At 24.7% G+C, this 143188-nt stretch overlaps 21 protein-coding genes and 1 pseudogene across 31 annotated transcripts in view; 12 read left to right on the forward strand and 10 right to left on the reverse strand.

The window, feature by feature from the left end:
* The first annotated feature begins 2844 nt into the window (after nt 1–2844).
* Nucleotides 2845–16353, forward strand: LOC112594292 (annotated as a pseudogene).
* Nucleotides 4762–5669, reverse strand: LOC112594293 (28S ribosomal protein S24, mitochondrial). The gene is made up of 3 exons (XM_025339002.1): nt 5512–5669; nt 5233–5438; nt 4762–5134 (listed from the first exon to the last, which is right to left on the reverse strand). The coding sequence occupies exons 2-3, from the start codon at nt 5417–5419 to the stop codon at nt 4845–4847; spliced, it is 477 nt and encodes a 158-aa protein (XP_025194787.1). The 5' UTR covers nt 5420–5438; nt 5512–5669; the 3' UTR covers nt 4762–4844.
* Nucleotides 7718–37841, reverse strand: LOC112594291 (probable E3 ubiquitin-protein ligase HERC1). Its single transcript, XM_025339000.1, has 63 exons — nt 37796–37841; nt 36573–36932; nt 36342–36513; nt 36093–36266; nt 35774–36021; nt 35302–35710; nt 35061–35237; nt 34715–34992; nt 34255–34407; nt 33959–34122; nt 33301–33423; nt 32797–32928; nt 32580–32730; nt 32369–32521; nt 31960–32094; nt 30961–31081; nt 30732–30884; nt 30475–30666; nt 29788–30064; nt 29612–29721; nt 29420–29546; nt 29136–29259; nt 28689–28787; nt 28201–28598; nt 27981–28121; nt 27669–27915; nt 26963–27089; nt 26740–26901; nt 25892–26027; nt 25589–25796; nt 25380–25529; nt 24477–24796; nt 23951–24071; nt 23706–23890; nt 23384–23635; nt 23074–23275; nt 22772–23009; nt 22586–22707; nt 22296–22532; nt 21375–21561; nt 21210–21311; nt 19712–20304; nt 18782–18893; nt 18578–18711; nt 17909–18075; nt 17643–17836; nt 17371–17586; nt 16252–16376; nt 16019–16187; nt 15610–15932; nt 15216–15519; nt 15041–15157; nt 14764–14949; nt 13789–14447; nt 13537–13695; nt 13291–13479; nt 13008–13226; nt 12675–12935; nt 12089–12296; nt 11839–12032; nt 11491–11777; nt 10113–10266; nt 7718–8023 (listed from the first exon to the last, which is right to left on the reverse strand). The coding sequence occupies exons 2-63, from the start codon at nt 36924–36926 to the stop codon at nt 7808–7810; spliced, it is 12747 nt and encodes a 4248-aa protein (XP_025194785.1). The 5' UTR covers nt 36927–36932; nt 37796–37841; the 3' UTR covers nt 7718–7807.
* A 379-nt stretch (nt 37842–38220) lies between these two features.
* Nucleotides 38221–39438, forward strand: LOC112594420 (polycomb group RING finger protein 3). Its single transcript, XM_025339188.1, has 5 exons — nt 38221–38458; nt 38538–38690; nt 38766–38911; nt 39003–39146; nt 39245–39438. The coding sequence occupies exons 1-5, from the start codon at nt 38353–38355 to the stop codon at nt 39368–39370; spliced, it is 675 nt and encodes a 224-aa protein (XP_025194973.1). The 5' UTR covers nt 38221–38352; the 3' UTR covers nt 39371–39438.
* A 3551-nt stretch (nt 39439–42989) lies between these two features.
* On the reverse strand, nt 42990–45258 carry LOC112594392 (mitotic checkpoint protein BUB3). Its single transcript, XM_025339153.1, has 6 exons — nt 44975–45258; nt 44743–44812; nt 44528–44679; nt 44140–44444; nt 43388–43527; nt 42990–43179 (listed from the first exon to the last, which is right to left on the reverse strand). The coding sequence occupies exons 1-6, from the start codon at nt 45173–45175 to the stop codon at nt 43061–43063; spliced, it is 987 nt and encodes a 328-aa protein (XP_025194938.1). The 5' UTR covers nt 45176–45258; the 3' UTR covers nt 42990–43060.
* A 2787-nt stretch (nt 45259–48045) lies between these two features.
* On the forward strand, nt 48046–54713 carry LOC112594428 (U2 snRNP-associated SURP motif-containing protein). Of its 2 annotated transcripts, none has more exons than XM_025339203.1 (19): nt 48046–48253; nt 49170–49286; nt 49378–49471; nt 49539–49725; nt 49821–49900; nt 49960–50054; nt 50123–50288; nt 50343–50509; nt 50764–50823; nt 51101–51144; nt 51309–51413; nt 51504–51894; nt 51971–52050; nt 52120–52312; nt 52370–52586; nt 52763–52988; nt 53641–53809; nt 54190–54347; nt 54404–54713. In XM_025339203.1, exons 1-19 carry the CDS (start codon nt 48227–48229, stop codon nt 54645–54647), a joined length of 2820 nt encoding a protein of 939 aa, XP_025194988.1. In that variant the 5' UTR covers nt 48046–48226; the 3' UTR covers nt 54648–54713. The 2 variants fall into 2 exon arrangements, with proteins under 2 accessions (XP_025194988.1, XP_025194989.1); XM_025339204.1 differs by having other exon boundaries at nt 49821–49897.
* Nucleotides 54714–56149: 1436 nt separating this feature from the next.
* LOC112594332 (calcium and integrin-binding protein 1-like) lies at nt 56150–64508 on the forward strand. The gene is made up of 5 exons (XM_025339063.1): nt 56150–56200; nt 60568–60602; nt 60712–60959; nt 61374–61575; nt 64402–64508. Exons 1-5 carry the CDS (start codon nt 56150–56152, stop codon nt 64421–64423), a joined length of 558 nt encoding a protein of 185 aa, XP_025194848.1. The 3' UTR covers nt 64424–64508.
* On the forward strand, nt 57982–60382 carry LOC112594331. Its single transcript, XM_025339062.1, has one exon. It carries the CDS (start codon nt 58278–58280, stop codon nt 60312–60314), a length of 2037 nt encoding a protein of 678 aa, XP_025194847.1. The 5' UTR covers nt 57982–58277; the 3' UTR covers nt 60315–60382.
* A 93-nt stretch (nt 64509–64601) lies between the features above and the next one.
* LOC112594447 (oligosaccharyltransferase complex subunit ostc-A) lies at nt 64602–66653 on the reverse strand. 4 transcript variants are annotated; one of them, XM_025339231.1, is made up of 5 exons: nt 66516–66653; nt 66231–66451; nt 66080–66153; nt 65784–66001; nt 64602–64643 (listed from the first exon to the last, which is right to left on the reverse strand). In XM_025339231.1, exons 2-5 carry the CDS (start codon nt 66367–66369, stop codon nt 64625–64627), a joined length of 450 nt encoding a protein of 149 aa, XP_025195016.1. In that variant the 5' UTR covers nt 66370–66451; nt 66516–66653; the 3' UTR covers nt 64602–64624. The 4 variants fall into 4 exon arrangements, with proteins under 4 accessions (XP_025195016.1, XP_025195015.1, XP_025195017.1 ...); XM_025339230.1 differs by having other exon boundaries at nt 66231–66371; nt 66508–66653; XM_025339232.1 differs by having other exon boundaries at nt 66231–66421; nt 66508–66653.
* A 134-nt stretch (nt 66654–66787) lies between these two features.
* LOC112594446 (RCC1-like G exchanging factor-like protein) lies at nt 66788–69285 on the forward strand. The gene is made up of 8 exons (XM_025339228.1): nt 66788–67127; nt 67197–67354; nt 67423–67522; nt 67950–68235; nt 68304–68476; nt 68629–68790; nt 68849–69108; nt 69184–69285. Exons 1-8 carry the CDS (start codon nt 67013–67015, stop codon nt 69259–69261), a joined length of 1332 nt encoding a protein of 443 aa, XP_025195013.1. The 5' UTR covers nt 66788–67012; the 3' UTR covers nt 69262–69285.
* LOC112594466 lies at nt 69257–69875 on the forward strand. The gene is made up of 3 exons (XM_025339259.1): nt 69257–69637; nt 69697–69746; nt 69836–69875. Exons 1-3 carry the CDS (start codon nt 69347–69349, stop codon nt 69873–69875), a joined length of 381 nt encoding a protein of 126 aa, XP_025195044.1. The 5' UTR covers nt 69257–69346.
* A 1928-nt stretch (nt 69876–71803) lies between these two features.
* Nucleotides 71804–72226, reverse strand: LOC112594467 (zinc finger SWIM domain-containing protein 7-like). The gene has a single exon (XM_025339260.1). The coding sequence runs from the start codon at nt 72224–72226 to the stop codon at nt 71804–71806; it is 423 nt and encodes a 140-aa protein (XP_025195045.1).
* Nucleotides 72227–72359: 133 nt separating this feature from the next.
* Nucleotides 72360–75213, reverse strand: LOC112594376 (PI-PLC X domain-containing protein 2). Of its 2 annotated transcripts, XM_025339133.1 has the most exons (6): nt 74989–75213; nt 74219–74302; nt 73802–73976; nt 73000–73288; nt 72584–72769; nt 72392–72498 (listed from the first exon to the last, which is right to left on the reverse strand). In XM_025339133.1, exons 2-6 carry the CDS (start codon nt 74298–74300, stop codon nt 72481–72483), a joined length of 750 nt encoding a protein of 249 aa, XP_025194918.1. In that variant the 5' UTR covers nt 74301–74302; nt 74989–75213; the 3' UTR covers nt 72392–72480. The 2 variants fall into 2 exon arrangements, with proteins under 2 accessions (XP_025194917.1, XP_025194918.1); XM_025339132.1 differs by having other exon boundaries at nt 72360–72769.
* Nucleotides 75214–78407: 3194 nt separating this feature from the next.
* On the forward strand, nt 78408–79951 carry LOC112594383 (E3 ubiquitin-protein ligase RING1-like). Its single transcript, XM_025339141.1, has 3 exons — nt 78408–78604; nt 78660–79264; nt 79678–79951. Exons 1-3 carry the CDS (start codon nt 78408–78410, stop codon nt 79881–79883), a joined length of 1008 nt encoding a protein of 335 aa, XP_025194926.1. The 3' UTR covers nt 79884–79951.
* Nucleotides 79952–81181: 1230 nt separating this feature from the next.
* LOC112594342 (transmembrane protein 186) lies at nt 81182–83212 on the reverse strand. Of its 2 annotated transcripts, XM_025339076.1 has the most exons (5): nt 83080–83212; nt 82782–82994; nt 81907–82068; nt 81546–81691; nt 81182–81486 (listed from the first exon to the last, which is right to left on the reverse strand). In XM_025339076.1, the coding sequence occupies exons 3-5, from the start codon at nt 82053–82055 to the stop codon at nt 81182–81184; spliced, it is 600 nt and encodes a 199-aa protein (XP_025194861.1). In that variant the 5' UTR covers nt 82056–82068; nt 82782–82994; nt 83080–83212. The 2 variants fall into 2 exon arrangements, with proteins under 2 accessions (XP_025194861.1, XP_025194862.1); XM_025339077.1 differs by lacking the exons at nt 82782–82994; nt 83080–83212 and adding an exon at nt 82261–82278.
* Nucleotides 83213–83593: 381 nt separating this feature from the next.
* Nucleotides 83594–86856, reverse strand: LOC112594341 (enoyl-CoA hydratase domain-containing protein 3, mitochondrial). Its single transcript, XM_025339075.1, has 7 exons — nt 86731–86856; nt 86423–86559; nt 85706–85841; nt 84381–84562; nt 84110–84270; nt 83926–84040; nt 83594–83834 (listed from the first exon to the last, which is right to left on the reverse strand). The coding sequence occupies exons 2-7, from the start codon at nt 86542–86544 to the stop codon at nt 83735–83737; spliced, it is 816 nt and encodes a 271-aa protein (XP_025194860.1). The 5' UTR covers nt 86545–86559; nt 86731–86856; the 3' UTR covers nt 83594–83734.
* Nucleotides 86857–93561: 6705 nt separating this feature from the next.
* Nucleotides 93562–98856, forward strand: LOC112594419 (protein smoothened). 2 transcript variants are annotated; one of them, XM_025339187.1, is made up of 11 exons: nt 93562–94263; nt 94880–95002; nt 95151–95261; nt 95489–95704; nt 95764–95936; nt 96008–96123; nt 96196–96622; nt 96724–96879; nt 96954–97099; nt 97644–97999; nt 98296–98856. In XM_025339187.1, the coding sequence occupies exons 1-11, from the start codon at nt 94021–94023 to the stop codon at nt 98656–98658; spliced, it is 2430 nt and encodes an 809-aa protein (XP_025194972.1). In that variant the 5' UTR covers nt 93562–94020; the 3' UTR covers nt 98659–98856. The 2 variants fall into 2 exon arrangements, with proteins under 2 accessions (XP_025194972.1, XP_025194971.1); XM_025339186.1 differs by having other exon boundaries at nt 96724–96900; nt 98296–98855.
* Nucleotides 98857–102430: 3574 nt separating this feature from the next.
* On the forward strand, nt 102431–104385 carry LOC112594496. The gene is made up of 6 exons (XM_025339301.1): nt 102431–102598; nt 102852–102946; nt 103061–103172; nt 103768–103840; nt 103925–104068; nt 104138–104385. Exons 2-6 carry the CDS (start codon nt 102870–102872, stop codon nt 104236–104238), a joined length of 507 nt encoding a protein of 168 aa, XP_025195086.1. The 5' UTR covers nt 102431–102598; nt 102852–102869; the 3' UTR covers nt 104239–104385.
* Nucleotides 104386–104477: 92 nt separating this feature from the next.
* LOC112594498 (serine-protein kinase ATM) lies at nt 104478–132993 on the reverse strand. The gene is made up of 52 exons (XM_025339304.1): nt 132808–132993; nt 131811–131972; nt 130775–130886; nt 127867–128028; nt 127680–127812; nt 126872–126977; nt 124332–124424; nt 124044–124271; nt 123844–123980; nt 123639–123773; nt 123460–123549; nt 123173–123377; nt 122842–123106; nt 122604–122784; nt 122303–122517; nt 122125–122233; nt 121517–121619; nt 120463–120607; nt 120239–120393; nt 120068–120172; nt 119858–119992; nt 119631–119787; nt 119450–119574; nt 119251–119391; nt 118879–119130; nt 118691–118815; nt 118171–118624; nt 117958–118098; nt 117094–117337; nt 116786–117018; nt 116525–116696; nt 115574–115676; nt 115326–115433; nt 114666–114768; nt 114062–114221; nt 113637–113938; nt 113231–113559; nt 113022–113166; nt 111011–111348; nt 110055–110281; nt 109871–109986; nt 109653–109794; nt 109464–109577; nt 106756–106862; nt 106569–106685; nt 106357–106512; nt 106110–106261; nt 105887–105993; nt 105686–105800; nt 105454–105617; nt 105207–105399; nt 104478–104625 (listed from the first exon to the last, which is right to left on the reverse strand). The coding sequence occupies exons 1-51, from the start codon at nt 132889–132891 to the stop codon at nt 105218–105220; spliced, it is 8391 nt and encodes a 2796-aa protein (XP_025195089.1). The 5' UTR covers nt 132892–132993; the 3' UTR covers nt 104478–104625; nt 105207–105217.
* On the forward strand, nt 129765–130828 carry LOC112594497 (39S ribosomal protein L46, mitochondrial). Its single transcript, XM_025339302.1, has one exon. It carries the CDS (start codon nt 129948–129950, stop codon nt 130749–130751), a length of 804 nt encoding a protein of 267 aa, XP_025195087.1. The 5' UTR covers nt 129765–129947; the 3' UTR covers nt 130752–130828.
* A 663-nt stretch (nt 132994–133656) lies between the features above and the next one.
* Nucleotides 133657–137606, forward strand: LOC112594478 (protein phosphatase 1 regulatory subunit 7-like). 4 transcript variants are annotated; one of them, XM_025339272.1, is made up of 7 exons: nt 133657–133739; nt 134646–134775; nt 134853–134971; nt 135654–135850; nt 135918–136080; nt 136699–137007; nt 137083–137321. In XM_025339272.1, the coding sequence occupies exons 2-7, from the start codon at nt 134754–134756 to the stop codon at nt 137254–137256; spliced, it is 984 nt and encodes a 327-aa protein (XP_025195057.1). In that variant the 5' UTR covers nt 133657–133739; nt 134646–134753; the 3' UTR covers nt 137257–137321. The 4 variants fall into 4 exon arrangements, with proteins under 4 accessions (XP_025195057.1, XP_025195058.1, XP_025195056.1 ...); XM_025339273.1 differs by lacking the exon at nt 133657–133739 and adding an exon at nt 134447–134461; XM_025339271.1 differs by lacking the exon at nt 133657–133739 and adding an exon at nt 134468–134482.
* The window catches only part of LOC112594475 (U3 small nucleolar RNA-associated protein 14 homolog A), a 6194-nt gene continuing 476 nt past the window's right edge, over nt 137471–143188 (reverse strand). Inside the window, exons 3-8 of the mRNA XM_025339268.1 lie at nt 143074–143188; nt 141514–141753; nt 141091–141441; nt 139334–140496; nt 139055–139274; nt 137471–137677 (exon numbers count right to left, since the gene is read on the reverse strand). The exon at nt 143074–143188 is cut by the window's right edge and continues 84 nt beyond it. Of these exons, the coding sequence (XP_025195053.1) occupies nt 137486–137677; nt 139055–139274; nt 139334–140496; nt 141091–141441; nt 141514–141753; nt 143074–143188 (2281 nt within the window). The 3' untranslated portion in view covers nt 137471–137485. The remainder of the gene's footprint in view (nt 137678–139054; nt 139275–139333; nt 140497–141090; nt 141442–141513; nt 141754–143073) is intronic.

The following is a 143188-nucleotide window of genomic DNA, read 5'->3' on the forward strand; positions in this document are numbered from 1 at the left end:
CCGCCGGCTGCCACGAAACGCCGGCGGATCGCTACAGCATCGTTTACAGTTAGAACTAGGCGGCATCTGGATCGCCTGAACCTCTGCGCACTTCGTTCTGATCATACGAGAACGTACTTGGCAATGCCGCGCGTCGTTCGTCTCGAGACGATCCAAGAATTTCACCTCTAACGTCTCGGTACGAATGCCGCCCGTCTTCTGTTGATCATTACCGGTCCGAAACCGGCCCGGCGGGACGCGCGGGCGACTGGCGCCCGCGGCCCGGCGACCCGCGCACGGAAACGCCCCGGAGGGCGGTTTCGCGCGCCCGCTAAGGGCGGAGATGCGCGGGACCGAGGTCTTGTTCCATTATTCCATGCGACCAGTATTCAGGGCCTTTTGACGAGACGGCCGTGAAGCCGCCCCGCCAGATTTGAGCCTGCTTTGAGCACTCTAATTTGTTCAAAGTAAACGTGTCGGCCCGCCGACGGCACTCGGTGAAGAGCACCGCGCAGCAAGATTGGAGTAGGCGGCCGCCGTCGTCGAACCCCGACGGCCGCGCGACGCGTGGCCGCGCGGCGCGCCGGAAGCACGAGACACGTGTCCGCTCACGATACGTCCGGCCGGACGTTTCACTAACACCCCGAGACGGCTGACGAGCGCGACGGCCGCGCCGACGACACGGTCCCGCGACACGACCGGCCGCGACACGCCGGACCGCCAGGGTGGTCCGGCACCGCCCAGACACAGATCCGACTACGAGCTTTTTAACCGCAACAACTTTAATATACGCTATTGGAGCTGAATTACCGCGGCTGCTGGCACCAGACTTGCCTCCAATGATCCTCGTTTAAAGGTTTTAAAGTGTTCTCATTCCGATTACGGGGCCCCGGATGAGTCCCGTATCGTTATTTTTCGTCACTACCTCCCCGTTCCGGGAGTGGGTAATTTGCGCGCCTGCTGCCTTCCTTGGATGTGGTAGCCGTTTTCTCAGGCTCCTCCGAATCGAACCCTGATTCCCCGCTGTTACCCGTACACCACGGTAGGCATGGAACCTACCGTCGACAGTTGATAAGGCAGACATTTGAAAGATGCGTCGCCGGTACGAGGACCGTGCGATCAGCTCGAAGTTATTCAGAGTCACCAGGTCTTTGCGCGGGCCGCGATCGGGACGCGCGCGAGGCGCGCCGCGACGGGCCGGTTTTGATCTAATAAAGCGTTCTCCCGCACACGGAACCCGGGGGCACCGCGGCGGTCGGAACTCTGTCGGCATGTATTAGCTCTAGAATTACCACAGTTATCCAAGTAACTTGGGTACGATCTAAGGAACCACAACTGATTTAATGAGCCTTTCGCGGTTTCACCTTAATGCGGCTTGCACTGAGACATGCTGCATGGCTTAATCTTTGAGACAAGCATATGACTACTGGCAGATCAACCAGGATCTCGGTATTACAACAACCGCGCCCCGCGACGGGCGCCGTGGCGCGTGCGCGTGCTAAACACGACACGACCCGGCAGCGCCCCGTCCCGTGACGCGTGCGTCCGAGCGCCGGTCCGCCCGCGTGGGGCCGGCCGACGCCGTGGGCGGTCGCGCGACCGCGACCGCTCGGGTCTCGGCGCGCGACCGACCGCGGTTCGTGTGGTACGAGTGTACCCGACGGGTGCGGTCGACGCGCGGGCCCGCGGCCGGTGGCCGCGAGCCGTCCCGCGTTGCGCACCCGTCGCGGCGTGGCTCGCGTTGACGAGGGCGCCGTCGATTGCGGCACCGGCGGAAGCGACGGCGGCGGCGGCGGTCAGGCCGCCAACCGCGCGACGACAACCGCCGGGCGGAATCGCCCTCGCCCGTTCTGGTAACGGCCCCGCCGAGATCGGGGAAGCCGGGACGAGACGCGAAGTCCGTCGTCCCGGGGCTTCGCCCCGGCGACCGCCGGGCGCGGCGACGATGGCCGGCCGCGGCGGGAGTGTTCTGGCGTCGAGACTTATAAGGTAATAAGTAACTTATTATATATTTTCTTATTAATGATATAGAACGACAAACATGATAGCAATTTGTATAATATGACTCGGTTTTACTCTAAACAAAGTTTAAGCCTTCTTTCAAACGATACCACTAATACTATTATTTTAATGTCCTATCAAATATGAAAATAATTTGTACTTTTCAACCGATTTTTAAGAAACGATTGAATCACAACAAGTTATTAATAAACATCCAATACATACTCATCACTAGGGCACAGAAGTTATAGGATTTGCATGTTTTATTCTGAGCCTCTATTTTATAGCAAGTCGCATGAGATCCATAGTTGAAATACTTGAAATAATAAAAAAATTTTTACATATTTTTACATATTTTGAGCATTTAAAAAAAAAATACATATTTCATTATTTTGTTCATATTTTATGCATTTTCTACATATTCACACATTTTTGAAGTAAAAATTATCTAATTTTTAATTACCTAACTAAAAACTGCATGGTAACTCGGTATCCGTGTACTATGTACTTTCGTACCATCATAGATACCCACATATTTTAGATGGACATTCGGATAATGTTATCTTTATTATTATTACATCGTTACATCGTAGCAATTGGGAATTAAGTATCTATATTAAATTTTTTATCAACATTATTATGTATTTCATCAATAATCTTGTTAGTATGGTGTTAAGTGTCGTTTGATACGTAATTTCGTGCCTTTTGCTGTGTTTTCCGTATTTATATTTTTCACTTAACAGTTCACATAATGCCAAAAATAATTGAAGTATATTTTATAAGTATGTGAAACAATATAGTGAAGATTCATTGGTTACCGATGGTACTATACTCTATTGTAAGATTTGTGAAGTTAAAGTAAGTGTTGAAAAAAAATTTACAGTAACTCAACATAGGTATAAAAACAAATAAACATGGACGATTTTTAACTCGTCGAAATAAACCTACAGAAAATAAACAACAATTTATATCACAGCCATCAAACAAAAAATTTGTTTTTTCTCATGATTTATGCAAATATTCCTTTACATAAAATTTCTAATAGGTATTCAATTTCGATTGTTTCTTGAAAAATATACTCTTAATGACATTCCTAGTGTGTCTGCGTTTAAGAAAACTTATACAAATGATTGCTCTTTAGAAACTATTGATCTAATTAGAAAAGACATTGTAAAATATGAGTTTCTATAGACGAAACAATAGATGTACAAAAAAGATATTTAGTAAACGTAATAATCGGAACTCTGCTGAAGGATAGGCCCGAAAAAAATATATTTACTAAACGCCGAAGTTCTAAAAAAAGCCAACTTTTCTACAATAACCAAACTCTTTAACAGCTCAATGTTTCTCCTGTGGCTCGATGGTGTTCGTCATGATGATGTATTCCTATTTTTAAGCGATGCTGCACCATATAATATGAAATGAGTACAATTATCAAAGGTCTGTACTCCAAAATGATCTATATTACTTATATAGTACACGGATTACATAGATTGGCAGAAAATATTTTGTCTTTTTCCTACAGTTGATAAATTAACAGCAAAAGTAAAGCAAATGTTTTTAAAAGTACCTTCATGTGGTTTATTTTTTAAAACAGAAGCCCTCGGAGTCCCTCTTTTTCCCGAACCTATACTCAAACGTTGGAATACTTGGATCAAAGCTACCTTTTATTACTACCAATATTTTAAGCAAGTACAATATGTTATGCAACATTTTAATTCTAACGATGCTGTATTTATAAAAGAATCTCAAGCCCTTCTAAATGAAAGTTCAATGGAACCAAATTTGACTTTTATTCATTCAAATTATGGGTTTTTACCATCAACAATAACTAAATTATAATCATAAGGAATATCATTAAATGATTCACTAACAACAATTATATTCACAAAAAATAAATTGGACGAAGTCGTGGGTAACGTTGGAATAAAAGTAAATACCAAATTTAACCAAGTTTTGGAAAAAAAATAAAGGTTTTTCGATAATGTTAAAAATTTTAAAAAAGTTGAATGGAGAAAGTTTATCGATGGACGGTTTATCAGAAGATCTAACGGGAAATGATTTAACATTTTATAAATAAGCACCGATAATATCTACAGACGTTGAAAGTTTTTGTCAGTACAAAACCATACTGGCTGACAATCGGCGATCATTCGACAAAGAAAACATCAAAAGAAAATGTTAATTGTGCAATGCAATAATTTATCAGGTGAGAAAAAGTTATTTTAAAACCATTTTTGGCTTAATGTATTTAATATTTAGTTTAAGCATAAATCCAAGATTCAAGACTGAAGAAAATCATACTGGCTGTTGACAACTGCCGATCATTCAATATAGAAAATATTTTTAAAAAACATTAGTTGTGCAATGCAATGATTTATCTTTTATATCTAATTTTTTTTTTTCATATTAATTTGCATATTTCATGAATTTGAATGCATATTTTCAATTTTACTTTTTATAACTTCTCTGCCTTACTCATCACTTTATCACACCTATTTATTTTCTATTACTTCTTTAAAGATAAGAAACTTCTTAAAAACATGAAAACTTTAACGCTAAATTAGTAACTCATAAAGTCACAACTAAACACCTAAAGTTAGCATTTTGCTAAATATATTTAAAAACAAAAATTAGGACAAACATTTTACAACAATAATTGTGTTTTATCATACAAATCTATACTAAATAATCAAAGGTAATAAAATTAATAAAAACTTATTATGATACCAACTTTTAATGTAATAATTTACTTTTATAAAAAAAAATAGACAAGTATTTATATATTTAATATTATTACATAAAACCTATTGATATTGTTTTAAAAATTCTAATAAACACAACAATAATTTATTTCCAAATGACTAAATGTACTTGAACACTACTGCAGTTCGGTCTTCAACAGTCTGTAATTCTAACTTAATGGGACATTGTAGCCAATAGCTTAAAAGTTCTTCCGTGTAACCAATTAAGAAATATATTTTAGTTACACTAATTTTCTGTACTGTTATAGCAGCTATTCTTATTATGTTGTGTTGTCTTTTTATGATTATTTCACTAGCAATTAAATCATGCCAAGTACCAGTTATGAAACGACGAATGAACTCGTCATCTATTGCAGTCTCAGCTGGTCTCAAGCCATCCAACATATTGCCTATAGAAAAAAAATTTAATTTAAATTTTACACAAACATTAAACAGCATTGATAAACACTTTTAAATCTAAGTATTCATTTTTTATTTTTTGTCTTACACGTATTCCATGAATTCCAGCCCTTGATGTGAGCAATAGTGTGTGGTGGTCCAGCCATCTCATAAGTAAGTGGTTTATTGCCCTTAATAGATCGTTTATAACGAGCTGCTTGTACATGCTTGCATCGAGAAAGGAATAAGTAATTACTCCTAGCAGGAAGAAATCGGGACAACGTGTTAAAGAACATTGTTAGTTCTAAAATTCCTCTATAACCAAATTATAACATAAATTCAATAGCTTAGCATATTAAACAATTTATATTCATTACAAAGTCCTTACTCAGAATTTTTGTCGCTAAACTGTTCAATTGAAAAAAATGTTGATGCAAAAACTGGTGCTAATATAGGTTTGACAATCCTAATTCCGAAATCTTTAGTACGTTTATTTAAATTTTGACTTTTTAAAGTAATGTATGTGACTATATTTTAATCAATCTATTTACCTTAATCAGAATCACGGTATTAGTAGATAACTTATATACCGTAATCAGAATGTAAACAGGTTTCCCAGATGACAAATAAATATTAACATTATATTTATTTGTTATTTGGCAGCGCTGTTTAACAAGATCCTAGTAAGTAGTAAGCCAAAGAATTCTACATCACAATTCACAATAGATATATTGCATATTTGGCATTTGTATATAAATTATAATTGATTTAATTATTAATTATAAAAATTTTAAATCTGTTAACAATGAAATCTGAAGCTCTAAGAGTTTTTATGAGACATTTCTGTTATTCGTGAGAACTGAGAAGTACCTACTTGGCGTCGCAGTCATATCTCAATTTCTACTTGAGCCTAGACACTCAACGTCCAATTCTTCAACTGTGCATCAAAAATATAGACTAACCGATTTTCGTATGAAAAGAAACATAAGTACTGTCTTGGAGTATTTTTAGATGCATCACAAGCCTTTGACCGTTTGTGACTAAGTAACTTTTTCCTAAACTCTTACCTTAAAAACCCTGACAATTTCTGCCTACCTCATTGCAATTAATCATTATATTTTTATCTCGAAAATCGCACTTGTGTAGTTCGACAGACGAATTATTTTACTTCTCATTTTGATATACAAGCAAGAGTCACACGATGTGGTAGGTATAGTGACGTCTCACTAGACCTATATGACTTTTGACAGCCAACATATTGCGACGTGTCAAATACATCAATACCTACAATTATTAAAGCCACATCATATATCTATATGACACGCATTAATCATCCTCACTCTCGAAAATTACAAATCGCAAATCACCGATCTGTTCCAAAATCGTTTAAGATAAATACAAAATATCAAGGTATTATCCTATCTATTTTATGGTATTATTTTCCTATATAAGAGACTAACCCAACTCAAGATCCACGTTTAAAAGTGATGAGAAAAAACTAAATTGTCGATTGCATCTCCTTCAACCAATCTCAAATCAAAAATATCTCCAAAACTAAAAATACATTGTTTAATGCCCGAGTCAACTCCGTGAGAACCGTGTAAATATATAGGTACTATTAAGGTTTAGGGTTGTGCCATACCCTTATACATAAATACGTAGGCGTGACAGTTGTTCCAATCAATAGCTCTCGGCGCGTCTTGTCACTTCTGCACCCCAATACTATCGAACGACTCGCTTCACAATAATTTAAAAATCGAAACAATACGACATATCGCTACTTGTAAAGAACTAATTTGCATTTAACTACCCAATCACTACTTCAGATTTTACTCAAAATTATTAATCATTTAATTTCCTCACTGTCGTACATAGTTTTCTCACTGGAAATTAATTGTGCCGTTTTTTGAAACTGTATTGGTGTAGACTTACTATAATATAAACATAACAAAATAAAAATAATAGGGTTCTATCAATGAATATAATATTTACCTCTTCGTCACGTGGTTCTCTAAACAGTCTAAACTCGTATATTACACTATTTGTACTACTTACTTACTGTGTTGAAATAAAGACTGTTTTCCTTATAGAAAAACAAATTATTAATAATACGTTTATACTTTTAATTTGTAATTTATTTTAAACCACTACTCCAACGAAGTATAAATAATTATTTTAATGAAAACAAATTATAATCCATACCAACCATACTTCATAACAAAGATACCACTATGTAACATTATGTTTGTTATACTAATTAATTTATTTTTATAACAATTTGCGTAAAATTTGTGCAGGCTAAGAACGTAACACTGTAATTTAAATAGGTAACCAAATGCATACACATAGAAAACATCATTTTTTTTTATTTTTGATTCAGATTAAATCATAATTATATTATAGTCAATATATTAATAAAATAATAACTCTATATAACTACTTCATATGGTTATTATTTTATATAACAACATTATTATTTATTTTATTGTAGAAAGTTACATAAACATATTGCACTAATTTACATCTATCAATATTTTTTATATACATAAATATTTTATGTGTTGAAAACCCCATACACAATTTTATTTCATACACAAAAAATAAATACGCAAAAGAAAACTTACATATTTATAAAGATTAGATTTCTATTAAATTAAATAATATTTAAAAGGTTAAACGCGGTTTTAACTCTCAATTATCATTTCTAAGTCATCGTCAGAGTCAACATCTGTGTTTCTAAATAACATATAATTATCCATATCTATTGTCCGGCAGTTATTAATAGCATACTTGAGCTTTTCTTCAAATACTGCACGACTACTGTAGTCAGTTAATCGTAGTTGAAAGAAGCATGTCTGAGCTGTGGGTAATCCATCTATTTTATCTTCAACTTTGATGATCTGAAAATTATACGTATTTGAAACAATTATCATTATTTATGAAAACATTTTGTTGGTAGAGTAAGATGATATTCATAAACTAATTATTACTTCCAATAATATTAATAATTAAAAAATTTGTCATGCCACTTTTGTACACAAAGTAAACATTAAATTATAAACTTAAATTAAACATATAATTTATATATTTATATATATATACATCATAGAATTCATAGCAGTTTTCATAATGTAATCACCGTTTATTGCTCTAGTTAAAAAGTAATGTTATGTACATCTTATACAAATACAAAACTTTTTATGTTTCAATACTTTGGTTGAAAATTATATCTAGGTAAATACTAAAAATGTTTTGGCAAATCAATTTATAATCACACTTAATCATTTTTTAAGCAGCCTAGATTGTTACATTTTTATTTCTTTATTAATTCACACTTGCCTCAAACTTAAGCTATGTATATTATATTATTATGTATACATTATTATAATGATTTAATTTTAGGTAATGTTTAGGTCCATAATAGGGTTTTAATAATATAGAGCCATGGTAATTCGAAAATTTTAATAATTAATAATAATCAAATGACTAACAACATTTATAACTAAAAAATATGGTCCAAGTATAATAAATACTAGATCCAAAATTACATCTGTAGCATATTTTTGTATAATTATTTATTTTTTTTTTGAATATAAATTTTTATAATAATTGAGAAACTAATCATTCAAATTTAAAAAAATAATATATTCACTAAATAATTTACAGTAAAAAAGGGAGATTTTCATTTAAAAAATAAAAATTTGTATTACCACGAGACACTACTTAAGTTTTTTTTTTCATATAAATGCTATATATATTTTTCATGCTTCTATCAAACTTTTCTATCCATTCTAGTTTATTGTAGCATCCACTTATTTTAACTCGTTAATGTCTGAAATATCTTTCTTCACCCTATTTTATCATCACTGGCAAGACTTTATCCTTGGTCACACGTCCATCAATCGGGACATTAAAATGAAAACACAATTAAATTACAAAATTCCAAATGTTTTAGATGAAGACAGAAAATCATCACTTCTAATCCCCTAACAACTACAAAAGATAACACTTAATAGTTTGCATCTAACAATCAATCACCTCTGCAATATTTTTACTAAAGTTATCTTACCCTTTTTAAAAATGAACACATGATCACTATATTCCAATCTTTCGTAATCTGTACATTAACCTATATACTTCCAATAAATTTCTGTATTTGTATTACTAAACATGGTCTAGCTAGCTTAAGAAATTCTAAGTAGATATTTCCTTCCCCCAGTGCTTCGTTGTTTTTCAGGGAATTAATAATCAACTTGATTCTACTAAGATTTGACTCCAGTAACTTCAATTGCACTGTGTTGTATATTATTTGTTTGTACATGTAACTAAAGTTTACAACTTGTAGATTGTACAACAATTTTTCGAAGTGTTTTTTAAAAACATTAGCTATAGACTGTGTTCCAGTAATTATATTCCCATCATCATCAGCAATAGTACAATTTCGTGATTTGTATCTTACATTAATCAATTTGCATTGCTTGAAACACAATATAGGATTCATTTTTAAATTTCCAATATCTCCAATTACTTTTTTTCTGTTTATATCTTTTAGAGTCTTACTATATTTTTGATAGATTTCTTGATTCTTTATATTTTTATATGTTTCTCTAAATTCTTTAGATCAGAATTTGAAAAAATGCATTATTAAGGAAAAAAATGGAGTCAAAATATATGCTTGATGAATACCCATTGTATGCTTGATGAATTACTCAATATAATAAATTAATAATCCATTTATTTAATTAATACTTGGTTTTTCTTATTTGACGAATAATGCAAATTAATGGCATATTTATCAAGTGTTTACTATTATGTCAACTATCAAAATTATTTACTTATATACATTTATATCATACAAAATTAAAATTTTAAAATTAGTGTAGTAATATCTTGAGATTTTAAGGACAAAATACAAAAAAGTAATTAACACATGAATCAATTTTTAACTTACATAATACCTAATAAATTACATATATTTAAAATATTTACCTGAAAATGTTGAGAAAAATCTGATAAATTAGATGGAAGACGTGATCGTCCACAAACAAATCGTAAAAATAGCACTTTTTCAGAATCTAAAAAACCATTTAAAATATCCCATAACCATTGGACAACTTGAGAGTTTTCATCCATTTCTCTATACCTGTAAAAAAAAGTTAACATTATATACAATATTACAGTATAATAAAAAATGAAAAAAATCTTAAAAATAAAATCTCAGGAATAGAAAATTTGGAAAACTTAAAATTCAATATGATTTAAATATATACTGGATTAAACTGAATTAATATTAATTTTTTGTAGAAAAATTGTAAATAAAATAATAAATTATACTATTAAATACCTATACAGCAGTGCAGTTAGTGATACAGTAAAATATCATACATAAAGTGATTTTTTAAATTATAAATTTTAATTTCTTTTAAATAGTTTGAAGGTTTAAATTTTTTAAACACTGGAAATTTTAAAATCAAATTAAGGAAACACTAAAATTGCACATGGAGATTTTTTATATATAAAAAAAAAAACCTGTTAAAATATTATAAACACAGTAAAACTACCCCAAATTGTCAACACTAAAATATTTTAACCATTTTGAATTTAAGAAGTTCAAATTAATTTAATCAAAGTTAAATAAAATTTGGTGATAGTTGAAAAAATAAAATCTAATATAAAAAAACATCTTTAATATACTAGGTTATAAGCCAGCTGAAAGAGGTATTTACTATATTATTACATGAAAATTCAATAAATCAAATCTTAAGAAACCAAAGGAGTAAAAATCATCTGATAATAACACAAAGTAAAAAGTAGAAATTCAAGATTTTCACAAATGGTTGAACAAAATTATCTAATGTTTTAGAAACTTAAAACAGTATAATCAAAACAAAATACAAAATAGCTATAGATCAAACAAAATTTACATTTAACAAACTAGATGAGAAAAAATAATGAAAATGTCAATAAAATTAAATGCCTTAGGTATAAGTTTTAAAGAAAACAAAATTAACTTGAAGAATTTTTAAAAACTTTATCAAGACATATTAAATTAAAAAGATCATAATTTTATTTTTTCAGTATAACTTGTATGATTATTATTTATTGGTTATAGCTAGAATTATTTTTTTACAACTACCGTCAATAATTATTTGTATGTACATAACTATTAGATTTTATTAATTAAAATGTAATTATAGCTTAAAACAACATCTGTAATTTAAAAACATATAACTGTTTAAGCAAACTTATTTATTATCTATAGAAAATTTTTTTTTTTGAAAACTGAGACTTATTTTTCAGGTCTTTATTCCTTAAAACTTTTGCCTACTATAATAGATTTATAAAAAAAATAAATATTCAAAATTACCTAACAATAGTTTTCAAAACTGGTATGGATATATTGGGTAATCCACATATCATACGTTCTAGATTTTCAGCAGTTTGAAATGTAAGTAATGGTAAAGGTACTAATGCCGAAAGACCTCTTCGCACTGCTAATATTTGTTCATCCATTTCATGAAATCTTTGTTTTAGTGCTAATTCACAAAATTTTAATCTATTGGAATATGTAACTGATACATAATGGCCATTTGGAATTAATGGCACAGTGTTATCCATCCAATCAGTACCAGTCATATTTAGAAAAGGTATTGCCTGAAAAAAATCAATCATTATTAATTATTTTCTAAGTCAAATAAACAACTACTTTTCTTACCTCTTCAAAATTCTCTTCTGTAACTCCAGTTTGATGTATATTTTGTATACTTGTTAAATTTTGTGCATAGTAAGTATCGTTTTCTTCTAAATCTGATATATTTAACGGTTCTTCAATAATCATTTTCCAAATTAATGGAGATAAAGGAAGAGCTAAGGGTTTCTTAGTTCTTATAGCAACGCCAAAAAGCATTCCTGATAAATAAAAATTAAATTAATATAAATTTAATAAATTAATTAAAATCACATACCAAGGAATTGAAATTGTTGTAGCTGCTTAGAATTATTCATTTTTGAATTAAATATAAATCGGTCTTGATTATAACCTGTTTCATTTCGACCATTCGGTGTTAAAACAAGTAATTTAACAGTCTGTGTTTGAAGTTCTTCCATCATCTGTGCAATAGTATCATCAAATACACCTCCTGCATCATCTGCTCCTTCACCCACTAATTTTACCTATAGTAAATTCAGAAATTATATTTACTTGTAACTATTAAAAAAAATTCAAATTTTCAATTTTTAAATTTGTCATTGTATAAAATAATTTTCTAGTTTTGTCTGCTATAAAATTGGGAGCATATAGAAAAATATGCATCTCCTAAACAATTTTCAAATGTTATTAATCAGCATAATCTTACAACATTTAAATAATAGATACTACTTTACAATACTTATAATTATTAAACAATTTTTATAGAATTGCATAATAAATATTAATTATGTCATACTAAATAGTATTATTTCTATACAAAACAATAGTAAAATATTTTTTGAATTTTCGATGAAGAATAAGAAGTTTAATAGTACAATAAAAGTAACTTTAAATTTTGCTACCTTCCATGCTCTTGATGGGAGTCTGAGTAATTCTGCATTAATGTTGACAATTTGTTTTGCAACTTGTTCAAAAATACACATACTAGAACCATTACTACTCAAACGTTTGACAATTATTTGAGGACCGTAATTTTGACCTTGATTCATTGTACGACTAATAACTTTCATTAATGGTAATTTAATTATTTTATTTGTATATAAACATTTAAGCCTTTTATCTGCTAACCAATGCCAACGTTTAATGTTACTCCAATCAAATTCCTATATAAGGTAAATCAAACATTTTATTAATTTAATTACAGGTACATAAATATAATAAGTTCAGTTACTTACACTACTATTAAATGGAATCATTTGCCAACATGTATATAAAATATTTGAAAACTGTTGTAAGCACTTCATTCTAGCAGCAATTGATGGAATTTTATATTCTTGTAAATATCCATATTGATAAGGAATTGATGTAGGTAAATCATTATGGGAAATATTTGTAGAATTTCTTGAAAATGGTTCTGCTGTCCATGCAGCACAATGAGTACGACTAGTTGCAATCTTAAATAAAACATTGAATATCAATTTATAATTATTAACTAATTAGAATAAATTTTTATTTTACTTGTTTGATATTTTTATCTGATAAATTCGGAATTATAGTGGGCTTTTGGACAGGTAAATTATGACCAAATCCAAGAATCCCTTCAGTGTTATTACCCCAAGCCCATACATCACCACAATCAGTCAATACTAATACATGATCTGGACCAGTAGCTACATCAATTACATTTTGGCCTTGGAATTCAAGTATCTATAAAAAATAAATTTTAATTATAAAATTAACTTCCAGTCAACAGGTTACATTTACTTTTTCTGGATACAATCTTTCAGTATGTAAAACATCTGTAGTATCTTGTAAATTATCTGAACCACATGAATAGAGTTCACCGTCTTCTGAAAGGAACATTGTAAATCCATTTCCACAATATGCTTTTTTAATATTCTTTCCAGTTAGTGTAGTGATTAACTAATAAAATAAATTTAAATATGTTTAAAATAACTCTTTATTAAAGTAAAAGTACCATATTAATTATAAAGCTATAAGTTGACAAATGCTTACTGATGGAACATAGATATCTTTTTTGCTTCCAATTCCTAATTTACCACTCTCTCCTTCTCCAAATGCCCAAACAACATTTTCACCAATACAAATAGTATGATTTTGTCCACATGCAATGTATTTTATATTTAAAAAGCCTTTATGAGAAATTTTTGTTGGACGTTTTTTATTGATATGTCCACCTAAACCTAATTTACCATGTTCAGCACTTCCAAATACATAAACTTCACCATCTTGAGTTAATACAGCACTATGTTTATGTCCACAAGCTACTTGAATTACCACTACATCATACAGAGATTCAATAAGTTTTGGCTTTCTCTGTCGCTCATTGTTACCATGTCCAAGTTTTCCAAAATCACCATCTCCCCAAGAAAAAACTTCTCCAGTCTCTGTCAAAGCTAAACTATGTCCATCTGAGCCAATAGATGTGGATAGTTGAGTAATTACAAATCCTTGTAAAGCTGATATCATGGTTAGATTTGGTAGGCTATCAGAATGTCCATGACCCAGGCGGCCATAATTGCCTTCGCCACATGATAAAACTGTTCCTTGGCTAGTCAATACAAAAGTGCAGTTTTGGCCACAAACAATACGTTGAGCAATTTTAAAGTTTGGAATTTTAATAGGTGACCATATATTAATACACTGACCAACAGCTATAAAACATAATAAAAATAATTAAAAATATTTTTATTTTTTTTATTCACAACTAATCAGAATTAATTAAGGCCATGTTAGTTATTGATGACTTTTTTTCCTTAATACTACACAACACATAAAATATGTATAAATTAATTTATATTGATAAAAAATGTACACATAATTTTTTAGTTGTGTTGGTAATTTTGTTTCAAAATATAAGTGCATTTTTAGAAAAAAAATGTAAAGTTAAGAAATTTTTTAAGTGAACTTTTCCAGGTTTTTTTAGGACATCGACATTCATAACCTTTGTTATTAGTTAAAAGTTATTACACAATATACCAGTATCTCCCAACTGTCCATTTCGACCATTGCCCCAAAGGTAAGCATCACATTTGGTATATGGTTGCCAATCATGAGGAGTTGTATTAAACCATTGAATAATTTGCTGATCAGCTTCTAAAGTCCACTTAGTATTGTTAATAGCTTCAGACCATAAATAATGATTATCATTTTCTTCTAAATTATTGTTAAATCAAAAATATATATTTTTATGGATGTTAAATATAGGACTTTAAAATGTATATAAATATAAAATAATAAATAATACCATTTAAGCCAGATGAAAAGTAGCTAATAAAACTCTCAGGGAAATTTTTTCTTGTTAATAAGGCTTTAGCAGTATTCAGAACTGTGATTAATTTTTGTAACCATTGCCATTCTTCGTCTGTTTTAAAAGAAATTACAATTAGCTTTTAACTTCAAGATAATAACAAATAACATACAAAATTCAATGCTATGACTTGTATTTGGTGGTACAAATGGAATACAAAATGTTTGATCTGGCCAAATTTCTAGTGCAATACCAATAAGTCCTTTTAAATAATCACTGTATAGAAGGCGATCACCCATTAACACTTTGTGTTTCTCATAATTCATTTGTAACTGCAGTAAATCAGGTAATGAGTTAACAAATTTACAAAAATATTGAACATCATTGAGTCCACGGCGATACAAAGCACTTCGAGCATTTGATTCAAATCGATTATGAGTAAGATTATCAGCACAAAACTGTATTACAGTTACATCCTAAAATACATAGTATGAAAGATAAATATAAATTATTAGTTGAGACTAATAAAATTTTATTATTAAGTAATAAGAAATATTTCTAATTACTTTTGATCGAGCAAAACAAACAGCAAGTCCGAGTTGATCCTCCATCCAACATAAATCATCTACACCACCAGATCCAGTATGCGTATTTAACAAACTGCCGTCAAACAAAGACCAAATATTTACCACACCACTACTTCCTTTGCTACATCCTGTAGCCAATACTAAGCCACTATCATGGATACTCATAGATGTAACAGAATTAAACATGTGTCCTTGAAATGAGTATAGTATTTTGGGTTTTAATTTAGAAAATGGAGTAGGTATTAACCAAACATTAATAGATCCAACTGTAGTACCAACACAAAGTAACAGTCCTTTATTACCTATAAACAAAAAAAAAAAATGTTTAAATAAAATATTATGTATAACAAACATCATAATATTAATCATTTAATATTGTATTACTTACCCACAACAGGCGACCAAACCACACAAGAAGGCTCATTTGAATGATTCAGTTCATGAAATACTTCCCAATTATTTTGTTTTTTAATCCAGAGTCTTACAGTAAAATCTTCTACATTGCTTACAGACAGTATATCAAACATTTTAGACCATTGTAAAGTAGATATAGGACTCTAAAACATATTTTTATATTATTAATTATTTTCTTAGTTATTTTATGTATTAGTATTTAATTACTTGGCATATTGTTAATATTTCAGGTTCAGTTCTTGTTTGAATTTTACCCACAGTAATGGCACCAGAAGAAAATGCTATAGCAAATGGAACCAAATTATCATGCCATGCTATATGAGAAACTGGAACTATAAATATACATAAAAAGGGGGTTTTAATTAAAAATGTATACAATATGTTTTGTATTCTAAATTGTATACAAACTAATAGAATGTTTTTTAAATTATAGAAAATATTCAAGCACAATTTTTTTTTTATTTTGTATATGTATTACCATTAATAGTAAATACATAATAAATAAAATAGTAAATAACAATATAAAACATTTCAATTCATACATCTAATCAAATATTTTATGGAATAATATTTTAACATAATAAACAGTGTTTATGGGGTGTTTAATCCTTATATTACAGTTATATGCACAGTTTAAACTAATTTACCTAAATTTTAATTTGTCTATACAAAAAGTTAATGCTTCGTAAACGGCTAAAAATTCAGTTTACCTAAAACAGTTTATTTAATTTACAATTGAAATTTTCATTAGAAATAGGGGGGGGGGGGGGGGGGGGTACAAAATGTAAGTAAATAAAACACACTATTACAACAGAATAAGGATAATGATAGATACTAGATTATTAATTTGATTTGAGATAAATCAATTTAAAGTAACAACATAAATTGATTAAGTGGAAGTGTACTAAGCCAATACAATTTTGGTCGTCGGTGTATACTTGTACTCTAAATTATATTAACTCAATTCAAATATGAAGTTAATTTGAGTTAATAAATACATGTAAACAAAGTATTAGGATACATTATTAAAAAACAACTTGCACCCAAATATCCTTATTTCCCAATTAAAACGCATGTGTGTATTTATTTATACTACTAATCATTTTTATTATTTAAGAAAAACATGATTTAATAATTACACTAGTTACTGACTGGTACTTAATATTAGACTACATTGTCTTCCACTGCTTGTTTCTATTTATGTATAAAATTTATTTTATAATTGTTTAATAAAGCATTCCATTGGGATTTTTATTTTATTATATAATTTTTAAGTCTTATTAAGTAATATACTAATTGAATGAAGTACATTATTTGAGCACATACCTCCAGGACGGCAAAAATCATTAAGTTTTTCATATGTAATTTTATTGAGTGAATCAACAATAGCTATATTCACAGAACCATCAACACCTCCAATTAGCAAATACTGTGGATAGAAATCATAAGAATTTTTTGTTGATATTCCAGACCATGCTATAGCTGTTATCCAAGCATCTTGAGTATATGTTGATAAACAAGTTTCATCTTCTTGAAAAACATCTATACACAAATAATAAAATCAATAAAATAATTTAATAACAAATAAAAGTACTGACGTCTTTGAACTGTATAAATATTAAGGGTTCCTTCCATTGATGCAGCAATACATAATCCAGAAGGTGACCATGCAAGTTTTGATATTAATTCTCCATTTAGATCATTACCATACATTTGTGTAGATTTAAAAAATAATAGTGTTGTCTCTAAGTTTAATTCATTATTCCATAACCTCATTGTTCCATCAAATCCACTATAAAAAAAAAATTCCATACTAAATATTTGAAATAAATATGTATATTTTAAAATAAATAAAATTACGTACGATGATGCAAGTGATTTTACTTTCTGTTGCCATATTACATGGTTTATACGGTTTTCGTGCCCTTCGAGTTTCACAATTGGACATCGTTTTAATGTACCAGGAAAATCAGATTCATTTGATAAAACTAACTGTTTTCTATTCAAAGATTTATTGACTAATAAATTTACCTAAAATAAATCATTTAATAATCAATTAATATAATCATATAATAAATCATTTTATTTTCAGCCCCAAGAAATTTATTCTTTATTAATACAAACATTATAACTGAAAAACTTAAATAATAAATCTTTTTTACTTAATACATTAATAAAATATTTATTATTAATTATAAATTATAATATTTGTTTTAATTTAAAAATGTACACTTATTAAATAAATTGTATATTTTAATATTTTATACCAGGAGTGGGCAACTGATGGTACGTAAACCTTTTTTATCTGGCTTATGTTACATCTTACAATTACATCATACAATTTTAAAATTAAAAATTCACATTATAAACAAAATAAATACTAGTTAAAATGCATATTTTAATAAGCATTTATCTATGCTCTGGCCCGCTAAATTCTTTATTTTCTAAAAATTGGCCATCAAGTAATTTTGAGTTGCTCATCCCTGTTATATACTAAAATAACACTAGTAAAAAATATATGCAATTAACTTACTAATTGCTTGCATGCCCAATGTTTAATTTCAATACTAACAAAATGAGATAATAAACATGCAGATAATGCATTAATAAGCATTTTGACTGATGGTTTATTATTGTTTTCATTTGGACTTAATGTTCCAGTTTCATCTGAAAATTTTTTTTATTTTATTCAAAATATTTACAGCAAATAAAAAAAATAATAATTTTTGTAACTAACCATGTTTTGAAAATAAATGAAGTTTTTTTACAAATGTGTTAACAATCAATTTGGTAACTTTGAAATTATTATGTATTTTAAAATTTCCTTCACTTGCCATGGCAAAAATGTCCTAAGAATAAAATAAAAATATTATTATTCCATATTATATGATACATAATTATATACTAATTCAGTGAAAAACAGATTTCTAACTATAAGGTACACTACCTAAGGAAGCAAGCATTTAACAATGGAAGTAATAGGTAAGTATTGATATTGTATACACAATACTTTTTTTAGTACTACATAGTACATACTAATAAAATAATGTATAATTTATTCAAGCCCCAAGGGAATTATGATTACAATTTTTTATTTTTTGGTATGCGTAAACTAAGCAATTTTGATAACTGCTATAATAGATGTTTGAAACATAGTAATTATGATTGCATTTCTTTTTATGTTTGTTTATTGTTTTTATTTATACGGTAAAAGATAACAAATTTTATATACATGGATAGTCGAATTGGGGATTTAAGGATTGTTTTTTCAGTCAACAGACAACTCATTCATATATTGACTAATAAATAACAAATTAATAAGTGTAATTATGAAATCTTAAATTAAATTTAAAAAACCACAATCAAATAATTTTTTCAAACAAAAAAATGTGATGCAGTTTCCTCTTTTATAGTAAAATTAAATAATATCATAACAAGTACATAGTTTCAAATAGATCAAAACATCTTTAAAAACTATTTATAGAATATATTACATTGAAATTATAAATGATAAATTGATAACTATTCATTCTGAATTATTTTTTATTAGTGATGATTTATTTATTTTATTAAGATCAATATCTTAAATTATGTAAAAATATATGTATCCAACAACTTGTCTTTTCCCAAACAACTCTGAAATATTTGTATGATATAAAAAACTTACTTGAACCGGTATGGATATTGCATAATTATAAGCCGGTCGATAATGTTCAGCTAATGAAGTTATTATGTTTGATAATAGTCCTAAAACATTGTTTTCTAATTTTTTTGGCAATATTTCGTTCTCTTTATATTCTCCATTAGTCCATACATTCATAATAATTAGAAGTCGTATAAATTGTACTATTTTGGGTACATTTGTAAAACCAAGTTTATCTAATTTCCATACAACTATATCATCACTTTCAAATGTCCAGTGAATAAGTGACATTAAAATATTTATGACAATATTTCTAGATGCTAAGTGTGACATAGTATGAAAGACTCGATTAATAGCTTTTGTACGCTCTTCTGATGATGTCATTAAAGCCGCCTCCAAAGATAAAGATGAAAGATTAAGAATGGACGAGTTTTGAGATAGTTTTGAAAAACTACTATCAATTCTAGTAAGAGTTGGGACAACTTCCATTCCCAGTTTGTCTATGCTAAAATCTTCAACACTTTCTGGGTTAAATTTGCAGGAATTTAATTGTTCATAAATCAAATTTACATCAAATGGCTTATCACGATAACTATAATGATCCATTAATCTAGAAACTAAAATTAAAAAATTAAATAATTATAAATATGTACATAATACATAATTGATACATTACAAAACCATATACATTATATTACCATAATATAATTGTAACTAATAAATATTATTAAATTTATTAATTGGATAGTAATTTTAGTTTTTAAATTCCTTAATTAATGATAGAATTTTCAAAAATAGTCTTTTCTAATATTCAAAAATTAAATAAAACATAAAAACACATATAATGGTAAAATCACATAAAAAAAAACCCAGTCTAACTTTTAGTAAGGAAAGAAAAAAATAACTGTAAAGCTCATCATAATGTGAATAAGTATTTATTCTCAAAATGTCACTTATTGCAACCCGTTTGTAATTTTTGTATTGTTAATTTTAATAAAAATAATAATGGTTACAATACCATGTAATTGTCTGTAGCATATTTATTCTATATTAATTGTGTTACCACTAACCTGTACTTACACATTTATTATATTAATTTTATATCATACCCATTAATCGTGTTCTTTAATTTTTAATTTTAATCTTTCTGAGAATTTAAAAAATCAATAATTAATTAAGAAATTAACAACTAATAAAAAAGACTATATAAGTTATGTTGATGATACATCAATGAAAAAATTAATATTAATCAAATTTTTTAAGACATATTAATAACATTCCTACTTTTATTAGTATTTGTTTTACTTTTTTATAAAAATATTTATATTCATAAAAATATATATATATATATATATATATTAAAACTGTATATATACAGTTAAAATATTTAGGTGATATTAGAAAGAATAATATTGTAAAATATAACATGATTAAATGAATTAAGTTATACATAATTTTATTCTCAATATTTCTTATAGATAAGCTTATATTCAATCTATAAAATAGAACAAAATAAAAGTACCTTGAGTAAAATCAGAAGTTAGAGATTTTTTAGGTTTAACAAATTCAGAAGTTTTTGATTTTTCAACTTTTTCTTGGCAATTTACACTAGAAGCATCAACATCTACAATACATAAATACAAATAAATATAATTTATATATAATCTTAAATTTGAAAAATTCATACTAGGTCTAGGTATTTGTGAACTTTCTGGTTCAGAATCAACTACTTCAGTCGGTACTCGAAGTTCTGTAACACTGTATCCTGGGTTACGGTTTATTGAGGGCAAAAATACACCATCAATGCGAGCTGTAAAAGGATTGATTAATTCTGCTGTTTCTGAATTTGGAGAATGTTCACGTGGAGGAGTTTCCTAAATAAATAATTAAATATAAATATTATATAGTAATAAGACATTTACTTAAATTAAAACTTAATTTTAAATATTAGTTATTATAAATATAGAATCTAGAAATTTAAAAAAAAAGTGGACTAGACACAAAATATATGTATGAGTTATATAAACAGAACTGGTTTAAAAGGTTAAAGAGCTCACTGCCCAGAATTATGGGCCACCATGAAACTACAAAAGTATTTATTTTCTTCACTAATATAATAATATATAACTGTATATTAGTACTAATGTAATATCTATAAACATCCAATGTGGCTTAAAAAAAAATGATAATTTTATTATATTTAATAAAAATATGACATTTTTATAACAATAGAATAAGGTTTTATCATTTCAACCTCATAAAAAATAATATTAACTTGCCACAAAAATGAGTTATTATAAATTATGCTAAACAAATAACTATAAAAAAAATTTGTATGAGACTATTAGAGAATGACCCAAGAACCCTAAGGCAAGACTAAACCTGACCCTACAAAAATTATAAATTAAATAATTAAAAGTTATAAATTTAAAAACTGATAAACCTAAACATATTAAGTAATATAGATACTGATACAACCATAAAATACCACACAATTAAAAAATACAAAAAATAAACAATCTTTGTAATAGTATTAAAGAGGGAGGACTCATCTCACTTTTGTATATGCCCTAAGAGTAATGAATAATTTTTAAAAATATTTAGTTACCGGAGGAGATTCAGGTTCTTCTAAATCTGAAGCAATTGAAACAAAACTATCAATATCTCTATTCAAAGGATCATCAATGATATCATCATCGATCAGTAAATTTGGAGGTCTATTTAAGTAGTCGATTTCTCTAAGACGTCTTCTAGGAGCAATCAGTCTTCTAGGAGCTAAATCTAAGGGTCTGTCATCAATAGGATGTTCTGAACGAACACTATAATAAGGCATTCTCATAGGTGCCTGAAAACATTCTTGATTAAAATTTAATAAAATATGTTGTTGATTTAACTTACTCTAATTTCTGTATTACGGTTTGAGCTTTCAAAATTAGTTTCTTGTATACATGGGTGTTCTATCATCCAAGTAGCTAAACTATTAATAGCTACATTCCGTGGCATTGTTTCCCAAATGTTACCTAAGAAAAAAAATCATTTTAAAATTAAAGTAAAATATAAATAGCAGAAAAACTTCATTTATACCTAAGGCAGCAATAGCCCTTTGAACTAGTCTTGTAGAAAATCCCATTTCAATTAGAGGAATTGCTATAGATGGAATTTGTTCCCTATTTTCACTAGGAACAATATTACTTGTATTATTAGTATTATTTGTACTATTAGGACATATGTAAATAGTGTTTGATCGATGTAACATATTACGCCGAGATCTTCCAATTCTTCTGGGAGAGTCATCGCTAGTTCTAGATGTTTCCCCAGAAATCTTAAAAAAAAGTTTATTATAGTAAATTAAAATTTTATAAATAATTATTTTTATAATTACTTACAGATTCTCTTCGTTTTACATTAGTACTTTCTTGAAAACTTATTAAAGTTTTCAAACGATTTTGTAAATCTGGAATTTTATACTTATTTTCAGCACATTCTTTGAGATAATTATTGTAAAGTATGTTTAGTATTCTTTCAGATTCAATCATATCTGTTTCAATAATTAAATATTTTGTGCATAGACTTTTTTCAAAAGCACATCTATAAAATAAATCAAATTATAAATAATGATAATAAGTACACATTTCAAAAATAATAATTATTATTAATGGTAATACTTAGTAAAAAAATTAAATTATTACTATTTACCTAAAAAGAAATATTAAAATATCATTCATAATATCATTTTCCTTTAAATTATCACGCTTCTTTTTATTATCACCGATTGCATTTTTATTAGCATCAGTTGGTTGTTTAGATTTTGGAGAAATTGGATTGACCAATATATCAACACACATTGAGCTAGTCATAATAACTTCTAGACTTTTTAATGCAGTGGTTTGTAATACAGACAGTTTAAATAGTTTAGTTTCATGAGCAAGAGAAACATTATACGCATCCCTAGAAATTTCATGAAAAAAATATAATTTAATTAAACTATTAAAGAAATCAATTAATATTTAATACATACTTGGTTGTTGTGTTTACTCCTAAATCTTTTGTATTACTTGAAGATGGTATAGTATTTATATCTGTTAATTGATCCATTATATTCATAACCATTTGACTAGAGAATAAATCCAATGATTTAATAGAATTTTCTTCATGCAATTTATCAGATGTCTTATTAGTTTGAGAATTATTTGGAAACACCAACTAAAATTAATTTTTTTTATATAATTTGAAATATTATTAAATGTTGTGCAATGGTAATACTTCATTTGTGATGCCACTCAACCGCCCAATCGAATACAATAATAATGCTGGAATATGTTCCAATCGTGCAGGATTAAATTTAATATTATTGTATGGTAATAATGATTGAAATAATACATCACTATAAAAGATAAAATATATATTTATATAATATTACTTTATAATTCACAAACATATCTATAAATTTATTTAGAAAAAAGGTACAGTAATAAACATAAAAGAACAAGAGAGTCGACTACTCGTCATATAAAAAGTTGGCAACCATATGCCAATAGAACAATATTTATAATAGTATAATATTATATATTAAATATCTAACATTTATAAACAAGTATCTTATCTATCAAGGTATTTTTTTACAATTTCCCTGTTAGCATTTTGGCACACAACTTCAACGTTTCTACAGGAATGTAATAAGCAGGCATCTATTTAATTGTTAATATCTAAGGGTACAGTATTTAATATTTTATGATAGTTATATATTCAATAAGCAAAATAATATATATTATTTAAAAATGTGAACAACCTGACAGTGTCATTTTTGTCTTCCCGCATTACTTTTGCTGTAGTGAAACCCTTTTTTAAAGTTCCCATTATGGTACCAAATGATTTTTGATCTAAATCAAAACATTTTCCATCTACTCTTAGACCACGATCAAGGCCTCCAATTATTGCTAATGCAGGCCATACTTTTTCACATAATAAATGCAAATCAACTTCTCCAATTTGTTCACAAATTGGTTCTTTTTGAACAGATCCAGATATGTCTAATAGTCTTTCTTTGAAACGTACTTCAGGTAAAACTCCTTTTAAGAATGAAAGTTGTTCTAAGAGACACTCATTCACCTATTAAATTATTACAATTTAATTAATAAATAAAAATTAATAGGATTTGAAACATATTATTGTTAACTTTATGAACTGTTTTAGTTTAAATTTTGAAAGAGGATTTAATCCAAAAAAATCTTATACCAACGATTTCATTTTAAATAATTATAAATATATATATTAACAAGTTCACTGTTTTTGTTGATCACGGTTTGCGCTGATAGTAAGATAAGTCAGGCTGTCGTTAATCTGTGATTGTCACTTATGCATATATTTAGATATGCTTATAAATAACTCGGTCAAAGACATACTGATATAATATATTTAATATTCGAAACATATTAATAAACTATGTGTTGTAGTCAGTTTTTGTTTCACATATTTTTTAATTTAGTTTTATAGAAAACAATGCCACACATTTAAGTTATCAAAAGTTACCCAATGTATGGCATTAGATTAAGAATAAACATGTAGAGAGAACGTGTTAACTTTTAAACCAATAAAATTAAAAACAAAAAAATGGTAATGATATACTTAGTTTAGAAACTAATTTTATCCATTAATACAAACTCAATTTGTGTGATTAATAACAAATAATTACCTCAATTAACCACTGATCAGTGTTATGCAATATCCTTATTATTGAAATATAATTTTCAGTAATACATGTAAACATGGGTGCTAAATAAGGTTCACCAGCAAAAAGTTCGGTGTTTTTATTTCGCTCAGCTCTATAATCACTTATTTTAATCTGAAATAATAAATTAATTCATTTAATGATATTTAAAGAAACATAAATTTGGCTTATACCTTTTGTCCAGCAGCAGTACTGTAACATAATACACAAGGATAAAGCTTTGTTTTGGTATCTATATTTTGAAAAGCTATGACTGGATAATCATTATTTCTAGCAAAACTAAGAGTCCTTGATTCAGTATCAAAAGTTGCTGTAATGCAGTCGCCTTGAGTAAATGTTTTAAGCGCAAGGGGTAACTGACCATTATGATATAAAATACCACTATAAACAAATTAAAACATATTAATTATAATATATTCTACAACCAAAGTAAAAGTATATAAACAAATTTAATTAAAAGAAATTTGAATAAATACTTGTAAGCTCTATATAGCCACATATCAGAAGTGGTTCTATAGTTTTGATCTTTAATGGGATATCTTGATATACCAATACATGAACCTTCATTGCCTTTATGTTCTTTCAAAATAAAAAATTTCCATTGATAGACACCTAATACAAAAATAAAATATTTTAGCCTATAGCTCGAATTACATATAATTATACAAATCAAATTAATTTAAAAATAAAAATAAGAATAATAATAAATAAATTTAATAAATGAATTATTATTCATTATATATGTGGAATAATGATACATCAATGCATGGTTCACAATTTTTCTTGATATAACAATTAGATGGGAGACAAAAAAGTGAACAAGAAAAAAACCATACATTTTTCCATAATACCATATCTAAAATATCAACATGCTATAGAGCAGTGAATTTCAATGATGAGAAGCAACCAAATTTTGGGTCTTATAAACTTTAAAAATGAATAGCAACAGATCTTTTCTTTTAAAAATAAAAATAATTTACTAAAATTGAATAAATGAAACATTGAATATAATGCATAGACATTTATATTCTATGTGATTTAAATTAATTATTAGTATTAAGTCACTGTTAATCATGTTGTATTCTATACGTCTTAACTAAATTTAAATATGTCTGTATACAGACTTTAAACTCTTCAAATAATATTACTATCAATAACAGATTATCTGAAAAGTAAACAGTGTCACTATAGAGAACCTGTTAAACAGGCAATCTGCTTTATAATTGTTTAAATAACAGTTAGTAAATAATAAATTATTATATTATAGTATAATATTAAAAAACAATTGTGCATTTTAATTAAATATTAAAACTTTTAAAATTACCACTTTCAAAAGGAGTAGATCCAAGAGCATAAGCTCTTCCACCATGAGCATGGATAACTGTATGACCATTTTCAATTATACAATTGAAACTCTTCTCTTCATGAAATGAAAATGGTAAATCACCAATATCAATATTATGATTACTTATACTATCATTAGAATCTAAAAAAGATACAAATAAACAAAATTCTTATAATTCAGATCAAGTTAAATAATTTCTTACCATTTAAACAAATGTTACCCATTTGTTTATCTAAGTCTTCTTGTTTCAAATATGCAGTTATATTTTCAACTTGTTGTGGAATCAACCACATATTAGTACTTAATTGTTCAAAAAGTGTCTTCATGATCTAAAGTTAAATATATTCAAAATATCAGTGATTCAGAAAATGTATATATCTGTACAATTGAATTTCAATAAAAGGTTTTATGAGAAAAATTACTCTTAAAAATGTACATAATTAAAGGTATTAATATAAATTAAGACCATTTCCAAATAAATAATGTTCTATACATTTCATTATAGAAAATAAGATACAAAAAGTTTATTTAATTTAAGTAATTTCAAAAAACAAAACTTAATAAATCATCAGACCACAAAATTTAAGTAAGTCTCTGGCATACTAATCGAAAGTTTTACCACTTAATTACATGGATTTATCACTAATTATTACATTATCATATAACTACATATTTACTAACAGATTTGAATAATTAATAACTGAGATCACAAACCCAAAATACTAACCTGATAAAAGTTATATAAAAATAAAGAAGAAAAAGATTATAATTTAAACTCAAATAGATCATCTTATTATCAGTAAATGATCTTTTACAGAAAATAAAACAAATAAAAATGTTATTAAGTAGATAATGAAAACTTTAAAATTAAAACTACATTATCTAAAATACAACATTTAAATACATACTTTTTTACGGCCACTATTGGATGATTTTAAATAGGGTAATATTTGACGTAATAATCTCAAAATTAACAGTTTACAGCGAAAATTTTCTGCTAAAAACATAGTATTAGAACATTGAGCTAAGCGTAGAAGAGTTTCAGTCCATAGATGAGAACTTATACACAAAGGAGAAAATGATGTACATTGTAAAACAAATGATAATAAATCACAAATATAACTTTGCACTGTATATGATTCTGAAGAATTTACCCTTAAAATAACAAGATTTATTAAAAAAATAAATAATTTAAATAATGAATTTACTTCTCTACTTACCCTCCAATCAAAATATTATTTGGAGTTTCAGAAAAAGTTTGTTCCATTATAGAACATTGTCTTGAATTTATTAGTATATCTAAAAGATTATGTACATTTACAAAAACTGCTCTGATACTTTCAAAACTAGAGTTTGCATTACTAAATAAAAAAAAAAAAGAATTGTATCAGCTAAATAATTAAATAGAAATTAAAACAACATTTAATTTAAATAACGTACCATCCTGATACTGCCAAAATGTATAAAATATTGCTTGTCATTTTTACTATTACTAATGAGTATCGATCAGTAGACATAAATGGAACATGGAGTTTACACGTACTAACCAACATTTCAGGTAAATTGTTTGACAATAAATACTCAAAATCTGACGATGTAAAGTGCATATTGAGTAATGAAAGTATACATATTTGAATTGAAAATAATTCTGATGTTGCAACATTCATCCTTAAATATATTTCAAAATGTTTGTAAATATTAAGAACAGCATTCTGAATCTGTCTTTTAATTGATCTGGGAACCGTATTAATTGCTGAATAATAATGATCAATAATATGATGTCCAATGAATTGAGACTGGTATAACTCCAAAAGACCACAAATGAATGCTTCAAATACCTATTATCAATTAATAAAATAATATTATTATACCTAGATAAATACTTAATAAATATTACAAGACAAACAGAAGATAATTTATATATTTACCTTACACATATGACTCAATGAAATATGATTGGATGAGTCTTGTACAAAATCAATAATTTTCAACATTTTTGTAATACGATTAAAAGCTGCTAATCGATCCTATTATATACAAATAAATTATAATATGTACTATATTATTGTATAAATTTATCAAAATAATTTAGGGTTCTAAGAAAAATTTTCTGTACTTATTAAGAAGAAATAGTTTTGATTTTTAAAATAATTTTACACAGTCACATATAAGTTTGATAATACACTATTCATTCTTTTACTTTAGAAGAAATCAAAATTAATTTTCTATTATACTAATTGAGTTTAAATTTTATTTTTATTTACTTAATATATATTATACTATTTTGAAATTTTAAAGAAACTTATTACTTCAACTTTTTCAATATAATACTTTAAATCTAAATATATATATATATATTAAATAACTTTACATACATGTGCTCTGATTTCCTCTACTTCTGATGCTTGTATTATTGCATAAGGATTGGTAGCTTGATTAGAATCAAAAACAAACTCTAAAACTGATTCTAATACTGATTTATTAGCATCAGTCAAATCACTAGAAAAATAATTAATAATATTTTGTAACATTTTAAAGATATACCAAAAATATATTTTTAAACTAATGATAATTTATAAATCAATTAATAATTTTATTGAAATTAAGTTATACATTTTTTTTTTTTTTTTTAGATCATTCAAAAATTTAAAATTCATACTCTTTTAAAAGATGTTTGTTAGGTAAAGATGGATCACTATGCATTCCACGAACAGCAGTCAATAAAAAACAGCATTTGCTAGAAATATTTAAGCACAAGTACTCATCCATTGCAGAATTTGAGGAACCTTAGAAGTATAATAAATCAAACATAAAAAATAAATAATTTTCTCATAAATTGATAATTACTCACTACTTTCAGAAGATGTTGCAGATTTTTCAGTATTATTATTAACTATAGCAAAAAACATCTTCATACACATATCGTTAATAAAAGAAACAAGTTTCTTATTAAGCACTAAGCTGCAAATGAAAATACAATTTTACTTTTGATCATAATTTATGTATTTATATATATTGAATACTAACTCTTTAAGAGGTCTACCATCAATTTTTATCAATGTAATGTAAAACAATGGTAATGTTAAACGTGCAATCATATTATATTTAGTGTCTTTTAAAAAACTTTCATATTTATCCTTAAAGTTCTTGCAGATAGCTAATATAACATTATCTTCATTTTGTTCATAACCACATAATATATATTTTAATAAGCTTAAATATGGTAAAGGTATAAAATGCAGTTTGTGTTCCAATACATTAAACCCTTGAATAACAATACATTTCAATCGATCTTCAATATCATCTGAAATACAAAAAATCAATAGAAATATTATTTACCTTCTGTAGATTATATAAAATAATATTGTTCATAAATATATGCATTAGTAAAGTAATAGAATTATAAATTGAGCAGATTGAGATTTTACAGTGTGTATTTTTTTTTTAAATATTTTTTATCAACAAATTTGTTCTAATATTCAACATCAAAGATCAAATTTCATCTAGTTAGTAGTCAAGATAGTTACAGTATCAAAAATATAAAACCCTACTACTTTTCTTTATATTTAGGAAAAATCAATTTTTATGTATAATCAGTTTTGTTTCATTGTTGTAATGTCAGTAGATGAATTTATTTTATAATAACCTGACTATATTAACAATAATAAGAACAATAAGGAAACATTTAAAGTAAATATATTTTTGTACTCTTACCAAATATATTTTTATCTTCTAATTTTTCAATTCCTGAGGAAAACAATTTACTTTTTAGCCAACGTTCATTATATATTTCTGATGGGCATAATGGTGAACTTATTATTCCATAACTTATTAACTGGCCAATTAATAAACAAAAAGCTGATTCTAATTCAATAAACCATACAGATTCATTCATCTTTTCAGGATCTAAATATCAATAATTAATAACAATTAATAATAAAAATTAAAACAAGCAAAATCACATTACTAACCATTTGAGCACATTTTTTGGTTTAATGTATGAAGTGATTGAACTGTATTTATTAAAGATGTTATTAGAGGTTGAATGTGTTCGCTTTGTAAAAATGACAATGAATTTAATGTATTAACCATTGTTTCTCCAACTATTGATGAAGATAAAACAGCTGAAATACAAATTTATACTTAGTAGATATATTTTTCTTTTAAGTAAATGCATAATTAATGTATTAAAGTTAATACCATTGTAGAAAAGATGATGTTCATCTTTATAAGAATCAATGGCCATGGTAAATATTTTGTTAGCAAATATTAAGTATGCTTCCAAATGATTAACAAAAAGACGGTTCATACTAAGACAAGACTGAAAAATAATACAACATTTATCATTTATTCATTTTAAATGTATTAATACGTCGAGATCTTACTGATATCTGTGACTAAAACATTATACTTACATAATTTTTTTTTTTTAATAGATATTTAAACAAAAGGAATACATTAAAAAAAGCGGAAACACATTTTTATAAAAAAATGCTTAATATACAGGGAGATCAACAACACTCATTATTTCAAAATCTAATAATATTTTTGAAAATATTTTTGTTACATAATTTCCAAGTAAAATAAAATAAAATTTTTTTTTCAAATAATTCCATTTTTTATTGTTATAATTGGTTAGGTTTTTATTTTTTGAATGACAACATACATAATTAATTTCATGCTCCAAAACAGAATATTTTTTAGAGTACTTTGATACATAAAAATCAACATTTAGACTAGTAGCTAACAAGTTGTAATTATAAAATATTTAAAGTTTAGATGAGAACTCCTCAATAAAGAAGTACAGGGTACCCTGAAAAATGTTAATTTAATACTTCACTTACCTAAACTTTAAATATTTTTACTTTAACTTATATTTATAAGTTGTAAACTACTTGTCTAAATTTTAATTTTTATGTATCAAAATATTCAAAATATTCCAAAAAATATTCTGTTTCAAAATATGAAATTAAAAATATATATTGTCATTTTAAAAGTAAAATTTAAAAATTATAAAAATAAAAATAGTATCATTTAATAAAATTTTGTTTTATTTTAATTGGAAATTATCAAACAAAAATATTTTTAAAAATGTTATGTATTTTTAAATAATGAATACTTGTTTGATAAATGAATCACTTAGTATAATATTATGCAATAAACATTAATAATTCTAATGTTTTTTTTTTAAATACTTACATTACTAAAATGGTATGACTTTATATTATATGCCAATAAATGTGATAGTAATAACTTATGAAGAGAAGTAAGTATTATATCCAATTTGTTCCCTTTTTTGAATGTAGTGTAATTATTTGACTCCAACATAGTTATCTGAAAAAAATAAAATATATTTCAATTTAAAAACCCATTGTTAAATTGTTAAATGCTCAAGTTAAAAACAAACAGTTAATTTATTCTTATACAAAATATATTGTCCAATTAATCCATATTTTAGAAGAATAGGTAGTATTTGATTTATGGCAAAATTAACATTTATATCAAATCTATAGTACTGTAGTTAGTGTTAATTGATGTTAGTAAAATTGTAGCTATTTATTGTATATTTATACAAAAGTGTAAGTATAAATTAATATATTTTACTTACAGTACTGTTTGTTAAATGTTTTAATAGCAGCTTCATAACTTCTTCAATTGATGAATATCGATTTTCATAAAGGTCCATTGAGTTAACTCGAAACAATGAACTAATATGACTATTATCATTTAAACTAGAAACTGTGACATCTAAAAGCAATTTCTAAAAGAAACAATAAATACTATTATACAAATTGATGTTGTATATACATTAATATTACCTGTCCTCTAGTTAACTTTGTATCTTGTGCAAGAAGCGATTTAAGAATATTTAGACGTCCAGATAATGGAGGTAAAAGAAGCGATGCACCAGTAGATAGACAATCCATTAAACTTCTTTCTACTACTTCTTTTACTTGCAAATCTACAAGTCTAAATTAAATATTGGTTATATTTTAATGATTTAAATATTGTTACACATTAAATACTAATATTTACTTTAAAAGAAGTGTACGAAGTTGACTTGTTTCATTACCAAGAAGTTTTGAAAAATTATGACCAGATACACGGGCAAAAAACAAATGATTATTCAGCATATTAAGACTCAAAATTAACATTTCTTCATTAATACTAAATACAAAAATAATTTGCTCATTAAATTAAATTTTAATAATACAAAATTAATACACAACATTAACTTTCAGCGATAAAAAAACATAAAAAAATATTTTTTTCTAAAAATACATCTTATTTTTAACAATTAATAGGTGGCATTCTATTATTACATAAATAAAATATAGTATAAATTTTAATTTTAATTCTTTTTAAATTTATTCATAATACTTTTTGGCAAAAGAATAAATTGATTTAGAATATATTTTTTTTTTTTATTAATAACTTTAAACGTATATATAACTTCTACAAAAAATATAATTTAAAAGTGAATGGGGGATAATTATTTGAAAAATGCTGAAAGTAATATAAAAAAAAAAAAATACATACTCATTAGGTGTAGATTGATGAGACTCAATTTGTTCACAGTATTTTTCGATAAACTGTCTTAACCACTTAAATGTACTTTCATGTAAATCAATACAGAAAGGACTATGCCATACATTTGTTTGTCTTGTTATGGAAATAAAAATGATAATCGATTAAAATAATTATAACTTATGATTTGAAATATATTTCTCTAAAGACTAATTTTTAATTAAATTTAATAAATATTACATTGGTGAATAAATTTCAATAAAATCCAATTTTTTTGTTAAAACAACAATGATTATTTATAGCTTGACAATTTTTTTATATTCTCTTAAACATGAGTAATTGATCGTTTTATTGAAAATCTTGAAACCTCAATATTTCCAATAAAAATACCAATTAAAAGAAAGTTGAAACTCACTAGAATATTTTTGTATAGGGAAAAATTTTTTAAATTCTTGATTAATTGAAGCAATCAAGAACATTAAAAACAATAAAACTATTTAAAACTGAAAAAAGTTTGAATATCAGGACAATTTTTAAACAAACTCGAGTAGAATACTATTTTTATATGCACATATAACTATCTACTAATAATTATATACCAGTATCTAACTTATTTTTATTATCTTATAAATAGGTATTTATTTGTACCATCTATTACGAATATGCATACCTGTCTGGTGGTAATGTTGTCCAAGCAACACTATGTGAAGTTCCAGCAGAAATTTGATTAATTTGTTTACCTTCCAGATTAATTACTTTGCTAGGACGACTTACAGGACTTGTTGAATGACCTTGCCCACACTGACCTTTCCCATTAGAGCCCCATGCATATACCTAATCAAAAAAACTTAAATATAAACATTTGGATTCATTATAAGAATGTTTTACTGAAGTATTAAAAAAACAAAATGTAAGATTTATGCTCTCATAATATAAAATTAATAGTTATATGTATATTTTACTCACTTCACAGTTCCTTGTTAATGCCAAACAATGAGAATCTCCTACAGATATATCAATAATAATTTGTTGCATTAAATCTTCAACCACAGCTGGGGAGAAAAGAGTAATTTCTGATGAACCACATCCAAGATTTGATCCTTGACCCCAAGTAAATACCTAAATTAATGTATACAATACATAAACAAAAAATTCCAAATGACCCTACAATTAATTATACATAGTTTTGCAATTTTTAAACATTTATTTATTATTTATACTATTAACTTAAGATATACTTATTAGAAAATTTTCCATAAACCAATGAAATATTAATATAATATTAAATATTCTGCTTATCATAGATATTTTTTTACATCAATTTTTGATAGCACCAATATAATTTAAATTTATCATAGTATTAATATGTTAAAAATTAATTAATTAATTGTTAAAAACTTTAGAAAACTAAGATTTTAATACATACTTCACCAGTACAAGTTAGTGCAACAGAAAAATGTATTCCAGCAGCAACTTTTTTTATTTTGTAATGTCGCAATCCTTCAATTTTTTGTGGTTTATATAATCTTAATGTATTACCATGACCAAGTTTTCCATTATCTCCAGAACCAAAAGACCAAACAGTATTTCCATCACGTGAACAAGCTAATGTATGAGTTGAACCACAAGCTACATAACCAACTGGCATATCACTTAAACTTTTAACAAGTGTAGGTATAAACCTAGGATTACAATCACCATGCCCTAAAAAAATAATATATTTTATAATAAAACTTAAAAATGTCATAAAATGCATATTTTTTATTAAATACCTAATCGGCCATGATCACCTTCGCCCCAAGTAAATAGTTGTCCATCACTAGTAACTGCAGCACTATGTCTATAACCAGCACTAACTAATTCTATTACTTTACCAATAAATGGCCCTTGAATTAATTTTGGTTCTTTGTGTGTAGCTACATCTCCATGCCCTAATTTTCCATAGTCACCTAAATCAAATTTATACTTAAATAAAAATTAAATACATGAATGAATATTTCGTATCAAACCTACCATCTCCCCAACTATACACTTCTCCTGTATCACTCAAGGCTAATGAATGACCATCACAGCCTTTAGATGAGGATACCTGTTTAATCTTGCAATTTATGTTAATACGTTTAGGAACGGGTTGATTAGATGAGTTACCTAATCCCAAGCGACCATAACTATTTTTTCCGCAAGCACTTACACAACCTTTTGTATCTATAATAAATGTGCAATATTGTCCTGCCTCTACTTGTTGTACATCTGACAGAGATCTAACAAGTCTTGGAACATCTGTTACTTCAGTAGCACCTTCAGCGTGTTGATTTGAAGAATTACTCCCCCACATAAATACTTCACTTAAAGGTTGTGGTAATTCAGCAGAATTCTGATTTAATGGAGTACGGACAACAGAAGTTTCTCCAAAACTAACAAGCTAAAATTATAGTTAAATAACTTTAAATAAGCAATACATTATCAAAAAGCCAAAAAAGTTACTTTTTTTCATTAATAATAAAGCAACATCTTTCAGAGGTATGTAATTTCTGGATTTATAACTTTCAAATTCTTCTGATCCAAATGCAAAAGTCAAAATAGATGACATTTCTTCCAAAACTCTATAGAGTTTTTCAAATGGTAAACAAATATCATTAATATTTAAAGCCATATCAATCCATTCCAATAAATAAATAAGAGATTCTCTCTGATAAGCTAATAATAATGATAATTCTGCAAGTTGTTCTTTAACTATACAAATTAAAAGTTTTTATTATAATAAAAGTTGAAAATTATGATAGTTTAATAAAATATAATTTTACCATTCATATTTTGTATGAAATCAGCATTTAAACAATCTTTTACAAAATGCATTACATTATCTAAACAATCCAAACCAAGTTGAGGCAGTTCAGCTTTACTACCCAAAGAAAGTGGATTTAATTCTCTCATAAGAGTTAATGCTGTATTAAGAATTTCTAAGCCCATATTAATGTCTAAAAATATATTAAGTTTAATTAATATTTTATCAATAAAGCAATAATAATCAAAAATATTTTTTAATAATTAACCATTTGAATTTTTGTTTTCCCAACTTTGTTTTAACAATGTAAAAAACATTGTAAGTCCCGTTTTCACAGTTAATTGTATAAGTACTTGTTGTCCAGTTAATTTTACTACTGGCTTTATGGTCTCTTCGATAGAATTTTGTGGTGTCATTGATATTTGAACACTTTTATCTTCCTATAGAAAGAAAAAAAAAACTATCATATCTGTTTAACGAAAAAATTCAATATTAATACCTTAGATGAGTAATATTTCATGTGAAGTATATCATATAAGTTATTCAAAAAAGCTAATTTTTTTTGCAGTCTTTTAGAAAATATCAGACTATCATAATATCTACGAGCAAGTTCATGATGACTTATAATAATTTGTTTTTTTCGCTCATTTAATTTATTTATAGACATGCTCGGTAAAGAATAGACATTTTCTTCAATCTCATATCCAATTCCATTTATACTATGTAATATGTCCATTATATTATCATCTGTACTATTGCAATCAAAGTTGGCTAACTTTGAAACAATTTCTGCATCTGTATCCATATTGAATGATGAAAGGATCTTTGGTATATTTATGTCAATTTCTTCCATTACACTCTAAACATAAATATGATTTATAAGTTTGATTTATGAAAATACATAGTAATAAGATTTTAATTGGTTAGAACTACTTAACTTATGAAATCATTTATAAATATAAAATGTAAATAACATTTTTTGATTATGTTAGTAAAAACAAACTATATATTTTCATATATATTGTACATAATACTATAGATAAATATTTTATCTATAAAATTATATACATATTTATATGAAATACAGAAATGAAATATGAGCAGAGTGTTTGCTTTATGTATTGATGAGTGATGACTATTTAACAATTTAATTTAATCCATTAATTCTAAATTGTATTATAAATGTATTAATTTAATGGTTCATAGACATTTAATGGACCTATTATAAGCCACTGTAAAACTTTTTCTAGGAAAACCATTAGCTCGGTTTTGATTTATTAAAATATTAAATGAATCTTTATGCAACTTGGTATAAATAACATAAAATTATAATTGTATTTAAATGAATTGTAAATTTATAATAACCTACCATCATTTACTGTAACTACTAAATAATAATTATAATTTAAATAAACATATTATAGAAGAAATATAAAATGTTCTTATTATGTAGATTGAGTATAATACAAATATAGTAAACAATATAATTCAAATTTTACTAAGATAAAGTGGTAAAAGGATATTCCAATGAATAAATTCTAAGTAAAACAATTTAATTTAGGTTGGGATAAATCAAAAATAGAAAATTAAATAGTAAAAATTGAATTTTCTTTGATTAATATATCTACAAAAAAATTAGATTTTTAATGAATAGTCATGGTCAAAATTATCTATAGAATAAAGGCAAATAGATACATAAATTTAAAATATTTGTCAATTTACCTTTACATTAATTCCGATCAATAGTATTTTTTAATTACGTATACCTTCATTTTATACATTTCAAATAGTCACAAGTGTCACATAATATTGATTATTTTATACATTAAATTATATTTTACATATTTTGACAAATTAGAAGTTTCAATTTTTTTTCGAAAGATACTATGTAACAAACAGGCAAAAACCAAGAAGTATATTATCAAATATCGACAGAAAAATAGTATGAGTAGTATGATATTATCATCCCTTATTTAATAAACAGGGAGAACTGATAAAATTCAATACCAGTAAAATTAGTATCTTTTTAATAATAAGAGTTGGCAACACTTTTTTAGTTTCCTGACTCGAATAAATGATAACGAGATAATATATTAATATTATGTTAAAGTTAAACATTATATTGAAATCTCTTTATCTTCGAGAAGTGAAAACTGTGAATAATTAATAATTATCATATAATATTTGTTATTTATTACTTAAAGTTAATAGTCTAGTCTTTTATCCAACTTTAAATTTGTTATAAAACGATTGTTTATTTTGTGATTTTGTCGAAAATAATGGAAAAACTGATAAAATTAAAAACTCTTAATTGTCATATAACGTGTAAAATATGTAGAGGATACTTAGTAGATGCCACAACAGTAACAGAATGCTTACATACATGTTTGTACCTAAATTTTATATTCAAACATTTACATTTAAAACATTACAGTTATACTATTTTTTTTTTATTATTATTTAGTTTGCAAGAGCTGTCTTGTGAAACATTTAGAAGAGAATAACAGTTGTCCTACTTGTCAAATTGTCATACATCAATCACATCCATTGCAGTATATAAGTTTTGATCGTACAATGCAGGATATTGTATTTAAATTAGTGCCTGGGCTTCAGTTAGGTATATATAAATACAAATAACTGGAACAATTACAAATAATAAATAAATGTATAAAATATTATAATTTTATATTAGATGAAATTAAACGTGAAAGAGAATTCTATAGAATCAGAGGTCTTCCATACCCAAAAGAAGTCCCAGCTGGTACTGAAATTGATGATGATAAGACAGCTCAAGATCAAGCAGCAGCAGATTCTGACTACCATAGAACAGATGAACAAGTAACTTACTTTTATTCCTTTTGATTGGATATATTTTTATCTATAAAAAAATTTCTCAAAATATTTTATAAACTATTTTTATATCATTAAGGTAAATATCGGATTGGAATGTGTTGCATCTCACTTGAAATCGTTAAAGAAAAAGTTCCTTAGAGTATCATCTCAAGCCACTATTACACATCTTAAAAAGTTCATTGCTGTGAAAGTACTTGACGGATCAGACAAATACAGAGACGTTAGTAACAATTTACTGTATTTCAAATAATATTTTATTAAATATATTTAATATGTTAAAATATGTTTATTGTTTTAATATTTATATATTTTATTTAGATTGATATCTTGTGTAATGATGAATTATTGGGAAAAGATCACACTTTAAAATTTGTATATGTAACAAGATGGAGATTCAGAGAACCTCCTTTAAAACTTCAGTATAGACCGAAATTAGATTTGTAAATTATTTTTTTTTTGATCTGTTAAATTCAGTATTGTATTTTTTACTTATTGTATGTACAACTTTTTTTTAATCTTATGTGTAATGTAAATTTTAATAAAAAATCTTAATTTATTGAAAGTAAATTTTAAAGTTTTTAATATTACTGTTAAATGAAATACATTTAAATTTTTTTAATGCTAAATCTTAAAAATATGTATTGTGTATAATATATATATATATATATTATTTATACCAGTCTTAAATTAATATATTTGTATATAATATAAAATTAATTGAATGAGTTTTGTTTTTTATATTAAGTATGTTTTTCGACCAAAAATTAGTAAAATGAATATAAAAGATCATATCAACATTGTTTAATTACTTATTATTTATACATATTTTTACAAAGGTTTAATAATATTTTTTATTAATACATGTTAATACATGTTTTGCATTTAATTAGTTTTATTGTATTTTTTGTACTGATATAGAGTGTAAATTATGATTACAATTATTTTAGATAATTGTGTTAATGTCCCTTGTATTTATTTATTTTTGTATTATTATTATTTATAAGCTATTCAATATAATATAAAATGTACAATTTTTTATACTTAATGTAAGTAATGTTGCTCATTACATAAAATAAGTCACTCATTATTCGTTAACAACATTTTCAACAATTTAGGAATTAAACATATACATCATATATGATATAGATATATTTATTTTTAATTACGTACATATTATTTGTCATGTAATTATACTTGATACAAATGTTTTTTAATTAATTTTTAAAGTATCTTAAATTTACTCATTAAAATAAATATATTTATTATTTATTAATTACTAGCTTTTTGAGGGACTAAAAATATATTCTACAAATTAAAACTATAGACTATAATCTAAATTTATTTCACTCTCTTTGGTGAATACTGAGTGACTAAACTTACCCTTAATATTGTATCTACATGTGATTTCTATCATATAAACACACAATAGCACAAATAACTGTATAAGTATTACAAATACATTACCTATCTAATTTAGATGGGTACTGTAGCAGGTGATGGTCATAGGTGTGAGCATGGGACGGTTGAGCTCTGGCTCGACCAGAATCCTTTTAAAGGCATAATAAAATTTCAACCAGATACTAATACTAAATCATTTCATTCATAGCTAGATTATATGAAAGCAAATAATTACATAAAATAATTTAATGAATCTCACTATACTGAAATTATTCAGTCTAATACCAGTTACAAATTGTTCCTGCAAATGGGTATTTTCTGAATAACCGATAGTAAAAATTAAATTAAGGAGTACTATATATCAAGACCAACTTGATAGTTAATTATTAATGTTTCCTTGACCAAAACTTACATATTTACATACCTAGTCAATGACAAATTCAAAAGTATGAGAAATCGGAAAATTAATTTATAATTCTTTAATTAAAATATAATATTATGCATATACAATTTTTTGTACATTAAACCAAGTTTTTTTTTTTAATTTTGTGTCTTCTCATTTTATACATAATTGTATTTATATCTTTTTATTTTTAACTTCAAAAATATATGTCTAGAAATGAGTACATTAATGCTGTGTACACATTAAACTTAATTAAATTTACAATTATAATGTACATTAATATGTTAAAAAAAATTAGGCACACATCAAGTATTGGGGCATTAATTGTTCCAAGCTAGACCAAAAATTGAAGTATGCACACGTCTTATGGTGATAGTGGATCGTAGGTTAAAGTTGTGCAAATTATAGATACTTCAGATATTTGAATATGAGTACATGAAAATTGTCCTATTTAATGTAACAAAATCAGTGTTTACTGAAACCACCTATCTTAGATTTAATAGTAAGCAATACTGTTTGCAACAAATATCTGTGCATATCTAACACATAAACATTGCAAATTTTATATTCGAAACAATTCTGAAATGCTTACGACTTTCATAAATAACCTATAATAATCTAAGTGATATATTTTACTAATTAACTTAGTAACATAAATACAATACATCATAGCAATGGTATATCACAACTTCAATCTATGTAGTACAAATTTCAAATTTGTTTATTTTTAAATAAAAATATTTAAATTTATCATATAGTTGGATCAATAGTAAATATTTGTTTATGATGACATTTAAAAAATATAAGGGGTGATCCGTTTAACATTATTATATTCAAAATCAATAGCATAAATAATACTTTTGCACTATTCTAAGTAGTTTCAAAACAAATTTATGACAAATTAAATTTTTATTATTTTTTTAACAAGATACATTTTAATTTCATACTTTGAAACAAAATATTATTTGAAGTATTTCGATTTACAAAATTCAAATATTGAACAAGTATTTTAAGTTTAAATGAATGGAATAGTATACATGCAGAATACTACTTCACTCCACTCATCTAAACTTAAAAGCTTAAAATATTTATAGCTCTAATTAATCTAATTAAATTTAAATTTTTATATATCAAAGAACTCCAAAAATTCTGCTTTGCAATAAGAAATAAAATATTATTTATTTTAATTAGTGTTATATTTTAACAACTTAAAACTATTAAAAAAAGTTATTTCACAAACATTGTTTTTAAATAATAAGTGCCTTACATTAAACGGTTCACACAGTATATATTGTGCATTCGGTGCCACTATATTCTTGAATGTTTTAGGTATACAAATCTATTATATGCACCTATATCATTTCACATTCACTAAAATAAAATACTTATATGCTTCTATTCAAAATGTAATTAAATTTAACTGTACATCATAATATTTAGTTTCATAATTTAAAAACTGTATTTAACAGCTTTTTAAACTTTAATTACATATTTCAATACTTTTTAAACATATAAGATTAAATTTAAAAAAAAGTCGTGATAAAATTCTACCAGTGTTATATGATACTAAACATCAAACATTGATAAAATAAAATTGAAACAGTTAAGTATGTCTAAATAACTTTCTAAGTAACTCAATGATCAATCCAAAAATACAAATGTCATACAGTATGATAAGTAATCTTTTAACTTCATTAAATTTCAGTGCAGGATAACATCAAGATTTTAATCTTGATGGTAAGAATTAATAACAAATCATCATATTTAAAACAGATGTTAACAGATATTTTCTCAACATAATTTAACCAATAATAAAATTTTTCTTTCTGATATACTTATTCTAATGGATATAAACATGGAATTGTTTAGCAATCCTCAAAATAAATGGAATAAGAAACATTAAACTTACATATATTATATAAAATATAATCAGTTCTAAAGTAATAAAAAATTTGACGTGTATCAAACAGGTAATAAGAACTACTAAATTTTAAATAACCCTATAATGTATTATAAAAGAATATAGTACATATCTTCAAACTTACATTTTCTAGAATTAATTTAAATTTACTATTCACTAAAAATATTTATTATTTTATTCAATTATAAACAACAAAATTTGAAATTTCAGTTTTATAAAAAAAATAAAAATAATGTTAATATTTACTGTCTATTATTACATTACAATTTATAAATTAATTTTGAGTATACAAAGATACAATATTTACACCCAACATTAAATGATAAAAAAAAAAAGTATATTAAATTTATTTATAATAAATTACAAATGCACAAAACTATTGTATATAAAAAAATATATTTATATAATTCAGTTATTTAGGTTTAGTTTCTTGATCAGTAACATACCTAATATAAACATTGTTTTCAGGTATAGGATCTGGATGTGTGTCTTGTTCATACATATAAGAACTGCCAATAGCTAAAGATGAACCTTAAATAAAAATACTATTTATTTATTAAACTGAAAACTAATAAATAAAATATAAATACAAATATTTTAAAATAAGTTATATTGTTAAAGTATTATACAAAGTTATAAAAATTATTAAAGGATTATAATAAAAATATAAACCTGCTATATTAGAGCATTATAGTCATTATTAACAAAAAATAAAATGAATAAATAACATTTTACTCACCATCGTGACTAAAGCACAGAGATGTGATTCCTGTATTATAACGATGAAATTGGCACAATCTTTTTTTATTAAAACCATCCCAAATATTCACATATCCATCTGAACCACCCGTGGCAAATGTATTAAATACTTGATGAAAACTAATAACATAAAAAATTTATAAATATTAGAAAAAGAAAAAACACAAATGAAGTGTATAAGTATATTCCTCTTTGCTCACTCTTTGACACGTATAAAATTTATTGAAAAATCAAATTTCACTACTTAATTTTACATAAATATTCAATAAAATGCATGTTTATATTATAATATGGTTTTAAATTATATTATTAAATACATTTGGTTTTTATATGATAACAGTTTAATATAACTATTAATAAATATTTCGTTCATTAAAAATGTTAAATTTTCGTTTATTTAAATTTTTAAAATAAATATTAGACTATTTATTATCAAGAACATCTTTACTTAATAAAAAATAATTAGATATTTCTAATAATTGTATTTTAAGAAATTTATTCACAACAATATCTGGATATGTAATTAACAATAAAATATAGGTTTCCTAAAGTAGAACTAAAATACACCCATTATCCGACATGTTCCAAATAAAAGGCAATACAAACTTGTAAATAGATATCATGTTTTATTTAAGTAAGTTATTATATTATTATAAAACTTTATTATTAAAGTTCCGTGAAAAAATTAATAACTAAACAAATTTTAATTTGATAAATACAAAAAATTATTACCTGATAGCATTTACAGGGTAAATGCATTCAATATCATTATCTTTAATTCTGTGACATTTAAAAGCATATTTTTTCTTTTGAATTTCTGGAGCTGTATCAAAATATTCTACAGCTACTCTTCCCTCAATACTACTTAACACATATCCTTGTTTATTTGGTGAACAACGTATACATCTTGTTTGAAATTTTAAATTTGATTCTCTTCTTTGCATTATATATGCAGTGTTTCTTAAATCCCAAACAAATACTTTCCGCCCGGCAGTACCAACTACAAGTTTTTCACCTACATTACTCATGGTAAAAACCTAAATAAAATAAAAGATGGGTTAGCTACTGACATAGAGCTAAATAATAATTACAAATTTTAATGAAAATATATAACACATACTTTGTCTGGTTGGAGGAGAGTACCAACACATTGAGATGATCTAGTATCCCACATCTTAACGTTACCATCCCAACCACCAGATAAAACTACATTAACTTCATTAGAATACTCAACACAACGTATTGCATTATCGTGTGAGCCTAGGACACTTTCTGAAATATAATATTGGTTAAATTTATGTGTGAAATATTTAAATTTAGTTAATAAATATTTACCTGAGTTACTATTCAAATCATACATTTTTAACTTGTTATCAAGACCCCCACTAAATGAATGAACTGCATCCTATTATAAATTAAATATTTATTTAAGTATGTAATATAATATGTGATTAGATTCTTCTATTACACACAAACTTATCATAAATGTATAACTTAAATCTTGTTATTAAAATGTATAATATATAATCAATTTAATAATTAATATTATTAATTATAGTAACTATACCTGGAAGCTAACATCCAATACTGGCCGATCGTGTGTATATTTTGTGCGCATGCTATTCGCCTGAACATCATAAAGTCGAACTGAACAGTCCCAAGATGATACTAACAAAAATTGAGATGAATTAGGTCCAAATTTTACAGACGATATTCCATCTTCTGGCGGATTCTTAAGTCTAAACTCTGATCTTGACTCGCCTATCATATTTAACTAGAAGATATATAATATAAAATTTATTTAAATGAGAAATGCTTAAGTATATTATTGAATTATAAAAACGATTTCAAAAATATTGTTTCTGTTTAAAAATATTTTCTAACTATTGTAATATGATTTTTGTATTAATCGCTTATCTAAGTATTAAATAATCGAATACTGTTAACAACAATATACGTATATAAACTCAAATTAAAAAAAAATAATAATAAGTTATTCTTAGTATTTAGTAAACATATTATAGGTAATTAAAACGTAAGTTATAACTGTCAAAAGTTAAAACTCATAGCAGGAGCAGAAATTAGATTAAATCAACAAATAACAATATGAGCAAACTATAACATTCAAATTTGAATTATATTTTTGAGGTTATATATATATTATTATAAAGCCGTATAACGATTTATGAATACGACATAGAGAATCGAGAAAATACATAAGCTCCAAACGACAAAAGTACCGCAAAAACTCGGAAAAAAAAAATTTAATAAAATATATCATGGTACAGCCGGTACAGGTACACTTTATGTCAGTGTCTAACCTAACCTAACCGGCTATCATTCATAATTTAAAATTCTGTTTATGGAATATTGGATCACAAATTCTTCTGACTTAAAAATTTTTGAACATAATATGTATTTAAATTTTGCGCATGCGCAACACGACTTCATTTTTTTATTACAACTGTCAACTCTTATTTTAAATACCATTGACGGATGAATTGATTATTTTTAAGTTATTTTAATTTATTTACCATCCAACCCTCTTATAAAAAAATCTAACAATTCCTTCGATTCCGGGTAATCCCGCTAGACGTCTTAAACGTAACTGGTGTCGACGTGTCGTGACCTGCTAAATGCATGAATACTAGAAAATCCTCTTATTAAACTGAAACAAAATAGGTAGTGTCATCAATGGGTGGCTTCTTCCGTCATACTTTTCATGTTTTATTACTCTTATAAAATTTACTTATTGTTCTTTGAATAGATTGTAAATATCTTGTAAAAATAAAAAAAAAATAAAAAATTTTAATTTATAAATTTGTCTTGTAAATTCACTTGGTTAAGTGAGAGTTAAATTGAAAAATATTTAATTTGAATTTGAACATTTATTTTTTTTTATTGTACATTTGAACATTAAATCTACCTAGTCTTCTAAATACCATGAAATGATGCAATCAGAATAGGTAGGTAGGTAAGAGGTAAGTATCTATTATTATTTTAGGAGTATGCCTTAATTGATGTTAACATTCGTAATAAATAGTTACTACTTACTGCTAGTATACTATAATTTTCATTCTAAAAAAAAAATATACATGCATTATTTTATTCTTCGAGGCTCAAATTAAATTTATTTTTTAAAGCCCAAAAGCAGGATTTTTCATAATGGATAGGGTTATATTATACTTCAGAACTCTTGCAGAAGTAAACTTTCTTTTATTCAATAAAATCAGTAATTATAATGGCCTAGATGCAAAAAAGGTAATATGAAGAGGAATTTAACCCTCCCCTTGCACATACGCCTGACTAAGTTACTATAAAAACTATATTAAATTTGAATTTAATAAGAATCATCATACCTTTATATATATTACAGTAAAAATGACTCTACGGACGAGGACGTCTGAATACCTATTTTGCAGCTGGACTAAATTTTGAGGGTTATTTTATGTTATGTTAGACATAGATAATAGATTCTCGCGAAAGTAATGCGAAAGCTGATCCCGCAGCGTCGTCAGTTCATTTGGAAGAAAAAGATACCTATATTAGATTCTAAATAAGGCGTTCAATGTACCAATTTATTTTATAATAATGTGTGTTTTTCGTATATATTTATAAGTACTATAAATAGGTACACCGTATACTGTTTATAGACATTTAGTAGGTACTAAATAAACGAAATACTTTGACTCTCAATATCAATGATTTTTTTCTGATAGAAAAATTAATCTAAATAGTATATACTATTATAGTGTATGCCTTATGAATTCTTTATCGGAAGTCAAAATTAAAAATTTCTAGTACGTTTAAAAGTAATAACAGAAAAAAAAAATTTTGAGAAAACTGGAAATTTTACACAAAATCGGTTTTCTAATTAGTTTGCTCAGTTTGCTGTAGAGTGTAGGTACCTAATTAAAAATACGAGTAGGTAACCGAAGTTGAACCTTGAAGTCCTCAATAGATATTTATAATAAAATATTTTAAATATGATAACAATTTTAAAATATTTTTACTCTTTTAAGCTGATTTATAAACACTTAGAATTTTTAAAAAAGTTTTAGTTTTTTTTTAATGAAAATAAATGTCAATAAAAAAATTGTTCATGGGTCAAATACCTAGAAACTTTAATGCAAATTTTCTCCTAATAATTATAGCTCTTTAAAAATATTGAAGATACATTAATAGTATTAATAAATAATGATATATTGATATGTAAATACGGTTTCTTTAAAACTTTTCGATTTCTAATTTTTAAATGTAATTTTTGGAACAAATGTCTATTCGAACAAAACTGTTTTCGAACAAACTTCGTAGGGATTCTATATTAATTTTTGTTGTCAAGGATTCTATGCGACCAAGGAGTATATTATTATTGTGTGTGAGATTGATAATAATAATAATAATAATAATAATGATAATTTTATAGTGTCACAAACTTAGTATAAAGATATAAAAAAAAAGTATAAATTACAATGGTTCAATGTTCACCAATTCACCAAAGAAAATTTTATTCAGATATACACACATAATTTTAATGAGTTAATGTGAATCACTAATCTATGATACTATGACTTAAAATTAAGATGTTTGGTTTAATACATTAATTTTATTGTGTTTCTGTAGTTTCAAGTTTATACATTTACAAAATACATATTATTATGTAGATATTTCTAATAATTTATGAGTTATGATCTAAACTGTTTATAGATTCTAATGCTTTTTATTTCATTTTTATTTTAATATTAGTTGTTAAATTTTCAAATCACTTATTTAAGTTTAATTAACGTCAGTTATATAATAATAATTTATTTATTTAATCATGGCTGACTCGGGACAATTTAAAAAGGTAAGATATTATCTATTTTTGTATAACATATCTATTTACAATAATAGAAATACAACATTTATTATAAATAATTAGGTGGTACAAAATTGTTTTTTTTTTAAAATTATTTTTTGCGTACTACTTAATTTTATGTTTAATGTTTATTACTACTTGTATGTATTTAATTCCAAAATAATTTTTTCTAGGGTTTTAATTTAGTATACTGAGAGAAAATTATTTAGATTATACATGAATATACTTGACATTTAAACTGTTTAAAGAAAAGTTATTTGAGAGTTTAATATCAAATAATTATTTTAATTACATATAATGTAATTATATTTAATAATCTAAAAAATAATTGATTTCCATTCCAAAAGAGTTTTCATATAGAACTCCATCAGTTCTATAAAAATGTTTTCCTTTTCACCTATTCCATTATATGGGAGATGTGCGTTGACGAATGAAAACTAGGCACTGTCTGTCTGGTGTATTTTTATTTAGAACAAAGTATAATTATTATCGAATACATATTAGAAACTTAAATCTACATACCTAAAATTATTGATTGAAATAAAATGTAAATTATAAAAAATAATACATTTTTTGATGTAATATTTTTGAATACTCTGTTCAAACTTTAAAGTGAATTATAGAAAAACTATCTGATATTTTTTTTAATATTTATTAATTTGAGGTTATTATATGACATTTTATGAGGTGAACAATTCATAAAAAGTAGTGTTAGTAAAATAGTGAGATTAATTAATTTTAAACTGAAAGTTTGGGTAATAGTTAAGATATTTTGGATATCATTTGATATAAATTCATGACAATTGAATCAGATAACCAATAAATAAATTCATATTTTATTTCCCGATAGAATTAAAAACAAATTAATTAAAAAATATATAAACTATTATTTCATTTTGAATAGTACATAGCAGAACAAAAGCTCAAAGCATTTTCTATCGGAGCAATGGGAAAAACTCAGCCTTCAAAAAAAGAATTAAATGAACAAAAAAAAAAGGAAGAAGAACATGCTGCTGCTCAAGTAATTATAATAATTTATTTTACAATAATATTCAGCTGCTTGGATTTTCTATTAACAAAAATTATGGTTCTATTGTCATTTAATTTTACAGGCCTTTGAAGAGTTTGTAGCAACTTTTCAAAATGAAGGGAAAAAAAATAGTAAAGTTTGGGTTAAAGCTGGTACATATGATGCTGGAAAGAGACGTAAAATTTTATATATATATATTTAACTTTAATCGTTTGATACTAATGATTTATATCACATATATAGAGGAGGATACTCGAGAAAAAGGTAAATTATACAAGCCTCAAGCTAGAGGAAATGCAGACTCAGATAAAGCAGATGACCTTTCTCGTTTTATGGGTGAACGTAAAAATGAAAGAATGCTTACAAAAAAAAAAAAAGAAGGTGAAAAGAAAAAAAGTAATCTAGAATTGTTCAAAGAAGAACTAAAAATGTAATTATATAACTTATCATTCTTATATTTTTGTATTTATTTTTTGAATAATTAAATACATTTTAACAATTTATTTATTTTTGTGGAATTAATAGGATTCAAGAAGAAAGAGAAGAAAGACATAAATTCAAAGGAGTTTTACAAAAAACTATTGAAGATCCTGAAATTAAGAGTAGTACATAATATATCTAAATATATTAAATAATTAAATAATGTTTTTAAACGTTTCTTTAGATTTAATAATGGTTGAACCTGATGAAATCAAAGGTTCATTTGATTCAGGCGATCCAAATACTACAAATTTATACTTAGGAAACCTTAATCCTAAAGTAATGCATAAAATATCTTTAGTTATTTACGTGAATAAATGTTACTATTGTAGATTTATTATTTATAGATTACTGAAGCTCAGTTAATGGAAGTTTTTGGCAAATATGGACCTTTGGCAAGTATTAAAATAATGTGGCCTAGGTCTGATGAAGAAAAAGCAAGAGGGCGTAACTGTGGTTTTGTAGCTTATATGAGTCGTAAAGATGGTGAAAGAGCATTAAAAAATTTAAATGGTATTTAATTATTTTTATTATTATACATAAATTCAAGTATTTTGTAATTTTCAGGGAAAGATGTTATGTCATATGAAATGAAAATGGGTTGGGGTAAAAGTGTACCTATACCACCTCACCCAATTTTTATTCCACCAGCTTTATTAGCTATAACATTGCCACCTCCTCTTTCTGGATTACCATTCAATGCTCAGCCTATTTTGCCTCAAAAAGAAAAAAAGGTAAAATTTATGTGTTATAAGTTATATAATATATAACATTAAAAGAATAATTTAAATTCAAAGTTTTATAACAAAACTTATTAAACTAAGATCTTTATTTATTTATTTTTCAATACTTATTATTTATTTACTTAAAATAATAATAATTATTTTGAAAAGTATACACCTTAAACAAAAATTAGATCATTAATTTAAATAAAATACTAAAAATTAAAAATAGTTATTGTTATACAACCTAATGATTTTAATTTTAGAATCATGGACGAACACGACAAGATGGAGGATATTTTGATAGAAGTCAACCAATTGAAAAGGTATTGCACAATTTTAAAAGATTTTACTGTTTTTGATTCTATAATTTACTCAATCCGACTTTCTTAAATACTGCTCAAATATCTATGCAGCTGGCAGGCAAAAGATGATAGATTATAAATAATATTGTCGGATCGAGTTTAAAATGTTCAATTATTGATAATTAATAATCAATCTATAAAAAATAATAAAATATGTAATTATTAAATAATTTATTTTAATTTATCTAAATAATACATCAATCATTTTGTTTTATATCAATTTGCTTTTTTGTGACAGATTTTACCGCAGACTATCATTAAAGTTGTTATTCCCACAGAAAGGTAACATTTCATTTTTTTGATGTAAATTAATTAACAAATTATGAGAAGATGTTCCCTTTATTATCGATGTCAGGCTGTTGAAGCAAAATGAAAAACTAAAAAAACATAAAATTATAAACTAAAAATGTATTTTTTATATTATTACTTTAAACATTTTTTTTTAGAAATTTGCTTATGCTTATACATCACATGATTGAATTTGTTATACGGGAAGGTCCATTATTTGAAGCTATGATAATGAATAAAGAGTTGAATAATCCTATGTTTCAGTGAGTATCTTAATTAGATTCTTTACTTTATGAAGATAATTTTATATACTATAATTATTATATATTATTACTTGATTTTATTATTTTCAGATTTTTGTTTGACAATTGTTCACCAACTCATATATACTATAGATGGAAGCTATTTTCTATGTTACAAGGTGATTCTACTAAAGAGTGGCGCACTGATGAATTCCGTATGTTTAAGAATGGATCAATTTGGAGACCACCACCAATGAATCCATATACTGTTGGTATGCCAGAAGAACTTGTTCCTGAAGAAGATTTAGTAACAAGGACTAAAGGAACTTTAAGTGTATCACAAAGAGAAAGATTTGAAGAACTTATAAGAAATATGACACCTGAGCGGTTAAAAGTAGCTGAAGTCATGGTATTTTGTGTAGAACACAGTGATGCAGTAGAAGAAATTTGTGATTGCATTCAAGAATCATTATCTAATGCTACAACTGCACTACATAAAAAAGTGAAAATATAAAATAATCAAACTATGCTATAAAAATATTTAAATTAATAAATATTTATATATATTTTTAATCTAGATTGCACGGCTTTATTTGATATCAGATGTTCTACATAATTGTAGTTTAAAAGTTATAAATGCAACACAATTTAGAAAAGGGTATACTTTTTTTTTTATTGTAAATATCTCAAAGTATTTAAAATGCTTTACTTAATACTTTTACAATAGATTTGAAACAAGATTGATTCCCATAATGGAAGAAGCACTTAAAACTTATAAGAGTTTAGATTCTCAAAGTCAAGCTGATGGTTTTAAACACCGTGTCATGCAAATTTTTCGTGCATGGGAAGACTGGGATATTTATCCAAAAGAATTTTTGTTTAAATGTCAAAATACTTTTCTTGGGCTGTCGATAAATGAGGTAAGTCTTTGTTTATGTAAGTTGTGTTCATATTTTACTATTATTTTAAATTTCTAGATACCTCAAGAATTGATTAATTCTCGTGAAGAATCGCAATATAATACAAATTCAAAATCTATCGATGAATCTGAAAATATTGATGGAGCACCTTTATCTGACACTGAAAATCTAGATAATGAGGATTTAGATGGTATACCTTTAGATGGTGCTACATTGTTGAAACATGCATATGATGACACACCTCCTGGTGATACAGATATTGATGGTATACCATGTAAGTTGTCTATTATATTTAAATTTAATGTAGTTTTTAATCAAAAAACAAAAAATTAAAAATACTTGTCAATTGAATTGTATATATTACACAAAAAACAAAACAACATAAGGTTTTCATTATTATATTTTAAAAATGATTAACATCATTGTATAAAAATTATCAATGTTGTATAGTATTAGAGGATGATATTGAAGGTGTGCCATTAGCGGAAGAGTCAGTAGGTAAAAATATCAAAGCAGCTGCATTTGTTCCATCTAGATGGGAAACTGTAGACCCCCACGAAGCTGAAGAACAAGCAATGACTACTAGCAAATGGGAGATGTTAGAAAGAGAAAATAAAAATTATAATAGTGAGTCCATCGATCAAGATTCACCAGATGATGACCTTAATGAAACGAGGTATTTTAAAATCATTAGTATTATTTGTTGCAATAATCACAGGTTCATAAACTTGAATTTTAGATATATAACAAGTATTATAGTTTTAGTGGATCGTAAACATTATATTTTGAACACAAACTTTTTAAAAAAATGATAAATTAATTTGAATTTAATAATAATTATAATAAGTAGATATTTATATGTATATAATTTATATGTTATACTATTATTAATTATTATTTAAATCATGAAAATATAAGATAATATGTCTCAAAAAGCAAGCTTGAGTAGGTAATAACTATACTTTTATAATATAACTATAAAATTATTAAAAATTAGCACATCTTCACTTTTAAATAAATAGATAATAAATCTTTATTTTTTTTTTTTAACATACTTTTATAAAACTAATTACATTGTATCATATACTAAAATATTGATTATTTAATTTTAATTACTCACAAACTAGTAATTAAAGAGCAAAAGAAAACAACAGCTTAATTTTAATAATGTTATCAAAGATTTCATGTTTTTCAAAAGTGAGCTGTGCCAATAAAAATATTGGAAACATTTAGTTCAAATATATTTTAATTTTCATTGGTACATGGTCAAATTTTAATTCTTTTAAAAAGCAAGTCGAAAAACTATCAATTTTTCAATTGATTTTTAGAGAAAATACTGATGATCGAAGAGCTAAATTAAGAGAAGTAGAAGTAAAAGTCATGCAATATCAAGATGAATTAGAATCTGGCAAAAGAGCATTAAAAGGTGGATGGAATATTTATCAACAAGTGGAACATTATAGACGTAAACTACTTAAAAAAGTTCAAAAATCCCCGGTAAGTTGATTGATTTTTGTTAATTTTTTTTAATTTCAACATTTAATATGATTATAAGTTTATGTTTTGTATTCTGATTAAAGTTTACTAATAAATAATTGTAGTTACTATATTTTTATAATTTACTTCTTAGTTATTTACTAATGGTAATTAAGTCATACTATAGGTATATCCTTACTGTTTTACTGGCATATATTAAAACTGCATGGTTAGAGAAGGATACAAGGTTTTGCTTAAAAATTGTGATACATTTTTTTATAAAGTAAAATAAATGTATATTATTTATATTTTACTTTGGACACTGAATGGAATACTTCCCAATATTTTATAATATTATGTTGTCAGAATGTAATTGGATTGATAATTTTTTTTTGTAATAGGAAAAGGAATTGAAATTGGAAAAAGATAAAAAAGATAAAGATAAAATTAGTAAAAGATTAAGTCCTGATGATGACTATCGTGATAGTAAGAAAAAGAAACGATCTAGAAGTCCTTCCAATAGTCCAGCATATAGTAAATGGTCATCTCATAGTATAAGGTAAATGTTAATTAATTGTATATTCTATACTTTAATTACATCATATGTTATTTTAGAAGTGATAGTTTAAGTCCTCCTTCAAGAAAAAGACCAAATTCACCTCAGCGTAATAATAAAAAATCAAGAATATCACCAATTGATTCTCCTCGTTCATTGTCAAGAAGAAGAGATCGAGAACGTGATGAAAGGCATAACTATCGACACAAAAGATCACATTCACGTTCACCTCATCGACATCATGTACATACACCTCCAACATCTATGTCACACACATCACGAAAGCACAAACACAAATATTGATAAAGATTTCATTGAGTACTGAATAATATTATTTTGTCATAATGTTTTTCCTATATTTATATATACAGTTCTTATAAATAATTTGACTAATAATTTTGTCAATTCATAGAATTATTACTAAATTATACAAATAAAATAGATTTTAATAATCAAATAAATTTCCTTATAAATGTTACAAGTTAGTCTTAACTTTCAATTTGTGACCTAATTTTATAAAGATTTTTTTTTTAAATACTTCTATAATTATGAATAGTGATGGCTCTATTTTTAAATTTTTCAATCTTCAAAATGTAAAAAGTTAATTTAAGACTCCATTTTATTTTATTATTAATGCATTTAGTTAAAATAAAGTATTACATCTATTTAAACATTTTAAAACAAAATTAAAGTGTTAAGCGTCATTGGTTTAGGTTTAAACTTTTGCTTGTACATACATGACTTAACTTCAAAACTTTAACTTTTTCAGTGTTGTAAAAGTTCTACGAATTCCATTGTCCTTTTTACATGTATATGTATAAAAGAGTGTTTATTAAATATTTACAGTCTATACATATTATGTACAATAAGACAAAAGTAAATCTGGTCAGTTATTGGATATAAATGATTATGAATGGCAAAAAGGAAGACTAGTTAAATTAGGTTATATTAGTTGGATAAGGTTACTGAATGTGAACTGTATTCCTTAATTTATTAAGCATAAAAATAATAATCAAATAACAGCCAATAATTATAATAATAATGATAATTTTATTAATCCACAAATATTAATAATGCTAAATAGCTATTAGGAACTCTCGATAATATTGATCAATAAACCAATAAATAGTATAAAATTAATATAAACCTTTGGCTGCTATAATTAATGTAGTTTATATGAATGCGAGTTTAACTTAAAAAGAGCAGTGTTTGAATTAATACATTTTATTCAATAAATGCAAATTTAAATATATTGATGTACGACTTTCGTCTAACGTCTATATATAAACTATCTTCAATCTTGTAATTTGTAATTATATTGTGTCAGATTTATAATTGAAAAATTGCAATGCATGTAAAAAATACTAAATAGTAAATAATAAAAATATTTTTAATTATTAACAACTAAGCCATTAGCCTAGTAAACATTGAAATCAAAACATCGGTGAAAGTTCCACATCGATGTCTAATATCGATTTATCCAAAACATCGATAGTTTATTACCATTCATACTTACCGGTATTTGGTCATGGTAACACCCTCGACTTATCATTATAAATACAAATAACAGGGACCTAGTTTAATATATATATATTATATATATAAATGACGTACAATACAAGTCTGTGATAAATACTAAATAGTAATATTAGTATACGAAAGTTTGAAATAATCATTCTGCTAAATATAATATTTTTGGAGATATTATACATTTAATGAATCATTAAAACTACTAGTTTTATTCGTATCTAATTAATTCAATGGATTATATAATAGTTTAGTAAAGTTATTAACTCTAAAAACAAATGGGCCAAAAATCTAGTCAATTTTCCGCTGAAGAGTTAAATGACTATCAGGTAATTTTTAAACATCAATATATTTTATGTATATAGTTTCAATTCAGGCTATTACCTAAACGTATACGATTTGTTTATGAAATTATGTAATATAAACCTTGTAATGTTCATTTTTTAATAATTAAGGGTCAGAGTTATATTTTTAATAAATTATTGCTCTCGGCGGTTTAGTATTTTTTCATTATATTTTAAGCATATTTTTAAAGTACCTACTTTATATGAATACAACATCTTATGAAAATAATATATTACACCTATATTGGCTAGATCTATATAATCTATATTATATTTAAAACAATCATTAATTTTGAATTTATTGATACTGAATCTAAAATATTTTTAATTAAAATCTTTAAGAGTTCAGATATTATTTTGAAGTAAAATTATAAAATGTCTTTATCATGTATTACTAATTTTAAAATTTATATTTGATTAATACTTGTTAGTTGTTATTGTTGTTAATAATTTATATTTTACTACAATACCCATACTGTTTTGTTTTTTGATATAATTTAGAAAGTAAAAACCAATCAATAGTTTCATTTTTTATACCATGAATATTTATAATAGAAGTTGGTACTCGTGTGACAACATGTAATTCTGAAAAGGAAGCAACTTTTTTTTTCTTATTATTATGTGTCTGTCTCAGCGTTACCATTCATACAATAGTTATCAAGAAAATACGATAACTTTCTTAAATTTTCTACTTTCTAAATTCTAATATTTTTTATTTCCCCCGGAGCTGCTCCGATATGATGACTGATAAGTGATAACTGATAATCAAAATATAGTATTTAATATTATTATTTAAAAATTTATAGTTTTAAACATTTAAGCTTTATTTTTATTGACAGATAATTATTAAGATTTCTGTCAACGTCTAATGTTCCCTATTAAGAGAACGCGCACCCGCATGTGTTGTCTCTGTGTTACATACATCATACCTAGCAAATTTTCGTCGAACAGAATCCATTTTACGTTGTCAGCTTTAACTTAAGAGTAAATTTAATTAACTCATTATCAAATTTAAATATAAGAATTTTATCTAGGCAATTACATAGGCTTTTATTAATATTATAATTTTAAAGTGAGTTGTGAGCATTTTAAAGTTTCAATATTTTATATAGTTATAACTCAGCTTAAAAATAAAATAAAATATCAATAAAATTCTATGCCATTGCCTAGATAAATTTCTTACCTTTAAATTTGATAATAGGTAAATTTACTCAATCATTGCAACAATAGTGTGTTAAAGCTAACAACATAAAATGGATTTTGGTGAATTAGAATTTGCCATGTTGTATATATGTAAGACAGAGATAACACATGCCGTGCAGCGTCCTCTTAACGAAATACGTATATCGTGACGATCGAAACGATAATTTTTATTAAGTATAAAAGCCGCAGTATCATAACTGGATGTTACTATGTAATTGACCATTGTAGTTGTCACTTTTCAAAAAATAAAATATACATGTATTATATATTTTACATATTTAATTTATTAGGTAACAATATATTATTGTTCTTTTCATAATTCAATATGAAAATTAAATATAAATACAATTTATTCAACATAATTTTTAATTAAATATTTGAAAGAGATAAAAAATTGCAATGTTTATTGATTAAATTAATATTAATCGTCGAGGCCTGACATTCAAAAAAAATATACTGAACAAACTTTAAGAACTACATAAAGAAAGAATAACAAATATAAAAATTAAAACAAGTCTGTTAAAATGTTCTATATATTTAATTATTAATCTTAGCGCATTATTAATAAATAAAATTAAAATTAAATCGAACACAGACCTAGTTATCAACTCGACTAAACTTAAGTGAACAACTTAAGATAACAATAATAGTGTTATCGTAGAGATGTAGACGTTATAGATTGATAATGTTTAATCTTTATTATTCATAGGCATTATTAAATATATTGTGTGATAACGCCTTACTAGACTTCTAGGGAAGGGAAAATATTTTTATGAATGTACGGTATATTATTTATTGAATACAATACTTTGATAGTTGTTGTACGATATATCGAAGAAATGAGGTTGGCAACTCTGCGATGGCATCAATATTTGTTCATGTAACACTGCAGAAATTTATAATAACAATCAAATTTTCGTCTATGAAAACGTCTTCACAAGTGCTATCTTTATTGGCGGTTGCTGTAAAAAACGCGTGTATGTGCAAGGATCCAGCTATGGATGAGAATCCACCTGTAAAGAATGGTGATCCCATGGAACTTTCTTCCGATGACTTACTTGGTGTGATGAAAAATATTTCAATGGTAAAAAATGGCTTAATGTCTTATGAAAATGATACGATACAAATCGAAATGGGTAATAGCGATGCAGATGCAATGTTTACAATTGGGGATAACGATTTAAGTTCTTTTGAAAAAGATCTATTAGATAATGTAATTGGAATGGCTGAAGAAGAAGTTGTTACTCAATATGATGAAACACCTACTGTAAAAGAGAATTTCAACAAACTTGTAAACAAAGGTAAAATGTTGAGTGAGCGACTTCAAAAAATAATATCAAAGTTACAAAATATACAACTTAAAACAATGAGCAAGTGTTCCACTCAAGAAATCTATAATGTATTACAATCGCATAAAAGTAACGCTATTAAAAATATCAAATCAACATTGCTCAAAGTTCAAAAAAGGCAATCCAATCCATTTTTGAAAAGTTTACTCTGTGATGAAATTAAAGATGGTGAAAAAGTTTTTGGAATGTTAGAGTCACAAATTAAAACAGTAAATGAAGAATACGACTCAGAAGCAACAGCTAGTGATTCAGAAAGTGATACGTTAGGAGAAACCAGCGAAGAAGAATTACAATCATCTAATTGTCCTATAGAAAAAAGCAATTCTTGGAAGTGGCTTCATGAAAGGGCAAGTATTGCATACCGATTAACTTGGCTAGTTAATGTTATGTCTGATATAGAGTTCAAAATTAATTTTTATAATGAAGCATTAAATCGATATTCTTCTCATCCTTATATACAAGACCAGGAAGAAGAATCTGGTAGAAGATGTTTTCCATATGAACCAAAAACTCGGCATAGAATGTTAATGCAACCTCCACTCATAAACTTGGCTGCAGCATTAAGAAAAGGAGACAAAGCCAAATTAAATCGTATTAATCCCTGTGATTGCTATGGGATTGATTCTTGTCCTACTTGTGTAAGTCTTCAACGCCATTCAAATGATTCTGGTCATTTTTTGAGTGATACTTTTCACCCAGTTCTATCATATTCCAAAGACATTTCTTTAAATGTTGCATTATCTAATGAGTTAGGAAAATCGTCTTTTCATCTAAAACAAAAAAATAAGTCTTCATCTAGTACAGATTTTAATAAATATTTTGTGGACCGGACTCCTGAACAAAGTCCTACTACTAGGCAAGTTCCACCTGTTAAATTACAAAATGCTTGGCCTACCCGCAATGATCCAATTACCAAATTCAATCGAAATCAAAGGCAAGCAAGAAAAAGAAGAAGAATACGTTATAGCAAACATAAAAGAAGTAGAATGGATGAAGATTATAAATATAACAGTCGAAGAAGTAGTGAAAGTATTTGTGATGATGATGATCTTGATGATGCATATGATGAAGACAATTATGACTCTGATCCTGATTATAGTCCTTGGTTCCCAAGAACAGGAGATAAAACTTACAATGCTAAGCGTGAGTATGATATTGACAATATTGTAATACCATATAGTATTGCTGCTGCATCAAGGGTTGAAATGGTCAAGTATAAAGAAATAGTTACCCCCAAATGGCGTATTGTTAAAGAATTAGACGTAGATCCTGTTGAATTTGCTGCAACAGTTCCAGAACCAGAAGTTGTTGAAGATCTTGATGATGGTAAACGTAGTGCTCATCATGAAGCGTGTGAAATGGAAGAACGAATGAGATTTAGGACTACAAAGAAACAAACAGAGCGCACGCATAAGAATAGTGGCCATTGTAGTAGTGGTGAAAATACATCCGAAGCAATGTCACCACTATTTGAAAGTCGGTCCCCAATGCCTACTGTTGAAGAAGAACCAGATGCAGGACCTAGTACTCAAGATTGGAACCAATAAAATATTTTTATTATTGATAAATATTGTATATTATAAACTGTAAAAACTAGATATTATAATTTAGGTTAGTTACACATAAAATTAATTGTCATATTTAAGTATATTATTTTTATATAAAAATTAGAATTAATGTAAAATATGTTTACTTGTTGTATAGTAAAATATAGCCTGATAAACATTTACTTTTATTTTTAAAGTGAACAATTATATTTCAATAAGAAAAATCATATTTTCTCATTTATTTTATTTTTAGGATCTCACTTATTTTACAAAAAAAGAAGTTTTAATGTAAGTATATTATGAATTATTTTGTAAAAAAAAAATAAAATAAAAATCTATTACAAATATTATATAATGGGAATTGTATCATAAGTTTAAAAATTAATAAAATGTTTAGTGCGCATGAAAAGTTCAAGTCTTTAGCTCCTGAAAAAGTGGGACATAATAAAAATGCCAAATTAGCACTAAACAAAGTCCTTAAGCTTCCTGAATTAGCAGCTAATCCTTTTGGTGAACGTATGTGTCAAGTATTCAGTTCTAGTCAAGATGGGGATTGTACATTCGAAGATTTTTTAGATATGATGTCAGTATTTAGTACTATGGCACCTGCAGATGTAAAAGCTGAACATGTTTTTAGAATTTTTGGTAAGAAATACTAAAAAATAAAGAATTATATAATTTTTTGGGTTTTTGAGTAGAATTAATTTTGATTAATAATTTAAAGTATTATGTACATTTCATTAAAAAAAGGAAAGGTTGTTATAGCTATTCTGGTTCTATATACTATGGGTATTTTTATTTAATTAATTATCAGGCATAATAAATAATGCTCAATAGAATAATAAGACTATATGTTAAATTTATATTTACAAGTAATTAATACATATCTGGCTTTTTAAAATACGACATTATATTTTAATTTTAGAATTTTTATTAATAATATTGTTGATTAGATTTTAAATTTTTTGTCATCCATCAATAATTTCTAGTTATTAAAAAATAGTAAAATTATTAAATAATTTAAATGGATTTTGTTAATATCCTAATTATAATGTTTAGATTTTGATGGTGATGACATGTTGGGAATCGGAGACATAAAAAGAGTTATTCAATGTTTAGTTGGAGAACAAAATATTTTTAATGATAATGATCTTAAACGTTTGGTACAAAAAATATTTGAAGAAGTAGATTTTGACGATGACGGCGCTCTTTCGTTTTCTGAATTTGAACATGTAACTGATATGTGTCCAGATTTTGTAAAGTTAGTATACATTTATTTTTGTATAATCACTGCATGTTTAAATTATCAGAGCACTTGTGTTTTTTTTCAAGATAATGTGAGTTCCATTTATTTTTATATTTAACATACTGTATGAATTGTATGGTTGCTACTTGTTAAACTAAAACACCTCATAAGTTTAAATATTTTTTGAGATTTAATCACTCGTAGCATTATTAATTTAGTCATATATTTATTCAAATTTTAATTTTTGAATTTTTTAAATATACTTAATCTATATTTTTAATTCTTAAGAATTTTTGTTTTATTAAAGAGTCTCTTATGACGATTCAAACATCTGTTTTTCAAATGAGAACCTCATTTTTATTAAAAATTATTCAGTAAATAATCATTAAATTTTTGTTGTACTTAATTTAAAATTTAAAGTAAATTTTTTAGTTAAAATATTTGTATTTAGGATAATAGTCTTAAAAATAGTTTACAAAAATATGAAATAAATGTAATATTAAATCTAGTGTTTATTACACTCGTACTACTTTAAAAAAAAAAAATCAAAAATGTTAGTAGATTTGTTAATAATCAAATAAAAAAGTGGAGCCATTGTTTTTCAAAATTAGTAGGTCACAGTCATCCTTTAATTTGAACACTAATTAAAAATATGAAATTACAGTTGTCTTTTGACAAAACAATATTAGCCTAATTTCCAATAGATAAAATCCAATAAAAAGAAAAAGCTTATGAAAACAATTATGTAATATATGTAGTAATGACTTAATGCAATGGAGACAATTTATGAATAGTTGACAGTTATTATTTGCATAATACAATTATTTTAATTATTATTAGTTTTGTATATTTTTATAAGTTTATTAAATAATGATCATATATTTTAAATAAATAATAATACATTACATAGAATTGTTTTATCACAAAAATAGATTTGTGTTTTTATCTAGTTGATTTTTTATTTATGCTTTTTTTATTGGTGGCTTTTTTTTTATCCTAAATTTTTAACAATATTACTAATTTTTTTATTGAAAATAAAGGTGTCAGCATGCTTGGTAAATCACACTTAACAATTCATACAACAATTATGCTCATGATTTGAATCTGTTTTATAAGCCATAATTATTATATTGTTGAATTATTAGTTTTTTAATCTGTAGTTATTAGTTGTATAGAGTACTCTACAGAATGTGATGAACTTATTTGTCATTAATCATTATTGTTAAAAACCAACAGAATATCGTTAGAAAATGTTAACTACTTTCCAATTGACCATATTGTTGTAATCTACTCACATAATTCTAAGTACCTATATTCAATTCCTAAGAATCACAAATTTAATAAAATCTTTAATGAACTTCTAATGACTGAAAGGTACAAATTGTTGTTAAGGGTAAATCAACCTGTCATGTATCCATGTTTGAAAAAACAATTATTTGTTAAAGGAAAAACTATGGCATTTAATAAGGTTGCTTGTTGATAAACCTCAGTCTAAGTTTTAAATTAGAAAAAATTTAATTCAATATCAAATTATAATTTAAAAAGTTTATTTTTTTCAAATTAACATTTTTAACCTTTTGTAGCTTTTAGTATTTTTATGTTTTTGATCATTACACTATTATTGATTTATTTTCAGTTTTGCATTGCTATAGAATAATTTATTAATATTTTTAATGCATAACTCATAAGTAAATGCATTAAATTTAAAACCGAATAAGAAATTTATAACTAAGTAATTTTAATTTTTGAAACAATTAAAATAAGATGAGTACATTTGAACTATTTTACTTTGACAATTCATTATTTTTTTCAATATTTTTATATTTAAGAAACAAAAATGTAAACATAAATAATAATAAATAAATAAAAATAAAGACTAATCTTAACTATGTTAGATTCATAAGAGCTTTTCAACATTTGTTGAATCTGTCTAGAATTTTTTGTGTGTACATCAAAAATATATTTAGAATTAAGAAATAGAAAACTATAAATTAATCATTATAACTATAATGTTAATTTTATGTACTTCAATTGAAGCAAAATAAAAAAGATTTGTACTATCAATAAATAAATTCTTACCCAGGTGAAGTTTGTGGATGTATTTATTATTTGTTGAAGTTGTATGAAAGTTATCTTTTTGAACACTAAGATCGAATGAATATATCACGGAAGAATATAAAATCCTAGATATTAATAGATTTGGATGATTATTAATGGAATTTACTGTGAATTCTTTAACTAAGATAAAATCAAAGGTGAAGGTTTATTTTTAATGCACCATACCTAGATCTATGTCAATCAAATCTTTTAGTTGGTGGAAGATAGTAAAAAATATTTTGCATGATATAAGTTCATGATTTTTTATATTAAATATTTTTAAGGCTAGTAAATGAATCAATTTAGATCCATTAAAAGTGTTAACTATTATTGGTGTTGGAATGAATTGCAAATTAAGGTGGATTTGATATGCTACGTATATGAGTTATTGAATTATCTAAGGATAGAACAATTAGAATTTTGTGACTTCACATATTGTAAAAGCTTATTGCAAGTAATAATAGTAATTAGCTAAATTCTGCATACATAATTGTCAAGTTATTAGTTAAGTTCCAACAGAGAAAAATAGCACAAGGTTCTAGAAAAAACTTAAGTTGTAGCTACTGTAAATTATTAACTAATAAAAATATTTATTGTGAATTTCCAAAATCTATTTTATATTTTTAATTTATAATAAGAATTAATTCCATGGTTATTTATTTGATTTGATTTATTTGGAAATGATGTATTATTTGTATTTTAAAAAGTTTATTTGTGTTACTAAATAAATTTTTTTTTTTTCAGAATGTTCAATATTAAACTTTGAAAACATAAGTTTATGAAGAATATAAGTTTGGAAATAGTAGATAATATAATAATAATTTTGTGGATAAATTATACTTTATTATTATTTGATTTTAATCATTATTTATTATAACTCAATACATATAAATTGAAAATATTGATTGGCTTATGAAAACATAAAATAAAAAAAAGAAATGTGTGTTTTGTTCAATGTTTTTATTTCTTATGACTTCAAGTATCCCCTGAAAAAATATAAATCATTTATTAAGAAAATAATAATATTTAAATTACTATATTCACATTATGATACTAAAAAGGTTTTAAATTCATTAATACTTTTTATTAATAAATAAAACTATCAGTAAGATATCTTGTTTTATAGATATGAGATTTTTTAATATCATCTTAGAATCATACTATTAAATATTAATATATGATACAACATTATACATTATTAAGAACAAAAATTCATATTTATTTTCCAAGCAACTTTTTAAGAAAATAGACAAACAATTTTGAAAAATAACTTACAAATATTTAGATTTTTTAAAAATAGAGTTTAAAATTTATCATAAATATTTTTCTATTTAAATTATTGTTTTTATGTTTTCTTTTGAATTTAATTAGAAGAAATTTAGTTTTTAATAACTCTTTTAAATGTAAGTATTTTTAAAAATAACAATTTTTTTTTATTATTCAAAGAAATATAAGAATCTGTATACTGCTACAACATAATAAAATCTATAATCTAATGACAAATATGAAAAATACATACAAAATTTTTTTACATGAATGATATAAAATGGTAGGCCATCCAGTAATAAAACCCAACATGATTACAATAAATTTTAAAACTGGAGAAAATTTTTTTAGTCATAAGTACATATACCTGTATGTATTAATTTTAATAAAAAAATAACCATAAATTGATATTCTGGTAATGAGTATTTAAAAACATGGAAGATATTTTTGAGGCTTTAGTATAAATTAATTTTTAACTATATATCATTGTATTTTAAAATAAATTTCAAAATTTTTATACTTTGTTTTAAATGTGAAAATTATTATTACCTGATGACTTTCTTTACTTATCATATTAAAAGAAATTAGAAAAATTGTCGATTAAATCATAGTTTTGAACTTGTTTGTTATCACTTCAATACCAGCTAAACTTAATCATTCATTTATAATATAAAAATTATATATTTATGAATGATATTTCTCTATATATTAAGTTTTATAGGTGAGTAGTATTGATAAAATATGAGATATAATTTTAAATAAAAATATGAAAAATTACTCAAATATTATCTATAAATTATATGACTGATAATTGATAATAATAATTTATCTGGAAAGTTAATACAATAATATATACATACGGAAGCTTCATTCTCATAAATGTCCAACATGTAAAATATGATACAATGATGCACGCAAATCCAACACCAGTCAAAAGAGTACGATTCAATTTTGGAGTTGATTTATTATTGGTTAAATCCAATATAACAAATCCTAAGCCCCCAATGTTAAACAGAAAACTTGATGCTAAACCTTCCATAATGTACTGTCCATTAACTCTGTAAGGCATAAATGCCACCTATTTAATAAAAAAAAAACTTATTTAGACAAAATTCATATTAATATAATCAAAAAATTGAAGTAAAAAGCAATTAACTGGTTTTGAATGTCCTTTTTCATCTGTAGTTGAACCTACACTAGGTGGTTCTATGATGACATCATATATAATCCCTAAACATAATATTATTAAAGAAATTAGTAACTAAATTATCAATAAACATATTTATTATTTATAAATATACATTTACCTCCGGTCACTAAAAAATATGAGATTGTTACAATCACATACATAAACATGGCAGATGGCTTCTTTAACCATGACGGTCGTTTTAAACGTAAATTTGGGACTTCAAGAACTTTAAAAGGTAAACCATAAAACGATTCCATTTCTGAATATAAAATGTAATGCGATTATATCAACCGTATGTGAATAGTGATACTGAGTACAAATTTTAATTTCAATTATATCCTAAATAATGATTTTTCTGTTAGACATAACAGTTATTTATAAGTCACAACTCTTACTTAATTACTTTCCATCCATAAATTGCCAATTGGTATATAAAAATAATAAATACTAACTATATAATTTTACACTTCAACTAGAACCTATAGTTAATAGTTTAACTCGTCTTTTACTTTTAGAGTATTCAGTTTTTCTAACTATACACAGTCATACTGAATAGTGAATACTGAATAGTGAATAGTGATAATTGACGCATTCTGTAAAATCAGTAAACAAGTTTACTTATAAATTTATACATATACATATTATACGGTCTGTATCGTAGATAATACAATCTTGAATCATGTTTTAATCAAACGAATAAAAATGATAACAGTTAATAATAGTCAAGTCAAATGTCAATACAAGACCGGTGTACGGAGAATTTTGGAGTTGTTATGACATGAATTTTTAAAAATCCAATTCAATAAATTTAATTGACAAATCTTGCAACAGTGTTCTTTACACGAATAAAGTTCTTCATCAAATTTTATTTGTATATAATTTATGTTACATAATTCATGAATGATGTCTATTAAATTGTCAAAATTATTTCATTTATTAAAGAAGACAAGTTGTGCATTATGTTCAAAACGATATGTCGGTGTCAATGTTAAATCTGAAAATGTTGATCCTTTTAGTAAGATGCATATGAAGTTCATTCATTTAAGGTAGAATTATTATTTTAGATACTTAATGTTTTCTTTAGTGGCACCATATAGCGAGTCACCTAAAGATCAGCAGCGTTTGTATGTATGGGGTATGGCTGAACATGGTGCTTTAGGTGATTTAAAAATCAGATCCAGAGAGCGTCAAATACAGTTCATTTACAGACCTGTGAGATTGAGGTTTTCATATTCTCATAAAGTATGAATAATTATATATTTATATGTATAAAGTATATAATATATGTACTTACAAACACACCTTTCTAGATCAAGGATTTAGCATGTGGTTATGGATTTACAGTTTATGCTGTTGATAGTAATCAATACAAACTTTTTGGTTGCGGTTTGAATACAGATTCACAAATAGGTAAAATTAAACCTATTTTTACTATCCATTTTTGTTATGCAAAATTAATAACTTAATATTTAAAGTTTTTTTGTACTTAATTTTTAATTAGTAGAGATTGCAAGACAATTAACACAATTTTTATTATAATATAACATTAGAACTATCCTCTATACCAAAGGTAAGTCTAGGAATAAAAATGATAAGTGGACTAAACACATGCCCTGATATAAGTCAAATGTCTTGTAAAAAATGATAAACTAAAGATGTATAAAGAATTTTAATTTATAAGTACTGTTACAAACTATAAAGAATTACACTTTTTGGTTAAGTGTTATGTGTAAAAATATTATTTGAATAATTTTTGAATTAGAAACAAAAAAGTAACAAAAATACTCAAAAATTGTTTATAAATTATATTGATATTTGTTTCTTCTATTCTATGTAGGATACCATGATCCACGAAAAGGGTATCCATTAGGATTGATATTAGCCACAGTACCAATTCAACTTCCTTTAAAAAAACCTAACACTAAAATAAAAGCAGTGGCTGCAGGTCGTGCACATACACTTGTATTAACAAACACAGATGGTGTATATGCTTTAGGTAGTAATTGTTATGGACAATGTGGGCGAAAAATAATTGATAATGAAGACTTTAGTAAGCTACGAAATGCGAATAATATTAAATTAGATGATAGTATTTCAAAAATAGTTTGCGGCCAAGACCATAGGTAAACCATTTTTTTTTCATCTTGTGTGGTTTATTATACAAATAATTTAAATGTATTGAATTGTTTAGTTTATTCATAACTAAAACTGGTAAAGTATATTCATGTGGATGGGGTGCCGATGGTCAAACTGGATTAGGACATTATAATAATGAATCACAACCCACTCTTGTTGAAGGAGACATTAAAAATGAAAAAATTGTAAAATTAGTATCTTCAGCTGATTGTGTTTTAGCTTTAAATGGTAAGTAATTTATCAACAATGTTTTGTGTCTTGAATATGTTAATATCATGTTTAAGTTAAATAAATGATTGATTACAGACTACAATATTAAAAAGTAAAGAAAAACTAATAACCAATGTCTTTAATAAAATTATTACTTTTTTTTTTTTTAGATCAAGGAGAAGTTTTTGGCTGGGGTAATTCAGAGTATGGTCAATTATTATTAGACAGTGATAAATATCAAGTTAATACACCAAGAAAGTTACTTTTGAATAAAGCTATTGGTAAAATCACTGATATTGGTTCTACTGGGTCATCTTGTATAGCTTTAAACGGTATAGAAATATGATTATGTTGAAAATTATTTTATATCTGATAAATTTTTCTGTGTAGATGAAGGTATGGTTTTTGTTTGGGGTTTTGGTATTCTGGGCAAAGGCCCTGATATGAATTGTAGCCGAGAACCAACACCCATACCACCAATTTTATTTGGTAGAAATCAATATAATCCTGAAACACAAGTGAAATCTGTGTATAGTGGTGTTTTTCATATGGCAGCTATTACATCTGAAGGAAATCTATACACATGGGGAAAAAATAAATGGGGTCAACTAGGTCTTGGCCATATAAAAGACCAATATTTTCCTTTACAAGTAAATCATTTTTATGTTCAACAATATAACTAAAATAAAATTGAGTTAATATTTAATTTTAAAATAAATTTTTAGGTTTCAGTTGGTGCTGCTGTTAAACGTGTAAGTTGTGGAGTTGATCATATGGTTGCACTATGTACACCATATCAATAAATAATAATTATTTACAAACATTAATTTCTATACCAACTAGTTAATAAATATATTATTTATTCTATTTATTCCTTCATTTCATGATATGAGTTACAGCAATTTTTCTATTGATTCTTTAGAAAGCTCAACATTTCTAAATTCTAATGATAATATTAAGTATTTTAAACAAAATACAATATCAAATAATAATGAGTGGCAATTGATTGAATCAATTGACGTAATGTCAGTTCCTTTGTATTCTGGACCCGTTTCTTTACAAGAACTTAAAAGAATAGAAGTAAATGGTAATAAAATATTAGAACTAGAAACTAAAGAATTTTCAAATATAAAAAAGAAGAAATGTTTATCAAGTACTACAAACAAATCTTGGATAAATGTAAACAATTAGTTATTATCAAATTTATAAAAAAATAAAATTATATTACTCTTCTACAGCTAAAGAATTTTAAACATCCTAAAAAGCAAGAAAAAAATTACAATCCAAGGTATCACTTAAAATTATTTATCAAAAAACAAAATCTATAGATCTGATATTCCTAATTTTTAAGTGCGTTGTAATAATTTTAATGTTTAGAGTATTTATGAACATTGATAAGATTGAACAAATGAAATAAATAAATCATCAAAAGACAAAGTAAAATCCTTAAGGAACACATATATTATATATATTATATATGTTATAAAAAGAAATATTACAAATGTGCAAAACAAAATGTCTAAAACTATGAATAATGGATAACAAATATTAAACGTTTAATTCTTTAAATAAAGAGGCAATAAGATTTTTAGAAAAGTTGAAAATAGTTTGAAAATTTTAGATGAATGTTTATTATTTATTTCTGTGCCTAACATTACCTTAGAAGCACTTAACGTGCTTCAATCGTCAACTATGAAGTTAAGTTTAAATTTTCAGCATTATTCAAAATAATCAGGAAAACAATTATAGATAAACGTAAATATTTACACAACACTAGTTTTGAAAATTTAAATCCTAGCAATAAATGTCTTTAATTTGACTACAATGTGGTTTTTTAATAAATACACAATAAGTAACTGATAAAATGCTTTGATTTTCAACCTTGAGAGTGTTTATTGATAGCAAATTGGTTACCTTTTTATGAGACAAAATTGTGCTTTGGAGAGATCATATTTAAACATTTACAGTACACTTTTTTTTTAAATAGAAAGAAAAGGGAATTTTTAAGTAAGTCCAATATTTTTATCCCTATAAACATCGATAAAAATTGCTTGGTGGTAGAAATGCTTGAAATTTTAATGCAAGATACAAATATTTCAACATTTATACAGAAAAAAATATTCTACTAGAAATACAAAATTCAATTTTTACGAAATTAAAAGTTTTCACAACATTGAATACATAAAGCATTATCTTTATTTCTTTAATTTTATTTTTTAGACATTTTAAGCTCAAATTTGGACAAAATTAATCATTTAAACAATGATAGTTATTTTATTACAATTTAAAAACACTATTCGTGGTAATTTAAAACTTTAAAATATTAATTATATCATTATAAATTAAACTATATGCAATGACAATTCTGATTTATTTTAAAAAATTATCTTCAAATACTATGAACTAATCTTTACCATTTTAATACATAATAAAAAAATGATATTTTTGGTAAATATTAGTTCAATATTTATTTGTTTAATTTATTTATAAAAAAATAAAATATGAGATACCCTTAGAAAAAAAAATTGATTTATCATAACTGTTTTGAATTATTGTTTTGTATGCACATTATCATTGATTTCAAATTTAATATATCTATTGACAAACATGGAGAAGTCAAGACTCACTTAACGACAAGTAAAATCTAAAATATATTACATAATATTACATAGTAAACCAAATTCCATGATTTTTAGTTATAAATATAACATTAAATAGTATAGGTATACTATACACAGTGTTAACTATAACTTAATTATACGTCTATTAGAGTATTGGCTAGTAATTTTTGTTAATCATTCCTATCGTTCAGTCTTCAGTAAAAAAATTATGATAAATATTTCTTAAAAGTTGAATACTAGGTTCATTTAAAATGATGTATATGGTTAATGGTTTATACAATATTTTCAGACATGTTCATAACATAAATATATTTGAATACCTGTTTTTTAGACATTGAAACATCATAATTTATGAACACGGGCATATTTCAAACAATTTTACTGTTTTGTGAAAAAAAAATAACAAAGTTTTAAAATTTAATTTAGACACAATATAAATTCTTATGACTGGCCATTGTCAAATATGTAAACATTATAAACCAACCTACACATGTTATATGAATGTAGATAGGAAATATAAAATTAAGTTAGGAATATTTTTAATCATATTTTATTTATTTATAGAAAATTAAAAAAATTAAATCATAAAAGAAGTATCTTGAAATAACTATAAATTAACTTTTCTATATTCCATTAATACCATATAATACAATTTATACAATTTAACTTTAATATACATATAATTTTATTTAAAATTATTTATTATAAACATTTAACTTGTTTATTAAAATTCTTGATTACCATACGCAGAAATCATAATTGAAGTTATACCTTCAAGAGTCTCATTTTTCGTTTTGAAGCTTCCTAAAATTAATGCTATTTTAGCAGCTAAAAAATGTTTGCAACATAATGCTTTATCTTTCAAAACTTGATGTTTGAAAAAATTACATGTACAAAAATTAGATGTTTCCATTATGGTATAAATATCACCTCTTGAGCCAACTATTTGAAGTATACTACGCTGATGACTTGTAATTAAAAATACACTACCATCATCAATTAGTTCAAGAGCATGTTCAGTCAATGTTGAACCAAAAACTGAGTTCAAGCTTAATAATAATTCTTCAATACAAGATCGTCGTTCATAATCTTTTCTTATATTATCCAATACTTCGTGGACTATTGCAGGTAATAACCTACTAGTCATTTAAATATATTCTGTAATGATATTTCCAATGTAAATATAATTAATTCATTAAAATAAAGTTTTCATGAGACTGAGTAAGCACATAATATAGTATAATAATAAAAAATATTTAATGTGTAACATAAATATTAACAATTATTCTGTTACAAAACCAGTTGTATTTTTTAAAGTTTCCAAACATTTATAATTCAGGTGGACAACAATATCACAGAAATTAAATCCATTGCTGTTAATGAAGTCTGCAATTATGACGTTCACGCCATGCTCAAAACCTGTTTTTTGATTATTTATCCATTTAGGTATTGCAATATTTAATGGACGACAACAACTTTGAAGATTTAAATAAAAATATCTCACTATAAACTTTACATCTGGAGTAAAAAGACACTGAGTTACATATCCTGCATTTTGTTTTCTTTTTTTAAGACCACATTCTAAAAATCCAATTAACTTTTTATAAGATGTGGTTTGTGGCCATGGTGTTGGCCAATATGAAGATGGCCAAAATATATCATCTTGAGAATGTCTATAAATTATAATCACCTACAAGTAATAATAATTATATTAATTATAAAATTTCAATAACAGATTTTTGTTGTTTTTTTTTTTATTTGTATTTTAACCAGGAAAGACTAAAAAATAAAAATAAATAGTACAAAGAGTGCTAAAAATGTCTATAGGAGGGCTAAACAGGTTTTCTCTAAATTAATGATGCACATCGATTTATTTTATAAAATGTATGTATTTTAAATAGCTATTATCCATTTGATTACCTGCCAATTATTTGCTCTCATTGAATCCAAGTTAAGCTTTTTAATTGGATAATAATAAGGACAAATCATACCATAAAATAGTAATTTCAAAACGGAGGATAATCGATTGTGATCAGCTTCTGAGAAATTATAAAAATGTTGAAAATCCAGTACAAGAATTTCTCTAGTATGTGTCACCAAAAATTCCTTAATATTCATCAATTCCTTCATAACTGGATCACCATAAAGTGCATGAACCGTGTAAAAATTACTATCATTTGGTTTAGTTGCCATCCTTAAATCAAAATACCTAATGAACAATCATAAAGATATTTTTAGAAATAATTTTTAAGTACAAAAAATATTGTGTTTGCATATACATTTTTTTTTACATTCAATTTAATTTCTCGAAACTGTGTTCATGAGAATATCTTAAAATATAATACGGCTAATATATTAACATAATAAATTGATAAATCCAAATAAGACCATTATTAAAAATGAAGATAATGATATGCTAGAGTCTTAGAGATTAAACACTTTAATTCTCTTGATATTAACTTGGACTTAATGTTATTTATAAGCTAAAATTTTAATAAAAAGTTTAATATTTATAACTAAAATAGTAATATTTTAATACATAAAGTATCATTACTTCTTAATTTATATAATTGAAATTTATTTCCATAAATAAAGAAATTATTATTATAAGCTAAGACAAATAATCAAAGGTTAACTCAGAAATTAATTATGCTAATTAAAATTGTAGTAATACCTACTAATTTAATTTAAAAACCAAAATTAAATAAATATTTTAAATTACCTTATTCCAAGATATAGTTGAGTTTGAATATCACATGTTTGAGTAATAGACCATTTGTAGACGAATCGTCGCATGGCAGGTCCAAATAGGTAGTTTAAATATTTTGCAAGTCTCGATGCATCTGGCCCTAATTTGCTATGTGGTGTGATGGTGTACGAAAATGAATCATGAGATCCTAAGACGTAGTTTATCAGTTTAAATAATATATATGAATACATATATTTATCAATTTTATTAACAGAAAAAATTTAATTAATTAAATTTTAATTTAATTTTAATTTTTTTTTTTAAATTTTAATTTAATTAATTTTCTTAACAAATATATAGCAATAACTTATAAGGTGTACTAGTATGGCTTACTCAGTCTCTTAACTTAATATACATTAGTTACGACAAAAATTATTTATTTAATCGTACCTGGAATTGCTAATTCTGTAATAGGAATACGAGTAAGTGGTTTGGGTAGTTCTGATACCCAATACTCTTGATTTAACTTCATTTCTGAAATAAAATATAAAATTAATTTAACTTTAAATAATTAGAGAAATACATTTTAAATCATAAATAATTTAGATTGATTTATGAACAGGATTTGAGTACAGAACAAAATTTAAAAAAAATATTCAAAAGTATACAAATTACAGAAACCTATTCAGTAAATAATTATAATAACATATTATTTTAAATGGTTTAAATACCTATAAAATAAAATAAAATTGACAGCAAAATTTCTAAAATGTATTATATTAATATTCAGCCTATTTCTAATAAAAAATATTATAAAACATTTATCTTATTTCCAATTAATAATTAAAATAATCAGATAGCATCTGAGCCAGTATAAATCAGACAAAGGTTCAATTTATACAAATATTGTGAATACAAAGAAAATAAACTCTTGAATAATTGACAATAAAAAAGGTCAATAAACATTTCTTGTTAAGTAAATAATAATAAGAACAAGATGTGACATATACATTGATAAGTGTTGTATAATTTGTATACCATATTAAACACTACAATACCTAAATGGGAATATTGGTAATAAGTTATAGAAGGGGTAAATGTCATGAATCACGGTTATACGACATAAATTATCAACATGCTGTACTAGAATACTAGATTTACTAACTAGTATTTGTGAGGTTTTATAAAGTAAACAACACTTAAGAATTTATAATACTCACATAGGTACTATACATGCAATATCACCATCACAAACATGATTTAATTCAGGTATTTAAGTACATTATTATGATTTACAAGACGTCGCCCTTAGAGCACGGAAAATTGAAATTTTAATTTACAAAAATAAACGACATTTAGAAAAATGGAGACGAGGTAATAAAAAAAAAAATTATAAGTTAAAACTCAACTCACAACTGTACAACTTTACTGAATAGTGAAAACTGAATAATGATAATTGATAAACAACGAAATCAAGATAATAAACCAAAATCCCGCCAATTCAACACTATCACAGCTTGTATTCAGTCACAGAATAAGTAAAAAAATAAATAAATAATAATAAAATTATTCTGTGATTCGATATTTATAATCATTATTTACAATAATTATGAGATAAAATGTTATATTGTTATTATTTCTTTGTCCTTACGTCCAATCGGTTCACAAACTCATAATCGAATATCACATTTTTATTTTTCACTTTCAACTTTCTCAGTACCATCATCATTATTCATCACTATATTTTTAAACTATATAAAGGTAGAAAAGATATTAAACTTTAAATTTACAAACATAAGTACAAAATATTCGTTCAAATTGTATTTCTATACAGTTATATTTGTACTGTACAGAGAAGTGGAAGTGGAATTTATTTCAACTGACCATCTATGTTATCTGTAATAGAGTTCAACGTCTGTCTAATGTCTATATACTCTGTCGTACAGTTATTTATTATTCTATCGACGAATTGCAGTTGCGTTCTACTGTTTTTTAATCGAATTGAGAAAAAAATTCGACCAGGATATTCACACATACGGGGCAACAAATTTCGATCCAACAAATAGATTCGTCGTGAATCTCGAAAAATTACGAATAGGAAGAGGTCGAGATGTCACGATATCGGAAAAAAATCACAAAATATAATGGTAGGCTTGAAAATCTTGTCTCGTGTCCTAGATGTGGTAGATATTAATTTTTATTTTTATTTTAATGGTCTCTTGCAATAAGTTGATCGATTCCTCGTCACTTGTTCTCTAGGAACAGGTCATTTACTTTTGGTTTCAATTTTTTAGAATGAATGACTACATGAATAATAACTTGTTGATAATTTAAATATTATGAAAGATTTTTTTTATTATATATTGTTCATGTTTCTCCAAGCAAAATATTTTTTTACTATTATTATGCTATTATACTAATATAATTTATTATTAATGATACTACAAATCAAATTTCAAACGAGTTATAGGTAGTTTATTATAATTTTTTAAAGTATTGATGGAACACTTTTTAAGAGGATCTATCTGCGTCATTATATCCAATATCCATAGTATCATCAACTAGGGCCTAAAATTTTCTATTTTTCGTACTACACGAATATTTTAATTAAACGTTTATAACAATACAATGTAAAATGAATAGTAATAATATAGAAAAAACATTATTATTTGCTACACATTTTTGAACTTCGTATTACATATTTAATTTTTTATAGGTAGTAGGTACTACACAAAGTGTGTCGTAGTAAACACAATTTTAGGGACTGGTATCAATTTCGCTCAACTAAATTAAATACTTGTACTTAAATTAAAACAATAATTTAAACAATATACTCAGTGAAAATTGGATTTTTATAATATAAAATTCTTAGGAAATACTTTGACTTCAAATGTGAAATTAAAAACGTATCATTCATTTGAAAAATTAAAAGGTTCATACTTTTTAAGAAAATAAGTTAGTTACCTACCTATTTAAAGAAAAATCTTGTAGATTTGCCAAGTCTGTTAGGCCCGTGTTGTGCCAATATAATACAATTTAGGATAGTGTTCATATTTTCTTTTATATTTTATTACTATTGAAGTATTTATAATATTAATTTTAATTCTAAATAAATATTACGATAGAAAACGTGAATATTTGACATTATTCAAACTATATTAAATATTTTACAGTTCCCACTATTAGTGAACTAATATTTATATTATTTCTGTGCGATCGTACCCATCAGTGAGCACTTATATTTTTAAATTTAATGTAATTTTTTCAACTGAAATTCTGATTTAATAACATAAATTTTAAAATGATACATTTTGAATAGTTTGATAGGTAGTTATAAATGTTATTAATAATTTAAAACAAATCTGTCTAAATCAATTTTGTTAAAATACGAATTTTGTCCTTTTAATTGGTTGAAATATAGATCTAGACCTAAAGATAGATCTTTGTGTAATTTAAAATAATTTAATTTTAGTAATAAAATATTATTATTGACAACAAAATTAACTTTTTTTTTAATAAAAAAACCTACTCTGACTTTATTTAATTTTAATAAATTTTTGAAAAATACAAATGTTGTTATTAGAAAAATTACAAAAATAAAATTTCAATTTTTTAAATTTAATAAAATAAGAATTTTTTTGACTATTAGTGTTAAACATAGTACATATTTAAATTAATTTATTTACAACAATACCCATTTGGATTTATGCATCTATAACGTATTGAAGAATAGTCTGTATTATTTCATATTTAGTCATGAAAGTACGATGAAGTCGATGAACCAAATGATAGTAAGAAACCAACCATTTTGCTTATTATATTATAGGTAATTGGGCTATAATTATCACTAGCCCCTAATTTGCTACAGAAAATAATGTTATGAATTAATTGTTTAAAATTATATTAATTGAATTATAAAGTTTGTAATGTTTTTAATTTTTATACCTTTTATACTTCCCAATTTTGCTGATATAAATAATTTTGAAATTTTTCTGATAATAAAAATCGATACTGCGTAACCCGTTATTGTTTACATCAACAATCGCATTGATGTAAAATGCGTACAATTTGTGAATACAGTACTGACGACTGAATTATAGTAATACTTACATATTTAAATATTTTACATTAGTTTAAAATTTATATTCAATATTTTTAGTTTTTACTATAGTATTATTTGATTTAGTTTTAATTATGATACTTATTTTATGGTTTTTTTAGTGTTTATCATTTGTTATAAATTAAATTATTTCATGGTTAATAATCGATTTTTTTGAGTAATTTTTTACTATCGTATAGAGAACGAAATCAATTCTGAAATCTGATTTATGTGTTTATGTCGTTTATGACAACAATACAGTATTTTTTGTAAACACTAAACCTAAATTTTATATTATAATACTTTAGTCTATGTCCCAAAAATGATCGATTTATTATTTTTTTGGTCATTATAATATTGTTAAATTAAGCTTTATTTTATAGTTAAATTAATTAATATATTATTGTTATTATTGTTATTATTATTATTATTTCTATTACTATTATTAAGTACCTATTTTATTTAAATATTATACGTTTTTTTGTAATACTCGCACTCAATTTATTTTAACCGTAATTTAATAAATTTTACTTACTTATCATGGCTTCAGCAGATCCAATGGGTCTTACCAAAACTTGGGAACTTTCACTATATGAATTGCATAGATCTCCTCAAGAAGCTATTACTGACAATACCGAAATTGCTGTATCACCACGAAGTCTACATAGTGAATTAATGTGTCCAATATGTTTGGATATGTTGAAAAAAACAATGACTACTAAAGAGTGTCTTCACAGGTAATTATAATACATTTAAATATACTGTCTGTATTATAATTAATTATTTTTTTAGATTCTGTTCAGATTGTATTGTGACTGCTCTTCGTTCAGGCAATAAGGAATGTCCTACTTGTCGTAAAAAACTAGTATCTAAAAGGTCTCTACGTCCTGATCCAAATTTTGATCTTCTTATATCTAAGATCTATCCTAGCCGTGATGAATATGAAGCACATCAAACTAGAGTATTGGAAAAGTTAAATAAAAGTCATAGTCAGGCTAATTTAGTTCAATCAATAAATGAAGGTATTAAATTACAAACTCAAAATCGACTTCAACGAACCAAAAAGAACCAACATGAAGAACTAAATGAAAGTAGCTCATCAACTACATCAAAACCTTCAAATAGTTCAAGCCGAGATAATGTAACAAGAACTATGGTACAAACAAAAGTGGCAAAAAAAATGAAGTCTGTTATGATCTCAGAAAAGGAAGGACCAGCTTCAACTGTCGACACCTCAGACATAACAGAATGTGATGGTACATCAAAAGGTGTGTCAGTAGATGAAATAGAACTAGTATTTAAACCACATCCTACAGAAATGGCCAGTGATAATCAATTGATTAGAGTTTTGAAAGAAAACTCAGTACGTTATATAAAAACAACAGCTAATGCAACTGGTAAGCATTTTAAATTAAAATACTTTATCACAATTAAACACTACAGAATGAAATGCCATCTAGAATTCTATGTGCGATTTTTGTATTATTTTAATGTGTTATCATCTCTATAGTTTTAAGTGTAATCAAGTACTATTTGTACAAACTTTCGTGTAAAAATATGTATTAATGTTAATGTATTCACATTCATTTATTATTAGTACTAGATACGTCCAAGCTTAGAAAAGAAAAAAATGTTGCTTAAATAACATTAAAAAATTGTATACTATTAAAAAGTTGATATTTGATAGCTTTGAATTTTAAATTAGTTAAATTAAACACATGAATAATTTAACCAATAATTATAAGTAGAATAAAGAAACACAATTCTAATTTTCTAAACCTTCATTACACATACATGATTTTTTTTTCAGTTGATCATTTGAGTAAGTATTTAGCCATGCGATTGACATTAGATCTTGGTCCTGAACTTCCAGAACGAGCCCTAAATTTTTTGATCTATGTTGCACCTACTGCGGATCAATTTGTTCCTCTCAATGGCAATCAAACTCTTCGAAATGTACACGATAAATATTGGAAAGTTAACAAGCCACTGGAAATGTTTTACTCTTTTACTTGAATTATTTATTTATTATTTGTTTCTTGCAATTAGTTATAAGTTTATATTTGTAACTGTTAATAAATATCAATAAAAATAAAAGTGAATAATACCTTACATAATGTAATTTACTTAATAATTAAATCACTCTTTTCAATAAGTACAATAATTTTAGTCATGTAGTTTATAGTATAAATATAAGAACATTATTTAAAAGTAATAAATTAAGTTATTTAAAAAAAAATATTTCTTCATTTTTATATTATAAATGTATGCATTGATTGGTTTTTTATTGTTTATATATGTCAGTATTTTTTTTTTTTTTGTCAAATATTAATATTTAATTTTATGTATAGTGAATATTTGTATTATTTACTATATTTACATTAAGTTATAACAATTAATTAAGAAATAGTAAGAGATATGTTTAATTAATTATTAGAAAAAGAGTACAATCATTGATACAGTAATTGACAATGTTGTATGACTTATAAGGTAATATTTTATATTTATTGATTTTAAGTAAAATAGTAGCTACTTTATTAAATTAAACTGATTTACACAATGCATGTTATGTATACATATGTATAATTAAATTATTAAATTAATAAGCTATACGTTTAATAAATAAATTGTTGATGTGCTTTAGATTTGATGGCTAATAAAATTTCTTTTTATTAATATTAATGTATTCTATTATATGCAATTTACACATTTTTTGTCAACATAGCTATTAAAACCCAGATGTGTATTTAATGGAAAAGATGGCATATATTCCTTAAACCTAACCATGTTTATTTACACTGGACTTGATCCATAAGCACTAAAAGCATTGTATATTAGTAGACTATCCAGTGATGTTTATAAGAGCAAGGGAGTATTCTGGTGTTTAACACCCTCTCGGCCATATTTACAATAATGAATGATTCAGGTTGTGAAGTCAAAAAAAAAACATAATCTGCCTCTCTTACAGATGAACATATCATAAAATTTTATATTGTATTTTAAAAATTAAATAGTATCCCTTAACAGGCCAAAGATTATAAGTTAATGGTTTTCTAAATATTGTACGACTATAATGTAGAACATACATCTTTTTAAGTTATTTATAAAAATAAAGTTTTTTTTTACTTTATACTTTTACAGACATTCTAGAAGAGCCTAATTAAATATTAAGCAACAGATTATATAAAATAACTATTTAATAACAATTGTTAATGGGTTCTATGCACATGTACAATTTAATGTTGATACAACATTGGTAGTGAATGTAAAAAAAAATTATAATTTGCTTACATGACTCAATTCAAATTTATTTTTCAAATAATATTTCTACCAAAAACTTTTCTAAATTTAGCATTATTTAAAATGGTTGAGTTACGTGTAATAATTTTAAATGTGATTGAATTTCCTTTTAATTTAATTTTGTGATTCAAAATACTTAATTTGGATAATTCAATAGGTGTTATATCTTCAATGTTGCAATATAATTCCTCTCGGTTTCCCCAATAAGATATATAAGACATTCGACACCTTTGATCATTTTTACTTAAATATACAAAAACAACAAGATTATTTGATATTACCCAAGAGGCAATATGTAAGCCAGCTGTTAAACCTAAACCTGAAAAACAATAAAATAAATTAAACAGTTTTAAAGAAAAAAATTTGAACAATTCTTACCTATTAATGATGCACAAATTACTTCATCAGAATTTATATAGCTAAGCATATTTAAACTAAAACACATAGGAATCCAACAAGAAAGTCCTACTAATTGATATATTTTTATTCTATTTAAACCGATGAAGAATTTCATGTGTGGTGTTCTAAAATAATACATAAATAATAAAAAATTATAATATATAACCAATATGATGTAAAAAGAATAACTACTCTATAGTAACTAATTAATTTACAGTTACAAGTTATAATCGTAATTATACATTTAAATACAATATGTATAAACATAGTATAGTTAATATTGAGACTAACATAAATTATATAATTAAATAAGTAACTAATAGAAAATAAACATTCATACTTATAAATTGGAATAAATTCATCATTTTTGGAATCTTTAATAATAATTTGATTAACTTTAGAATGCATTAAACCACAAGTCTTCATCATAAAATTTCGCTTTATATTGTTTAAAACAATTGTATTGATACATTTTGGTAATAGTAACATTCTGTCTGAAAGCCTAATTTTAAATATGTTTTTTAATATTTTGAAGCAGAAATAATTAAGTATGCATTTGCAGTATTCAATAGTCGTTAAACGTTAATCAATAACAGTTGTGTTGTATACTCGTGTGATATTTTGATACAATAAAAATATTATAATTTATAACTATTATAAATAAATTTAAAAACAGAATATCATTATTCATTACTTAATACTCAATAGTTCTCAATATTCAGTATTCACTGTTCTTACTGTTATTTAATTTTAATTTTTATCATTCATTTAAATATCTGTGTGATTACTGATATATAATCACTAATCAGTAATATATTATAAGCTATATAATACAGCAGCCATGTAAGCTGCGATTATTTAATACGATTTTCAAATATCAGCTGTAATAATAAATACACTGTTATCCCGCTTAACCCTCGATGGCCCAATTACAGTTAAAAAAATATATAAGACATCTTAAATTAAGGGCTCAATTTATAATTTAAAACACTGATAAGGAATCAAGAAAATGACAACAAAGCTCGACAAATTCATCCTAGTGTTCTACCATTGATTATACTATTTTAAATTTTTAAAATACCTATAAATTATAATACTTTATATAATAGGCCATTATGTTGACTATAATATTAAAAATAGTTCATAATATCTTTCATATAAACTATGATAATATTAGCAATTAATACTATAGTATATAACATTGTGAATACTCACTACCATGGACTGAACACTATAAACTAACAAGTGACTAGTTAAACAACAATATGGCTCTCGTTTCAAGTCCATTGGTCATTCTATTCATCACAAAATACCTAGCTTACATCTTAAATTGTGCTATTTATTCAGTCCACATAGATACAAGGCATGTACTCTACCAATTCCTCCAGATTGCTATTAAATTAACTTTTTTTTTTATTTCTTAAAAACCTAATGTCATTTAAAATTAAAAAACATATTTAAAAAATAATTAGTTATAATTATTTACATACAACATTAAAGTTAAGTATATTACCATAGATCCTGGACTAAGCCTTATCATAGTACATGCCATTGATCTTTCAACCGTCTTACTTATTACTTGCTAACTTTGTTAGTTAGTTGTATTAGTTTAAAGAGTTTCAAAATAGTAACTAAAAAGGTGTGTGCTGTAAAAACATTATTAAAGTATTTTAAGCAGTTAACAAGGTTGTCTTTTTATACATTTTAAAAAATTTACACCAATTTTATTGTTTATATTTTTATTTATAGTTCTCTAAAATGGGTGAAATTAGCAAATAATTCAATGTTAAATGAACTTATCATGAAGTCATATTATTTATTAATGAATAGTTTCTTCAATCAAGCCAATTTACTTATCTCTACATCTGTTGTGCTTATTGTAATAATATTTACACAGATTGTACAGATTAAAAATATACATGAAAAAAGTTAATCATAAGATCTTTTGTACATAGTTTTTTATACTTTATCCATAGCATATATTTATATATTTTGTACAATTAATAAAAATTCCAAAAAACCACCAATATTAATAATAACAACAGTAAATTTATAATAAATAGAAATTTCTATACTTGAGTAAAAAATAAAAAATAGAATTTACACAAATTTGGTTCCAATTTGAATATGGTTCTCAAAAATAATTTGTTAAAAGTTTTACTTCATTTTTAATTTGACCAATTAGGTTTTCTTTTTTCAACAAATGATAGTAAACCTTCTTTGCAATCACTGAGTTCTAAATTATCCAACATAATTTTTTCCCCATTTCTGTAATTAAATTTTAAAAATAATTTTTAGATAAATGTATAGTTCAGTAATTATTTTTAAAATGCTTAGAACTATCTAAAAAAAAAGTTACTTGTAAGCCAATCTAATATTTTCATCAATTTGTCTATAAAAAAATGTCTTTCCTAAAGTAATAACTGAGCGGCTTTTTTGACCAATTAATGTTGTCAACTTAGTAATTTCGTCATCTGAAAGTAATAGTATAATACCAATCGACAATCACATATAACTATATAAGTATATATTAAATTATTAACCTAATTCTTGTGGTTGAACAACCTTACTGACAAGACCAGTTCTAAGAGCTTCTTCAGCATTGATTGATATACCAGTGAATAACATATAAGCAGCAGTTTTTTTTGACATAACTCTACTCAATGGAATTCCTGGAGTAGAACAAAATAAACCAAGGTTTACACTAAAAGTAAATATTTTGAATTATGGTAAGTTTTTTTTATATTATTACATGTATCACATATTATATTAGTCAATGGTAGATAAAAATAAAAAATTCAATATATTGTGTACCCAGGAGTAGAAAAAGAACTACGGCTTGAACAAATTGCCATATCTGAAGCTGCTACTAATTGACAACCTGATGCAGCAGCTACACCATCAACACATGCTATGATAGGTATAGGACATTCTATCATTGTATTCATAAGTTTTGTAGCTAATGAAAATATAATTTTTTGTTTTTCCGGTACACTCTGTAATATTAATCAAATAATTATTGATTATTGATAAAATATCTGACTAAAGAAAATTCCTGAAATTAACATTTTCATTTTTCATTTTATTCTATAAACAAGTAATTGACATCAAATTTAAACAAATAATATTAATTCTATCTTATATAAGTTTTTTAACCTAAGTAATTAATATTATTTTTTTTTTAATAAATTAAATATAAAAAATACATGAAATATTTCTCACAAGCTTGGCAAGAACAAAACGATTATTGAACATAAACATCAACATAAATAGTCAAAATAAAGGTATTTATACCAGTTATTTAACATAAACTAATAAAAAATCCATTTTATGTAACAAAATTATTTAAAAAAGAACAAAAAATTAAATTGAAATTGTTCATACTTTTATTATTATTGAAATTTATTATAATTTTAATATAATAATTGTATATAAAAAACTAATTTTAAAGATAATTTTGCTAACTAGGTGGGACATGAGATATCATAGAAAAACAAACATACACGAAAATTTAAAATTGTAAATACTTGAGAATAACTTAAACCGTAGGAATGACAACATGACATATAAAATGAAATCTGGCTGAGACTGGTTACTACAAATTGAGGTTATCAAACTTATTAGTTATTATACAATGAGCAAAATAAGCAATTATAAACTTTTTTCAAGTAAAATAAAATGATAATTTAAGAAATTATATATCACTTATTTAAATCATAATGACATAATATAACCATATATTGTTAAAAAATATGGTCAACAACAAAAGGTGATGAAGCTAATTTTTGAAAATTTAAAAGAAATATTCTTAGAAAATGTATAAAACTATGTTTAATATAAACACTAGACAATATGAATGGAAAACTAATTGTAAATATTAAAAAGAGTTCAATGCATCAAACATCTAAAAATGTCTTCTCAAATAAAAAGTGACACTAAGACAAATCATGACAATGTTTGTTTAATCAAGTACAGAGATGGTTACAGGAAATAGATGGGTTATTAAGACCAAAAAAATTAGTTGAACCAAACAAAATACCTCAAAAAAAAAAAAAAAAAAATCATTAAGAGCCCATACAATAAAAAAAAAAGAGATTAAAAATTGAATATTGTAAAAACAAAAGTGTGTTATAACTTACGAGTTCATTGAGGTTGTGCCCTGCAGAAAAAACTGGTCCACTTGCACATAGTATTATACTTTTCATTGATAAATCATCCCCTGCAGTTTTTATTTTTTCAATTAATTGTTGAAGTACAGCAATAGATAATGTATTTCTGTAATAAATAATAATAAATAATTGGTAGTACATAATTATGCTCAAAATATAAAATATTTAATTTCTATGATACTTAGTTAGAATCCTAATATTAGAGAAAAAAAAAAATGTGAGAAAAATTAATATAATCCTATAGATCCATTTTGAAAGATGTATTCTTCTTACTTTCTAATTAATTATAATATATATAAAAAGTCTCTAATCGGTGTCAATAATATTTGTTAACTATTAGAATGTGTAAACCTGAAAAAACACCAATGTAATATGCCTAGTATAACAGTTTTGAGGAAATAATGGTTTATACATTTTATATGAATAATAGTAGCAAAATTACATCATCAAACAATCCCAGATGGAAAATATTCAACTAGCAATCATTGATTGATTGTTTGTTTAATATAATACATTTTTATTATTTTCATATAAATTAACACGAAAACACAAATACTAAATAAGGTTTTAAAAGAAATGTTTATTTTGCTGTAAATAAGAGGGGGTAAAGTTACCCAGTGGCGACACCGCATAATGATATACTTATAAAATAATAATATTAAAATTTTAATTAACACATTTACTTACCTTGTTTTAGGATCTGAAAGAGTTATTCGATATGAATTAACAGATTTGCTAGTTGTAATAATATTTTTAGAAGCTAATGAAGACTCATGTCTATACAGCCCCCTTAAAATTGATTTCAACATTTCTTTTTTTGAGTACTGTAATTTGTAACTTAATTTTATTATTTTCAAAATATAAATTATTAATATATTATATAATCATGTATTTATAATATGTTACCAATATTTAGTTTTTTTTTTTATTAGATAAAATATCTAGTCTGCTTATAGTTAAATAATAATAATAATTAAATAACCTATAATACTTACTTATTAATTTGTAAGACTTGGTTAACTCAATTTGAGATAGTCAATAACTTAGTTATAACTTAGATTTGATACCTACCAAAATATTTAATAAATTATAGTTATCTTTCTTTTTAAACGTAGTATACACTAATTACTGATAAAATACATAATAAATTATGATAAAAAAATAAAACTATATATTACAAGTAGATGGTAGTGGTACTAATATAGTAATGTATTATTATATTAAAAATTAAAATATTATCAATAGTTAATATCACAAATTTAATAAAATATTATATTTCTTAATTTTTTCATTAGGTAGATTAGCTGTGCTACAAAAGTACAAAGATTACAGATGACACTTATAAAAAATGAAATATATATATGCAGTATATGCACCATGGACTAATCTTTCATTAAATAAATATGGAGTCCCTATACACTTTGATAGATAACATAGTGCACTGGATAATCAAAAAATAATTAATAATTATATTAGATATCTATATAATAAATTATTAATTAATTATTTATATTTACTACTACAAATCAAAAGTTTCAAGTTTTCAAGTACGCTTTGTATGTTGTTCTCTAATACAGTAAATAATTACCTATATATTAATCATTATTCATAAAACATTAGATTTTAAAATTATTTATTCTGATGCATAGATTGAATATAACCTGCACAACCTGTACATATTAAATATGTTCAGTGGCGTAGTCAGAATTTTTGAATGGGAGGGGTTTAAGGTTAAGGTATATCAGGGATAGTATAGTAAATATGTTTAATGAATAATTTAAATAAATATCAATAGGGGAAGCGAGTAACAACACCCAAACCCCCCGTGGAAACGCCACTGAATGTATTAAATTTGAATTCAATGATACATCAATGCTTACGAAAACTGATTTTGAAAGATACCTAATGGTCTATTTCACGATATAAGTATGGTATAGTAGTACACTGATATATCACGACTGGCAAGACTAAATCACTATACCGTAAGTCCGTAAACAATATGTTTATACCGTTCTTTATAGTATTTATAGATAATATCAAGATATTATTTTGAAAATAGCATTATGCATAGTAAAATTCATAAAGTAGGTATGTAAAAGTTTTAATTTTCTACGAATAATATTTTTGAATTATAATCAAATAATTAATATCAATATTCATTGTCTAATTATATAGTTTAATTTAAATTTTAACTTAGAATGTTCATACAAAGCAATTATGATTATAAACTAATTCTTAGATTTCTTGGTTTTAATTTTTTCATTATGAATTAGAGAATTACTAAAAAGAAACCTCCTCATGCTTATAATAGTAATAAAAATCAAATATTTCGAAAATTATAAGTAAGAAAATAATAATTTAAATATTTTTTGAAAATTTTAAGTATTTACGGTTTTTTGTGTTTAAATAATCAAAATTCAAAAATCGTTTGAAGACAATTAATTATTACACTGGTGAATATCCAATGTCGTAAAATTGCAAATTTACGTGAATTTCCGGTAAAATTTTAGCTTTTAAGCGGAGCGATGAATGTACTTATTGATTTTACAATGATGTGTTTTTTTTCTATAAGTCATCTTTTAGTACGATAAAAATGCTTTGGTTTTTAAAAATAGAAGTGGTTTTTGGAAGTTAAGTGAATTTAATTTGAATTTTATTTAGATCATAGAAAATATTCACTGTACTTTCGTATTTCTTTAAAAAAGAAAAAGAAAACAAATAGGTTAAAACTGGAATATTTAATGCAAATTAAACTTTAGACAAAATCGATTTTGTTTAATTTGCAGTGTATAATTCAAAAACGAATAACCGTAGATAATTTAAATTTTTACCAAATGTTTATATTCCATTTTTTATTTACCATAAAAATGTTAAAATACCTCTCTTTGAGCTATTTATAAGCAAGAGAAATTTTTAGCTTCTTTTTTTTTATATAAATGTTGATTAGTTATTATTTGTTTGATAAGAAAGTTTAACAGTTTAAAACAAAGCTCCTAATAAGTTGTTAATTTCTCATTTAAAAAATATCAATAATTTATAGTCAAAATATTATTTAACAAATGTTTAAAGTTAAAATTTTGAAAAAAAATCATAAACATTTTTGTTTTTACACCGAAGATTTGAAAATTTAATTGCGGGTTCCCACAGCGCGTAACTTAACCACGAGCTAAGAACACTTGGTACACTTAGTAGGTACACTACACGCGTTGTGAGAACGCTCTTGCTCATCTAGGTACGGTATAGCTCGACCAGGCTCGTGGCTATTTGAAAATTGTCGGTCTGTTGTGTGCACGCCTAAGGAGCATATAATACCTAGGCTCAGTACAACTGTGCTACGCTAAGTTCGGCGAATCACGCGTCGTAGGAGCACTCGGAATAATCCGCCTTATTACACAATTTATCGTGAGTATTCAGTTCATACTGAAAGTTGAAACCATAAAATCTAAAAAAGTATATAAATTCAATTAGTTTTTAAAGATATTTTAAATCTAAATTTGGGCGTAACTATAAATAATGATGTTAACTGTTTTATTATAATTTAAAAAAATTATTAATAGGATTTAAAATTTTTACGTTTATTACATTATAGGGTGTTTCATAAAGTATGCAATTTTTGAACATGGAATAAATAAGCTAAAATCATAAATAAATTAAAACTTTATTTATTAATATACTTAAAATACTTAAAAATTGTTTCCACCATAATGTCCACCTCCACTGGCTCCACTATTTGCAAGTCGTCATTTCCAGGACTCATATTCATACTCTCTTGCACTACCATAATGTTTGGCTGTGTACGAACTACAAATTATACGGTTTCGACATGGATTTTTTGTATTTCAACTGAACCAGTTTGTTAAAATTTTCATACTAACCTCGGAATTGTTGATGCAATAGGAGGTTCCACACATCCAAAAGTCGTGCGAAGTTTATGGACAGTCACAGCTGAGCACTCGCCGTTTTTGTAATGGGACATGGGACTTCAGTATTAGTATACTATACGATAATGGTTATATTGAATAGCTCCATGGACCATGGTAATTAAATTCAATAAAAACGAATTACCTTCTAATTGGAGTGGTAATGAATGACAAAAATAATTAAAATATGGTTGATAAATTTCCAACAAAACAATCCTACGCATTTTAAAAATTGCACTTTTTATGAAACACTCTTTATTATTATGAATTTTATTATACGCAATGGCATTTTTGATTTATTTTAAGTAATTATTTATTTAAACTATGAATCTATTTTTACAAAAAGATGTAATTTAATTTTGAGTTATGTAAGTTAATATAATATGGTATAAATATGTAATGTTATAATGATTATAAATACGCTAATATGATATAAATACAATATATTCGAAAAAAATTATATCAACTTAATCAGTGACTCATTGTAAAATCAATCCTTTTATTGCTTAATTAAAAATCTAAAACAAATTTTAAAATTAAACAATTAAAATGATTATTACTAGGTTTAGGGACTTAAAGAGTAGTATTGTTAATTGTTCACACAAATCCCCCGAAACTGTCTGTTATTCAAAAAAAAAAAATAAAAAAATTAAGGACTTCGTGTTCTAAAAAACTTTAAAATATGTATGCATTTATACTCTTCAAAATTATCATATATGCTTTAAAAATATTTTATTTTTTATTAAAAAACTAAAAATTACAAATTTATTTATAATTAAACAAGAAATTATTATTTTCATTTTCACAACAAAAAAAACTGTACCTAATCTAGAATATCAAACTAACTATATTAATGACAGACAAAAACGTCAAAAACACATTAGGTAGCACTCACACTGACTAGTTGACATCAACACTGACCGTAGTTACTATTCGGTTTCGGCATTCCTTTCGGCGTATTCCTTATGGACCAAATTTATGTTTTTCACAACACACAAATTTTCGGGAAAACACACTATTGATAGATTATTTAATAATTAATATTTAATAATTTTAATCTATATTTTTCAATTTATAGAAAATTATATTATTAAATTTTGTAAAGTAGTAAGTACCTACATATAAAATGTTATTCTTTGTCACATATTATTATTTAAAATTTTTTTTAACAAAATATGTAAGTACTTAAAAATTAAAATATACAAATATAAAAAATACGTACTTATAAGGAAAAAAGAATTGTATATGCAAAAAAACAATGATTGCTCTAAACTTCTAGTATTATGAAGTAAATTTCTATATTACTTACCTACCTAAAACCATACAAACTCCTTAAGTCCTTAGTCTTAATTATTATCTACTTTAGTATATGATTAACTTGTTTTATTTTTATAAATTCTGGATGTAGTATTAACGATATTCAATTTATATCAGCCTTTAAGTGTTCGTTCAATGTGTATCCAGTTATTAATAATGGCATTAAGAATATGTTCAAAATTTAAAAGTAGAAAAATTATAAAATTACTCATTTTAATATACCTATTTGATTACAAATTATTACTTTTTTCACTTATTATTATTGTTTGTCTGGAAAAAAAATAAAAGAAAAAACGAATGAGAATCGACCTTTTAGTCACCTCTGATAGGCTTAATATACATATTTAATGAAAAGTAGTGGTGCAACCGAACTCCGGCTTTGAACGCCGAACCATGTCGCACGCCTCAATTTTGTAAAAAAATACTTTTTTTTTTAAACAATAATTAATGAGCAAAAAAGGGCCTTTTTTATATTTTACATTAATCAAAAAATAAAATGATAATTAAATTTGCTTGCTACTTTAAAGTAATTATATTTTTGGATTCCTTATTAAAAATAACCTGGTTACACTACTGATGTGAAGCAAAACGAAAAACGATAAAGGGATTTGTTAGTTTTTATCTGAGCTTATTCAAGTTTAATACTATAGCTAGACAGCCGTATATTATAATGTATAAAATTAATTATTAAATTTAAGAATTTTTGGTTTTAGAACTCGTGTAGGTAGGTATTAACAAATTTAATTTTTAGGCATAGTTATAGTTAGCCTAATTAGGTATTATTTAGAAATTATATACATTATACGACAATAATTATAATTATTATATTATGTATGTATGTGAAGTGAAAAAAAAAATAATGTGATTACTAAAATTTTAAGTTAAAGATATACAAATTCAGAAACATGATAATATGTTTTTATAGATCTTGTATTGTATAATGTGAAATTAGATTTTTATCATATCTAATCATAATATTATATATAAATAATTTATTACATTACATTGTCTTTTGAATAAGTGATGGTTATGTTATTATTTTGAACAATAGCGAGTATAAATTAAATTTTTTAGTTTTTGTAATTTTATTATAGCATCCTCTGTTTAACCTCAAAAATCATTCATTAATAATAAACTTTATATTTATAATAATTTCTTTGATTTAAAGTTTCCAACTTGTATTACTTCAAAAAATTATAATTGAAATTTAATATTTTTTTATGTATTAAATTCAAATCTATATTATTGTTTCATATTTTAATTATTTTTCCAGCAAGATTTGAATAGCCATTCGTTATATATTGAACACAATATATTCAAATAATTAATACCCTCTATTTAAATTATCAACAAAAAAATTCATTAAAATAATCTCACATACAAATAAACAATAAAATTACAAGGTGGTTTTAGATACCTATCACTCTGACATAGTTAAATATAATATTTACAGATATACACAAGTCTTGTCTTAATTTATTTCGATCAGACCCGTTTTCAGGATTTCTTCAAGGAGAGGGTTATGAAAAAAAAATAATATTATAAAAAAATTATTGTATTTATTATTTTTAGTCTTGTTGGTGAAAGAGATCGACCGAGTATAACTGAAATGGTCATACTATATGACCATTAGCCACACTCGTCAATCAGAAAGGTAGAGCGTGAAAACTGAAAAGCTATAGTATTTTAGTCTATAGAGTATAGATGTATAACAAGCTTTCGTGTCAGGTTCTATAAAAATTTTGAGTGATGACTAAGAAGAATCCAAAACGGTATCGTTGATTTTTGTTTTTGTGGTTAATATTTCGTCAGTCGTAAGTTTATCTACTTGGTGAATTGTGGAATGTCTATTTGTAAACCTAACTGACTAGAATTAAATGATTATTTTGGAGAATATGCAGGATTGTTTTCAGGGTTGTCTCAGTTGTATTACAATTATACTAAAATTAAACTATATTAGTAAATTCTTGAGATAAAAAAACGGCGATGAATATCTATACCTTCTTGAGGAATCGCCTAATATGTACAACCTATGTAGTATTCATGACGATCTTCGTAGCATCGTCACTGGGATCGTATTCTGTGATCGTGTCATCATTCCACACAAACCTAGAACATGGTCAGTTACATTATATATTTTGTTTAACTAGTAAGTAATATAACTTGTATATTGCAATCGCGATTTAAGGTATAAATGTACAATATACACCTCGAAATATGTAGTATATATTAGATAATATATTATGCAGTATATCTTGGAGGACTCGGGTCTCAAGTGATGATTAATGAATAATCTTGATTAAAATAAAATAGTAAATAATAATAATGCGGGTAAACTTGATACTTTTTATATGCGCACCGCAGCGGCGCAAAAGATTCCACTTCCATGGAGGCATGGTATCGATATCGTCCATAGCGGCATACAATTTATTATACAAACTATATGGAATATAATATGTATAATAATAAAATCTCATGCGGATCAGCGGCGGCAGCAAGACGCCGAGACCACACACGTGGTCACCTCTCTACCCGTCCCACCCACACCACCACCGCACCACTACGCCTGTTAACCACTTGACAGTTGCCACTTGCCAGTTGCTAGTAGTTGCCGGCCCGCCATTATCGTCTACTCTTTGATATTTATTCTCTCTTGGCGCGCACCCCGAACATTGTTATATTTTGTAATATTATTTCACGCGTTCGTCGCCCACCGTCCGTTGGACAGTCAGTCGCAACAACTGCCGGGAGAGTTGTCATCCCGTCTTATGCAGATCACAGTTATCGAATAAAAAAATGATGACCGCGCTCATAATGGAATTCTCCGCGCGTCATTATTACCGTCGTTTAAATACGGTAAAATTTTGACGGCGCGCGTCGTCCGTAATTGTTTTTATCGTCTAGAAAAATTGGACATCATATTGAAGCGGCAGAAAACGCGTTTCGTATGAACTACGCGCTTAACCGTGATCTGATCTCATTTCAAATGCACGCATTCCGCTCTCACGTGTCATTATCGTACCCGGACGACAATTACGTTGAAACGCTATGAAACGCGACCGTGTGCGGAGTGCTACCGCCGCCACCGTGTTGCTCCATCTGTTGCTACTGTTCAGAACGCCACAGGTGCTGGGCTTGTCGAAATCAAAAAACAAGCTGCAGTATTGCGAGAGACCGCATTCACGATGCGTGGACATGAATCATTCGATATCATGTTTGGGGGTGAGATTGCCCTACACGTCTACCTCAATAGATCTCGTTCCGGACGCCGAAACACTGGAAGAAGCTCAGGTGCATATAAATAGCTTATAAAATCATATCATCATAATACGAGATATCTGTAGTGCGTGGTCAACCATTTGAGGGAGTGGAATTAGTCAAATTGCGATTGATTTTGTTAAATAATGTTTACCATTGATATAAAAATTCATTGTTTAGTCATACCTATATGGCAGAAATGAACAACTGACAGCCCATGAGCCTGATATGGCTCATGTACCTTTAGTACCTTTATTGTCTAGCTCATGCTACATTTTTAAATTATTTTTTAAATTTTAGCCTTATGTGTATTTTATTATATTATGTAATTTAACATTAAAATATGATGTGAATATTAGTAATTAAATATAAAAAGTAAATTTTAATTGTAAATTTTAAATTTTATTGATTTTTATTTTTGCTTTTTACACTTTCTGGTCCAAGTTCCACTAGATTTTAAAGTTCTAAAAATTAGCTCTTTAGTAACTTAGAGTTGATAATCCCTGTTGTATGGTATTCATGATTACAATTATTCGGTATATGATAGAAAAATTCCAGATAGCTACTGAAAAATTATAATTTTTGACCACACACTACATTTGTTTGTTCCATTATTTTTTTAGCACCACTATTTAACTATTATTTATAGGAACGACTGCATTATTGGCAAGGACTCAAAAAAGTTCCAAAATGTTGGGCGGCTATCCAACCACTGTTATGTGCACTATATATGCCTAATTGTGAAAATAATAGCTTGCATTTACCTCCACAGGTAAAATATAATATGAATTAATTACTACCTGTTAATGTTAAAATATTTGTGTCAACAATACACATTTGATGTTAATACATATTGTTTACAGTTATAATATGTCTATTTTACACTTCATATGATTAATTGCCAATATTATTAAATATAGGAAATGTGTAAACTTATTGAAAATCATTGTCATATTCTCAAAATTGAAAATTCATGGCCAGCAGAATTTAATTGTGAAAATGACACCCTCTACCCAGCAAAATTATGCAAGGTAAAAAATAAAATTTGACTACATTTTTCTATATGTAAATAAAATATATAGAGTAGCAAAATAATTTCATTACTTAAATGAGTACTAAAGGAATTTCTAGGAATGCAATAAATTAAAATATGATTTATTAAATTGTAGGTTGGTTATTTCTAAACTGTATGGATTATTCTTATTAATTTTTAATTACTGCTTTGAAAATATTTTTGAAATTAAATTGAAATTTTTAGAATGATTTACGAGAGTTAAAGTTCAACTCAACAGCTGGTCGTTGTGAATCTCCACTTGTACAAACTTATAGATCTGAAGCATATCATTATCCTAATTTTGAAGGTTGTGATCTTCAATGTTATGACCCTTTGTTTTCCATGGATGAACACCGACAAATACATAATCTTATAGCGTGGACTGCTACAATAGCTGGACTTTGCAATATATTTGCTATTGTAAGTAATTAGTTCTTTAAGATTTTATAGTTTAATTAGCAATTTTATTTTATTTTTAGCTTACATTCATGATCGAATGGCAATCATTAAATCGATATCCTAACATTGTAATACTCTACATAAATGTATGTTTTTTATTCATATGTTTTGGTTGGTTATCACAATTTTGGTCTGGCACAAGAGATGATATTGTCTGTAGAAAAAATGGTGCTAGAAAAACATCCGAACCCAGGTAGACTATTAAACTTTAAACTTGCCATTCATATCTAATATTTTAAAATATTTATATTTTTATTTTAATAGTGATGAAGATCTTTCGTGTGTTATAAATTTCGTTTTTTCATACTATTTCTTAATTGCTGCATTTATTTGGTTTGTTATTTTTACATATTCCCTTCACACAACATTTCAATCTTTTGGTAAGTTTAAATACATATATATGTTTATATATTAATATTTTGTTTTATAGCATATTTATTTTTCATTTTAAGGAAAAATCCAAGAAAAAGTTGATAAAAAAGGTGGTTATTTTCACTTATTAGCATGGTCTATACCATTAGTATTTTGTGTTGTTGTAATGGTGCTTGGAGAGATTGATGGTGATAGTGTAACCGGCACATGTTTTGTCGGTGTCAATAATAAAATATATAGTATTATATTTGTAGTAATACCAGTTTTAATATCTGTTTTAATTGGATTATTTTATTTGGTCCGAGTATTATTTGGACTCTTGGCTTTAAAAAAAGAAAGCACTCAAGTAATTTCAAAACAAGCCAAGTCTAAGATTCATTCAGCAGCCATTAAAGTGATTATGTTCATGATATTGATTGTTATATTTGTTTCATCAATGTTTATGTGTTATATTTACGAATACAATAATGATCATTTATGGAAAGATAGTCTAAGAAAATATATTGTGTAAGTATCATCATGGTGAAGTGTTTGACTAATTTATATTATAGACTTTACATATAATTGTTATATTGCTCAGTATGTTTATAGTATCCACAATTTTTCAGGTGCAAACTTGGTATTATACCTGATACAGATGTGGGAAATTGTCGTATTGAATTTAAACCAAGTGTATCCAGAAAACAACTTTATATATTAGTATTATTCGGAAATGCAGTATTAATGTCATTTTGGGTGTGGACTAATCAAATTGGCAATGCTTGGTGCGAGTGTTTAATTCGTTGGTGTGTAATTGTATTGTTATTAATTATTCAATTTTAATTAATTTGATTTTTAGGTTAAAGAAATTGCGAGGTCATGAACAGAGAAACCAAGACTCTTCTAAGTATAATAAACATAAGTTGATTGCTAGTGCTTTTGCTAAAAGACATCAACTTAATAGTAACGATTTTACTGTTACGTTTTCAAAAGAAGATCCGTTTGGTAAATTATTCATAAATGGTTTAAACAATTTCAATTTAATCTTGAAAAATAAATTACGATTTTAAAATATTTTTATAATTTAATCAAAATTCAAATTAATATCTACTATTATCTTGTATTTGTTATTTGAATATAAAAATAAATAAAATCTTATTTTATTTATACTTAATAATAAATAAATAAGTTTTGGGGTATACATATGTTTAAACTATTTATTTTTGTATGTAGCTAAGTTAAGCTATCTTGATTAGTAAAATAAATGAACTTGTTGAGATAATTAGAACCTAATGAGCAAAATATTTTAAACCAGTATACTATAAATTGATTAATTGTTAGTTTAAAATACTTAAAATGTACCATGAAACATAAAAATAGGATTTATACAACCATTTATGGAGAGAAATTTCCTTTGTATGAAAAAACTTCAGAATTTTATAGTACCTTATTTATAAAGATTGTTGTGTAATATTATACATGTATACATAAAAATATTGATACTAATATATTTAATGATATTTATAGTTTAAAATTTTTGTATTTTCAGGTTTAGTATTTGGTTTAAACAGTAATTTAACAGATAACATAAGTTCTACTTGGGCTGCTGCATTGCCCAAATTTATACGAAGACGTGGAGCATTAACTGGTGAAGAACAACTATCAATATCATCTTCATATATGCAGTCAGATTCGGAGATTAGTTACAGTATGTGTAGAGTTTCTGTGGAATCTCGTAGTCATTCGTTGGATTCTACTATATCAGTAAAAGCATTTGAAATGACTCGTAAAGTACGTCGATTTTCCAAACATGTTAAAAAAAAACATAAAAGAAATAATAAATTACTATGCAAGCTACCATCATCTCAGAAGGGAAGTGTCACTTCTCAAGATATAAATCGACAAGTAAGATATAAGTATATAAAACATTTTATTTTTGTATTTCCAGATTATTGCTCCGATCATTACAATATCAAAATTTACTATTATTACTTGCTATTATGTATTATTGATGTATTCTATACTGTTTTTACTACTATTTTCATACAGTTTTCATAATCACTGTCTATTATTAAATCACTACTAAATTTAAAATTATTTTATATTTTATTTTACTTAATTGCTTACTTTTTTTTGTGATTACCCAAAAATAGTTTTTTTTTAAATAAAATGTAATCACCTGTTCCTGTTGGCTTTTTCAGTTAACTTTGACATTTCCCGAATTTCAAAATGGGTTTTCACAGCCTGATGTTGAGTCACAACCAACTGCTGTTCCTAATTTAGAAAGGAGAGCGGCTTCAGCTGGTATTGATGATAGTCTTAAAGAGCAGATGAAAACATTGAAGACCCTTTCAATATCATCCTTAAGTATGGTTAACACAAAACTGTTACAGATGAGTTTTAAAGGTTTAACTAGTAGTAATCAATCAGAGCAGTTCATATTAGAGGATTTCAAAAAATACGACAGAAAAGGGATGTATACATCAGTTGCTATCATTGACACAGATACAAGCACTGATATGGACGAAGAAAAAAAATCTTCCAATAACTCTGATACAGATTAAAATTGCAAATATTATTTTTTTATTTAAGTTAGGAATAACAAAAGTTCCTAAAATTTTGGGAGATTTGCTCAACGTTCAAAACCAAATGCTTTTACAATTATATTTCAATTAAGTTACACTTTTGGTTATAAAAAGATAAATTTTGTTCAAAAATATTACTATTATTGTGGTCTCCTAAACCTATGTGATTAAATGATTGACTTATATTTTTACATATTTATATTTTTTATTTTGTAGATTACAAAATTTAGAAAAAATGTATTAAAATCTATTTTAAGTGTACTGCGATAGCAATACTGAAATAAATATTTTTAATTTTATTATATGATTTTCTTTTTTATTGATTATAATTTTAATTAAAAATTTATATGACTGAATAAAAATTCAAATTTTTATTTAAGAGGATTTTGATTCAACAGTTTATTTGTTTTCTCTTAGACTTTGTTGTTAAACATTGCAAAATTGTGTTGAATCGGATAAATTTTGTACTGAGTGATTTTTTAATAATTAAACAATAATTACCATTAAAAAATCTATTATGTTTTTAAAAATATTTTTTTTAAGTATTTTACCTTTGAACAACAACATACATTTTTTATTTCATATTCTGTAACAGAATATTTTTATTGGAGTATTTCGATTCATACAAATCGAAATTTAGATCAGTAGTTTATGAGTAGTAAAATAACATTTAGCAAAGTATCTTGTACCTTTTAATTCCGCTCACTGCTAACTTTGAATACTTATAACTACTTGTCCAAATTTTTTTTTTAAGTGCCTATCAAAAAAAATATTCTGATACAGAATATGAAATTAATAAAGTATGCTGTTCGAAACAGTAAAAAAATTAAAACGTTACATTATAATGTTGTAAAAATGTTTTTTGTTTCCAATGAAAATCATGAAAAAAAAAATATTTTTAAAAACATAAGTAGGTTTTGGTTTTGAAATAAGAGTACCTATTTTTTGAAACAAGAATACCCTTGTATTGTACAGTACTATAGTGAATTAGCTTAATTTATCACTTAAAGTAAGGACAATTATCTTTTTACATCAAATTTTTTAGGACATTAAATATCGTTTTTTAAATTATTTATTTTTATTGGTTTTTGTATAATTATTATTATTAAAATAATTATTAATAATGACTATTCGTTTTATAAAATGTTATGCTTATATATCATACAACAGGACGCAATCGGAACATAAAAATGTAAGAAAAAATAATTTACCTATCCCGTATCCGACTTGTGGACGCAATCGAATGACGCCCAATTTTAAAACAATCGTATTTAGCTTTAAATTTAGTAAAATAAGTCGTTGTTCACTATAATACGTATTATTTTAAAAATAATAGAGGTCATTCTGTTGTATTGATTATTTTGAATGCAAACATCTCGTAATTTAATAAGTCAAGATGGTTATGTTAAATTTTAATTCAACGTTTTAAAAAATATAATTTGAAGCGTACAATGTGTCAGCTTATTAAATAAGCTGAAATTTTCTATGAATATTTCACAATTTAATTAAATCATTATAAGTGATGTCATTGATTAAAAATTATTTTATAATATGGTAGGATAAACTAATTTTTGTAAAAAATATTACATCTATTAAATAATAAGTATTACAACTTGTATGATATTCAATTATGTCAAAACTCTCGCACCACGCCTTGGAACGGTGTGAACAAGATTGTCTAATGTCTAAGTTTAAAATAATTAGTCTTAATATTTTGATCATTATGTAAAGAATAATAATATATTATGTGATAGAAATAGATTTTATGTCTACAGTCAATATTTTTTGAATTACAACTAATCATCAAATTCTATCACATCAAACTTAGGTATCAGACTTGTGTGGTAAAATATTCTTGTTTTTTACAGCTTTCAAAAGTGAGAACAGATTCATTGCTTGGCTCAAAATCTAAAATCGATTATATATAATTATTAGTCAACCAATTAAACGTAATACTAAAAAATTATATTTAGCGATAGTGTGTCTGTAACTTGATAAATATAAATAATATTTTAATTAAACTTTGACTGTTTCATAAAGATAACAAAATTTTAACTTCGAGTGGACCTTTGCTGCCAATAAATATTATTTATCTATAGCTTGTAGACCATCATAAAGTATAAATCAGTTGGCCAATTATAACTTGTAAGGTTATAACTTATAATTATACGGTAAAACGGTATCTATTACCATTGATTTTAGAATATACCTATTACCTACTTAGTATATTTAGTATTAATTTCTATACTTTATTATTTAATATAATTTAGTATATATTCTAAAATCAATGCTATTACCTATGCAGTTTGGTAGATAGGTACTGTTGTCTGCCATAGTGCCCATAGTAATACCGTATGTTGTACGCAAATTATTACCTATACTAATAATTTTAGTAGCATTATACTTATACATGCAAGTGTGTGTTATATAGGTAACTAATTATTATTAAATAAAATTTAATACTTAGAACCTTGCATCCAAATTCGTGAAAAATTTAGTTTATAGTTCGGTATCCGCTAAACACTAGCGTTTAGTACCTACTCTGGCAGAAACTGGAAGCTTCTAAAAGTTTAGAATAAACGTAATCAAATTTTCGATTTATTTTTTTATTTATTTTTTTCTTGTGTATGTTTTTTACTTGTCCACTTATACAGTTGTATCAGTTGTATGTTATACATCGAGGATTAAGTATAATGTCATTCAATCATTTCAATCGTTTAAAATGAAAAACGTTCTGAGTAAAAACGGTCGATTATCAAATTTTATTACTATAGTGAATTTTATGATACTATATTTAATATTGATACTTATTAAAGTAATTTATTTTACTGTTCTAGTAAAACAATATAAATTAACTAATTTTTGACGAATATTTTCAATTTGAAAACGCCATTATGTTTATATAAATGTAGAACACACCGTTTTAAAATGTTTAAGTGTTAGAGAATAACACAATTAAAATTACAACGAAATAACAAAAATTTTCGTTTAAATTTGAATTTAAAATGCTTTCAAGTAAATAAAAATTATGTCCGTTTAATTTAAATATTTTAAAATAGCTATGACAACAACTGGTCGTTCAGCTCTAGATTTAAAAAATCGTAAAAAATTGAATTATTATTATATTGTCAACATTTTATTTTTGTGGGGACAATAATAATAAATAAAGAATTTATAGGGAAAAAATAAATATTATTAATAAAAAATCGTATGCGGTTGTGATGAATAACCGGTTTTTAACATAAGAATATGTTGGTGCGCATCACTGCTTATGCTATCGCGGGGGGAGATGAATATACGGCTTTAGAACGCCGCCGCTGTAGTCATAATAGCAGGTAGCACAATATGACGACTGTAAAATGTTATTTATTTTAACAAAATAAAATAAATTTTCTGTCCAATAATGCTCAGATTGTAGAAACATGATTTTTAATATTCGAATTTGTCAATTTTAAATACATTAAAAAAAAAAAAATCATTTTTTTAAACTTCAAATGCCAATAAACATCAGTATGAAGACAAATTTTCAAAACATATCTCACGATTTTTTGGAAAAACTTCCCATAATTATTTTCATATCAAATCCATGTTTCTACGACTAATGAATCCCGAGTATTATACTTCTATTGGATAAAAAAATATGTTTTTACGGTAGATTTTTTCCTACAATGACTAAATGTCAAATTATGATAACTGATAAGAAACTGGGTTTAAGATTATCTTGCCGTCCCATTACCACTATAATAAAATTAATATTATACTATTACGATTCATAATATTGTAAAAAACGGAACGTTATTTGAAATGTGCTTTAAATATTATTACGTTGTAGATTTGACTAAACGACTTGTGTTCGTTTAATGAATTATATTGTTTGTATTTGATTTTACTTATTTTGGCCTATCATTCTGGATTCGAGGTAAATAAAATAATTAATTCTCACAGAAAATGATAGATGAGCTACAATAATATTCTTATCTTATTGAGCACACCTCTTATATTATTATATAACAGCCCAATACCAATAAATAATCAATAATGGTGAACCTATGTAAATTATATTCCAATGAGTTGATATTTGTTTAAACTAAATTTTTTTTTTGTAGATTTTTTTATTTTTTTATTAAACCATAATTTTACAAAAGGTAAATAATTATTTATTTTTTTTTTAGTTCATAAGTTATTTAGTTATGGCATTAGATTTGAATCAAATACCAGCCTTGCCATCCAAAACTACATTTGTTTTACATCTCGTACTAATTACTTGGTAAATATGAATTAATAAATAATATATAATAATAATAATAATATATTATTTATTTAATTTTTTACACTAATAGAAATTTTTCTCTTAGCTTAACACGTTTTACTTATGTTTTAGGAGTGTACAAGGACGATGGAGTCCAGACTCATATCTTTTTTATAATATTATGTTCATGGGCTGTGTGTTGTGGGCAATGCATCATATAGAAAATGAAAAACCAGCACAGCTAGTAAGTTCTATTTGATTAGCTTTATAGTAACAAATTATGCAACTAGATTTCTCATCAAACTTTTTCATTGTATTTTGTTTCAACTAATTACTGATGGCAATGGTAAAAAATACTAACATTATTTGAATGTATGATACTGTAATGTAAATATATAACTTAAAACCAATTTGTAGTTTGTGCTGTTATTTAAAATAAAATCTGATTGAATTGAAATATCAAATTTTTATGGTTATGATCATCATAAATCTTGAAACTGAACCCTATGCTGACATAGTAAAAATAATTATCTTAAAAAAAAAAAAAATGAAATATACAACTAAATTTAATTTTTATTCATTGTAAATATCGCTCTATGTATATAATAATATTAACTTAACTTTAATTGTCAACTAATAAGTAATAACCATATAGTTGGTACTGTAACAATAAAAAACTCTATTTTTTATTTCGTGTACATATTGTTTAATTTAATTTATATTTTAAATTTAAGTAAATTTAACTATTATATTCTTAGTCTACATTTAATTAGTTATATTTTTTTACATTTATCTTGTCATATAATCATTATAATCTGTGTTTATGTTTATATTTTTAGGCTATTTCTGTAAATCTTGCAACAGTAGTATTAGATGCAATTACTATTTATTGTTATTTTCCCTCCTCATTTTGTAAGTAAATTATCATAATTAATAAGTTAAAGTAAAAATAATTTAAGTTTATTTATATATATATATTTTTTTTTTTTGTCATAGGGTTGTCAGAAATATTCAGTGTTCTTTGCGCCATGGTAAATATGGTTCTACGTTTTGTAACACTTTCAATTCTTAGTCGAATATGTATAGACAGCAGCAATGGAGCCACTGATGGCATACCACCTCCCTTACAAAATTATATAAGTTAGAAATGTTCTTATGGTATTATTGTTGCATTTTCTGTGTTATTTATAGAAAAAAATAATTTTTTAGGTAGGGGGACTAATAACCCACAAACATACGAAGATATTGATCAGCCACCACAGCAACAGCAAACTCCAAGCAATGCCCCTTTTTTTACACCTTACCGTTAAAAACTACCAAGTTATTCTAATACAATTTACATTATGTTAATTGTACTAACGTGATGTTTGAAAATCGTTGTAAAATTCGGAAAAAAAGTCTCATTATTGTGTCATAACTTAAATTTTTGTTTTAAACTAGTTATTTTATTAATAAAAAAAAAAAAAATCATTTTTGTTTATTGTAATTTATATAAATTTATAAAAAATATTTTAAGATATAAAAAAGTATATTTTAAATATAAAAAGTAATCAAATTATTTTTAATTAATATATATTCTTGATACTGTGCTAAATTGCATAAATGAATAAATTTGCTTGTAATAAGTATCAATACCAATACTCCCGGTTTTTATTATATCTTGTATGTATATTCTAAATTGCTTTTTTGAATATAACCTTAAACAAAACATTTTAATTTTATTATTTAAAGAATTAAAAGAGGAATAAAATGTATTCTTAGTTAAGTGTACATGAAGGCACAGTGTTGCATTATTGTAATACAATTTATTTATTCCAAATTAATGAAAAAAGTGGTACTGATGTAGAATCACACATCTTAAGTTCTTAACATTTTTATTAAATAAAAATGTAGCAAGGTATGTTTAGGACATTCTGTGATATGAATTATTTGAAATCTTAGTGATCAAAGCTACAAATTAATCAAAAATAAGTCTAAGTAGATAATACTAAAAAAATATTGTTATTTATTACATTTTATATTTGAAGAAACTTTTCAAATGGACATTTTTAATTTTAATTTATTGTTTGTGAAAGCGTCAGAAACTGTTAAAAATAGAATAATAATTATTTCTTTTGATGCAAGTACAATTGATTAAAGTAATAAAGATGAAAAATTTCATCTTTTGTTAGAAAGAAACAAAAGTATAACTGTTTAAGAAATATCAAATGTATTAAATGAATATTAATATGAATACTATTATTTGTACAATTCTTATTTTCTTAGTTAAAATACTTACAAGGAATAACACTATAAGTATGCTTGCCATCCATGATATAACAATGCTAAGTTATTTGGATCTCTGGCTTTTTGTATTAGCAAATTCACCTGCCCATTAATACTGGCTGCAGCGGTTTCAGCTTGTTCCATTCCACATAATTTAACACGCACTCTGTTTAGTGATCTTTCGGCTAATTTATTTACTTCAATTACTGAAATAAATAACATTCAGTATTGGGTTATTTAATTTTAATTTCTTAACTTACCATCATTAATGCAAGAATTTTTTTTAGTCGATTCAATTTGAATTTGAGCAGCTTTTTTTCCAGTTAATGCCCATTGATAACAAGGGTCATATAATAAAACTTCAATTATTGTGACAATTACATCTTGGTTTTGGCGTAAAACAGACATAGTTTTTTCACAACATCTATATCATAAACAAAAGGTACTTTGAAAATAATGAAAGTAATTATAAGAAGTGTTAACAATTCATACTTTCGGAAAGTTCCTTCTATGCCACAAATACCCATACCGTCAACAATATCTCTTGTCAATCTAAATGGAACGGTTTCTGGTGTAGTTAATAAAGTCCCTTGTTCAAATGCAACCCCTAAATTACAGTAATAATATGAAAAGGATTTTATTATTCTAACTCATATAATTTTTTAGAAAAATATACAAAATGTTAAGGCATACCGAAATCAATATGAATGAATTCTGCAGTATTGTTATCAATCAATATATTGTGAAAATGACGGTCACCGAGGCCTAATATGTATCCAATCATAGAAGTTGTAGCGACACTTCACAAATATCATAAAGTGTTATTATTTATTATTCATTAGATTGCCAAGTTATAATTTAAAAATAAACTATTACTTTACTATAATAATATAATTAATTTTAAATTGCTTCTTACCTATGAATAAAGGCTTGCCTTCTTTCAAACCAAATTGAGGCTGATAAGAATTTTTCAAAGAAGTAATATCGAAATACTGGTTTAAATACTTTACAAATGTTTGAGTATTTTTTTTGTTTAGTCAATTCACTATCTCTATTAGCTTGGGATGACTATATCCATCAATTAAATTTCACAAAAAAAAAAATTGTTATAATACTAAAATAATATAATCACAAATAATAAAATATTTGTAGTTTATACATACTATAAGAATATCTCTAGCTTTTACTGGAGTTATATCTTCTGGCCTATATTTTTGATGGGCTCCAGGAATCAAATGTGTTCCTATTAAGTAGTCTAAGACAGACATAGTATTTACACACCATTCAGCAATTCCACTCTGTTTTGAAAATGGAATCACCTATAAATTAAAATTTTTTAGAAAAAAGTCTTATTAAAAGCAATATTATGGAATACTTTATAAGTTCTTATGGCCAATTTCCTTTTAGCAGTATATTTATTAGAATTCAACAAGCTATTAATTAATACAAATACTTGTTGCATAATTGCATCTTGATGCATGTCTTCATTACCCTGAAACATTGTTATAAATTTTTGTGTTTTAAAAATTTACTGGAAACATATAAATTAGTATTTACTTCACCTTTAATAAAAGAGATCTTAGAATACCATCAGAACACCAACAATCAATTTTTTTTGGTTCATGTACTCCACCAGCATTTAAGAATGAATTTTCAAATCTAACAATACCTGTAAGCATAAATTAATTTATTTCAAGACAAAAACTAATGGAATATTCAGCATTAACTATACAATAGTAATGATAAATATTCTAGGATAAGACTATTATTAATAAAAAAAATAATTTATCTATAATCTAAGTATAAATCATCCCTATTTTAAGTCAGAAAAACTTCATTAAGCTAACTAGAAGATTTTTAACTTTTAATTTAAGTTTTCTGATATACTCGATTAACAAAACAATAATTTTAAGGTTAGTTGAAAATAAGAAATTTATGATGCTATAATAAGTATATAATTACAAATTAATTTACAAAATTGACTTCAAGTCCTGATTACAAACAATATTTAAAATATTCTCTTATGATTCCTAATAATATTTGTTTATTGATAAACATAAAGCACAGAGAAGGGTGATTCAAAAATAAATCATTTGAAAATTATATTCCTAGCAATCGCAATGTCACTAGCAAATAGGATAACCTCTATACTGCTATTAAAGAAACAAAACTAAACAAAATTTTAATTACTAATAAAAAATCTAAATCGTATTTATACTTTTTAAAATGCTAATAAAACTTAATTGTTTTAAAATCATATAGCTGAAACCTTCACTTTTTACCAATATACTAAAATTTCAATAGACCAGACTTAGTACTGATATTTTTAGATTGTCATCTAGAATTTTGTATCATATTTCTACCAATAATGTAAAATCTATCATTCAAAAATATAGATTTAAAAAGCCCCTTACTTATGATTTCATTACTATAGAAGTATAGTGAGATGACAACTTTCGAAAGACTTAATGTTACTCTAGGAATAGCTAATTTTCCATTTCTTTGGAATTTTGAACTATAAATTTATTTCCAAAACTTAATAAATCTCCTGATATATTTTTCTTTGATGATCTTAGTCTGAGATATTAGTCTTTTACCTTTTGAATACAGTTTTAACATTTTTAATCTTATATTCTAAAGCACAAAATTATTTGAAATATTTCAACTTATAAAAATCAAATTTTTGACTTAATAATTACAATTTACAAATATTTTAAGTTTAGCTGAACGGAATAAAAAACTAAAATTTTCATGGTACTCCTGTACAATTCTACTCTGTTTCATCTAAATTGTAAATATTTATAACTAGGTTTAGATTTATATGTATTAAAAAACCAAAATATGTAGTAAAAATGTGGATATGTGGGTACCACTTTCCTGTACATCAGGTGTCGATTGGGTCACTGTTATGGGTGTGTTAATTTGATTTCAATGATATATTATTGACTACAAAAAATAACTCTAAGTAAAGACAGCCTGTTAGGGTATAAATCTATATCAGAAGTGAATCGATTATTTCAGAAACTCGTTAAGTGTAAATTTTAATATTCCCAGTTTGTTGCAGAAAGGAATCAAATGCCATTTATTTACTGGTTTCTGAACTAAACATATTATTTAACCAAAAATTAAACAGTCATAGAGTTTCGATTCTTGACAAGTTTTTGTACTAAATGAAGTGTTTTATTTCATAAAATAATAATCTGAACCTAACACTTTTTTGGTGTTTGACGGGTTTCTGAAATAATCACTTCAAGTATATTTCATGATATAACTATTAAAGTTATTTACTTTTAGTTCTATGGTAAGTTGATAAAAAATTTCCTGAGAATATTGCATTTATTATTAGTATTTAATAATTAATATAAATGTATACTATATTATATCAACTTATATAGCTCAAAATTTTAATAATACTTTTCTGTTGATACTATATGATATAAAAATATAATTTAATAAACCATGGTCAACTTTAAAGAATTACATATATACTTATATTCTTCTTGTATTTTTTATAATTGTTTTATCATGACTAGGGCTGGGATTTGTATGTAAATACATATTTTTAGTGAAACACGATAAATTAATTATTGCAAATGATAAATTCGTTTCACGTAATTTGCAATAAAATAAGACATATTTTATTTTACATATTTTTACATATTTCATCATAAATACATATTTTTACATACTTTGTAAAATTTTCGATTTTTTTTTACATACTTCGTAAATTTTGACAATTTTAATGGTTTAGTAATATTTTATATTTTATTTCGATAACGGTACTCGACAAATTGTAAGTGTATAATGCATATAGGAAATAAGTAGGTTAAAATAAATATTAATAACTTGATTTTAGTTTATCTTATCTGTTTCTGTTCAATAACCATATCTTAATGATTTTAGATTGAACTTTATGTTCAACAATTATTTGACAAAATATATTTATGAATTTACTTTGTGATGTGGAACGCTCCTTTAGTAGGCATAAGTCAGTGTTAAGACCAAATCGCCGTACATTTAATTTTGAAAATTTAAAACAATATATGGTTTGTCATTGTTCCCTTACGATTGATTAAACATCAATTTATTGTATTTCAATTTTTCTTAGTACATAATTTTTATTTTATACAACATATTTTTTATTTTATACTACATATTTTGGCAATTTTAATTACATATATAAGTACATATTTTTCGTTTTTTATTACATATAAATCCCAGCCCTAATCATGACATTAATTTTTTTTTTTTTTAATAAGTATTTACTTACTTATGATATTTGGATAGTTGCCATGTTTGTTTAGTGGCAATGCTGCTGCAGGATACATATACAACTCGGAGTTTGTTATTTTCATAAGAGGTTCTTCATCAGAAATTGTAATTCCTATAATTATAGTGAAATTTATAATGTACAATCTAACTTTTAAATCAAATATTATTTGAAATATTTAAATCTTACGTTGGCCTTTTGAACAAGAAAATTTTTTATAAGCTAATTGTATAAATGCTTCATATAATTTTTCAGTATTTTTCACGATACAACTAATTTTTGTATTTTTTTTCCAAACTGACATTAAACGTTTAGCAGCTAACACCCTAGACTAAAAATTCAAATAAATAATGAATGTAAGTATTAAAGACAAATTCATTATTGGGACTAAAAGTATACAACAATACCTCTTCTTCATCATTAAAAGATGCTTCACATTGATTAAACTTCTGATCTATATTAGTATTTGCGACAGCATAAATAATAGGGATGGTTTGATATGGGTGGTCTATTGCACAACGATCTATTGTACATAACAAATAAAAAATTGTAACTAAAGTAAATAATAAATAAATTATATAAATTGTATACTTATGATTGTTTCCAAAGATTTATGAAAAGAGTATTTATGCGTAAAACTTAAATGAGCAACCAATTGAGGAAGAACCAAAATAAATTTATATGATGGATTTTTTTCAAATTCTTGATCAACAATATCATTTATTTCATTGTTTTCTTTATTTTCTAACCATAAAGATATAATTCTATAAATAGGAAGTTTGCTTTCATCATCTAATGTCATCAATTGCAAATAATTTCTAAATATAAACAACATAAGCATAATTCATAATTTAGTTATATCATAGTATTTATAGTATATTTAATTATTAAGACTCAACAAATTTAGTATAATGTTAATTGCATTACATTCTTAGTCTATCTAAAATGTCTTCAAAACTATTACTAGTTTTTTTGTTAGTAGAATTAAAAATTCATTGTGATGAAATAAATGACTTTTAAAATAATAATATTGTAATGTTTAATTTTATGATGCTAATATTTAATATGTATTAGCTACCAAATTGAAAAAAATGGGTTTAGATTTTAAAGTGACGAAGTAGTTTAATCATGTGTAAAACTATAAATACATTTTTTAAATTTAAAAATTGCCTATAGTTTACATTTAATATGTATAGCTAAATAGTTTCATGCTTCATAGTTAACTTATACAGAAAATATAAAAACATAGCGGTCCACTTCAATCACAAACATAACATTTAAATATTATATAACTTTGAAATTTATATACAGTGAAATATTTTTGGAGTAGTGTACATATTTTGAATTATTGTTTACCTATTTTAATTTTATATAAATAATAATTATCTATCCTGCTTATAGGAAATATTCATTTTTTAAGATTATAAATTAATTTATGTTTTTATATTCAATGGATATTTTTTAATTCAAATGAGCTATTTGACTAAATATCATAGTAAATATTTCTCTAATTAAAAGTGCATTATTTATATTTTTATATTACTTACTGAAGTGTTAGTTTTAAATATTTATTCTTCTCCTCATTTTTGTTACTTATATCAATTTTATCAATCTCACTTTGTTTAATCAAAGAAAAACCAGCTTTAATTTTTTCTTGATTTTTGGTTGACTTTCCTAATTCATACAATGTTTTTCCTTCAGTTGTACTGTGTTCAGCTTCAATAATACGTTTTTGAAAATCTTCTGTTTTTATATATTTGTATAATTGTTGATATAATTTATCCGTAAATAAAGATAAATGTTTATGAGCATCTGATATTACTTTTTTACAATCTAATCCAAATTCTTCTTTAGTTACTGCTTCATATTTTAATATTCTAATTGACTAAGTACACAAAATTATTTATAATTAAAAATGGGTAAATAGAACTATGGATAAACAATTGCAATAATAAATGTATCTTAAAATGATAAAAATTACAAAAGGAATAAGTAGAAACACTAGGAATAGTATTAAGAAATGAAAAAAAATGAATCAGCAATCTATATTATCCTGATTATAGTTACTTAATAGTATATAATGACTATAATGTTATAAAGAAAGGATACATCTTAATTTATTTATAGTTACATATTTAATTTAAAAAATTCTAGTTTAAACTATAATTGAACTAAGAATAATATTAGTAATGACATTTTTTTTTCATGTTTAACCAATAGCAGAGGAGGCTCTGTTTGAACAATACTACTCCTCTACTACCATTGTACATTGGCGAAGAAAATTTAGTAAAGGCATATTTATAATTTATCAGTAGGCAGTTAATTAGAAAGAAAATTAATAACAACATTTATATTCAATAATTAAATGTAATTAATATAGAACACTGCTTTTGTACAACAAATAAAAATGTTAAAAGAACATGTTGCTTCCATCTTATGTATAAATGGATAACAAAGAGAATTTGTATTTAGCAGTTCTAATTTATGTTTTAATCTTCAATATTAAGAGTAAACTGAACTATTGTAAAACTTAGAGGAAAGAACATTACTTTTGTCATATTGTAAATTGTTATAATAATTAAATTTTAAAGTGAGTTATGAGCATTTTTAAGTATTAATATTTAATATATTTATAACTTGCTTCAAAATTTAAATAATATAAAAACTCAATGAGAGAAAACGTTTTCATACACATTCAGACCTTTAGCTTAATAATAGAGTAAACTTAAAATACTGAATTTTGTGGGTCTGATAAAAATTTCTGATTTATTTGATGAAATAGTTGTAAATTAATAAAATATTAGCTTAACACATTAATCACCATATGACCATCGGCAGTCATTCAATAAGTATTTGTTATATGCCAAACATATTTTTCAATGTTTTTCAAATCTGTATAAACTAAATATTTAAAAAAAATTGAAAAAAAAATAAATATGATTTATAGGTATCTATATCAAAAAAATTGTAATAATTTCTGCTACATCATGGTCCTTATTTTTGTGCATTATTATAGCACCATAGAAATGTTAATAATATAAAACTAAATTAATTTTTGGCGGTCATGTGGGATGGTAGTAATGATAAACTATGGCGCAGGCGGTCATATATGGTGGTTACTATGATAATTAGTAATTGGCAATATATAATTGTGTTATAGTACTGTTTGTATGATAACAAACTAAATAATTAATGGATGAGATTATAAGAATATTATTTTATTTTTTTTGTTAATATAAGTAAAACTCAGTTTATTTAATTTTCTTTAATTGTTTTTTAAAATTTGAAGAGTTTAATTAAGGAATTTTGTTTTATAAGTAAATACAACTTATAAAACATATTAAATACATGTAAATTCTGCATTAAACATATTTTGTATTATAGGGATATTGTTGTGGTAATATTATTATTGCTGGAATGGCCTCTTAATATGTTATATTTATTTTTAAATTCATTTAAATATATGTTTTTGCAAGAACAAGAGACAAGTTAGATTTATACAGAGCCTAAATTCAATTTTAATCTATATATTTTAACTTTTGAATGTGAACACATTACTTTTTGGAAATATTTTCTTATAATATCATTTGATGTTTCTGATTTTGTTTCTTCCATCCAAGAACCATAAAGTTGTAATGCTAATGAATGTAAAAAAGGATAATCATGGGTTTCAAGTTCTTCAACAACAGATTTTAACAAAATTCTGAAATATGTATCATTTAAAAGTCAATAATTTTGTATGAATTACCAAAATAATAACATCATACCTTGCCATATGACAGTCATTTCTTTCCCATAAAAGTCTAGTTTCTTCTACTTTTGCCCATAAAATAGTATGTTTCTGATAACTTTTTAAAGTTGCAACCGTTGCTAAATGTTTTCCAGCTACTTGTAACCAATTATTTTGTTGAGCTAGCTCAGCTATTTTAATTCTTAGTATACCTGATTTTTTATCACCATCAAAATCCAATAACTTACAACGTTGGTAAAGTATTTTATTGATGTTTATAAAATCATTAGTTTTTAAGGTTTTTTGATTTAACCAATTATCAAATAATTTATTTTTATCTGATGTAGAGATAAAATCATCAAGGTCCTATGTATATAATTATTATAAAATAATGAAATTAAGTTTTATTTATTAAATTCAAGTGTATTACAACATTTACTTACTTCAATTATTTTAAGTTTGGCTAATGGAATATAAATTGTTGCTGTTGATTCTAGACTTGCACAATATAAAGACTCAATAACTACTAATCTAGCTTCATTAATTATAGGAAGTGCTCTTCCTAAATCATTCAGATGCACATATCGCAAAGCATGATAATGCAATGATTCAAAAGACTTGTCACCATTATCTGGTAAATCCCATTTGTTTAATAGCCAACAATAGTCATATTTTAAACTATCATTAGAAGCCATGATTTGAGCAACATTTTGCAATCCAGAATTAAAAAATGCTTCTAAATAATCTAAATAACAAAAAATATATATTAAATAAAGTATAATAATTATAGTATTTTATAATAAAGTATATTATTACTAAAAATTGTTATTTTTTGCTGAGTTATTTTATAATTTAATACTTTAATCACCTTTAGAAATTTCTTCTGTAGTCTGCTGTAAATCACAATTTTCCATAACACGATCCCATTTTCTAAGTTGTTGATAATATTGTGTACGAGAAGAAAGATTTAGTAAATAACTTGAACCACAACCTTCAATTGCATCAGAGTCTCCAATACTTTTATAAGACTAAAATAAATATATTGAATTGTCTTATTATTAATTTTGAAGTAAAAATTTATTTAAATAATGAAAAAAATTTTTAAGATGCTAAATTTATTTTAAATGTTAAGGTTTCTAATTGAAAATTAGTTCTAGTTGATATTATGGGGATAAGGTTAAAATTTATATTTATCACTTTAACTTTTAAAGTAATATACCAGTTATGTATAATTGTTTTTTATTCATAAAACCATGATACAATTATTGGGTGGATTTCAACCTGATATTTTTAAATCAATTTTACTACTTTTAACTTATACTGGATGTATTATATTAATACTTATTAGAAATTTTTAAAATTTTAAAGACAAAAATGTAAATTATCTATTATTTAAAAACTGTATAATAATAAAGTTATAATTATTATTAGCATTTTATATTTAGTCTAATATTAATAAATTAATAACAAACTTCACGAAGAATTGTTTGCAACAAAAGTCCTTCTTCGGGTAACAATTCTGTGATCACATCCACAGGATTAAATACCATTGATTCTTTATCTTTGTTTATTTTTCTAAATTTGAAAAAAATAGTATAAATCTTAGTCAATGTTTAAACAATATAATGTATTCAATTTTATTTAATGCATTTATATGTAAATAAATATATACGTATATATATTAGGTAAAAAATAATAATAAAAATAATTTAAGTCATTAATTTATCTATTTGTTTACTGTCAAATATTACCATATCTCATAGTAAACAAATTTTGAAAACTTAATAGTACTAAGGCTTCTTTAATAGATTAAATTTATATACTAAGTGATTCTTTTATCAAGTAACATTCATTATTTTATAATCTATTAAAGTTTTAAAAAAAATATTTCCAAAACATTAAATTTCAAAATAATGAGTGTTACTTGATAAAAAAATATTGTTCTCTATATTATGCAAATAAAATTTAATTAAAAAAAAAAAAAATCATAAAATAGATAAATTAAAATACTAAATACAGATATGGTTTTTTTTAGTAGACTTTCTCAAAATAATGAACTAAAATTAACAAGGCCTGATTATTATAAAAAGTATAAATAGTTAACAATAATTATAATAAAACTTATAACTTACTTAAATTGAGTTTCACACCAAAGCTCTAAATATTGGATAGAAGTAAAATGTGCAGAGCAAAATTGAGCTGCTTGGGACACATATAAGTAATTGATGTCCAAAATTGTTCTGAAAATATCAAACTATTAATTTCCTTTACCTAATAATAATACTTTTATCATAGATTTATAAGATCTTTAAATTAATTAATAGTTAAATAAAAGTATACAATTGTTAAAACTATAAAGTAAAATTAAAATTATAATTACTGTAAAGGATTGTTTTGTTGAAGTCTGATAAAATTAATGATGCGTAGAAGACATTGTACAGCCAATTTATTACAATAAATGTTATTTTCAGTGGCATTATTAACTATAACAGTCAATGGGCAATATAGTTGGTATATTGTTTATGTTTGAAAACTTAGTATAGCATCAAGTAATAGAACAAAATCTATACTGTATCAGCAATTCTTACATTAGTTAATTATACATAATTATAAATATATGCCAAGCCAAGACCAGCGGGAAGTGGGTGATAAGAAGTAACTTTAAAATTAAAATATAAAGACCAATGAGGTGCCTTGGATAATTAATCTAAGTTTAATAATAAGTCAATTCATTATAATATTAAAGCTAATAATATTAAATTGTCTATGTTATGTGTAAATAAAAGAGAGAACAGTGTGTTTACAACCTATTAAGACATTATGCTAATAAACAACCAAATAATAATCACTTGTCCAGTTATATAAAAAATTATTATGTGGAGTATATTTATAATTGTATCAATGAAGATATGGATTTTCTTTTGAATATTGAAAATATTTGAAATTTATATGTAGTTTTATATTAACACACACACACACACACACTATTTTATTTAATCTATGATTGTATAGCTATACTTGTATGTTAACTTATTTAGAGTAGAGTACATATCGTATAAATCATGTACTAAGTATTTTTAAGGCAATGTTACAATTACTTAATTGTACAATTAATGTAAATATCCAGATCTAAATCTAAAAAAAGTTTCAAACATTCATATCAGTAATGTTAAATATATGTAAGAATACATAATAATAATAAAATAAATTTCACAAGGCTTAGAGAACTAAATATATAAATATACAGTTGAATTAATCTCGTAAATAATTGTAATGTAGTTAGTGAATATATTACATTATAATATTTATAAATAATTATTTGTGATATTACCTAGATGAACATTTATTTTTATTTTTTCAGTTGTTTTTTCCATTTCAATTTTTGTTTTATAATGTTTAAGAAAAAAACAATTCAAATGTTTATTTAATATAGACCTTGTTGATGGTATGTATTTAAGAAAGAAATACATAAGATGTGGTAAAATATTTTCACAAAATAATGGCTAAAATTATAATTAAATTAATTAATACTATAAACGTTGAAAAACAAATCAATGTGTCAAATTTTAGTACATATACATTTAGTATTTACTTTGTTTTCTGCAATAGGCAATAAACTTTTGCAAAAGCCTTGAAGTGTTTCCAATAAATGCTTTGTAATCCTTGTAATCCAACTACTATAAGAAATAGATGAATCTATTGGACACCAGATTTCATTTTTATTAATTAGTAAATTAAATTGTTCAATATCAAATGATAATTCAACATCTAGTTCCTCTATTTGAGATTGTTTAAACGGGTACAAAGCTTTTGGACCTAATTCTTCTAAATATTTAATTACATTTAAAACATATTAGTATAATTGAAAATTGTTTTAATGAAAGTTTCTAGTTATGTTACCATATAAAGATTGTCCATTTTGTGTCGCTATAACTTTGAATAAGGTTATATTACTTGCTTCTAAAACTGAAATATTATCATCACTTAAGTAATTTAAAACCAATTCAACTATATGCTTCATAAATGAATATTCTGGAGATGTATGAGACTCTAATTTCAATACTTCAGGTTCTGGTTGTAAAATTAAAGTAGTTAAATCAACTGGACCCAATATCCCTAAACAGCTGGCAGCTAACGTTTGAATCTATAAAACAAATTAATTAAATAATATTCAACCAATATAGAATAGAAACAACTTGATAAAATTGTAAAAATTTCATGAAACGACAAATGGTGTATATAATATTGTGATCATAATTGGAAAATTATAGTATATTGTTTATTGGGATATGACAATTATAATTTAAGAATAATAGTTAAGCAAATAAAAATTGCAAATAATTTATTACACGTTATATGTGGTACAATCATGAATTAATACATAAGAAAAAAAAAACTGCCAGAAAGAATAAATAGCAGGATTAAAAGACCTGAATTTGAGATGAAAAATTTAAAAGCAATGATAAGTTAATGTATTTGAAAAAATGATTTTAACAAAACTTGTTTTATTAATAGTGTTTTTATAAATTTTTAAATAATATAAATTATTTAAGATTTTAAAAATGTATTAATAATTACTGATGATTGGGACTTCTATTCATTTTTTTTAAATACTTTTAATTTATAACAAACATATCTAAAAGGCTGATCGTAGATAACCAACATTGAAAAATATTTGCTTTTTTAAATATATAAAATCTAATTAACAGATAAAAAACATTATCTGAAAAGTTATCATATAATGTATAAAACTTAAACACATACTTCAAATTCATCCTTTTTGGTAAGCTTTATTAGTGTACAAATTAAACGATGAAAAATACTTTTGATGCAATCTTCTGAAAATCCACGCATTTTTCTCAGTTCTTGGTACATATTTTGAAGTTCTATTTCATTTGTTTGTAACTAAAATATAATACTATATATTAACTATTTAATAAATGTATTTAAAAAAATGTTAAAGGAGTACTTACTAACCTTTAGCTTTAAAGATTGTAAAGATTGAACAATATCAATATTTTCATTTTGTTGGTAAAGAAAATAATTGATGTCCTTATGTAGTGCTGTTTCATTTTCTTTGTTTATTTCACAGAAAATATTTTGATCTCTGAAGTTTTTAAGAATATTTAATAAATTTAATATTTTTTCATTCAAAGAAGGCTGTGTCTTTGTCAATATTTGTAGAGTTGATGTCAGAAGTCCAATTTGACTTATATTTAATTTTAAAATTATATTTGGATTTATTAATAACCATTCTAAATATTCTATAACATTATCATGCCTTTCAATATTACGTTGGTTTAATAAAGTGATTGTTGAATGTACAGATTGATTAATAAGGAAATGAGAAAATTCATCTAATTGGTTATATTCTAATAATTGACTAATAAGAGCTTTCATAAAAACTGTATACTGGAAAAATGACTGATACCTATAAATTTAATAAAGTAAAAAATAAGTAATTAAATAATAATTAAAAATAAAGTAATACATGTACCATAATTTTGATGTTGATGTTTTGAAAATATTTACATACAGTGCATGAACAATTGTTTGAATACAATCGGGTTGTTTTGTAGACATATGAGTTAAAAGCGGAATATTATTTTTTACATATATCTCCTATAGTAAAACATAAATTCTAGAACAATAGTAATAAGTAGAATAACTAGGTTAATTATTTACTTGAAAAATATTAATTAAAATTAGAAACTGATCGCTACTAATTTGTATTGGAACAATTGGCTGTTCAGTATGTATAACAACCATTTGGATAAATTGTAATATTATATCTGAGCACTGGAACTTTATTAGTTCATTAAAATGTATTAAACTTAATTCATCTACAATAACTTTTTTAATTTCATCATGATTGATGAATGGTACTTCTACAATCTTAATAGCCAACAAATATGAAAAAATAACTGGAAAGGTTTCCTGTAAATTAACAATTATTATTATAAACATTTAAGATATAAATTATAGTCTATACAATAACAATACAGTTTTCAACTTAATGTTTAAAAATATATACACAATAATAAAGATATTATTTACCTCAATTACTTTACGGAGAATATTCATGGATTTCAAAAACTTCAAGTCATTTTTAATAACTAAAATAGGAATGATTTCAAAAGGGTATTTTTTAAAGAACTGTTCCATGGTTGTGCAAGAGTACAATTTAATTGGAAATTCCTAAATAATAATTAACAGATGAATAGTTAATAAAATTAAAAGTATATTAAAATATTACCTCAAAAGTGAAATACTTTAAATGCCATTTCCATAATAAGAATTTTAAATTATTTTCTAATAACTCCATGTATGATTTCATTTTTAATTCAATTTTAACACATTCCAATAGATTTATCACCAAATCTAAAATAAAATGATATTTAATTTAAAAATTAAGAATTATTAAAACAAATACAAACCTAAGTCAATTTGTTTAGTATTAATTGTTTGAAGAACTTCGAATAAACATTCTTTTTGATACTTAACACTTGATATTATTAATGATTGCATGCATAATAAATAAGTGTAAATTCTATTGGTGTACTCATCTTCAAGTTCTTCTTCACTAATATCACACTAAAAATATTTTTTAAATAGTATTTGAAAATAATATAATATAATAGTAAATTTCAATAGTTAAACTAACGTCTATTGTAAATCCTTCGTGAATTTTATGTAATATAATATCAAACATTTCTTTATAGTTTATTATATATGTATTTGGATTATTTTCATAAGAATCACACATTACTTTTATATATTTAATAGCAGCAATTCTAACCTGTAATATTATATAAATAGTAAATCAAAGAATTCAAAATTAACCTTAAGCATATATACATGCAAGTTTACAAACCTGAAGAAATGAACTATCTAGATAATATAATATGATTTTTGGACTCATGGGTTGTACCACATTAGTATCAATTTTCCATGTTGATCCAAAACTTCCATTATTTATCTAAAGTTACATCAATTATAATTTTTAAAGAAAATAAACCTTATACAATTAAATTAATTAACTTACAGATGCAAAATTTCCAAGTAAATCAATAAAAGCACAAACCATTTTTGGTCCACGATTTTTGGTAGCAGATATTTTTTGTAATGACCAAATCAACATAAGTAAATTAGTAGTACAAACTTCATCTAAATTATTTTTAGTAGTTATTTGAAGTGCATCTAAAATAATTAAATAACAAGATATTATAAACATATATATTTAGAAAAAATATTATTAAAAATTTTTACCACTCAATAGCTGAGTTATTTCAAAAAAACTTTCTTGATGAGAACACCAAGCTTTAGCTATTTGTTTAATAAACTTATTCAATTGGACAATTATATCAATTGTTAAGTTATCCAAACTCAGAGCTATATGAAGAAAACTGGTAATCTAAAAAATATATTTTTGTCTAATAATTATTTATACTTGATCAAAATAACATTAAAAAAATACAAAAATGTGAGTGAGTAAAATATTTATAAAAACGGCTATAACTAGGTAAACTCATTAAATTAATATTTTTATAAATTACATTTCACGATTAATTTGAAATTTCATACAATCAATTTTGTCTAAACATTTTCTAGTTTTCTACAAATAGAATTATTTATGTTTTTTTTTCATAAATAATCATTTAATTTAGAAACAAAATGTATTATATAAAAAAAAAAAAAAAAAAATAAACAGAATATAGTGAAATTAAAAATATGCAAGTAGTAATTTAAATAAAAGATAGAATTAGCACTGAATGGCAATGAGAGTTTCACAAAATAAGATAAGTAGTTGAAAATATATTTATACAATATAATGAGGTAAAAATAGATATTGAAGAAACTTAAAGGGTTTAAGTCACAAAATATTTTCAAATTCATTAATAACAATAGCAAATTATGTTTATAACACATACCTACTACTTGCAGTCTATGTTTATTTTTTTAAATTCGGTGGAGAGGGCTCAAACAGATGATTTGATTAATATATGATCATAGTGATGGTGAGGCACTTGCCCTCCTGTACTTCAAATTGAATTCTATTTCTTTTACCAAACATGTAAATTTTACTATAAAATGTGGAAAAAGTAAAAAAAAAGTCATCAACTACCCCCTCCCTGATTAAAATCCTAGCTACGCCCATGGAAATTAATATTAATAAATATCTGCTAATGCAATGGACTTAAAAAACAAATATTGAATAAATATAGAATGCACAAACAGAATAAATATTTTTACTGAATATTAATTATATACTATTCTACAATTTTTAAAGAGAAAATGTTATAACTAAAAATAATAATAATACTTTGTAATAGGTGTATGATTGAGAAATTGAATCTTCTAATTCTTTCAAGTCTTTAATTAAAGTTTTTAATAAATATGTTTGATCTGTAAAAATAGTAATAGTGCTATAAATTAATGAAGTTAAATTTAACTTAAAATAAATTATAATATAATTAGATCCTTAATATTATCAACAGTTAATAGGAATAACCTTTTATTTTAATTATATTTATATAAAACTAAAACACAATCATGCCTATTTAAAACACTAAAAAAAAAAAGTTTTATGAAATCAATCAATTTATATAATCAAAGTTATTTATATCACATTGTCACATTAAATATTAATAACCTTATAAAATTAGTTTTCTTACAATTTCAAAGATTATTTAAAGCTAAGTTGTATATTTTTCAAAAAATTTTTTAAAATATAAAAGTATTATTCTATTTAAAAAAAAATAAACAAAATTAAAATCAATAATCTCAATATGGTAAGATAAAAAAATAATATAACACTAATTTTGTAATCCTATTATTAAAAAGATTAGTAGAATAACATATTATACATAATATTATGTGAAAATTCTTAAATATATAGTTGTATATCATGTAGTTATATTTATGAAATACTTAACTTTATAGAAGCAAATCTGTAATAGTGCCTTAATTGCTTGAATACTTAATTTTTGTTCTTTTTTAAGAATATCATAATCTAATACTTGATTCATAGAACTAGAATCTAAAACATTATAACATATAATATTAAATTGCTCTTGATTAATTGTTTAATAAAATGTATATTTATTACCATTATATTTACTCAATTTATGAAGTTTAGTCGTAATAACTTTATTTGTTTTATGATTTATTAATTCATTTACTATTATATTATCGACAAATTGTAATTTTTTATGAAATGATGAGCAAACATTAACAAACGCTTCATTATTATGCTGGTTAACATCAGTATTAAGTTCAGAAATTATATTATTTACTTTTTCCATGTATTTAAATTTATATAATCTGAGAATAAAAATTAGTTAAATAATTCATTAAATAAATGTTGTACATCACATATTCACATAAAAATATTTATAATTATTAATTACTTGAATTTATTAAAATCATTATTAAATTGAGAAAACCGATTTTCAAGAAAACAAAGAAAATTTGTCATGGATAAAAACATTTGAAGTGTTGCAATACTTGGTTTTTCTTTTATTACTAAACTTTTCTCTATAAAATCAATTAATCTCTCAAAAACAATTTCATCAATTGATCGTCTTATACCTGTAAATAAAATCCATGCATTTGACTTAATATAATTCTAATATTAAAACACTTTACTTTTATTTTGTGCAAGATCAGTGATTTGCAGTTGTAAATTTGGACAATCTTGAAGTGTTATATCATGATATGTATTTGTGAAGTCATTAAAATTTATTGTTTTTAAATTATTGTGATTTACAAATGATTTTTTAATACTAGGTTTTGTCAATATTAAGTCAACTACTTCTGATAAAAGATAGGGATTCAGTTTGGAGAATGATTCAACTAGTAATGAATCTTGAAACTTTATTGGTAACAACCAATCAAGTAATAAAATCGTGTTCTATAAAAAAAACCAATAATAGATATAAAAAAATTCTTGTATTTAATGATAAAATTTCATATTTACTGTTTTATTTAAAGAAGTACTGCAAAACCCTCTTGTTTTAAACAAAACTACTAGAGTTTTTAAACTAGAATCATCAATTTTTACTGTTTTGTTAAAATATAGTCTTAGTATATCAGAATACATTTCATCATGCCAATTTATTAACACAATTAATGAGTGTAATAGACTATGAGATAAATCTGAATTTTCATTTGACATTACCATTCTAAAACAATAATAATAATTAATAAGGGATAAAAGAGATAAAATGTATTTCAAGTTTTTCATATTATACAAACAATATTTACTTTAATGTATATGTCCAAACAGTCACAAGAAAAGGTCTAATTTGATTCAATTTGCGAATATTGTCTGATTTAATTAATTCATTGCAGCAACTAAATTATAAATTAGATAAATAAGAAAATTGATTAGAATATAAATATATAGGCATTCATCTGAAATAACTATTGAACAATAAACATACACGATTAAATATTTTATTGATTTGGTATCCTTATAAGAGTTTAAGCATAAAGTTAAACTTTCTAACAAATGTATGTAATCCTTTTCAAGAAATGGTGATGAATGATTTTCTAGTAGTTTTGTAATAATATTAAGTCTAGAAATTTATTAAACGTGTAATGATATTATTTGTCTTATTTTATATTGAAAATAAATTATAATCTTACCGGGTACATATTTCTGATGTTTTTAAGTTTGTAAGATCATTTACAAAAGATAAAATGTTAATATCATATTTTTTTCGTTTTGGAGTAGAACATTCATCTAAAACTAGAGTCGATGGATCTAATTTATTAAAATATACCTAAACAACAACATTTTTTGTAATAAATAAATTCATTATTTGAGTAATAAAATATTAATTTACTATATTAAAAACTGTTACAGCCAACTCTGAAATGTAATTCAAAAACTTAGGATTAGAATTATTTTTCATTTGTAGTATTTCACGACGTACAAATTCATATATATGATATAATTGGACAATCCACATATTTTTGTTATGAGCATATGTTTCTTTATGGTTGAAGTCAATGCATTTTGGGTGATGTATTTTTATGAACAAAGTTAACAAATTATACAGTGTTTCTTGAATCTAAATATTTTAATTTAATAAAAATTAAATAAGTTGGTATGTAATTGAGAAGAAACTAACCTTTTTTGGTTTATCATTTTCATAGAAATTAATCAAATGTGTGCAATTTTCTTCGATAAACTGGCAAAGTGATTTACGACATTCGATCCATAGCTAATTAAAATTGAGAAAAAAGATAATTATTTCAATATACGAGATTCTGTATATTTAATATTAAAATGTTAAATACATTTTTTTTTTTTAAATAACATAATTTAACCTATATGGTAGTAATATAATTTAGAAGAATTTTTTTTTAAGTAAAATATTGTTCCCAACATCTATGTTTGTCAATTAAATGAAATCAAGTGGTAATATTTTGTACTTTATATTTATTTTTTATTTTTTATAAGATATTTATAATCTGTTTTAATAGAATAATTAGTAAGTATTTTACAAGGTTATTTATTTTACATCACATGAGGAAGAAAATTGTTTACTAACAATACATTAGAATATTTATTTTAATTTAATTTTCTATAATATTTTTATTTTTATTTTTTTGTCTATAATTTATGTGTATTAAAGTAAATCTCTAAACCAATTTCGTTTTAGATGATGTTAATATTACCAATATGTACTTGATCCCAAGACCAAACATTGGATACTGTAGCAATTTAATGAAATCAAAACTACCTACAAACTATCCAAAATTTGGAAAAAAGCCCACATAATAACTATTTTAAAATCAGGAAAAGATCCAATAAGTTCCAAAATCTCAAAGCCGGTATCACTTCTATGTCACCTATATAAAGCCTTTGAATGAATGGTTCACAAACGCATACTAAGATATATTGACGAAAAGTTAATACAAGAGCAAGCAGGCTTCAGAAAAGGCAAATCATGCACAAGATGGATAGTAACTAAGACCCAGTTTATTGAAAACGGTTTGAAAAGAAAAATATTATTGAAGTAATTCTTATAGACCTGATAGCAGCTTAAGATACGGTCAGCAATAGAATTTTATTAGATCAAATTTATAACCTTACAAAAGACAAAGTATTTACACAGATAATAAAGACACTACTCCAACATAGAAGATTTTACATGACACTAGGAAACAAGAAAAGTAGACAGAGTAGGCAAAAAACAGGTTTTTAAAAGGCAGTGTTCTGGCCTCAATCCTTTTTAACATTATATAAACGATCAATCAATCACTACAGGAGTATACAGCGAAGCAGTTCAAGATAACAATATTGAAGGAGTGGAAACTTAACTAGAGCCCTAACTTAAAACTATGACAACATATTACAAAAGCAAAATGCTTAGTCTTAATTTAATAAAGACTCAAATATGTGTGTTCCATCTGAAAATCAGAAAGTTGAACATCTCCTAGGAAGGAGTTAAGTTAGAACACACACTACCTAAATATCTAGGTGTTACTTAACTTTAATGAACACTGTGTTAACTTAAAGGAAAAATATGCGCTAGAAACACATTACTGCAAAAATTTGTAACTTAAAGTGGGAAGCAAACAGTGTGTATAATATACAAGTTGTATGTTTCAGATAAAATCAAGAAAGAACTTCCTAAAATGCAAGAAGAAATCCCATAGACAGCAAGATTAAAATTATGAGAGGTTGAGAGCAAGCAAAATGTCGAAAAGAAGCTGTCTCTAGGACATAAAAACAAATCTATGGTCTGAAAGACATTAAAACGTCTACGCACAGCAGCAAAGGTAGTGGGTATTCAAGGGAAAATCCTGAAAAAATAGGAAATAAACGAATTGTGTATGCGGATAAGTCCAAGCAATGTTACACCTGCTTAATTACAACGAATGCCCAATTAAATGTAACATATCATACTTATAAGCCGCAAACAGGATATAAAAATGACAAAATTTTGGAGCAATGAAATTTAAGACACAAATCAAACGTTATTTTTAGTACCACCTACTACTACCTAGTGCATAGCACTCATTGTTATTATTATCATTATCTACTCAATCCATTATTCCCTATTTTATTTTTACTTTTATTTTGTTTTATGTATAACTGTTGAAAAAAAAAATAGTAACTTTTACGATTGGTGATATAGGCATATCATGTAATAGCTGAATTTGCAACCTTATAATATGTACTTGTTATAGCTTTGAAAAATCAGGTATTCTAACGTATGGTATTAATTATCCAAAGCATGCTGATTTAGTTGCACCCCGTCAATGATTTTTTGTTAATGTTTATTTTATTATTTTTATAATGTTTAGTACTATCTTATTTTATATTACATAAAAATTGATTTAATTAAAAAAAAATAAATGTGAAGTTAGTTTATTTTGATTAACTCAATTAAAATTGTTTAAGTATTGTAATAAATAAAAACTAATTTGTATATTATTAATCAATTATAAATAAATTGAAAGTAAAACAATTTATTTTTTTCAAAAATGTAATCTTGAGATAAATATGTAATACTATAATACATAATAATAAACGAGCATGCCTATATTTAGCAGCCAGCATTCACTATAGATAATTAATTAATTGGTTAGAAATATAAGGTTTAATAATATTTATAGTATTATTTATAAAAAACTATAAGTATTGAAAAGTATAACTTACCGTTTTACAAACATTAAATGTAAGAATAATTAAATCTTCTCTTAAAGAAAAGTCATTAATCTCTTTAAGTGTGTCCAATATTGCTTGTTGTAAGTATGAAAATATTCTAAAATAAAATTATATTTGTACACACATATTATTATAATTAGATAACTGGATACAAGTTTATAATATTTATAATTAAAAATATGATGTGATTTTCTTAACATCATGCACTCATTACAAAAAGTGTTATGCATTATTTTTCAATTTATAAAAGACAAGTTACAAATTTAGTTTTGTAAACTAAATCGAAATATTTTTCTAAAATTGTTGAATAATATTATATATATTAAATTGAAAGAATATTTTAAAATTTGCATTAATTAATATATGATTAGGTCATTAAAAAATCTATTAAAATTGATGGGTTTCAACAAATATAAATACATATACAATTTTAGAATTTTACATAACTTAATATTTCAAAAATAGAATGTTAAAAAATGTTAATATCTACTACAACAATGAATAGTATAACATCAAAGATGTTCATATATATATATATATATATCTATAAAAAAATTATAAACATATCTATATAAAAAAAAAATGTCTTATAAATTAAATAATATTGATAATTCAGATTTATAGTACCTATAATTTGACAATGTTAAATAGCAAAGTCACAAAAATTTAAATAATTAAAAATAATAAATTTTCACTAACCACATGAATAATAATTTTTTTAGTGTATTTTTAATTTTTGATAGATGGTATAATTTTTTAAACAACATGTGTAATGGTAAATAAGAAAATAAATATTTACTTTTTTTTAACAGCTAATGACACACTAGAATAGGCATCACCTCTGACTACTATATGTTTCATGATTTTTATTGAAATATGTCTCATGTTTGTAAAATTCTCATCATATAAATTGTAAGTCAATGAAAACAAATCTAAAATATAAACATTAATGATCGATTGTATTTATATAAAAAAAAATTTCTTACCATTCCAATAACTGCTTAATGAATGCCAATAATAATTTTGAGATAAAATACTTTGTTCTAAAATTGTGTAGTAAACTTCTCCCATGTATAATTTAAAAGTATTATTTTGTGAAACATCAAGAATACATTTTAACAAATCTTTGATGGGCAAATAAGGTTGATCTAAAAAAATAAAATTATTTATTAGAGCAAGTTATAGTTTATGATTGTGGAGGAATTTATTAGTTTTATAATTTAATTATGTAATTAACTACTTCTAAGGCATAAAGAAGAGACTATAATAAATTATAAATAATTACATAAATAGACAAGAAAATATAAATTAAATTAAAATACCAAAAATATAATTTAGAATTTTGGAAATATTATAATAGATACTAAAAGTATAACAAGTTTATTGAAAATACATTAAATACAAGTACAAAAAAATAAATAGGTACTAATTATAAAGTGTTAAGTAGAAAATAATATTTCAATAGATAGATTAATCCTTATTCAACTCAATAAAGCATCAAATATTTATTTTTTTAAATATTATAATGTTAAATGTTACCTATTAGCATTGATTAAATATAAAAATTGATTTAAAAATATTTAATAAATGCTATTAGATATAAATATATTTTTAAAATAACTAAACAAACATTCCAGATCAACTGATGTATTAGTGTATATTTGAAGTAATATACAAACATTACAAAATAATATAAGGATTTCTGGTATCAAGAGATAAAAGTAATAAATTAATCTACATTTTTTGAAAATGAAATTGTACATGATGAAATTTATGAAATAGGTACCTGCATAAAACTTCTATGTATCTATAAATAATATTTTGAACTATATTGAAATAATAAATAATATCCAGTTTAAATGTATATCATCTAAATTTGAACTTATAATATCTATATAAAACAATTAGATTATACAATTCTTAAATTTCTTAGTTTCACTATGAATCACTAAAAAAGAATAAGTACCTATTCTATTAAATTTTCAAACTTCAACTAAAAATATTGAAAATTGTATATTATTATATTTTATTAACTACAAAATAATTTGTAAGTTTTGATGAAATTGATTGTTTGAAAAATGTTGAATTTCAAATAGTTGAAAAAAAAAATCATGCCTGTATATTAAGTTTTTTGACCAAGCAAAAACGTTTTTTTATGTAAATTCAAAAAATAAATTTATTATGTCTATAAATGCACAAAAAATGTAAAAATACTTTGAAAGTTAAACAAGCAATTGCAAATAATGTAAACATTTAGTGTAAATTTTTGTCTTTGACTCTACAAGGTAACAACTATATCTAATTTACTACTAAAAGTCATCAACATTGATGATCAAAGCACTTTTATTTCCTCAAAAGGTGATGACACAAAAAAAAATAATGTAAAATTAATATTATCATCGCTCTGCTTAGAATTTAAAATATAATTAAAAATAGAAATTTTTACGCAAACCAGTGTTTGCCAAATCTTTTTATATTTTCTGTGACCTGTGTTATTGAAAAAACGAATATTTATAAATAATTGAAATTTTAATCAAATGTTTATAGTTTATATAATAATATTCTATTCATGATAAAATCTTCAAACATTCATATGTGGGTTAAACGTTTAAAACAACGATTAAAGATATTCATATTAAATTTGTATTCCAATAATTATATTTTAATCGTGTATAAAATTTAAAGTTTCCAAACTTATTATTTAGAACCTCACAGAAAAAAGACGAAAATTAACAGATTTTAAGGATAATTTTGTGTTTAACGTTTATAACCCGGTAGGTGGTTTTAGAATAATTTGTTAAATATTATCATTTATCAATTATTAGTTATCAATGTTATCATTGTTACTTTTTAGAAACACTAGTCTACTAAAATGTGTTTCCTTATTTAATCCTTGAAGAATATTAATATTAAATAGTAAATACAACTTAGATATTTGAATTAATACTTTAAACAATTTAACTTTTGAATTAAATTTTAAAGGCAATATTTATTATTTATTTTTAAGTGTATGCACTTAATATTACTATCTATTACCTAATTGTATCTATTTTAACAGAATCTGAAAATGAAAACATTTATTAAAGTAATTATGTTAAAAAACTTTTATAGTAGAATGCACTCAACAAAGCAAGTGAAATGGGATATCATGGCTGGTTTATGTCTACAACGAAAACCAATAATTACTAAATCATTAACTGATACAGAGGTAAATTTTCAAAATTTTTTACAAGAAATTGAATTTGAAAAGAGCTTAAAATCAGATCACGAGCTCAGACATGAAAAAGATGTAAAAAGAATGGAAAAATTGAAAAATGGAAAGGTTATTGATTTTGATGATGTAGATCAAGCATCGAGTCAATCAGCACAAGACTATGTAGATAAGAACAAAGAAGAACTTTTAAATTTTAAATTTGCTAGTCGTTCAACTAAGGCAGATGAAATAAATGATACTAAATCATTAAAAAGAAAATTAGATGATAATTTAGTTTTGATTGTTAAACAAAAATTGGGACAAGATGATTTATGGATTTTACCACAAGGTTTGTGGAATAATGGAGAAACATTAAGACAAACAGCTGAAAGAATATTAAGAGAATTATGTGGTAATAATATAAATGCTAGTTTTTATGGTAATGCTCCATGCGGGTTTTATAAATATAAGTATCCAAAACAAAAACGAGAGCAATGTAATGTAGAAGGAGCAAAAATATTTTTTTTCAAAGCAAAACTTTTGGATGGAAATGTAGAACAAAAAGGCACATGGACTGATTATGAATGGTCAACTGTTCCAGAGCTTAATAAGAGACTAATTCAACCATACATGAAAAATGTCAAATTATTTTTATCAAATTATAATGTAAACACATAATAGATGATTTTGTTCACATTTACCTTTGTTAGCTTTATTGATAATATTTCTCAGCAAAATAGAACAGTTTTTTAAATTTGGTTGTTTGTAACTTTCACCTAATCTTTGCTTCTTTTTGTCTTCATTCTCAATATCCTGGCAAATAAAAATGGAACATTATACAAATATAACTATTAATAATTATTTTGACATAAATAACAGAGGTGAAAAAGATAGTTAGCACCTGCATTTTTATGGTACCTATAAATATATGGTATCTCAAATCTTTTAATTAATTTTAATAATAGTTACATTTTTAGATACATATCATTATAAATCAAGATGAATTTATTAATATCCATATTGAAAGACACATATTTCTCATTAACTATTTTTAATGAGTACGCAGAAAAAAAATGTAATTTATTTATAATTAAATTTCTAGTGTAATAATTAACTGTTAATAATCAAATAAAAACAGTTTGTTTTGCATATAATTTTATAATTAGTTTAGACTTATAAGTAATTTTATCTTAATAAAAGTGAAAGAAGTGTCATATTTTTTAGAGCAATAGCCCAAAATATTTTAGGTTGAAGGGTATTTTTGTTAAAATGTATAAATATTTTTATACTTAATTATTGTTATTAAATAAATAATATGTTGACTAAAATTTAGTTTGTTAAACTAACTATACCTATACAGGTATATTTTGTTTATTTATTCTAGTATTCAGCACTAGGCATTAAAACGCAAGCTATTTTTATATATGATAAAGGATTTGGAAAGATAACATTATATTGTCTAAATAGAGTAATGGAAGTTATAGGTTACATAAATATTAATTGATGTTGTAAAAAAATATTAATACTTATTTTAGAAAAATAAAAAATAAAGGCAGGTTTTAATTTTACACATGGGTGGGTAGTTAGCTTCAATATTTGTCTTTAACGATAAATGAACACTTTACCAGTGAATAAATATATCAAATGTAATGAAGGTGGTAAGATAAACAAGGAGTATGAGATGCAGTCCTTTAAAGGGTAGTTTGATTGTTTAATTTAAAAGACTAATTTACTAACAAGTATTAAGCTTCGGTGATAACAATTTAGAAGACATGTCCATGTTACAAGATTACCATCAATACTTTGAGATTGATTTATCTGTTGTAGACTACTGTTATAATTCAAAACTTCAATGACTTCATCGTTTTCCAATAATTGTTGAATTTCTTGTTGTTTTATCTATAAATATATTTTTTTATAAGATGTTAAAATAGTATTAATGAATAAGTAAAACTATACAATTATAATTAGCAAGTTGTAATGAGAGATAGATATTTGATAAATTATTATTTTCTTATTCCTAAAATACAAAATTGTTGATGTCATTAAAACTTGCATCAATAATATTTAAGTATCAGCAGTATTATAAAAATTGCATACACTGTATATAGTACTATATTATAAATCATAATAACTATTATGTTTAGAATTAGGACATAAAATTATGGGAGAAAGAGTAAAAGAAACTCAAACTTTTACGTCTAAAACTAATAAAAATGTACTTTTTAACATTTACTTAAAATATTACTTTGGATTATTAAATTTAACTTAAAATAATTGATCTATTGAAAAAATTCATCTTTATAATATTTTTTTTTCAAGACAACTTAAATATTCTAAAATCAAGATAACTGGTTTAATTTTTAGTTTCTATTTGGTTTATTATAATAGATATTAGACACATGTATACCAATATGTGATCTAAGTTTATGACAGTCCAAAATATATTAAGGTTAATCTTGTTATTCTTATTGATTGACATTACATTTGGTCCCATATTTAGAAATAAAACTTGGAAGATTATGGAAGTTATTTGTTAAATATAAAATGTTTTAGTCTTTTTATCAATAATAATATATTAATTAAATATCTTTCTTCAACAATAATTATAATACTATGCATGGACAGTTTATTTCTCAGTCATACATTAAATAATATGGCTTAACTCAGTATAAATACTTATTCTACCTATATTTTATACAATAGTTTATTTTAATATGTTATACACTATTACCTTTCGTTCTGTGACTTTATTCGAGTTTAAACTTTGTAAGCAACTATCTAAATTGTTGTTGAAATTAGGTTTTTTGTTATTCATTATTTAGAAAATATTGGTCAAATTACAATAACGAATTAAGACACAAAACTAAAAATATAATTCGAAAAAAACATAGAATATAGAAATGAAACTAATATTAAACCCCACATTATAGTTTATAGATGGTACATCCTACATAGTTTGATGGTTATAAATTAAAATATATATATTCTCTAGAACAAATAAAATATAAATTTTAAATCAAACAACGACAAAGAACAAATAAATTATAGAAACTTCCTGTGAAAACACTGAAAACGTTTAAATACTTTAAATGTTTAAAAACATAACAGCGGTGCGATATCATATTTAATTCTATCGGCAGCCGGCAGTACGGCAGTTTAATCTAAGATAATATATAAGTTTTTCTTCTATGATATCTATAGCCATGTATAAAACATATCCAGGAAGAAAAAATATTAATGGACGAACCAAAATGTAAGTGCTAATTGTATTCCAACTTTAAACATTGAAAGTTGAAACGTAAGATTAAGAACGCCATTTCTGTTTTGTTTTATTAGTTTTAACTTTTAATAGTCTTATTCATTGAGTAAAAAATATCTAACTCGTCATCAAATAATAAATGTAATATTTTTTTTTAAATATAAATGTTATGTTTGTAATAAAATTAATAATTATGTACTATTTAAATATTATTTTAAAACAAATTATAGTTTTTACCATAGCTTATAATTTAATATTTTATGCTTGTTTAATATACTTTTTAATTTTACTATTTATTACAGATTCGATAGAATTTACATTTTACCAAGAAATTAAGTTTAAAAAAATAGTAATATTGGTATAGGTTTCCTGGGAATTTTCTTATCACGACGTGGTACTGAGAAGTGAGTCTTCCTAATTCCCATTTCAACTAAACCGTTATTTAAATAATCTTGGTCATTAGACTATTCAAATTTTTAAATTTTTTGAATGGATTATAAACACATATTTTAATTAATAATAATAATAGTAATAAAAATAAAAGGTTTCCTGGTTAAATAATAAATACACCAGCTGTGTAATATCATAATAGATACTACGCTTGGGCATCTCAAGACATTTTTACTTTATGGGGGGAGGGGCAAAATTAATTTAAAATATAAATGAAGAAGATTTTTTTATACATTTTATTTGTGGTACATTATTATGTTTTGCTATTATTACATTAAATTATTACAATTAGGTAACAGATTTAAAATTCTAAGGGGAAGCAAGTGACAGGGGTATTGCCCTCCCCCTCATGGGGACGCGAATGGTACTACGGTTTAAGATATGGACAATAGATATAATATAATATAATGGTCATATGGGTAAAAAATAATATGTATCACTATTTTATTCATTTACTCATTTTTGGTATTATCATTGGACATTGATTATATTATTGTTCTGTGATTATATATAAATATATAATGGAGTCTATTCTGTAATCAATGTTATAATAATTATGATAAAATTTAGAACTGTTTTAATTTTAAATCGTAAAATCGTCTTTATACTAAAACTAAAATATTATATATTATCCTAAATCTTGATCTACTTATTTTACAATTTTATACGAAAAAAGGTTTGTTATACATTTTAGTAGGTAGGTATTACAATATAATCAAATATTCATATCAATTTCGGTTATCCGTATTTTTTTTTCTATGACTGTAATTGCTAAATTTTACTTTTTACTGATTAGAATTCGTACCTATAACATTTTAACTTGAATTTTAAAATTTTTAATTAAATTAATGTGTTTTTAGCACAGATTTGTGAGTTTTAGTTAATCATTGAACAATCTTAATTTTGATGTTAAAATAATCTTGTTATTGAAAAGGATATTATTTGTTAACTATTTTCAATTAAATAAAATGGACGCAAATGAAACTGACGGTAAGATTTATTTAAAAATATATTTATCATAAAATATGGATTAACCCAATTTCTCTAACTTTTATGTGTCAAAATAGGAGGTAATGGAAATGTAGAAACCAAAAAGATAGAAGAATCTACTGAAAGTGTAGATGAAAATGGAGTAAAATATATTATATATGAAGAAAATCATGTGGAAATAAATGAAAATGCTGAAGTAAATTATTTTGAATTATTATTTATTGATTCATGTCTAAAACTTCAATAGGTTTTTAATGTTTTTGATGGATGGAATTTTAGTTAATGATAGAATTGAATTGCACTTATTAATTTATTTTTTATAATATAATCAAATATTGTTTTATGTCGTAAGATTTGTATATACAATTTTTTTGTCATAATTGAAAAGACCTATTATTTATAATAGTTACTATCTTATAATTTTATTTTTTATTTTACATTCAATTAACATTTAAAATATTCATATACATTTTTGGAGAATACTTTTCTCGTATATTTATCGTATACTACTAACTGATTTATTAATTTATTGATTAAGAAAATGCTATACCCAAATGTGCTGTTTAAGTCTTACATATAACAGCAAATTTGAATCTAGAAGAAATTGGTCATCATTCAGTTCTGTTATAACTAAATTTATTTACAAGGAAATAAAATAGTCTTAATCTGAATAGAGATGAATGGGTATAATTATCTTGAAAATAAAAAATAATTTTATAACATAGGTATTTTGTAAAATATATTTAATAATAGTTTTCTTAATGTTAGAAGTACTATTTTTTTATCTGTTTAATTGTGTATTTAATTATTCTTTAGTTGATTTTTAGAATGTAATCTAAAATTCTTGAATCATTGCTTAGATTATTTCTTTATTTTAGGAGTTAGATTTAAATCATCAAAGAATTGATAAAATCGAAAATTTTGAAAACATGGTAAATCTTCGCTCTTTATGTCTTCGTTGGAACCATATAAAGAAAATTGAAAACATTCAAATGCTAGTTTCTCTTAATGAACTTGATTTGTATGATAACCAAATAACCAAAATTGAAAATCTATCCAGTCTTGTAAACTTGAAGTAAAATGATTTAACTATGGGTTTTTTGTACTTGATTTTAATTTAAATTAATATTTAATAATTTTAGAGTGCTTGATTTGTCATTCAATCGTATAAAAGAAATTGAAGGTCTTGAACAGTTGATCAATTTGGAAAAATTGTATTTATCCAGTAATCGAATAACTCAAATAAAAAATGTTAATCATTTATTGAATCTACAAATGTTGGAATTAGGAGATAATAAAATTAAGGTATGTCTATGATTTTCAAAAAAATAATTTAAAATTTTGTTTATAATATCTTTCAATTTGCTTTGCACTTTTTATTTATTTACCTTTATGTTGTAGTTAAACTACAACAATATTATTTTATTATATTTGAACATTATTTTTAAACTCTTATAAGTTTTTCTATACTACTTTATTTTTAAAATTTAGTATTAAATGCTTAAAACTATGTTACAGAAATGTTCAGAATTTAATGCATTTCATTATTTTTTTGAATGCAAGTGTTTTAACTGTGTTTTGATACATTGTTACTGAAAAAACTAATTTGTTTTAGTAGTATTAGAAAAACAATACCTAAGTAGTATTTTCTAATACAAAAAAAAAAAAAAAGAAATAGAAGTTTTTAAAGAGATTTTGTTTTTTAGTTTAAGGGAATTAACCTTATTTTTTAAAAACTATTTTAATTTTAATATTTTAAAATAGTTTTAATCAAGTCTTTACATGCTTTTTTTCAAGAAATATTTTTGATTAAATTAGGTGCTGTAAATCTTGAACCTTGGTTATTAGTTATATTTTATATTTTATTTAGTGCCATGTCAATTAAATAATTATTTAAATTTTTAAAATTTATGTAATTTATAGACAATTGAAAATATTGAATGTCTTACTGGTCTTAAAGAATTATACTTCGGAAAAAATAAAATTGATAAAATACAAAATTTAGATACATTGGTCAACTTAAAAATATTAAGCTTACAAAATAACAATTTAACAAAAATTGAAAATCTTAACAAGTTGATAAAACTGGATGAATTGTATTTATCTGAAAATGGAATCACTGTAATTGAAAATCTTAAAGATAATATTAATCTTGGAACTCTAGATTTATCTATGAACAAAATTTCTAAAATTGAAAATATAATACATTTACAAAACTTAACAGAATTTTGGGTAAGAATAATAAATCTTTAAAAATACAACAACTATAGTTATTATAATTAAATACATAAATTGATTATTTTTTAGATTAATGACAACCAAATAAATGATTGGAATAGTATTCAAATTTTGGAAGATTTGAAGAAATTAGAAACTATATACCTGGAACATAATCCATTAAGCAAAGACAGTGCATATCGAAGAAAAATTAAATTAATTATACCGTGGATTACTCAAATTGATGCTACATTAGCTCGATAAATTATTTAAATTAACTAAAAAGCTTATTTAAATTAGGTAACTTACTAATAGCATTATACAATATTATTAATATTATAGTTTTTTTCTTTATATTATTAATTAATTTGTAAAGTGTAATTAAAAGTCCTCAAATATTTATATATATATATGTATATATACATATATATTAATTGTGAATTGCAACATTACTAAATTATATTGAATTAAAACAAGATTCTCAAAATAAATATTAATCATTTAATTTAATTTTGACAACAGAATTTTCATCAATTGGATTAATAATTTGACCCATTTGAGTAACAACTGGGGGAGCAGTAAGTTTTTGGAAAACTGTCTCGGGCACCCATGTTCGTCCCACAGGTACCTTGATTGTTTCTTCATATTCTTCAATACCTTTAAATGGATATGGCAATTCAGAAACCTAAAAAAAAAAAAGTGATATGTATGGTATTATACAAATAAGTAATAACAATTATAATTCATAAAAGGATTTAAAACTGTTTTGTTTGTTTCTTTAAAGTTTTATTATAGATTCTGTGTGTTTCACTATATTTATTGATTTTATGTTTTGTTTTTTTTTATTATATATAATATATAAGTACCTAGTAGAGCTGTAAAAAACTTCTAAAATCAACTTTAAGAATAGACTCTAATAGTAAATTGAAATTGAATCTAGTTGGTATATTGAGGAGTTTAAAGTAAAAAAAAATCAATGTACTTTTCAAAATACTTAGGAAAAAAAAAATTTAATGAAAATGAGAATATCATATTTTTTGACTTATTTTGAGATACAATTATTGTATGATAGTAAGAAAATGCGAACAAGGTTTCTCATGTTTTTTAAAAATTAGTCAAAATCGCATAAATATGTATCTAAACTATTTTATAAAAAAAATATTTAATTTTATATGACTTTATAAAATTTGTAATATTTTTAATTGAAATTGAAATTTTGATGAAATTATTTATTTGTAAAATTAATTTAATTTTAGTTATTATTTAACACGTTGACTGCGTATTGTTGCCAATGGGCGTCATGAGTATCAATCAGCCACGCGTTTGACGCCATATGGTGTCCAGTAAATATTAAAAGTAAATGGTTTATTACTCGTTAAGCATGGCTAAATGTGGTTTTATTATTATTTAGCGTGATTAAATGCATGTTTTAAATACACCGTTAAAAACATTTAAAAACTTTTTTCTTAGTACCAAAATTAGATTTAACGAAAAAAGTAACATACGCATTGGGTGGGAACTGCGAAAGACATACGCAGTCAATGTGTTAAGTGTTAACGGTAGAAATTTGAAAAAATTCACTATTATCTAAATTATGACATTTCATACAGAATGAAATTTTCAGTATATATAGAATATTATAATTTTAAGCTATCATGGGCATCTGAGGTTTTTTATTTAAAAATCATTAGTAAAAGGGTGTTAGACTCACCAAAATTTATAAAATTATTCACTAATCATAGTGAAATTTTTAAAATATTTAGTTAAATTTTAAGTTAGTTATTTCAAGAATTTCTATTCTCACTAATCTATAGAACAACGGTATTAAGCTTATAACAGTTAGTTATATTATAAAAAATGTGATTTGTTTTTGATGGAAATTAGTTTAATCCAACAAATTACTAAAAAAATAAATCACATAAATATATAAATAATAAAATATTCTAAGAAGTATAGATTAACAGCCTCAACTCGGGATTGTTTTTCATTTACAACATTTAGTGCTGAATTCAATTTTAACTAGTAGTTATTTGATAAAAATATTAATGAAAATATATCTTACTAAATGTGATCTAATAGAATCATCAGCATTTTCATGAATAATAACTTTTTCTCGATTGAAATCTTTACGTGGTGGTTTAGCAGGTGTTCTGAACATCCCCATGTTACCTCTTTTCTTAAATGTTCGTTTTCTGATATTAGGACCTGCCCAACTGCCCCAACCAGGAAGTGCTGTTTCTGTTTTTGGCTTGGATTGTTCTTCTAACTTTTTCTTTTCCTCCCTAAATATAGAACCATTATATAAAAGATGTTTGTATAATTAAGATTAGATAGTTAATACTTGAATTCATTAATGATATCATCATCAGCAAAAGCTTCTGCGATCAACTTTTCTTGTTCATTTTCTTCTTTATCGTCCATTTGATCTTCTATCTGAGTCATTTCTTCAGTTTCTAAATTTGTTTGAGTCACTTGTAAAAATTCTGTTGGATCAATATTTTGTACTTGCTTTTTGGGTTTTTCAACAATTTTAATAGCAGATCCTTGGTTGTCTTCAATATTGTTTATATTATTAGTATCTAATGTTTTATTATCCTCATACAAAGGTTCATTAAATTCAGCTTTAGTACGTTTATTATTCATTTTTAAGTAATCAATTTTTACCTCTTCATTTTGACGTTTAACAACATCTGTTTTTGCAGGTTGTTTAACTTTATTGAGTTTTAACAATTTTTCATCAATTTTTTTTTTTAATTCATTTTCAACAGTCTTAAATGCATTTTCAACATCTCTGTGTACTTTTTTTTTGTTCATGTTATCATTAACATTATCTGAAGATACATACCAAGTTCCAGCAACTGTATTAATTACATCAACGTTACTACTTTTCTTATTGCATTGTACCTTAGAGTCACTTTTAACATTTGTATTTATTTCTTTAGTATTAGTTTCTAACTCAGTTATATCATTAGCAAAACGAACTTTTTTTTTTTTAGGTGTAACAATTTTTAAAACTTCAACAAAACTCTCTTCCTCATCAAAATTAGAAAGATCATGAACTGTAATATTCTTAACCTTATTATTTTTCTTTTTTTTAATTTCATCTTTAATTGTTACTATTTTATCACTTTTTAGTTTGTTCGTATCAGATTCTTTAGTTTCTGTATTTTTTTCATTTTTTTCATTTGATTTATTGTTTTTATATTGATCATTAGTGTTTTTAGTTTTACTTATTTTCTCATTTGATTCATTGTTTTTAAATTGATCATTTATTTCTTTGGTTTCACTATTATTTTGAACAAAATTATTATAACCAACTATAAAATCTTTGAATTCTTTTCGTTCAGCAAGCCAAGGATTATCAGGATCAACCACTTGATCATCAGGTATTTCAAGTTGTTCTTCATCAGAACTATCAGAATCATTAGTATCGTTTAATGATGGTTGTACTTTCTGAGTTAACTCTTTACTCTTTCTTAACTGTTCTGCTAATGCTATTCGGCTCTATATATATATATAAAAAAAAAAATAATGACAATCAATCAAATTAAAACTATTTCTTTAACTATTCATCCAAATTCAAAATCTATTTTGAAAATCCAAATAACATTATATTATTTTATACCATAAAATATTATAAGCTACTATTCAAATGTAGTAGCTTAGATCTAGCTAATCTTTCATAGTTTGAAAACTAACTTAAATTTTATATGAAAATGATTATTTTTTTTTATAATATAAATGAATATTCATACCCTACCTCATACAAGAATAACCTCAAAGGGCAGATAAGTTTTGAGCACAGCAGTAGGAATGGGTGTGACTAACATCTGTAGAGCATTACTTTATTATTTCAACTACCTAATTTTCTAAAATTAACGCAGTAAAATAAATTTTTGGCTTTAATTTGTAGTCGGAAATGAGAGCCGATTATAAAAAATGATTTATTGAGAGATGTGGATGATAATTAGTCACTGTCTAAAACTACTCTTATATGATGCAGACTATATAATATACAATAGTTCTTATTAAATTTTAAATCTATGGCAAGTAATATTTCTTATCTTCAAATTTAATTTGTAAATATTTATTACTTACATCTTTATCATATTTGGCTCGTACAACATGATTTCGTGCCCACTGTCCAGTAGATTTATGTCTTAAGCTAGCACGCTCTTCAGCTCTTGTTTTTTCAATAACATTAAGTTTTTCTAACGCTGCTACAGGATCTGTCTCTTGTAATTTTTCAAATTCTTTGATTTGCTCTTTTGTTTTCTCTCTTCTTAATAATCTATGATATTTTTTACTTTTAATTTTATTTTGTCTATGAGCTTTAGCATGTCTATATGATTCTTTAGCTCGAAAACTAGCCATAGTTTTACGTTTTTCTAACAACTCTTTAAGTGTTAATGGATACTTTTCTTTTTCTTTTTCGATCCAAGACATTTTCTAAAAATTAAAATAAATAAATTTAACTCATTAATAATAGTTACTGTTTTGAAATTTAGACAAAATTATTACTAAATCTTTTTGTTTTTGTTGAACAATTTCACTAGATTGTAATACAGCAGTAATTTTTTTTTGTAAATCTGTAGGATTAGATAACCCTCGACTAAAATCAACCATACGATTATCAAAAACTTCAACTTCACTATTTCTTAAAGGAAATCTTAACTGATCAGCAGATTTATTTTTTTCAACAATAGCAGACCATCTACTAATGTGTTTTTTGAAATTATCATAAGCTACTGCTCTTTTTATCTGTAATAAAAACAATGTTAATTAATATTTTTATTTAATCTTTTAATTACTCAATTCAATTAAAAGTTTTGTATTTGATAATTTTATTGTATTGATAACACTATTAGGTTTCATTTAATTTATATTTTAAGAGGAATGCAAAAAGACAAATATTTAAGGAGTTTAATAAAGGAATTTTTCTCACTGTATGTAAATGGATCTTGTAAATTAATAAATAATCATTAATGTCATTTATAATGTAAAAGATATACATGTTCATTTGTATGTACATTTAATCAATCAAACTGATGGACGTAATAATATGATAAGACTACTAAAAAATTCTTTTTAGTATTACTTTTATAAATTCTTTAATATGACTATTAGAGATCGATCAGATCAAATTTTAATTTTGAATAATTAATATTTAAAATTGATGTTATGTAAAGGAGTTGAGGTATACAATTTGAAAGTGGTCATAATATATTTCGAGTAGACATAAAAACAAATTCTAGTTAGTTTTTTAAAATGAAATCACATGAATAGGCTTATTGGAATGATAGACAAAAGATTGGAACATGTTGATTAAATAACTGATTGTTTGAAATTCTCTTAAAACCAAAGTCTTAAATTAGTTAGATTTTATTTTGTTGAATATGTTATAACTTAAATTTATAATTTATAGTTAGATTTATTTAGAAGTTTAGGTTTACAATAAAAAAAAAAATAAAGATTTTTAGAAAATTTAATTTAAATTCTTATTAAATCATATTATAATCAGGGCTTGTTAGATTAAGAAACTGTGTCTATCCATATGATAGAAAACACTAGCTATTATTTAATAATAATTCATAGGAATATTTTTATTGAATTAAAAAATATATCTTGTTATACTAACAGTTTAATTATGTCATCACAATGACCTGAGATTTAGTAAAGTTGAGTATGTTATAAGATTTTAGGAGAAAATGTTATGTATTATAGACAGTATTGAAACTGGGTTCACTGATTTGTAAGCCTTGCTATTAGTCTCATCCTATCACTGTCTATTTTTAGTATTAACACATGGACCACCATTACATAAGTGTACATTTTATTAAAATATTTGAAAATTGTATTAGAATATTGTAATATAAAATTATTAAATTCTCAAATTTGATGAACATATTCAATTTCTAAGCTATATTAAACTGTTAAAAATTTGGTTGTCAAGCTTGTTATCAATACATGAACATTACATACAAATTCAAATATTATTAAAGAAGATAACCAGTTCAATAATATTTAATAGATATAAGATATTATTAATTAAAAAATAATATTAGGATATAAAAAGATTACTTTTTCAGCATGAACTTTATCTAATGGTTTCTGCAATAGCTTTTTTGTTGATTTAGCTACTTGAATTTTTTGTCTTATTTTTGGTGCTTTTTTTTTTAATGCATCTGTTAAGTCA

Source organism: Melanaphis sacchari, unplaced genomic scaffold (assembly GCF_002803265.2).
Source record: "Melanaphis sacchari strain LSU unplaced genomic scaffold, SCAv2.0 Contig22_pilon_pilon, whole genome shotgun sequence".
NCBI classification, from domain to species: Eukaryota; Metazoa; Arthropoda; class Insecta; order Hemiptera; family Aphididae; genus Melanaphis; species Melanaphis sacchari.

Coding starts and splice junctions, on each gene's coding strand:
- LOC112594293 (XM_025339002.1), bottom strand. CDS start 5,419: ATGTTCTTTAACACGTTGTCCCGATTTCTTCCTGCTAGGAGTAATTAC. Junction 5,135..5,232: donor CTGGAATTCATGGAATACGT/GTAAGACAAAAA, acceptor TTTTTTCTATAG/GCAATATGTTGGATGGCTTG.
- LOC112594291 (XM_025339000.1), bottom strand. CDS start 36,926: ATGGAAGAAATTGACATAAATATACCAAAGATCCTTTCATCATTCAAT. Junction 28,122..28,200: donor ATTTTGGCAGTATCAGGATG/GTACGTTATTTA, acceptor TTTTTTATTTAG/TAATGCAAACTCTAGTTTTG. Junction 12,297..12,674: donor TCCCATCAAGAGCATGGAAG/GTAGCAAAATTT, acceptor AATTTACTATAG/GTAAAATTAGTGGGTGAAGG.
- LOC112594420 (XM_025339188.1), top strand. CDS start 38,353: ATGGAAAAACTGATAAAATTAAAAACTCTTAATTGTCATATAACGTGT. Junction 38,691..38,765: donor AGTGCCTGGGCTTCAGTTAG/GTATATATAAAT, acceptor ATTTTATATTAG/ATGAAATTAAACGTGAAAGA. Junction 38,912..39,002: donor ACCATAGAACAGATGAACAA/GTAACTTACTTT, acceptor TATATCATTAAG/GTAAATATCGGATTGGAATG.
- LOC112594392 (XM_025339153.1), bottom strand. CDS start 45,175: ATGATAGGCGAGTCAAGATCAGAGTTTAGACTTAAGAATCCGCCAGAA. Junction 44,813..44,974: donor TATTGGATGTTAGCTTCCAG/GTATAGTTACTA, acceptor AATTTATAATAG/GATGCAGTTCATTCATTTAG. Junction 44,445..44,527: donor CTCTCCTCCAACCAGACAAA/GTATGTGTTATA, acceptor TATTTTATTTAG/GTTTTTACCATGAGTAATGT.
- LOC112594428 (XM_025339203.1), top strand. CDS start 48,227: ATGGCTGACTCGGGACAATTTAAAAAG. Junction 49,901..49,959: donor AGATCCTGAAATTAAGAGTA/GTACATAATATA, acceptor ACGTTTCTTTAG/ATTTAATAATGGTTGAACCT. Junction 52,051..52,119: donor GCAACACAATTTAGAAAAGG/GTATACTTTTTT, acceptor CTTTTACAATAG/ATTTGAAACAAGATTGATTC.
- LOC112594332 (XM_025339063.1), top strand. CDS start 56,150: ATGGGCCAAAAATCTAGTCAATTTTCCGCTGAAGAGTTAAATGACTAT. Junction 60,603..60,711: donor ACAAAAAAAGAAGTTTTAAT/GTAAGTATATTA, acceptor TAAAATGTTTAG/TGCGCATGAAAAGTTCAAGT. Junction 60,960..61,373: donor ACATGTTTTTAGAATTTTTG/GTAAGAAATACT, acceptor TATAATGTTTAG/ATTTTGATGGTGATGACATG.
- LOC112594331 (XM_025339062.1), top strand. CDS start 58,278: ATGGCATCAATATTTGTTCATGTAACACTGCAGAAATTTATAATAACA.
- LOC112594447 (XM_025339231.1), bottom strand. CDS start 66,369: ATGGAATCGTTTTATGGTTTACCTTTTAAAGTTCTTGAAGTCCCAAAT. Junction 66,154..66,230: donor ATATTTTTTAGTGACCGGAG/GTAAATGTATAT, acceptor TATTATGTTTAG/GGATTATATATGATGTCATC. Junction 66,002..66,079: donor AAAAAGGACATTCAAAACCA/GTTAATTGCTTT, acceptor TTTATTAAATAG/GTGGCATTTATGCCTTACAG.
- LOC112594446 (XM_025339228.1), top strand. CDS start 67,013: ATGATGTCTATTAAATTGTCAAAATTATTTCATTTATTAAAGAAGACA. Junction 68,236..68,303: donor GTTTGCGGCCAAGACCATAG/GTAAACCATTTT, acceptor TGAATTGTTTAG/TTTATTCATAACTAAAACTG. Junction 69,109..69,183: donor ACCAATATTTTCCTTTACAA/GTAAATCATTTT, acceptor ATAAATTTTTAG/GTTTCAGTTGGTGCTGCTGT.
- LOC112594466 (XM_025339259.1), top strand. CDS start 69,347: ATGAGTTACAGCAATTTTTCTATTGATTCTTTAGAAAGCTCAACATTT. Junction 69,638..69,696: donor CAAACAAATCTTGGATAAAT/GTAAACAATTAG, acceptor ACTCTTCTACAG/CTAAAGAATTTTAAACATCC. Junction 69,747..69,835: donor GAAAAAAATTACAATCCAAG/GTATCACTTAAA, acceptor TTTAATGTTTAG/AGTATTTATGAACATTGATA.
- LOC112594467 (XM_025339260.1), bottom strand. CDS start 72,226: ATGACTAGTAGGTTATTACCTGCAATAGTCCACGAAGTATTGGATAAT.
- LOC112594376 (XM_025339132.1), bottom strand. CDS start 74,300: ATGAAGTTAAATCAAGAGTATTGGGTATCAGAACTACCCAAACCACTT. Junction 73,977..74,218: donor TACAGAATTAGCAATTCCAG/GTACGATTAAAT, acceptor ACTACGTCTTAG/GATCTCATGATTCATTTTCG. Junction 73,289..73,801: donor CAACTATATCTTGGAATAAG/GTAATTTAAAAT, acceptor ATTGTTCATTAG/GTATTTTGATTTAAGGATGG.
- LOC112594383 (XM_025339141.1), top strand. CDS start 78,408: ATGGCTTCAGCAGATCCAATGGGTCTTACCAAAACTTGGGAACTTTCA. Junction 78,605..78,659: donor ACTAAAGAGTGTCTTCACAG/GTAATTATAATA, acceptor TTATTTTTTTAG/ATTCTGTTCAGATTGTATTG. Junction 79,265..79,677: donor AACAACAGCTAATGCAACTG/GTAAGCATTTTA, acceptor TTTTTTTTTCAG/TTGATCATTTGAGTAAGTAT.
- LOC112594342 (XM_025339076.1), bottom strand. CDS start 82,055: ATGTTACTATTACCAAAATGTATCAATACAATTGTTTTAAACAATATA. Junction 81,692..81,906: donor GAATTTATTCCAATTTATAA/GTATGAATGTTT, acceptor GTATTATTTTAG/AACACCACACATGAAATTCT. Junction 81,487..81,545: donor AATTTGTGCATCATTAATAG/GTAAGAATTGTT, acceptor ATTGTTTTTCAG/GTTTAGGTTTAACAGCTGGC.
- LOC112594341 (XM_025339075.1), bottom strand. CDS start 86,544: ATGTTGAAATCAATTTTAAGGGGGCTGTATAGACATGAGTCTTCATTA. Junction 84,041..84,109: donor TGTTCAACCACAAGAATTAG/GTTAATAATTTA, acceptor TATTACTTTCAG/ATGACGAAATTACTAAGTTG. Junction 83,835..83,925: donor AATATTAGATTGGCTTACAA/GTAACTTTTTTT, acceptor ATTTAATTACAG/AAATGGGGAAAAAATTATGT.
- LOC112594419 (XM_025339186.1), top strand. CDS start 94,021: ATGAAACGCGACCGTGTGCGGAGTGCTACCGCCGCCACCGTGTTGCTC. Junction 95,705..95,763: donor TTTGCAATATATTTGCTATT/GTAAGTAATTAG, acceptor TTTTATTTTTAG/CTTACATTCATGATCGAATG. Junction 97,100..97,643: donor TTCAAAAGAAGATCCGTTTG/GTAAATTATTCA, acceptor TTGTATTTTCAG/GTTTAGTATTTGGTTTAAAC.
- LOC112594496 (XM_025339301.1), top strand. CDS start 102,870: ATGGCATTAGATTTGAATCAAATACCAGCCTTGCCATCCAAAACTACA. Junction 103,173..103,767: donor ATGAAAAACCAGCACAGCTA/GTAAGTTCTATT, acceptor TTATATTTTTAG/GCTATTTCTGTAAATCTTGC. Junction 104,069..104,137: donor TCCCTTACAAAATTATATAA/GTTAGAAATGTT, acceptor ATAATTTTTTAG/GTAGGGGGACTAATAACCCA.
- LOC112594497 (XM_025339302.1), top strand. CDS start 129,948: ATGAAAACATTTATTAAAGTAATTATGTTAAAAAACTTTTATAGTAGA.
- LOC112594498 (XM_025339304.1), bottom strand. CDS start 132,891: ATGAATAACAAAAAACCTAATTTCAACAACAATTTAGATAGTTGCTTA. Junction 121,620..122,124: donor ATTTGCTTCTATAAAGTTAA/GTATTTCATAAA, acceptor ATTAATTTATAG/CACTATTACTATTTTTACAG. Junction 106,262..106,356: donor AAGCTAGAGATATTCTTATA/GTATGTATAAAC, acceptor TGATGGATATAG/TCATCCCAAGCTAATAGAGA.
- LOC112594478 (XM_025339272.1), top strand. CDS start 134,754: ATGGACGCAAATGAAACTGACG. Junction 134,776..134,852: donor GGACGCAAATGAAACTGACG/GTAAGATTTATT, acceptor GTGTCAAAATAG/GAGGTAATGGAAATGTAGAA. Junction 137,008..137,082: donor AAAACTTAACAGAATTTTGG/GTAAGAATAATA, acceptor ATTATTTTTTAG/ATTAATGACAACCAAATAAA.